This window comes from Sapajus apella, unplaced genomic scaffold (assembly GCF_009761245.1).
Source record: "Sapajus apella isolate SASKATOON/1434 unplaced genomic scaffold, GSC_monkey_1.0 scaffold33, whole genome shotgun sequence".
Taxonomy (NCBI): domain Eukaryota; kingdom Metazoa; phylum Chordata; class Mammalia; order Primates; family Cebidae; genus Sapajus; species Sapajus apella.
Genome location: NW_022436973.1, coordinates 13,382,198 through 13,526,376, shown reverse-complemented (window position 1 = coordinate 13,526,376; position 144,179 = coordinate 13,382,198). Strand labels below are relative to the sequence as shown.

General features: G+C 38.6%; 1 long non-coding RNA gene across 2 annotated transcripts; it reads right to left on the bottom strand.

Moving 5' to 3' along the window:
• Positions 1 to 55,198: 55,198 nt before the first annotated feature.
• LOC116562900 lies at positions 55,199 to 137,414 on the bottom strand. Of its 2 annotated transcripts, XR_004274124.1 has the most exons (4): positions 136,832 to 137,414; positions 134,277 to 134,363; positions 58,760 to 58,940; positions 55,199 to 56,359 (listed from the first exon to the last, which is right to left on the bottom strand). It is a non-coding gene; the product is annotated as an uncharacterized LOC116562900 (long non-coding RNA). The 2 variants fall into 2 exon arrangements; XR_004274123.1 differs by lacking the exon at positions 136,832 to 137,414 and having other exon boundaries at positions 134,277 to 135,670.
• Between the last annotated feature and the right edge of the window lie 6,765 nt (positions 137,415 to 144,179).

Genomic DNA, 144,179 nt, shown 5'->3' with positions numbered 1-144,179 from the left:
ATACTGTATATGGATTCTTGCCTGACTCTATGACTAGGATGAGTGCCCTGGGAGGCTATGGATTTGTTTTTGTTTTAGTCACATTGTATCTTCAGCAGGTCAAATAGTGCAAGATATTGATTGGAACCTCAGTAATCACTCAAGGATGTAATCCACTGGCTACTGCCTTTCATTCCTCTTGGTAGGATTTACAGGTAGGTGAATTACAATAGGTAGGAGGCATTTTCTCTGTGAGTCAACAATCAGATTCAAAGGTGGATTGGCACCCAGGCTCTAAGAGCCATAGCATCTACACTTCCTCCCACCTGCAAAAGGATTTGACCTGCCTTCTCTTGTCACACCCCCACAGGGGACCTCCCTCTGAGAGGGTCCCAAGAAGGTACCACTCATACCACTCTTTGTACTCCACCCTCAGCCCCTACCTACCAGAGGAAGCAATTTTCAAGGGGTGAGACACATTGTGCTTCCAACAGTCAAGATCCTGTGCTTGGTGTATTTTGTTGAATTGAGCTCTCCTTTTCCAATGCTTCAAAGATAAACCAGCTCCCTTCCAGTGGATAAAGTCTTCCTTTGGGTTTATCATGTGTTTAATCAAGTTTCAGTCAATCTTAGGGCTCTGGACACTATTACAATGCCTGCACATCCCTATTCCAATCCATTATAGTTGGAGTCTGATTCTGCAATGGTCTTATTAATTTCAAAGCCTTTTGAGTAACATCATTGTAGCTCTAGAGAGCATGTTCTCTAACTACCAGGGCAACTACTTACAAATATAGAGAAGCATGTACCAGTGAAAATAATGATAACAACAATAATAATCATAAGATTTACTCAAATCACACCATGTGCTAGAAAATGCTCTAGCCCTTTACATGTGGTAACTTATTTAATATAATAATCCTATGGGATAGGCACTGTTATATATTCCATTTTATAGACAAGGAAACTGAGACCTAGAGAAATTAGGTAACTTAATAAAATTGCATAGTAGTGAGTGGCAGACCTATTGTTGCATAGTATATAATAATAGTAATACATTAGATAAAAATCAAAGACAATATTAAAATTATTTAACAAACAGAACATGAGCCCTCATGACCCAATCACCCATGAAAGGCCCCATATCTCGGTACTGCCACATTGGGAATTAAGTTTTAACATGAGTTTTGGAGGGGACCTTCAAATCAGAGCAATGCACATAAAACTTTAAAACAGTTTAACAACATCCAGACATTAAAGAAGGTAGACAAAAAAGTTTCAAGTTCATCTGAAAACACTTGACTTTACTTAGCAATCAAGCAGATGTTCTCATGTATTATTTCATAAATAACATTTCATAAAAAAATTTTATAAATTAAAAATTTAATAACACTTAATGCTGTATTAGCTAGAGAAAAAAAATGGTTGAAAAATAAATAACCTCTGTCTTTAACACGAAATTCTTTTCACGGACCCATATCTTCCTCCTTTAATCCACTATTCTGTGCTGATACTGAAGTGGCTATGTTGTCTGGGGTATGTATCGTGGGGTTCCTTGCCACGCACGAGGACAGGGCCAGGCACGAGGAGTTTAGGAGTGGAGGTTTAATATGCAGAAAAGAAGAGAAAAAGAAACAGCTTCCTCAGTAGAGGAATGGGTCTCTGAGGGGAAAGGACTGGCTGGCCGTGAATGCGCTGAGTTTTATAGTCCAGTTTGAGAGGTGGTGTCTGATTTACATAGAGCTCATGTACTGGTTCGATCATGTATGACGTTTACATAGTGCCTGGGGAAGGCTGGTCACCCCACCCTAATCTTCCTTTGCAAATGAGCTTTCCAGGTGATAGGGGCCATCTTGTCTGTTTCTTACTATACACTTGACTGGCAGAGAAGGGAAGATGGAGCAGCCATCTTGAACATGTCTAGTCCTTAGTTTCTGCCAACATTCACCGTGCAAGCTCCCACCTTGCTTGTCTTGTCTGCAGCTCGACTTTACATGCCACTTTTTGTTAGAAAATGATTTGGGGCTGCTTTTCATTAAAAAGAGAAGCCTTACTGAGGATTCCCATTCCCTTACTATCTGCCTAAGTAATTTCTTCTTAACTCCTATATCACTATCATCTGGATAATGATTTAACTTCAGCTCACATTATTAATACGGAAGATTGTTGTACTCCGTTATTGATTTTTTAAAAAATATTTGTAAAGAGCATCTACTATGTACCAAGCACAGTGCTTGCTCATGTATTTAAGGTGTGAACACAGCAGATGCCACCCCTGCTCACAACACCAAGAATGCAAGTGAGAATTTTAGCAGTGGAAAAGAAAATATGTTTATTTCTTCACATGCAGCCCTTATAAGCCAGGCTAGTTGTAAAAAGGTAGGAATGTGGGGACAAAGGTGAGGGATGCTTCTGGCAGGTTGAGGATTCTGACCTTATTCTAACAGCAATGGTAAGCCTCTGATAAGTTTCCAACCATTGAGCCATCCAGTCAGATTTGTGTTTAAAAAACAAAACCAAATAAAACCACTAGGGGAACTAGATTTAAAAACAGCAACCTACACCAACCACATGTGGCTTCTTAATCTTCCTAGGATTAAAATGTAATAAGACACAATCAACACCAACAGTCAACTGGAAACGACATAATCCTTAATAATTAGAAAATAATGAACAAGGGACAATTCTCACCTGTAACCAAAAGATAATTTTAGAAAAGAATCAATCCCATTTTAACTTACCTTTTGATTTATTGCTTGTGGGGATATTGCTAATTGCCCCGCTGTGACCCCAAACCTCCTCAGCTAACAAATTCTCACCCTCTTTGCCTGTCTCCAATGACAGGTGAGACCTGTGTTCTACATGCTCTTGCAGGTGCTAGTCTCTGGGGTTTTGTTGACAAAGCAAATTCACATCATCTTTATTAGCAGATGTTTCCTTACCATAAGCTTCTGGTTCCTTGGGTCTTAACATTAAATATCTTTATTTCCAATTTAGTAACTCAGCCTGATGTCCTGTGTCCCTTTTCTATATCTATAGGTACTCTGAGACAGGATCTTGGGAGATAATGATCTCATGATACTTGAATCGTTACACATTAGGCTTCTGGACAGGGAGTGTTAACCTAGTGAGGCAGAAATAATGTGCTTTTATTATGCAGCTGGCAGATGAAATATTGTGCTTGTTTTATAAGAAATTATATACTTAAAACTGGAGGCTTTGCAGATCTTAGGGCCAGTAAATTCTACTTAATTACCTAAACAGGTATATTAATCTCACATGCTCCACTTTAATCAGGGTATCGAGAATCAGAGTTTCAAGATGGCTGACTAGAGGCACCCAGCACTGGCCTCCTCCGCAAAGAAAGACAAAAAATGGTGAGTAGATAACGATACATAAAATAGAGCATCTAAGACAGAACACTGACATTCAGCAGGAAAGTGACAGGGAATGTCTGAGGCACAGAGAGAGAGAGAGGAAAGCAAAGAAACCAGCTGGCCAGGATTGGCTCAGAGCCAGGACAAACTTCTTATTGCATGGTAAAGATAAGGGAGGGATCTCCAGTGGTTCACATTACATCACAGACTCCTCCCCCACTGGCCCAGAGACTTGTATAGGGAGCTGCCTGCAGTCCATGCAATAGGACTGTTTCAGAAAGGGAGTTCACACCAGGTCCCCCACACCTCGCAAGATCCAAGCAGCTGCAGCACAGTATCATTTTGAGAGCCCATCTCACACCAGACTACATCCTGCTTGAGGACCAATACCCCTTCCACTCCCACGTTATCGAAGCCCTGCTGATACCCAGAAGGTAATGGCATCACAACACTGGCTGAGCCCAGCAATGTAGCTGGGTTCCCAGCATTCTAGCCCATGGAGTGGAATGAGGAATTCTGAGAAACAAGAAGTTGCAGCACCACAGGAAGGCTGTTCCCTGGACAAAAGAAGGCAGAGCCTGCATTTTCCAGAGCCTGAGAGCTGCCTGCCTGAGGACACTTACACTGACAGCAGCCCCTCCTTCTCCAGCAGCAGGTGCACTACACATCTTCATGTACTTTCAGAAGGCCCAGGGACTGGCGTGCTCATATGCCATCCAGGGTCCTGGGGATTGACCCACTCCACACACTGCAGCCAGCATCTGAGTGTATCATCAGAGGCCCAGAGGACAGATTTGCCTCAGGTGTAGCTTCCAATAGTGGTGCCCACGTTTATCATCCAGAAACCTAAGCCAATCCTTTAAAAATGAAGTGATTTTTCAGACAAGCAAAACTTTAGGAAATTCATTACCACTAGACTGATCACACAAAAAATGCTCTACTGATTCCTACATCCAAAAGCAAAAACGATGATATATATTATCAGAAAAACACACAAAAATATAAAACTCACTGGTAGAGTAGATACACAAATAAGAAGGAAAAAAATATTAGCACTACAGAAAATCACCAAACCACAATGATAAGAAAGAAAGAGGAGTTTGGGACCAGCCTGACCAACATGGTAAAACCCCATCTCTACTAAAAATACAAAAAAAATAGCTGGATGTGGGGGGTACATGCCTGGAATCCCAGTTGCTAGGGAGGATGAGCCAGGAGAATCACTTACACCTGGGAGGTGGAATTTGCAGTCAGCCGAGATTGCACCACTGCACTCCAGCCTGGGTAACAGAGTGAGACTCTGTCACAAAAAAACAACAATTGATAGAAAAAACAAACAGAAAACAATTAACAAAGTGGAAGGAATAGATCTTCACCCATCAACAGTAACCTTAAATGTAAGTAGATTAAATTCCCCACTTATAAGAGATAGATTGGGTAAACAATTTTTTTTTTAAAAAGGCCCAACTATATGCTGCTTACAAGAAACTTGCTTCACATGTAAATATACATGTCGACTGAAATTGAAGGGAAGGAGAAAGATATCCCATGCAAACAGAAACCAAAAATAAACAAAAGTAGTTATATTTACATAAGGTAAAGTATACTTTAAGTCAAAAAAGAATAGGAGACAAAGAATATCACTATAAAATAATAATGGGATTAATTCAGCTAGGGGACATAGCAACTCTAAATATATATGTCCCTAACACTGACATACCCAGATATACAAAACAAACATTATTAGAGCTAAAGGACTTCAATACCTCACTCTTAGCTTTAGGCAGATTATCTAGACAGAAAATCAACAGAGAAGCATTGAACTTAATCTCAACTATAGACAAACTGGACCTAACATGTTTTCAGAGGACTTTATCCAACAACTTCAGAGTACACATTCTTCTTATCAGAACATGGTACATTCATCAGGATATGCTACATGTTAGACCACAAAACAAGTCTCAGCAAATTTAAAAAGAACGAAATCATATCAAATATCTTCTCAGACCACAGTGGACAAAAACTAGAAATTGATAATAAGAGGAGCTTAGAAAATGGTACAAATACATGAAAATTAAACAAAATGCTCTCCTGAATAACCATTGCGTCAATGCAGAAATGAACAAGACAGGAAAAATTATTAAGACAAAAATGGAAACACAACATACCAAAACCCATGAGATACAGCCTAAACAGTGCTAAAAGGAAAACTTATAAAAATAAATACTCACATAAAAAAATGGGCAAAGATTGTAAATAAACAATTTAATCATGCACATGATGGAGCTAGAAAAAAAGAACAAACCAAACTCAGATCAGAGAATACAGAACTAAATGAAATGAAGAATAAAAAAAAAAAAAATAGGGTTAAGATTTGAAAAGTAAAATGTTGGTTTCTTGTAAAGATAAATGAAATGGATAATTAGCTAGACTGGCCACAAAAAAATAGAAATGACCCAAACAAATAAATTCAGAAACAGAAAAAGGGGTCATTCAAATTGATATCACAGAAGTAAAATGTATCATTAGAAATGATTACAAACACCAACAAATCATAAAACCTAAAGAAATAGATAAACTTCTGGCCATATACAACTTTCCAAGATTGAACCAGAGAGAAATAGAAAGGCTGAATACAGAAATAATGATGATGACATTGAATAAGCAATGAAAAGCCCCCAAACAAAGTAAAGCCCAGGACCAGATGGTGTCTTTACTGCTGAATTCTACAAAACTTACAAAGAATTACTAAGATCAAATTTTTCTCAAAAAATTTGAAAAACTAAGAGGAAGGAATTCTTCCTGACTCATTAAACAAGGCTAACCCTTGACAAACATAAATGCAAAACTCCTCAACAAACTGCTAGCAAGTGAAATCCAACAACACATCAAGCAAGCACGATTTATCCCAGGTATGAAAGGATGTTTCAACATATTCAAATCAATATATTTTATATATAACATCAACGGAATAAAAAACAAAAACCATACAATTATCTCAAGATGCAGTAAAATCATTTGACAACATTTAATATTCCTTAATGATAAAAACTCTCAAACCAGGCATAGAAGGACTATATTTCAACATGACAAAGTCCATATGTGAAAACCACAGCTAGTATCATACTGAATGGGGAAGAGCTTTCAGTTTTTTCTCAAAGAACTGGAAAAAGACAATGATTTATCATTCCTCACGAGAAAGAAACAAAAGGCATCCAAATTAGAAAAGAAAAAGTCAAATTATCTCCTTGCAGGCAACAAAATTTTACATATAAATAAACCTAAAAATTCCACCAGAAAATTATTAGAACTGATAAACAAATTCTGTGAAGTTGCAGGATATAAAATCAACATACAATAATGAGTAGCATTTCTATATACCAATAATTAACTAGCAGAAAAAGAAATCAAGAAGGCAAGCCTGGTTACAATAGCCACAAAAAATAGGAATTAATTTAACTAAGGAGGTAAAAGACAAGGAAAGCTACAAGATACTTATAAAAGAAATTAAGGAGAACACACAAAAAATGATGACCATCCTATGTTAACAGATGGGAAGAATTAATATTGCCAAAATAACCATACTGACCAAAGCAATCAACAGATTCAATTCAATCCTTATCAAAATACCAGTGTCATTCTTACAGAAATAGAAAAAATGATCCTAAAATTCATATGGAACCAAAAACAATTTAAGTAGCCAAAGGAACCTTAAGTAAAAAAAATAAAGCTGGAGATATCAGCTTTATCCGATAGCGTCTAACTGATATCTGATATCTTCTAACTGATATCTAGCTAACTTCAAAATATAAAAACACACATGTAGATCAGTGGAATAAAACAGATAACCCATAAATAAATTCATGTATTTATAGCCAACTGATTTTAGACTAAGATATCAAGATCATACATTGGAAAAAGAACACCCTCTCCCATAAATGGTACTGGAAAAACTGAATATCCATATGCAGAAGAATACAACTCAATCCCTAATGCTCACTGTATTAAAATATTCCACTCAAAACTGATAAGAGACTTATATGCAAGACCCAAAATTATAAAGCTACTAGAAGAAAATATAGAGGAAACACTGCAGAATATTTGTCTAGGCAAAGGTTTTATGGCTAGGATCTCAAAAGCATGGACAACAAAAGCAAAAGCAAAAGTAGACAAATGGGACTATATTAAACTAAAAAGCTTCAATACAGCAAAGGAAACAATTGGTAAAGAGAACACCTGTTGAATGGGAGAAAATGTTTACAATCTATTAAACCCAAAAGGGAGTAACATTCAGGATATAAAAACAACTCAAACTAAATAGTAAAACAATGAGATAATCTCATTAAAGAGTTAAAAAATAACCTAAACAAAACTTTCTCAAAAACAGACATACAAATGGCCAACAAGTGTATTTTTTAAAAAGCTCACCATTATTATTTGCATCAGAGTAATGCAAATCACCATACCCCAGATAAAATGGCTATTACTAAGACAAAAAAAATAACAGATGCTGGTGATGATGTGGAGAAAAGGAAATTCTTATACACTGTTAATGAGAATGCAGATTAGTTCAGCCATTATAGAAATCAAAATAGAAATTTCTCAAAAAACTAAAATAGAACTACCATTTGATCCAGCTGTTCCACTACTGGGTAATAGCTGTCCAAAAAAAACAGAAATCAGTATATCAAAGGGATAGATGCACCTCTATGTTTATCACAGCACTATTCATGATAGCAGAGATACGAAGTAAACCTAAGTGTCTATCAACAGATGTATGAATAAAGGAAATGTGGCATATGTACACAAATTAAATACTATTCAGCCAAAAAATAAATGAATTTCTTTCATTTGCACCAACATCGATGGAACTAGAGGTCATTGTGTTAAGTGAAATTAGTCAGGCACAAAAAGACAAATATTGCATGTTCTCATTGCAATGTAGGAGCTAAAATGTTGATCTAATGGAGGTAGAGAGGAGAATGCTAGTTATCAGTAGCTGGGCTGGGTTTGTGTTTGGTGGGGTGGGAATAAAGAGAAGTTACTTAACAGGTACAAACATAAAATTACATAGGACTAATAAGTTTTAGTGTTCAATAGCACAGTAGGATTACTATAGTTTACAATAATTTGTTTTACAATTCAAAAGAAATAGAGAAGATTTGAAATGTTCTCAGTAAAAATAAATTATCAATGTTTGAGGCGATATACAACTTAATTACCTTGACTTGATCATTACACATGCTATATTTGTATCAAAATGTCACACGTATTCCATAAATATGTACAATTATTGTGTCAATGAAAAAGGAAGTTTATCAAGAGCTGCACCATCTAGCTAAATCTACCACAACTGGAAAGCTAGCATGAATAAACATATGTTTGTATTTTATTACTTATCCTTATTTTCATTTTCTAAGGTTTAGAAGAGATGAAAGTAATGTAAACATAGTGGGTACTGAGTAACCACTGGGGATCCTCCTGTTTTCTCACTAGAGTTTCTAGTAAAAGTGAATTTAAGTCTGATCTCAGCACTGTCTTGATGGAGAACTGAGTATTGCAGTCACGGTGGCACTAGAAGGTGCTTATAACAGCGGTATGTGTTGGGTGGTGGCTGTGGGTGGTGGCTGTGGGTGGTGGCTGCAGGTGGTAGCCAAGGCAAAAGAGAGGGGTCCTGGAAGCAGGGCTGGTTACATGGGGCAGGGGAGAGGTGGGCAGTGCAAAATGAAAATACTGGGACTCTTGTTCAAAAATGATGAAGAATTTCAAGATGGCAATGGCAAAACATTAAATCAAGCATAGGATCCTTCTAAACATTGAGTCATGTGTGAGAAGCCAGCCCTGCCTGGAAGTTCAGAGCCAAGGACAGCATTGTGTAGGTCAGAGCTCTGCACAGTGTCTGGAGGCAGGTGGGTGAGAACGATCCACTGTGGTAGAAATTTTACACTGAGCTTCTTTATAAAGGCTGGTCAGACTCAACACCATTATTTATTTATTTTCTTATTTTTCTTTTACAAACCAGAGAGGAAAGATCAGGAATACGTTAAATATCAACAGGGTCACAGTCTGAAGCTAATTATTTATTTTGTATAAATACTAGAGAAGATTCAGTCAAATGGCTGAAATTAACCCATCAGGAGTAGGAGGGGGAGAGAATAGTTTGTAAACTGTAGATTTTCTATTCAGACTAGGAAGGAGGATAAGGCTTCTCCAGAAACAGCTGGTTGCCATGGTAAAATGGTAAAGAGCACTTTTCTTCAACTTTTCTCATCTGATTTGGAAAAGCAAAACTGAGATAAAGCCAAAAACTTTAAGTGAAATGGTTGAGCTTGTACCCCAAGCGAAACAGCAAGAAATGATGTCAGAGGAGGCATTAACTGAGATACTGAGATATCAGGGCTGGTAGATGAAGGCAGGCAAGAATGCAATGCTCTGAGAAGCGTCCAAAGTCTGGGATAGCCAAATGATCACTGCTTGTTGAGCACAAACTTGTGTCCAGAGCTGTGCTAGGCACCTTCAATACATTATTTCATTTAATTTTTTTTTTTTTTTTTTTGGAGACAGAGTTTCACTCTTGTTACCCAGGCTGGAGTGCAATGGCGCGATCTCGGCTCACCACAACCTCTGCCTCCTGGGTTCAGGCAATTCTCCTGCCTCAGCCTCCTCAGTAGCTGGGATTACAGGCACGCGCCACCATGCCCAGCTAATGTTTTTGTATTTTTAGGAGAGACGGGGTTTCACCATGTTGACCAGGATGGTCTCGATCTGTTGACCAGGATGGTCTCGATCTCTTGACCTCGTGATCCACCCGCCTCGGCCTCCCAAAGTGCTGGGATTACAGGCTTGAGCCACCGCGCCCGGCCTTATTTCATTTAATTTTTATAGCTTCACAGCAAGCTTAGATTATCACATATTATCATCTTCACTGTGCAGAGGAAGAAACTAAGGTTAAAAAGGTTACATAACCTGGCCAAAGTCATATTGGTCTAACATGTGAAATCCTACTTTTAAATCTGGCAAGACACGAGTAAGTGGAACAAGATAAGGAATATGTTACAGAAATTGAGGACTTTGCAGAAATAATGAAGGTTAAGAGGAATAAACTAGGAGAAGATTAAAACTCCAATTAGAGATAGTGGTTTGACATTAGTCCTCATGCCTTAAATGTTTTTTGAATTGATATTTATGTTTTCTTGTATCTGTTAGAAATGAGCTTTACTAAGTATTTGCTAAAGGCTCAAATCTCAAGTTTTTCATCAAAAGAGAAACTATTCACTTGCTCACATGATAGGGAAGCAAATGCTCCATCTAATGGCAATTCAAGCAAATTCTAAAGCTGTGTCATATTTTAACACGCAAGAGGCAAAACAAGGAGGTTTCTAAGTGGGCTAAGTGACCCAAACTATATATTCAATAAAAACCTACTGAATTAATAACTACAAAATGGGAGAACAAAAAAGTATAAAAGTGCACATAGTAAAAAGATCACAAACTTCTTTTTTCTGCCAAACTTATTAGTATATAACTTTAATAAAGACAATATAAACTTCAAAACAGGTTTCTCTATACTAAATATGAAATATCAGACTTCAAACAAGAATACATCCTCCTCAACCAAGAATATATCTACATACCAACCATTGTCATAAAGAAACCATTGTATCTTGTGGTAGAAAGAAACTGGGCAACCCTCAACACTCATTCCAACATCATTGTTTCTATGAAGAATTTCCATGCACGTTGGTTAAGAATTCTGTATGCCACAACAGAATCTCTATTTTGTCACATTCTGGGTTTCTCTCCCATCTCAAAAGTGAGTCAAAAGGGGCAATAAAGTTTGCATATTTGCCCCTTCCAAATCTCATGTTGAAATTTGACCCCTAATTTTGGATACGGGGCCTGGTGAAAGGTGTGTGTATCATGGGGATGGATCTCTTGTGAGTGACTTGGTGCCCATTTTGTAGTAACAAGTGTGTTTTTGGAGTCAGTTTTTGCTCTATTGGTTGACATGAGAGCTGGCTGTATAAAAGAGCCTGGCTCTCTCTTGCATCCTCTTTCACCATGTGATGCACCTGCTCCCTCTTTGCTTTCTGCCATCAGTGAAAGATTCCTGAGTCCTCATTAGAAGTCAAGCAGATGCTGATGCCATGCTTATACTGCCTATAGAACTGTGAGCCAAATAAGCCTCTTTTCTTTATAAAATATTCAGTCTCAGGTATTTCTTTATAGCAACACAAAATGAACTAACACAGGAGGTAACTATTCATTCTTTTTCATTGCAATCCAATGAGGGTCTCAGAAACACCCATTACAATGGGTGCCCAAGCTCACCTCAGAACAGTCACATAACATCTGAAATAGTGCCTTCATGGAGCCATGCAGTGTCTGCTCAACAAGTGTTGCTTTCCATTCTCTAGTAATGACAGATACACTAGCTTCTCTCTCTGTCATCTCCCTGCCCAAAACAAAAATTTTGTGTATTATTCCCTTGGGGCTATGTTCTCAAGCAGCTCTCATAGCTGAAACAAGGCCTATCAAAGTAGTCTCCACTGAAATGTTAATTATTGATAATGGCATAACACGTTTCCTGCTCAGGGAGGTTTGCATTTTGTGAGGGTCTTAGAGGTAACTAAATCTCAGCTAGTATATAGTGCAGTGACTGTTTCATGGATAATATTTAACACAATGTTTGAACTAAATTCAACAAAATAATGAATCTCTAGTAGTGGAAATACAAGCTGAGTATTGAAGACACATTTGGATAAAATAGAAGTCCAAGTGTAACTCAAACTCCAGAATTGAATTTGAGCTAACTTTAATTCTGACCTGCATTTGTCAGAAATTCTCACAAACACATGTAAACCCATGCGAGAGGACAGGGATCCAGACATCAACCCATGTATATATGGTCAACTAATCTTTGACAAGGGTGCTAAAAATACACATCTGAAAAAGATGGTCTCTTCAATGAGTAGTTTGGGAAAAACTAGATATCCACATGCAAAATAATAAAATTGAACCCTTATCTTACATTATATCCCAAACTAGAGTAACCTTGAAATGAAATAAAAACTTAAATGTAAGAACTAAAACTATAAAATTGTTTAAAAAGAATGGAAGCTTCTTTGTTGGTCTTGGCATTGATGTTTTTGATATGACACCAAAAGTACAGATACCAGAAACAAACAACGAAAAGAAACACAAGTAGGACTGCATTAACTAAAATGCTTCTGCATGTAATCCTAGCACTTTGAGAAGCCAAGGCAGGTGAATTGCCTGAGCTCAAGAGTTCAAGACCATCCCGGGCTCAAACCTCCATCTCTACTAAAAATACAAAAAGTTAGCCAGGTGTGGTGGTGCACACCTATAGTCCCAGCTACTCAGGAGGCTGAGGCACAGTGTCCAGAGCTGTGCTAGACACCTTCAATACATTATTTCATTTAATTTTTATAGTTTTAATTCATTTCATTTATATAGTGAGGCAGAGGTTGCAGTGAGCTGAGATCACACCACTGAACTCCAGCCAGGGCAACAGAGCAAGATTCTGTGTCAAAAAAAAAAAAAAAAAAAAAAAATGTTTCTGCACAGCAAAGCAAACATTCAACAAAATGAAAGGGCAACCTACAGACTTGGAAAAAATATTTGTAAACCATATCTCTAATAAAGAGTTAACCTACAGACTTGGAAAATATATTTGTAAACCATATCTCTAATAAAGAGTTAACCTCCAAAATATATAAGAAATCCCAACTAGTCATTAGCCAAAAAAACAAGTAACCAGATCAAAAAATGAGCATGGAACCTAAATAGATATTTCTCCAGAGAAGAAGTACAAATGGGTAACGGGTACATGAAAAGGTAATTAACTTCATTAATCATCAGGTAAATGTAAATCAAAACCACAATGAGATATCACCTCACACATTGGAATGGCTATTACCAAAAAGATGGGAGATCGCAAGTATTGTCAAGTGAGTAGAGAAAAGGGAACCCTTATACACTGCTGGTGGGAATATAAATTGTTACGGCCATTATTTAAAGCAGTATGGACATCACTTAAAAAATTAAAACAACCACATGATCCAGCAATCTCCCTCCTGGGTATACATCCAAAAGAAATAAAAGCAACATCTTCAAAAAAAATTTTGCATTCCATAATTACTGCAGCATTATTCATAACAGTCAAGATATGGAAACAACCTAAGTGTCTATCAATGGGAAAACATGGATAAAGAAAATTATCACCTAGCCATAATAAGAAAATCCTAAAATTTCATTAACATGGATAAACCTGGAGGACATTACGCTAAGTGAAATTAGCCAGACACAGAAAGACAAATATTGCATGAGCTCACTTACATATGAAACTCAACAGAACTCAGAAAATCAATCTCATAGAAGTAGAGGGCCAAAGGGTGGTTGCCAGCAGCTAGGAGAGTGGGGGAAATGGGGAAATGTTGATCAAAGGGTACAAACTTCCAGTTGGTCATAATATGAGTAAGTTCTGGGGATTTTAATGCGTAGCAGGGTAATTATAATTCAACAATATCGTATTATTTACTTAAAATTTGCTAAAAGAATAGAACTTAAATGTCCACAACCCCCCCACCACACACACACATACACACACATCCAATAGTAACTATATGAGATAATGGATGAGCTAATTCATTGTGGTAGTCATTTCATAATGTGTGTGTATATATATATATATACATATAATCATTACATTGTACACCTTATATATACACAATTTTTGTCAATTATACTTCAATGAAATGGAAGAGAAAAATAAAAAGAAACTTCTGCCTTCCATCTGGATGAAATTCCTTCTAGCAAAATTTAACCCCAATCCTTCCCTACACTTCTCCACAGAAAATGAGCAAAGGGCACTGCTTTCCTGTACACAAAACTTGTCTTATATTTGAGAATCATAGTACTAGAGGGAGAGAGATTGATTTGCTATTTAAGTGAAATATTTACCCACAAGAAGCTCTTCTATATGTAAGAGTATAAAGCAATGCAAATATATAAAGCTAATGTTGCTTCAAATTAGTTTCTATCACATATTTGATTGCTTATAGCTTTTCAGTAATTAGCTCGTAGTAATTAAACAAAAAAAAAACTTTCACCCTTTATTATGGAATATGTTTCAAGAACACATGGATTCAGTTTTCTTGAGTGAAATGTAACAAAAATCACACTCTACTTGGATTTCAAAGAGCTGCTTTTACATTCTGGAGTGTCTTAGTTGTATGACCTTGATCGGTGAATTTAACTTCTCTGATTCAGTGTTTTCATTTTTGTTGCCAAGGTGGGGCAATTAATTATTTTAAACGTGTAGCACCTACTTTGGGCCAGGTGCTGGTTAGACCTCTTGCAAATGTGAATCTATTTGATCCCATGGTACGGCATTATTATCAGACATGTTTTGCAGATAAGAAAACCAGGGAACAGAAAGGTTAAGTAACATGCCAAAGGTTACACAGCTGATAGGAAACAGTCCCAGCTTGAACCCATCTGAAACAGTCTGGCTCCCGTGTCAGGCTCTAATCTGGAGTCTTAACCATTGCACATGGCACAGCCTCTCACAAACTGGAATCTTGGATCATGGGAGTATGAAGGAATCCACATCCCCAACCAAGGTTTAAATTGCATGGCAAATCAGATCTGCCTGACATGCAGAGGCCCTGAACAATGGCTGAGGGATGAGGACGGTCTTTATTGTATGATTGCAAACATTTGGGTTCAGTCAGAAGCAGTCTATGAGACAAGAATGTAATTTATTCATGAGGCAACCATAGAAAATCCTGGTAGAGAAGCGGGTGCAGAAGTGAGACAGGGAAGGGATAGATGTCAAACCAGCATATGGTCATGAACATGTTACCACCTGGGCAACAGGGTCTCTATCCTACTGAAGACCTTTGGGACACAGGTAACCATAGGTAAAAATAGTCCCACCTAAGACACAAGGAAGCTGAGATGTTTGGCAACCACCTCCCATTCCTCCTCTTTGGAGGTTATTCCTGGGGGCATTAACTCCCAGGCACTGTAAGCGATGCCTTCTCACAGACCTACACAGGCTTCTATGAGCAGAGACACAAGTGCAGTAATGGAGAAACTGCAAATGCCAGGACCCAGAGAAAAGACTCTGACAGCATGAGTGACAAAGCACAGGGTGCAGATTTACAAATTAGTAGAGCCATCGGCTTAGGAATAATTACAGTCTTCCAGGTGCAAAAATGCTGTTGGCCCTCCCTCCCCTAGCAGGGCATTCTCTCTTCCCTGACTTTTACTGCTGCTAGTTATCAGCATCACTTGCCTCTAGAGCATGACGAGTAATAAATTCAGAGTTTCAAGGATTAACTCATTCATTCAACAAGCTTTTCTTTTTAATTTCTTTTTTTTCTTTTATTTCTTCTTTTTTTTTAAAAAAAAAAAAGGGATACATGTGCAGAACATGCAGGTTTGTTACATAGGTATATGTGTGCCATGGTGGTTTGCTGCACCTATTACCCCCAGACAGGCCCTGGTGTGTGCTGTTCCCCTCTTTATGTCCATGTGTTCTCAATGTTCAACTCCCACTTACGGTGAGAACAGGTGGTGTTTGGTTTTCTGTTGCTGTGTTAGTTTGCCAAGGATGATGGTTTCCAGCTTCATCCACGTCCCTGCAAAGCAAGATTTTATTAGGCACCTCTACACACCAGGAAGTCTTTAGGTACTGGTGACACAATGATAAAAATAAAATAAAATAAAATAAATAATAGGTAAGAGCCACTGCCCACATGGAGCCTACATTCTGGAAGAGGAAACAAGAATAAAATCCATAATTAATATGTGTTTTTGAAATGCTGGACAGTTGGTGTTTGAGGAAATAAAAAGCAGAATAACAGGATTGGAAAGTGCCATGAGGTCAATAAATTAAGTACAATGGCCATGAAGGAACTCATCAAGGACAGAAGGGGACGTTTAAGTTGAAATTTGAAAGAGGTGAGAGAGTCAGCCATGCAGGTATCTGGGGGAGGGGAGTTCGGGAAAGAGAACAGGAGAGGCATTCCAGCCAAGGGACTACCTGAGGCCTGGAGATGGGTCAAAGAGTACGGAAGGTTGTGACTATGTGGCTCTATACAAATAATCATGTGACAGTGAGTAGGAGCTAAGATCAGAGAGATAAGCGTAGGTCAGTTCCTAGGCTCTATGGAACACTACACGGATAGGGAGAAAAGGAGAGCTACTTGGGGGATGGCATGGCAGGATTCTAAAGAGCTCACTGTCTGCTGGGTTGGAAACAGACTGTGAAGGGCAGAGGATAAAAGCAGCAAGTTCAGTTCAGAGGCTGCTGTGGTGATTCAAGCAAAAAAATGAAAAGGTTGTGCCAGGGGGTGGAAGTGGAGATGTCGAACAGAATCTGGCTGTATGGTGATTATTGACAGGATTTCCCAAAAGTCTAGATATGGGATAGAAGAGATCATAGACTGTCATAGAACATAAAGTCTTAGGGCTGCTACTCTAGATCCAACCTCTCATACTATGGTTGAGAAACTTGAGCCCAGGAAAACAGAGACTTTGAAGTACTTGCCTAGAGAGTTAGAGTTACTTGCCCGTTGAGCTGGGAGTAGATGCCAGGGCTCCTAGTTTGTGACCCCTGAAACCAACTGACCACTTCCAGTGATGGGGAACACCCACTTCCCTGGACCTGAGTCAAAATCTAACCAGGTACAGACCTGGCCATGAATAAGAACGTAAAAAGTGTGTGCATTCCTGTTGTGCCCCAGTCCTACCACAAAAGGCCCCTTCTCTGTTTAGAGCAGTGACATTTTCCTTGGTAGCAGTACTCAATCCCAGATCATAGCCATGTTTTCATGAAAGGTATAAACAGCAGGCTTCCCTGTTAATTTATTGATAAATAATAAAGTCTCTGAAAAATCTTGGAGTCTTCTTGTGACAGTAATGGTGCATGTACAGATGGGAAAGTCCCCAGTACAATGAATAATGCATTCTATTCCTCTCTCCTTAGTTATCACTTTGACATTTCTCAAAAATGTACCTTCCGCTCTTCTAATAATGTCTATAGAGCTATTTGGCTGTCAGCAGCAAAGCCCCCTTGAGTAATCTCAACACTCTGAAGAAAAGAAGACTTGGTTCCCCCATGATCCTCACAATCTAATTGATCTAAGCCTGGACGCTTTGCCAACAACACTTCTGTTTATGTATAAAAAAAGAAACCTCACAACAAATATCTACAGACTGATAAAGTGATTTTCACTCATACAGGGCTAAATTAAGGGTGCTGGCTCTGGAATGAAGCCAAAGTCATCTGGAGGAAAGGCCATTTTCTCTCCCCCACTTCCTGGCACTGCCACGTGTCTCTTCTTTCTTCTTATTAGACATATTTAATCAGTAGGAACACCAATTCATCAAATATAACTGACATTTGTGTAGAAGATGCAATGTGTGTAGTAGTGTTACAAAATATCTAATTTACTGCTTGGATTTTTCTTAATCTAGTAAATGAATCAGTTTGTATTCTGTGAGCATTCACCCATCAGCTAGCAGAAGAAGCCTCCAGAAAGCCTGCTGAGAGACAGGAACAAATTTTTCTTGACTCAAAGCCAGCTTTATTCATTCCACAAAGCTACTCATTCTGCTTTCACGGTGACTTTAATACAGTGTCCCTCTTTGCCAAATATTATTTTGAATATCACATTTTATTCCAAAGACTAAGTTCAAGCTCTCTCTCTCCCCCAATACCAATAACAGAAAAACAAACTTGAGTCTAACAGATTTTTCTAATTATTTTCTCCTCCTGCTTTCTTTAGCTCTGATACCCTTGCCATCACATTCTTTTTCCAGAAGATTAAGAACTAACCAAACAGTATCTTTCTTAAGTTATGTGACACTGAATCCAGTTCTCCTGAAATCTGAAGTCACATTTGTTTCTGAAAACATAAATAAAAAGATTCCTTCCTTATCTTACACCATTCAGTTACTCAAGATGCTTGAGAAGGGGTTCAAGGAGGATTCTGTGCCTCACGTTTACCTCTGCTGATAAGAGATGCTCTCGGGACCAATTAATGCTATCTCTCTGCTTAACTAACTATTCATTTGGACAAAGAAAACCTTGGAGACTCAGAGAGGATGTACTAGAAAATGGGAGACATGCCCAGTTTCAACAAGTAAACTGATTTTGATGAAAGGAGTTTATGAATACGTGGGAGCAGAATCTGGATTTGAAAGTGACATATTTACAGGGAGATGGGATATTCATGCCTGCTTAAATACTTCTGTGTGGTTATTAATAATCCCCAAACATAACTAACTCACAAGGCATATGTTTCTGTTACAGTGAAGTCAACTCACCATATCATCACGCAGGATAACATGCAAAGATTATCTGGAGCCACACAGCACTGTCTGTAAGCAGCCAACTTTAGATATGGGTGAGCAATGGTGCTGCTTCAGTTCCTAGTGCCAGCACCCAGGAATCTGGCACTGAGGAAAGGAAATAAATTAGATCACAGCCCAGGTGGAATAGTTGTTCTGTTGGACAGCCGGATGAGTCCCAGAAGAAAGCATGTGCCATAATTCTGCTGAGTCCCAGGAGAGACAGGCTACGTCACAGTAACTGCTCCCAATATGACAAATCTGTGGTTCAGGAATGGGGGAAGGCAGGATTTTAAAATGTTCCTTGTGGATCTCTAGCATTTTAAACAAGTCATTCCACTTGCTCTTGCACCAGCTTCGCAAACTGTTCACTCCTCCTCCCATGTGTAATCCTGCTTTTGGCTCTATTTCTTACTCTTCAGAATATCAGCTTAAAAGTAAGGATGTTATCTGAAAAGAGTGGCATAGTCAACCATCACCACTTTAAGCCAACAGTGACATGCTCAGAGATAATTTCAGCTCGACAGGAGGACCTGGGTGCTAATCATGACCCTTGGCAATGAGGCATCCTAGAACCCTGCTACACAAAATGTCATTTATTGACAACAACATTGCCTTCCCCCACAGTTTATTAGAAATGCAGGATGTCAGGTGCACCCTAAACCTCTTTAGTCAAAATCTTCATTTTAACAGATGCCCAGGGGATTTGTGTGTATATTCAACTTGAAGAAGCAATGTTCTAACTTACATGGGATCATTGGAATCCAGGAAAATAGCTTCAGAAATATGATGTTGGAAATTGCAGCAAACAAACTTTTGCTACCTGATCCTTTCTCCTTAAGGGACATATATCTGCTTATTTCTATTATTACTCTAAATGACTATATCTGCCAGAAATCTTTCAGATGCAAAGAACAAAAATAAATGAAAGAATGAAGAGGAGGGGAATAACAGAGAAAAATTAAGCAGGTTAAAGCAAAACTAGGAATATATTGGGCTATACAACAAAATGGACATGGGCATGTAACTTCAACCATGACTGAAACCAAATTTGTCATTCAGAATTTGGCCTTTGGCTCTTGGTTCTTTTCTTAACCTGAGCATCTTATAAAAGCAGACTCTCTCAACAGGTACCCCTTAACATGGCTAATAGCTTCACTACAACAGCAAAGGAACAAACTTCTTTTCCAATCATTTAAACAAAATCATTTAAGATTCACTTTAGTAGGCCTGATTAAGCCAAGTAGTCATCTCTGGAGCAATCACTATGTATCTAAATGGCCAGGTCGAGTCACATGTACATCTTTTGGCCAATAAGGTAAGACCAGTGTCCCATTAGCTGTGAATTTTTTTTTTTAGTGTGATTGCCAGAGAAAAAGCCAGATACTCTTACTTGAAAGAGAGGGAATGGGTGTTAGGCAGGCAAGAACAGCAGATAACTAGTACTTTGTTGTCTTTCATGTTTATCTTTCCAGCAGCATTTGTTGCAATCACATTTTGTGATTGGGTTGCTCCAAGATGAATAGTGCCAGCCCTCACAAGAAAGAGACGCTAGACTTCTAATTACTGTGCAAGGCCAAGTGAAAGCACAAGCTGCCTGCTAGGAATTCCAGAATAGGGAGGAGCCCAAAGGAAAGTAAGGGCTAACATTTGGACATTAGTGACCACATTTTAGAGTTTAGGATGTAAACCCGTAGTGAATTGAAGCTAGCTTGCAAAGGGCATCTGTGAGTGTGAACTTGCTAAAGAGGGAGAGTTTTAAGAAGGTAAATTTGGCAGCAATTGTGGGACAATTACAATGGTGGATGAGGAATAAATTTTATATTTCAATCACCCTTCGGATGAAAAAATTAAGATTCTATAGCGTAAATGCTTCCATCTAAGCTGACTTCAGCTGGCCATAAGAGTCCCTAAACAATAATAGAATAGTTGTTGGTTAAAGACAGCTCTCTATTAGGAGGGTTGGTTAAAAGTCAATACTCAATGCCTGTTCATTGGTTAAATAAATTTTATAACAAATTTTGAAACAATCATACTTTAAACAACCGGACATGCAGTCCATGTAGATTATATTTGAGTAGTGAGCTTCCCCTTCTCATGGAACATAATGCAGTAACATTCTTTGGTCTTAACAAAAATACTAAAGACTACAGAAGGAAAAAAAAAAGCAGGTGGGGAAAAAATGGAAAGAAAAAAAAGTAGAGACAGGGACAAAGGTGTGCAAAAAAAAGTTATTTAAAAAGTCTAATAGGGTTCACAGCATTTTCTGTGAATTGATTTCCCATCAGAGCTTTTAGACAGCTCTTAAATTTGTGAAGTCAGATTTCGCTCTAAGTTCAGGCCTCCTCTGCACTTGAGCTTCACATTTACAGTTCTGACAGCCAGCTGCAGTGTGTTCAGAACGTTTTCTGAAGTTGACACCGGGAAAAGGACAGTTTCCTAACAGGACATGAGAGTATGTGCTGTGGATCCTGATGGGAGGCCTAGCCTTCTGCTGAGAGATGCCTTTAGTGTGTTGACATTTCTTTGCGCTTTCATGGGGACTGGGCTGGCCTCTGTCTTCCTGAGGGAACCACTGACCAGTTCCAGGGGTGAAGGCTCTCAGATTCCCACTGAGCAGTACTCCAGGTGGCACTGGGCCCCCCAAGTCTTCAGTTTTCCAGAAGCTAGAAATTAGTACTGCAGAACAAAGGAGCCCGAGATTGATAGGCCTATATATTCCAGGGGGAGATTTCCACACTGGACTATGTCATCCTTTCCAGCAAGGAACAACCACATCCTCAGAAAAACCCCTTTCTTTTCATCACACATGATATATTCCTAGTACATTCTGCTATCAGTGCTGCTCTCCACCATCTGTCCATGGCTACTGGTATGTGTGAATGTTTTTGTTGGTCAGATGTCCTGATTTCATTCTTGATTTGGCCTTGACCTTTCATTTCCACTCAGGAGGAATGGGTGAGTCTTCACAGATTAGACATGACCAATAAATAAAAACCATTCACTTGGGCCCCAAAATCTGACTCTCTGAAAAGTTACTAAAATATCTGGAACAATCTTAAGATCCATTTCAAAATACTTCCCAATACATATTTTACAGTGTGCATGTTCACTTGTTTTTATGTGTAAATTTTTTTCACCATCATTCTTGACAGATTAATATTTTTATTTATTGTGCCACCACAGGCTAGTCATGTGTGTGTGTGTGTGTGTGTGTGTGCGCGCGCACGCGTGTTTGTAGTTTGTGTATATGTGAATCATGTGTTTATGTGCATGCATGGTGTGTGTCTGTGTGTGTACGTATTCTGTGTTTGAGGCAAAGTGGGATGTGTGCAATTATGGTGTGCCTGTTTAAGGTTGCGTGTATATATGTGGTATGCATGTGTTTGTATGTATTAATATATTTGTAGTATATATGTGTGTGATACATGTATTTGTGTTTGTAGGACTATAGAATGTGTGCATATATAGAGTGAGTGTGGGTGAGTATACAGGTACGGTGTGTGTGTGTCCACTGTGTGTGTGTTTGTATTGTGATTGAGGAGTGTGTGGTATATATATCAGAAGTGTGTTCATATGCATTTATGATTTTGTTAATCATGTTTTGATCTAATAAAGAGACATCTTAAGAAGGCATCACTCTATTTCATATTTTAAAACTCTGTGTTTAAAGTAGGTTTTCAATATTTGTTTTCACACACAAGACAATTATTCTGGTGCATAGCCAAAGGCAGCCATCTTGAACTTTTGGGAAAATGTCCAAAATAATACTTCTTAAAAGCTATTTGAAATTGGAATGGACATGCCTTTTTTAGGTGTCCAAAGGGATGACAGAAAATAGTTGATGGTGTGTTATTTTAGAGGGAGAAAGACTATTAAAATGTTTCTGATGGTAGCAACAATAAAATACTAATGAACCAGAGGAACAGATGGAAATTGAAAAGCATGTGCAATGTCAAAACCCAAAATACAGTGATTTGTTAAATTACAGAGCTTCTTCCCCCGGGAAAGGAGCTGCAGTTTGCTGATAAGTCAATGACAACCGGGATTATTACTGTAACACAGCAATGCCATTTTCCGCCTGAAACCTGCAAGAACTAATTAATTATATAGCTTTGGTTACTAGGTTAGAACCAAGCTTTCTGGTCCAGTTTCCAAAGACTGAACTTTATAAATTGTCAGAAGAACAGCATTCTCCTAACTATCTGCTAACTATTGTAGATCGTTACAAAGACTGCTATCAATTGCTAGAAGGGAAATACCTCATGATAAATTGTTTGCTCTTTGGACCTATGGAAAGATTCATTTTTTTTCCCATGGCTTTTTAAGTTCTGAAGATACCCAGACTTTCCTGGTAAACAGAAATTTATAGTGTCGAATTGCAACTCTAAATACAATGTGAGCATCAGGAGGGTGAGTGGCTACCAAGAAGGGTTTTCTAATAGCGCCGGCTGGGCTTACTAGCCTGAATGGGCAATGGGAAGAATATTGTTCTCTCTACTTAAAACAAAAGGCTCAAATCTACTTCTTAATAAAGAAGTGACATTTTAGAAGCCTCCTGAGTACAGGCAAATAGAAAATTATATTATATCCATTATAAAAAAGAAGAATCTCCTTTGTTTTGTTTTTACCCCAGAAGTAGCTGGGCAATCAGACACCAAACTGAATCCTGGAGATGCAATGAAAGTTGAGAAGGAGCAGACACTGGCTTGGAGCCTCCTGTGGTTCCTGGGGCCTTTCCTCTCCCCCCATATCTTTCCTTTCTCCTCAACAGTTGACGCTTTCTTAGTGCCAGAGAAGTAAATCCCCTTCACTGCCCATGGTAGAGTGAACGCATAGAGCCACACTGAAGAGAAGCTTGCTAGTATCCCCTAAAATTGTAACTGTGTCCATTTATGGCCCAGTAAGTGTATTCCTCAATATCTTACCCAGAGAAACACACATCTATCACACCAGGGGGCTTGTACTAGGGTGGCTAATACAGCATTGTTAGTAATAGTGGAGATTCGGAAGAGACCTGCATGTTTACTAAAAGAGCTGAATAATGTACGAGTATATTTAGGCCATTGAATTATTTGTGAAACTTTATATAAGATAGATTTATTTTAGCAACATCAGAAGACTTCTAAAATAGAGTGTTAAGTTGAATGAATGCAAGTAATAAAATACATGAGTATAAGATAGCATGTTTTAAAAAAAATCTGCACACATATATAAAACAATATTATACTTTTATAAATGTAAAGATAAATACACATAAATGGTCTGGAATTCGTTCTACTAAATAATATAAACAATTATTCTCTACGATGGAACTGGCTGTGGAAATGGTGGTCAAGTTGGATTTAGACTTACCTCACTAGGTATGTAACCCTGGAAAAGTTACTTACTCTAACTTGGATTTTTTATCTATAGTATGATAATTATTTTCAAATTACCTACATAATACAGTTGCTGTGAGGATTAAATGAGTTAATAATAATATGGAACACTTACTTGGAGTTTAGAAATGCTCTAAGTACTTTACCTGTATTACCTTGTTTAGTAAAAAGCAGGTAGAATTATTATGTATATTTTACAGATCAAGACACTAAGAGACAGTGAAGTTAAAGTAACTTGCCAACAGCCTCATAACTCCTAAGTTATGAGAAACCTTCCTAAAGCCAGAGGGTCTCGGACAATTACAGTCTTCAAAAGGGAGCAGTTAAATAAAGAATAAAAAGATTTGAAACCTAAAGCTATTTCCTGAAGTCCATGCACCTTCTTTCATTGGAGGAAAATAAGTTTGGATCTATTTCCCAGCTGGAGCAAGACTCAGATATCTGATATTTAATAGCATATTTCTCTAGCAACTAATTACAGAAGACAAGCAGTATTCCACTTAATCAGGTCCAAAATTTCAGGGTGAGTTTGATCTCTCCTTTTCCCATATCCACTGGGACAGATTCAACAACTGATTTCAATGCTTCACCGAACTGTGGACTCATGTTGGGCTGAGTGCACCTCCCCACCCTTTAACTTTGGGCTTATCCATATGAATGGCTTTGTCCAATAGGATGTGAATAGTCTTAATGTGAACAAAGGCTTATAATGTACTTGTGAAGTTTGGTTTTTCCTTTTGCACTTGTGCCATTGTTATGAAAAGAAAATATTCTAGATATCTGTTGTTCCTCCAGCCTACGCTTAGAATGAGACAAGTAGAATAAACACGAATTTAACCTGTAGCCTGGAGACAAATTCTGCTGAATACAACCAAGATCAGCCAAACTCCAACTAACTGGAAGTCTCATGAATGAATAAAATAGTGGCTATAAGCTACTGAATTTCTGATTATTTATTGTGTTCATTATGGTTATTACATAGCATTGTTACAGCTTTGCTGACAGATATGCTCAACAAATACAATGTCTTCTTTCTTCAAGTACTCTGAAAGCCATTTCTTCCCTTGCCCTGGAATAGATGTTTTAATTTTGCATGTAGATAATATGAGAAGAGAGCCTTCAACTGCTCTTGTTGCTTATCTATCTATCTGTTCCCATCACAGATCAGTGCTGATGATTGACTAATCTTTCTAGAGCCTAGTTTTGCTACTATCACTTCTCTATTCCAAAATCTTTAGTGACTCCAGGACCCAGGATGGGGGAGACCTTCATCTCAGCACTTATTTCCAAACTTTCACTGTGGGTGACCAGAACAAGGCAAATCACTCCCAAATCAGTTCTTTTACCCCACTACTTTATATGCCTCTCTAATCAAACACATTCACATAAGGATACAGACAAGAAATTCTCATCTAATTAACAATATGCAAAGCATTTTAATTTATTTTTTAACTCTTATAGTGGTATTAGGAGAGAAGTATTATTATATCCATTTAGCTATAAGGAAATAAAATTTCTTGGGGTTAAGTAGATTCCCAATGGTCACAAAACTAAAAATATGCCAGAAACAGAATTCAGAACCATAGCTAAATACATGCCAGGATCAGAATTCAGAACCAAGAGTGTTTGACAGGTTTCCAAGATATCACCTAGGATATAGCACTTAAGGATTAGAACAAAAATTTATTCTAAAAGTCAAGGGTGATAAAGGAAAGCCAACTTGGAGATAATCAGTAAGGGAAGGTACTCACACACTATTCCACTATTCCAAGAATTTTTCCTTCAAAAGCATTAATACTAATAAAAATGTTATTCTAATTACCCATATCTGATGAACAATGCATCAAGTAGCAATAATATATGGTTGATCCTCATTATTTGTGGATTTGGTATTTGCTAATTCATCTATTCACTAAGACTCATTAGTAAGCCCCAAACCAATGTCCATGGAACTTTCACAGTTACTCATGGACATGCAAAGGGTGGCGAAAAACTTGTTACCATACATGCATGTTTCCAACTCAGGCCAAAGAGGGTAACTTCTTGCTTTCTTGTCTCAGCTCTAATACTGCAAACAGAGTTTCTTTGGTAGTCTACTTAATCCCATGTTTTTCATACCTTTGTGCTTTCAGTTAGCAATGATGCTGTTTAAAAGGACCCCAAACTGAAGTGCTATCTAACTGCAAGAAGTGTTTCTACGTTTAAGAAGACTGAATGTGTCTTATGGAAAATATCGGTGCACTAGGTAAGTTTAGTTCAGGCATGATTTACAGTGCTATTGATTGTGTTCAATGTTAGTAAATCAACATATGGCACATTTAAGAAAAAAAACAAAAAAAGAAACTTCCTGCTTTAGCAACTGCTAAAGTAACATCTGCAGTGTATGACAAAGTTATGGAAAAAAAATGAAAAAAGCAGCTAAATTTGTGAATTTATTAGATTACATGTGATAAAAATGCATAATGGACAGTATTGTCATGAGGCTAAAAAACAAAGAAATTTATGGCCATGTTACTCCGGGCCAGGAAAATGTCAAATTCTCCTCAACTATTGCTGGCTGGCTTACATGATTCAAAAAGCAGTATAGCATAAACATTTTTAAATACACAGGTTCTGCAGGTCTAGAGGCTGCAAAAGAATTTGTTTAAATAGTTAATAAATGTTATGTGGAAGAGTAGATTTTTGATGACAAGTCTGTCTTGTCTTAGAAGAATGTTATCAAATGAACTTAAAAAGGCCAATCAATGTTTGGTTGATCAAAGCATGGTGATCAGAGGCTCTCAGGAACCTAACTCGGCATTTCCTCTAGGAGCAATTGTTCAGTATTAGCTAATTCAGTGTCCATGGTGACTTTATAAAACGTATCTACTGTGAATAATGAAAACCAGCTGTGTGTGTGTGTGTGTGTGTGTGTGTGTGTGTGTGTGTGTGTGTGTGACGTCTTAGGTTGTTACACAGCACTTTAAACAGTACTAACAGTTTCCTGGAGAAGAGAAATCTGTATGGAGCTAAGGTAGAAATTATATTTCTTTTTATTGCTTTTCAATTTTCAATTATATTCCAAGGTGATTTTTTATTTTTTAAAAAAGTGTTCTTAAATTCTTAGAAAAGAATAGCAATGAAAAAAATACATATGTGTATGTGTGTGTGTGCATATATATATATATATATATGTATATATGTATAAAATCGTCTATGCGTGTCTAGTAATAACTGAAAAGTTTTCTAGTTTCTGCATATAGCCTATGTGTGTCTAGTTTAACTGAACATTTTTTCCAGTTTCTGCAGGTAGGAATTTAATACTTCTAGGTCAAACTCTCTTATCACACATGTTAGCCATGTGGTATTTTCACAAAGTTCTTTTTTTTTATCTTTTAATTCTATGTCATGTTCAAATAAATTTTTAAAATTAGCTAACATGGGAATTGTAGCCAATAGTTTTTTTTTAATTACTTTAGACATTTTGGGGCGTTTCGGAATGCCTGTTTTTAGATCTTAGCTGTTTTCAAATGAAAATGAAAAGTGATTTGGTACTGATAGTATTCCTCTAAGAATTATTGTGATTGGAATAGATATACTTAAGTCTCAGTCAGTGGCCAAATATTTGTTATTTTCTAAATAAGTTAGATTTTTCCATCTTTTGCAAAAATATCCCATATGGTTATTTGTCAAAGGGACCATTTGCAACTTTTTTCTTTTCTTTTTTGCAGTGTATTTCATTAACACAAAATCTGATAAATAAGTAGGTTTTCTCTTATTCACACAGATCCTATTCTATGAATCTAAAAATTTTTTTAAAAAAATTAAAAATTATCTTGGAATATAAATTGAAAATTGAAGAGCAATAAAAAGAAATGTAATTTTTACTTTATCTCCATACGGATTTTCCATCTCCAGGAAACTCCTACTTCATTTTAAAGAGCTGTGTAACAGTGTAATTGTTCTACTGGATTGCAAGTCATAGGATACGCAAACAGAAAATGAATCTATCTCAGTAAATGTATTATTAAAATATCTTAAATATGTTTGCACAGAGGCAATGGAGATGTTATGTACCTGGGTAGGAAGAAAACAAGGAAAGAAAGGCTTTTGGCAGAGACCTGGATTACTCTAGATTGTAACAGGAATAAAACTGCCAGAGTCTGTAGATAACTGGACATGGCTAGTAAAGGGACGGTAAAGGAGGGGGGTTGATGGACCTTTGGAAATGGGAGCAGAAATTTCATATGCAAAAAAGAAAGGAACACATTTCCAACTCTATGTGCTGAGGCTATAAGAACCAGGATTCAAGAATATAGGATTCTAGGAATGGGAGATCTGAGAGAAAACGTGGAATATAATGACATAGCAGCCACTGTTATTGCCTCATTTGTATTCCTGTCTCATCATGTCAGTCCTTGACTTCGAAATGCCAGCAAACATCTTCTTTTGTTTGCCCAAGAAATCCTCAGACCTCCAGAGCCCACTTTCCACAGAAGTATACCAGGCCTGAATTCCTAGGGAATGAGCAACACTCCCTCAGCAGTCTTCCACCAATGAATGAGTCCTGCTCACCTCAACAAAGTATTAAAGCAGACTGATTGGAGGCTGTGGGTGAAGCAACTGCTTGAAGACTGTGGTGAGCTCCCTTGCTGAAGTGGGCAGCTACAACTAGCTACAGCCTGTTTGATTTCATTTGGCAGGGTGGCCTTTGATTTGTCAAATTCTCTTTGGGAAATCTGATTTTTAGATGTGTAAAATTAATTTAAACTTCTTTTTTTAACAAATCATGTTTGTTTATTTGAATTTTTTTTTTGAAATAGAGTCTCACTCTGTCTCCCAGGCTTGAGTACAGTGGTACAATCATAGCTCACTGCAGCCTCAACCTTCCAGACTCAAGGGATCCTCCCATTTCAGCCTCCCAAGTAGCCAGGACTACAGGCATGCACCACTGTGTGTGTGTGTGTGTGTGTGTGTGTGTGTGTGTGTGTGTGTGTGTATGTCTGGTCTTGAACTCCAAGACTTGAGCAATCCTCCCACTTCAGCCTCCCAAATGCTAAGAATACAGGCATGAGCCACTATGCCCTGCCCAAACTTCCAAAAAATACAAAACACACTACACAAAACAGCAAAAAACCCTTAAGGAGTGTCTACTAAAACAGATGTGTATAAACCCCATGAGCAAGCAATTCCAATTCAGGTAGATACTCAAGAACACTATGTAATTAGAACATCAAAACACATATATACTATAATGTTCACAGAAGCACTATTTATATCTTAGAAGTTAAAAGGATCCAAATGTTTATGAAGAGAAGGTTGGATAGATACATTGTGCATGTCCATGCTATGAGATACTATGCAGCAAGGAGAATAAGTCAATCATTGCTACCCACCACAAAATAAATGTTGCTCTCACACATCATGTTGAACAAAAGAAGCCATAAACAAGTATACCCCCTCTGTGAACTCATTCATATAAAATATATAAGCAGGCAGAATTAATCTATGTTGTTGAGCATCAAAACAGGGGTTCCTATCTGAAGTCAGATCTTCCACTAGGATTTCATAAGTAATGATATATGCTTTAGAGTTAAACTATTTCTGTCTCTCTTAAAGTGTAATTCTTCCTGAGAGGTTGACAACATGATTCTATAATTCATTATTACTTTAACATAGATTAGGCCCCAACATTGACAGAGGCCTCCTATTAGAGCTCCTAGCTCTGCTAGGAACTATAGATACAGAAATGAACAAGTCAGAATCCCTGTCCTGCTGACTGGACAATGCCTAAAACAATCCTTAAAATCATATACTGATTTATATAGATTTTGGCTGCTGCCCATTCACTTCTGAACCAGTTGCAGAGAGCTGGATATATTAGATTATACTCATTTGTTTGTGCTCAAATCTTAGGAGTAATACTGCCTTACTTTGAGTTCCTTCCCCTAAAACCTACATTGAAAACAAAGAATTAAATGCAAGTAGCTTATCTTGGAGACAATTCTAGAAAACACTAGTACAGGAGTGAGGTCTGAGGAAGGGAAGAGAAGTCTGAAGGGTGAGGGAGCTGGAGTGTTTATCCAACTACTTCTTTGAGTCATTAGTTTAAGACTGGTCTTAGAGAACATTGCTTCTTTGCAATTACCTATGTGACAAAGAAAAGTCAAAGAAAACTCTCAGCAAAAGAAATGCAGAAGCCAAGAGCTGGAAGTCAGGACAAATACAATTTTCAGCAAAACGGCCAGAACCCAAAGTATATCCTGTGAGCATACAGATGGGGTTTGGTTATCCTCCATCTGCTATAACTACCCAAGGTAAGAGGAGAGTAAGTTCCTCAAATAAACATATGGGTGCAGGTAAGAAGGGAAAAGAGACAAAATGAATTTCAGGTAGGCACTCAAACTGGTGTCTACTACACACTCAAACCAGGAGTCAGAGACATCAAACAATGAAACAATCAAAAGTGAAAACAACATACTTTTGCTTATCTCTGAGCCCTCTCCAAGGTTGGCCCACCTGAGTATCTGCCTTCATCTCTGGACAGCTCACTTCCTAATTCCATGGTTAATGCTTAGAAAGAAAGTAACTCTAGAATCTTCTCCCCTGTGGGATTTGAACTCAAAATAATTTGAGTAGAGGAATGCAACCTTCATCATGCTGGACAGGTGTCCCTGCAGCTGGTGCGACTGTTCCACCAGTAGGGGCCACACTCTCTCACAAGGCAGCTTCTTCCATCATCAGAAAGTCTTGCTTATTCTATAGTTCTGGCATGACCATAAAATCTGCATTCCCATGACTTCCACCGTGCTCCCCTCTGTTGCCCTCTGGCCCATTGCTTTCTCTTGGGCCTGTCCTAGACTCCAGTTTCGCCTCTGCAGTGTCATTCAGCCATATCCACAAGTGCCTTGGATCAGACATTGTTTTCACAGCATGGTAGGGGATGGGTGGGTTTTTCTTTCATTCAGTCTCTACAGATGCTTCACAGATGAGCTCAATGAGGCTCAGAAAGGTTAAGTAACTGGGCTACGGTCTTAGACTGACAAGTGAGAGAAGTGAAGCTCAAACACAGAATATCTGACTCCATATAACCCAGAGTATATGGGGTGGGGTGTGGTGTGTGTGTGTGCATGTGTATGTATGAGTGTGTGTGTGCACATGTGAACATGGTGTGCATGTGTTGTATGTGTACGTGTATGTGTGTATGTGGCTTCTTACTATCCCTCCCACTACCACTCCCAGGTCCAGTAACTATCTCTCCATTTTCAACACCTATCCCTGACTGCCTCATGCAATGTGATTAACCTCCAAATCAGCAGCCTTTAAAGCTTTCCCCTTCCCCTCTCACCAAAATACACTTCTTTGGGGTCTCAGCCTCCAGAGTCTGTGTCTGCCCACCAAAAGAGCAATGGTTTCTCCCAATGAAGCAATGAAGGCCTGTGTGATTATTAGCTGTGATTTATGCCCAAGTTATAACTTACCCTCAGATAATGCCTTCATGCAGAGATGCAGCTGGGGTGGAAATTTCTGTCACTGGAGTAGGTGTAGGAGAATTGGGGCTTCCTTTGCAGATTTGTAGTGTAACCCAAATAACATTATATAACATATTCCACCTACTCAACCTATAGGCTGAGATCCCACTTAAAAGGATGGTAGTTTGTCCTAAGAAGCCAAGGCTACTAGGCTGCAATGAAGCCCAGTGAGGTATACATTAGAGCCTCTGCCATGATGCTTGAGATTCAATGTGCCTTCCTTTTTAAGTCACAAAACAGTCCCATCCCACCTCTTGCAGATTCCGCAGACAGATATCACAGACTGGTTGTCTCTTGATAGAATTTTCCTCCTTCTTGGAAATCAGTGCAGAGGGGAAGAAGCAGAGCTATTTCCACAAGACAGCACTTGTTTTTTTTTGTGAAAAGGAAGTAGAGAGTTTAGTCAGACAGCTGTGTGTCCAAAGCTGGGCTCTGTCTTAAACTAATGGTACAATGTGCTAGTTTCCCAAACTCTCTGAGTCTAAAGTCCCATATATAAAAAAGAATAACCCTCACCAACTCACAGGTCGCTATGAGGATTAAATGTTAGGATACCTATGGATGTTTCATGCATGCTGTGATACTCAAAGTTACTTTTCTTTTCCTGCTATAAAAGCAACTCCCCACTTTCCTTCTGGAACAGAAGAAAGAGTATTTCAAGACAAAGGGTGTTCTCTCTCTCTCACACATATTTTCAAAAGTAATGTATGAGAGAGGAATATAGTCCTTCTTTCCTTGGCAGGGACAGCTAGTGACAGCCATGTGTTTTGTCAGAGCAGAGAACTTCCCAGCTCCCCAGCCATGTTCTCTACATTGTTCTTAACTGTTGTTTATTTTTGTCCTGATCTTCTAGTTCACAATCTGCCAAACCACGGCAAAATCTGTCTTCGCTCCTTCCAAAAATGATCATTTTCTCCTTCTTTGCTTCCCAATCGACTTTCCTATTCATTCCTAATGTTATTTGAAAACTTATCTGCCCTCCCTTGTCTATGAGCCTTAAGTTCAATCTCCTACTGCTATGATTTTTCTTCAGCATCTGGGTTGCTTAATTTACTGCTGCCATGGGGGATACAGATGTGCAGCAGATGCCACACTAAGTGGAAAGAGTGTGTCAAATGGAAAATGTATTCAGATTGTCGTATAAATGGTAGAATGTTGTTTTCCTTCAGACCTCTGGCTCAGGAACTTTGCAGAAAGTTAAGTTTTTTTTATCATGTTTTTGAAGCATAGCATAGAAGCAGAAAAAAAATGTATACACCACAAATGTATGGCCTGATGAGTTTTCACAGTCTAAGCACACGTGTGTAACCACTGTTCAAACCAAGTAAGAAAACATGACTAGAGCTCTACCCACTACCATCACTCCCCCAAGGGTAAGCACTATTCTGACTTCTTAACAAAATACATTCCTCCCTCGGTACATGCAGGGAATTGGCTCCAGGACTTCAGGGTATATCAAACTCCACACATACTCAAGTCCTGCAGTCAGCTCTGCAAAACACACCTACACAAAAAGCTGACCTCCAGTATACATGGGGTTGGCATCCCAGGAAAACTATTTTTTATCTGCATTTGGTTGAAAAACATCTATGTATAAGTTGACCTGTGCAGTTCAAACCTGTGTTGTTCAACAGTAAACTGTAAATTTGTTTTTGAATTTTGTATGAATAAAATTCTATATGATATATTCTGTTCTGTCTGACTTCCTTCACTGAATATTATGTTTGTAAGATACGGTCATACTGTTGTATGTCATAGTATTTCATGTTTTCTCATTGCTGGGTGCAGTTCTATTGTATAAATATGCCACTATTCATTTCATTGTTAAAAAACATTTGAAATATCCCCGGAGTAAAGCTTTTAAAAAAAGCTCTGCTATGAAGATTCTTGTACATGTCTTATATTGCATATATGTGTTCTCTTGGGTACATACCTAGAAGTAGAATTGCTCGATTATAGTGTATCCATATATTCAACTTTAGTAAAGTACTAGTTTCCAAAATGGATGGACCATTTTATGCCCCTGCCATCATAGCCTCAGAGTTCCAGATGCTCTGTGTCTTCATCAAAACCTGATATTGTCTATGTTGTTTTGATTTTATCTTATTATTTGTTTTTCGGCATTCTAGTGGATGTGTAATTGTACCTCATTATGGTTTTAATTTACATTTTCCAAATGATGAATGAAGTTGAGCATATTTTACATATTTATTGGCCATTTGTGTATCCCTTTTGTAAAGTGACTATTAAAGTGTTTCATATATTTTAAACCTTTTAATACTTTATTTTAAAATTTTTTATTAATTAAAAGATTTAACTTTTTATGTAAGACTAGAATTGGAGAGTTGGTCACACTTTAATGGACTTTTCTACCACTTGTCCTGATTTTATAGTAATCATAAATGTCTCCTGTTATCCCTAATGGCATTTCAAATTGTCAGAAACTTCTCCAAGCAATTAATTTTATTCAGAAGTACACTCGAAAGCACTTTTAGAAACCATGCATGGATATTCAGAAACCTAGTTTTTACTATTTTACTAAATAGCTCTGTGACCACAGGCAAAGATTTCATTCTTTAGTGTTAGTATCCCCACCTGAAAAATGAAAAAGCTGAATCTGAGATTGCCCAGCTCCAATATTCTATAACATACTAATAAGTCCGCTACTTGGAAGGGCAAGGAACAGGGTAAAAGAGATACTATGAAACTTAAAGAATTCCCATATGTTTGGTAACCCTTGCTCTTGAATGAAAAAGCCGCAAAACATTCTATACCTCAATTTCAAATTTTCTTCCATCTTCTTTCATGTCTTAAGCAAATTGTGTTTCCCATGCTAGAAGAAACATTATATCAAAGTTCTAGTTATCCTTGTCTTCTCCATAATTTTTTTCTTTATTGCAAACAGTAACTCGATCAGAATTGCCACCACCCTCAAAAAAAGTACCTCATTATGTTTTTTGTGTTTTATTTTATTTTATTTTTTTAGTGTACCTATGCCTGAAATGGAGGGGGGCATGAAATACCTTCCACGACCTAACCATAGAACCCCGGACCAGCCTACTGCATCTATTCTGCTTTCTATATACTTTTGCTTCCTTGAACAGATCCTTCTAAGTCCTGAAAAGTAAAATGGGTGTCACTAACCTGAAATCTACATTTTCTTTCTCCCCTTCCTCACTAGTGGCTTAATTTCAGCTGCCTGATGGTGAATAGTTGTGTCCCCACCTTAACTGGAAGATTTTACCAAAAAGTATTTTAAAAGTCTTCACAACTTCAGTGAAATGAAAGGTTTTATATAACAAGACATAAAATGCCATAAGCATGGGGGAAATGCACTTTGGGAGGCCGAGGCGGGTGGATCACGAGGTCAAGAGATCGAGACCATCCTGGACAACATGGTGAAACCCCATCTCTACTAAAAATACAAAAAATTAGCTGGGCACGGTGGTGCATGCCTGTAATCCCAGCTACTCAGGAGGTTGAGGCAGGATAATTGCCTAAACCCAGGAGGCGGAGGTTGTGGTGAGCCGAGATCGCACCATTGCACTCCAGCCTGGGTAACGAGAGAAACTCTGTCTCAAAAAAAAAAAAAAAAAGTTAGATGACATTTAAAAGAAGAGTATGATCATCAAAAGATACCATAAGAGAAAGAAAATGCAAAGCATGGAGGGGAGAGGATATTTGATACACGGATAACCAAAAAAGGGCTTGTGGCTAGACTATAATTTTCTAAAAACTATAAATCAGTGAGAAAGATAGGCAACCCAATACAGAATAAGCATTACCTGTGAACAAACACTTTAAAAAGAAAATGAACTTATAAACAGATACACGCTTTGTAGTAATCAGGGAAATGCATGTTAATACCTCTATGAGATGCCACTATATGTACACCAGACTCATTATTACTTAAATATACCAAAATATTGAATGTTAGAGAGGGTATGGAACAATGTAAATTCTCATACTTGCTTGTTGAAGTGTAAATTGGGACATCTACTTTTTTACAGGCAGTAAGGCACTGTCTAATAGTATTAAAGATATATACAACCTGTGTTTGACTCAGTAATTCCACTGCTAATGCACAGCCTACAGAATTGCATACATTTGTGCATCAAGATACATGTACTAATTTATAAATGCATTATTCTCAAGAGCAAAAAGTGAGAAACAATCTAAAAATCAATGGTATGAGGTTTAGATAAATTATTATATATTCACCCAGTAGAATACTGTAAGTAATAAAAATGAATAACTACAGTTATACAGAATGAGATGAATGAAACTTCAAAACACCGTGTCAATAGAGGAAACCAAATGCAAAATAATACATATTATTTGATTCCATCAACATAAAGTTCAAAAAAAGGCAAAAATGCCAGGCATGGTGGCTCAGGCCTGTAATCCCAGCTCTTTGGGAGGCTGAGGCAGGCAGATCGCCTGAGGTCAGGAGTTCAAGACCAGCCTGGCCAACATGTTGAAACCCCACCTCTACTAAAAATACAAAAATTAGCTGAGAGTAGTGGCGGGTGTCTGTAATCCCCACTACTAGGGAGGCTGAGGCAGGAGAATCTCTTGAACCTAGGAGGCAGAGGTTGCAGTGAGCTGAGATCGCACCACTATACTCCAGCCTGGGTGACAGAGCAAGACTCCATCAAAAAAATTTTAAAAAGGCGAAACTGAACTATATTATTTGTGGATTATTAAAAATATAAAGAAAAGCATACAAATGATTGCTTTCACCCTAGAATAGAGGTTACCACTAGGGGAAGGAAGAAGAGAGATGTGTACTCACAGTTTCTGGTTTGCTGATAGCATTCTGATTCTTGATGTGGTAGTAGTTCACAGATGCAACCTTCACAACAAATTCTTACACAATATAATGATGTTTTGGAAACTTTTTGATATATATTTTATTTCATAATATAAAAAGAAAATAATGTGTGGCAGTGCTTGGCACATAGTAAATGCTCAGTACATAATCAATTATTATCATAAATATATAATAATTGTACTTTTAAAGTACTTTGCATTTTGCAAAGTGTTTTTCATGAAAACAGGCGTTGTTATCATTCCTATTTCACAGATGAAAACCTAAGGCTTATTCTTGCCACGACACAACTAACCAGGAAGGAACACAGCTGGAAGCATAGCTCTGGTCTGCTAGTTTCAAATTCCATCTCTCTTTTCTGGCTCTCCTACCTGCCATGTTGTTTAACCAAGGAAAATTAGCCAGCAGCCTGATATCCAAAATCTCATTCTTAACAGTGTTGGTTTAGCTGTGTGACTTGAGTCAAATGTCCCTGTGTGTGTGTGTGTGTGTGTGTGTGTGTGTGTGTGTGTGTGTAAGCCTTGGCTTTCCCTTGGCTCAAAGGTGTATGAACGTTTCCTATTTGCTACAGAACTCAAGATGACAAAAACAAACACATGTTGTGACGTATAAAATGCTAAACATACTCAGTGAGTGCTGCTTTTATTTGCTTTTATCTATGCTTTGAGCCTGAGCGTAATACTCAATGGAAAAGTGACATTGATGTTAACAGTTTCTCACTCTTCCTCCCACTGCTCCCACCTATCTACCACCAAAAGAAATAAATAATAAGGAGACTGGTCTAATTGATGAGTAGAACATAAGGACCAATTATAACCAACCCAGATAGGACCAACACAGCCAAGTGTAACTGCAAACAGTAGAAAGCATACATCTTTTCTTCACTGAAAGCTAATACAAAGCATTTTCCCATTACATCCATCAGAGAGAGGTTAAAGTGCACAAACTGGGAAATTAAGCTTATTTTCAGACTGTTTTAACCGAAAATAAACTCTAGGTCTATCTCACATGTCCTCTGACAGGAGGGCATCCATTGGGAATATTACGTCTGTTATCAAGGAGAGCAATGAACTTTCCATTTACATTGGACTTTTATAATCCGATGAGAGAAAGGTACATTTAACTAGTCTTTTAAAAGGGAAAAGGAAACCCTACACATCTGTCCATTATACCTGCCAAGAATCTAAAGTGAGGTCAAGACAAAAGCAGATTACTTTTGATAGTGTTAATAAGAGTTTATTGCAAGGCCTGCAAGCCAGATCTCCCTCTGCGGATTTCTGAATGGCTTTAGGAGCTGGGCTATTCTTAGAATAATGAGAAAGAGCCTTATCTCACACTATAGGAAATTCAAAGATCCCCACGGCTTCAAAAGCCTTATTGATGCACTTTAGTAAAACTGAAAGCTAGGGTGGTTACTATCACAAATTCATGTCCAATGTTAGGGATATAAAAAGAATCCTAAAAGGCACAGGCATGCAGTTCCCAATGCAGTATATTAATAACAGCACCCCATAAAACCCTAATGGGACTGTCACTGTTTCTATAACTAAATTTCTTTCTGAGGCAGTATGAGCAGTATTATTAGTAAGTTAGGGTTATTGGTTTTCAGTATCAAACACTGACTCTAATTTAAATAATAAGGAATATATTGGAAAATTACTGGGAACTCAAAGAATTACTGAATCGTTAAGTTTTGGAAGAAGTAGGAGCCAAAAGAGTGACAGAGAACAGGATGCAGGCAGCAGAGCAATAGTCTCCTTGTCTAGTGCAATAGAAAGCCCTAGTCACGGTATCAGCTTTATTATGTATGACCTATGTGTCACTGTGTTCTTGCATGACTGGCTCAAGGTGTGAAGTTCTAGGAAAGTTCATCGGATTGGCTAAGCTCAGATCATAGACAACCTCCCTTCCCACAAAATAAACTTATATAGGAGACAAAAACAGATGCATTATGGCCCATTTCAGCTTCAGCACTAGGCATGGAGTACATAAAAATTTCCCACCAAGACTACACAAGATGTCTCACTGAAAGTTCACCAAAACCTCGATTTTGTGTCTGATGCAAATCCTCAGATAAAAATTCTTGAAAAAGACCTTGATTGTTGTTGCCAGAAGAGACAAACTAATTGTCCCTCAGTTCCCAGTCTCATATGCTTCACTAAATGTACACATACTTTTTTTTTACTCTTAGATAATGAATGCTTTGAGGGCAGAGCATGCATCTTCATAAGGAGCCCAGAAGATGCTTGAATTGGGTATATTTTCTCTGAATTGCTGGTGAGTGGAAACAGTGAGTCCCCACTGGACTTTTGCCAGGCACTGCTCCAGAAGGGTTCCCCAGACTGATAAAAAGATGCACATGGATGGCCCGAGGCCCAGATCATGGTTGGGATTGTGGGTTGTTTAGTCTTAACACCCAGTTTTTATGCACTGGGGCACAAAGGAAAGACAAATCTTTTACCCCCTTCAATTCCTCTTTATCCCCTCAGCTCATGACTCCATCAACCACCATTGAGACTGACAGCACTGCATAATGATAGGAATGCCTGAAGCCATGTCTAAGGAGTAGCTTTAGGCTTCATCCTCTTTGTAATTCTGTCCCATTATCATCATTGTCATTGTTACTAAATGGTTTTCTTCTTGAATACATGCAGCAAGTTCTCCAATTAATATCCACTATGGACAACATTCTGTGCCAAGTACTAGCTAAGCATTTTTACATGAATTAATCCAATTTAATCCTCACAATGACTACATTGGGCAAGAACTCTTACCATTTGTGGCTGGTTTGACAGCTGAGTCCAGCTTTTTCTTGTTTTTCACTATCTGCCTTTTTGGAGAGGTATGGCAGAGTGAGGATAGAAAGTGCAAATTCAAGAGCCAGTCAGCTTGAGTTCAGCTCTCACTCCCAGTGCTTACTGTCTGTGTGACCTTGGATCAGTTACTTAACTTCTCTGTACTTCAGTTTTTTCTTCTACAAATGGAGATAGTAATCATTCAAACTTTATAACAGTGTTGTGCTCAATGAGTAAAAGCACCCAGAAAATGCCCAATATATTTCAAGTACTCAATATATGTTCAGAAGGGCCATGTCAACCTTCGTCACATCTACTTAACTCCACACCTCATGCCCCAGTCTCCCCTACCCTGAAAGGGCTCCAATTACCTTTAACTACGACCCAATTCTGGCCAGTAGAGACAAAAATGGGTTCGTGCAGTAGCCCATCTCATCAGGAAAGCCCATATTCACTTTTACCTTCACAAAAAGTATAAGGAAATCCCTTAGGATCTCCCAGATGTCCTTCCCATCACATTACAGTATTTTTGTTCATTCTCCCTCATCAACACCTGTCTAGAGAATGGCTATTTTTGATTATAGATTTGATGGTTTAAGCTTGCTTTATTTACTTTTTATTATAAATTTGACTGCTTAAGATTTTTTTTCTTAATTTCAGACATTTATATCTCATTTTCTTTATGAGAAAACCTAGGAATTATAGGTTTAATGCCACTGTAAGTAACATTAAAATAAATGGCAAACCATGAATTGGTAAATTAAAACATCTAATAATTAGATTGGAGAAATATAAAAACTCTGGATTCAGTGAACCAGCACCAGTCTAATTTAAATGTCTAATTAAAAGTTATTTGGAAGCACAGCATACACAAACTGCATTGCTGTCTTCTATGACTGGGAATGAAGCTTGGTAACCAGAAGAAAAATTGGAATTGCGTGAAGAAATGGGAAAAGAGTGTAATCTTAAATCAGAGTACTCCATTTTAATCAAGGCACGTCTGACTCTACATTCCATTACCACGTCATTAAAATATGCTGTCCCCGGTGCTGAAACTGCTGTTGCTTGTTTAACAGCAGAGCAACCAAGCTTCAAGCCAGAAAAGGAAGTAGCTATGCCCAGAATGGAGGCAGGAGCTTTTGTTAGCTAAAGCACTGCTTATCCAAAGTTGCTAGAGAGCTATGGAAAAAGAAAAAGAAGAAGGTTTGTGATTAGGCAAGTCTAGATTAGAAGATTTGACAAGAACAAGCCTGCCAGTCTGCAAGCTGATTCATACAGAGGGCTATTCATAGCAGAGGGCTATTTAACACATTGTCAAATATGAGATTCTAAAAATGCAGCATGTTCGTTAGTACAGATAGCTAATGAACACTGACATATTTAGATTGCCTGCAAAGAGGTGGCAGAGTATGTGCAGCTAGGCAAAAAGAACTCCATCATTGTATAGTAAAAACAGAAAATGTTCAAAACAAAACTCCAAAATTAGATCTGTCTCCATAGGCTTACCAATTCTGGCATTACCAATTTGTCACTGCTACCTTTATCTCTCTGTTTTCTTGTCTATAATATGGGATAACAATTGTGTCTACTTTTTGGCCTTGTTGTGAACATTAAATTGATATTAAGTAGGTTAAGATATATAATGCAATTAGGACAGAAACCAAGAAAGAACTAAGTCCTTAACAAACATACGTTGCTATCGGTATTAGTAACGTATCAATGACAGGTATTTTTCCCAACTAAGGACATGTGAAGTATATGAATTTGTATAAATATTACCAAAGCAAAACCTAAATGCTAAGCTGAACTTTTATTTACAGTGTTAGTTACATAATACTTTTATTTCTGTAGAATGGACAATAGAGTTTCTTTCCCTAAAGATGTTTCCCATTTTTTAGAGGTCAAAGTTGGCTCCATTTTTCCAAACTCTTTATTCCTTTATTTTAGAAAGCTCCTATATCAAGCCCTATTAATAAACTAGGCACTGTGCTAGACTAGGTTTCTAAAAGAAGTCAATTAATGAGCTTAAAGGTCCTCCTTCATTAATAACAAGAGCTACTGTAAACACAGCCTATAGTACATTTGCACATTAGCAAACACCCACCCCACTCCCCACATACACACATTAAACAGGTTTTATTATTATCCCATGTTACAGGTGAGGAAACTGAGGCTTAGAAGAGGGAGGATCTGCCTTAGGCACTCTGCCATAAGGACTTGGCAATGTCTAATGTGTATTCACACCTCACTGTTGAGTAGCCCATGTTTACAGAAGTGCTGACCTCTTCCCACTCCCCTTTCTCAAAACTGTGTAAAGAAAACAGTTCAAGATAATTTAGGGACTAAGACCTCCTAGTGAAAGACAAAGTTCCAGCTTCTTCCCACTTCCTACAGACACTGTCAATAGAGTATGAACTAAGAAAAATCTCTGCAGTCAAAATGTGGTGAGCACAGCAGATGAATTACCTGTTATCTTTAGTTCCAAAGTGAATAAATGAGTAAATCAATATATCCTTAGGTCATATGCACCTCCTTTTACCCCAAGCAAGTGTTTGTGTTTTGTTTTATTTTGTTCAAAAATAAAAATAAAAAAAGCTAAGCAACCTAAAGCCACTTTCACAGTTTACCATCTGACAAAACACAGCAGTGGTAATTAAAACAACCTGGGGCTAGGGAAAGATGGAAGGGAAGTCTGTCACCACCAAGACTATCAAAGAGAAAAAAAAAAGGGTCCTGGGGAGTGAAGCAGAAACATCCACGATTTGTTAGATCTAACCCCAGAGTGAGGCACAGTGAAAGCATGAGGCAGAAATTGTTGCTACAGGAAATGTCGGCTTCATATGAGAAGCCTGTGGAAGAACACTGAATAGGTGCTCATAGTTTTCATCTTCTGCCAAGTCCAGGGAAGGACTGGGTTTTCTTTATTCAAATGGCAATTAATTCTCTGTCTTCATTCTCATAGACTAGTTTTGGAAAGGAATAAACCTTCTGGGATACTCACCCTGTGTCAGCTTAGAGTCAAGTGTTAAAAAGAAAGTCAACCCATATCCTGACTTTAAACTATTTTAAGTTTCGGTTTAACTTAATTTCAAGAATGCTATCTGTCTTTCAAGTTCACAGTGAGTTTCCTTTTTCTTGGTCTGAGATAGTGCATCAAACTCCACATCCCACTGGCTGTATCCACTCAGCCCTCTGACTGGGGTGAAATTGTTCAGGAGTTTTCAGCCTCCAACCTGTACCTGCTAGAGTAAAACCAGCAAGAACAACCCTGAAAAACATCTGATGCCCCTCTTGTTCTTCTGAATCCATTTTATAGGAAAGGTTTTCCTACTTGAGGTTTTGGGTACTCTACATCTTACACAGTTGTTATCTTATGGGGAAAATATTTGCCAGAAATTTGTGAATTCTCACACAGTAAGAAAAATAATCATTGGATATAGAACAATTTTGTTAACCTAATTTCCCTTACCATGTTTGTTGGTTAAAGGACATTGATTAAATAATGTAATAACAATAGCAGCTGCAACAATAATAATCGCAAACCCCTGTGTGATCATGTTCTTTACGGTACATGTTACCATTATTTTAGTTTTCAAAGCAACTCTATGAAGTAAAGGCAATTGTTATCCCTACTCAACAAACAGGAAAACATCCACATTGGTTGGAAATGGTTGGTGGTCTTCAATGTTAAAAAAAAAAGAAAAAAGAAAAAAGGCTGAGCACGGTGACTCATGACTATAATCCCAGCACTTTGGGAGGCTGAGGCGGGTGCATCAGGAGGTCAAAAGATAGAGACCATCCTGGCCAACATGGTGAAACCTCATCTCTACTAAAAATAAAAACAAAAAATTTTAAAAAATAAAAAAAATTAGCCGGGCTTGGTGGTGCATGCCTGTAATCCCAGCTACTTGGGAGGCTAAGGCAGGAGAGTTGCTTGAAACCGGAAAACAGAGGTTTCAGTGAGCAGGGATCATGCCACTGCACTCCAGACTGGCAACAGAATGAGACTCCATCTTAACAAAAAAAGAAAAAAAGCTTCGTATTGCTGTCTCCCCAAAATTCGAATCATTTAATTTACCATAACAAAATATAAGAATAACATGAAACGTAGGTTTCTTGCATATCAACCAGAGATTTCTCAGGGGTTTTACATTATTTAGAAATTTATTGGTTTTTAGTCAGTCTGTCAGATAAGATTGGAACAATAAATTGCCATTTTCTATACTATCTTTGTCTAGATTCATTTTGAATTGTCTTTAAACAACAATTCTAGTACCCCCAAAATGTATCAACAACATTAAGATGCAGAAGTTGGAGAACAGAAAATATTAGGGAGGGAGATGGAAGAATATACATTCAAGAAGTAAAAGAAGTAATCTTTAGGGAGTGAAAGGAGTCAGATTACATAAGCTTTTTTTAAACTTAAGCTTTTCCCAAATTTTTTATTAAAAAAAGAAAGACTGACAATAAATGCAAGAGTGTGTTATCTTCTCAAAGGAATAATGTCTACTTCTGAGATCAGAAGTTTATGCCTATAAGGACTAGAATCTGGAGTAAGAGGCACCTCTTTGATCCCTGCTTCCTCTCCTTACAGTTCTCACTGATTATTTGAAGCGATCCTTTGTTACCATTGGCACTGCCTGAAATTCAGCCATTAATTCCAGCACCAAGGTGAGTGACACAGCCAAAAACCACCAAGCAGTGTTGGGGGCAGAACAACACAGACTGTCTATTTCATAGAGAGGGGTCCCAGCCAGAGAGAGTGGGAACAATCCCAGGAGGAAGAGAAAAATAATGAAACAGAGAGAAAACAATAAAAATCAGGCATATAATGAGGCAAGAGCAAAAGACTGGGGGACACAACTATGGAAAAAGAGCAATTCAGGAGCAAATTTTGTAATTATGAGAGTCCAGTCACCAAGTGGGCTTGGGTGTCCTTGAACATATCATAGTCTTTGACCAAAGCAGCAAGAAATTCTAACATCTTTAACATCACCCTCATTTCTCAAAGGGGATTATTCTGACCTCTCTGTTAATTGTTGTATCAGGAAACCAGGCTTTGAACTGTAAGTCACTGAAAACATCGTGTGTTCATAGAACCAAAAGGAAGTGTTTATAAGTAATAACAGTTGTAGTAATAATGGCAACAATCGCAACAGTAATGATGATAGTACTAATAGTAATAATTATAAAAATTACATTTAATGAGAGCTTACTATGTGCTTTCACTGTGTTGCATGATTATTTTAGATAATTCACTTCACTTTCACAACTCTGCTTCACTCATTTTGCACTAGAAGAAAGTGAGGCTCAGAGGTAAGATATTTGTCAAAATACATATAATTAGAAAGGGCTAGAGCCAAGATTTGAATCAAAGTCTGTCTGAATATGGAGCTTAAGTTGGTATATATCCAGAAAGATGGATTAGACATACTGTTCTCTATTTCTTCTCTAAGCTACCATTGGCAACTAAACTAAGTAAACTAAAAATCCTGGACATGACATATAAAAAATAAATAAATAAAAAGGAGAGTTCTGGAAGCTGAATAAAATAAGGCAGATAAGCTACGGACCTTAGAACTCATGGAACAATGTGTGGTATGTTCTCTGGACTTGGATTTTAAAAAGGAAGCAACCTGAAAATGTCAATGAACTTAGAAAACAAGCAAACAAACCATTTTTCACTAGCCAAACAACCAGGAAGGGGAATCTTAGAAAGAAAGAAAATTTCTAGACGATAATCATACTATTATAGTCAAAGAACCAAGTACAAACTGTAAACCCATTTCTGGCAATAATATATTAAATGTAAACAGTCCAAATATATCAATTAAAAGACATGGGAAGAGGGGATTCAAAACATAACTCAACTATATGCTGTCTACAAAAAAAATCACTTCAAATATAACAACATAGGTAGGTTAAAAGTAAAATAATGGGAAAGATATATTATGTAAATAGTAATTAAAAGAATACAAGAATGTCTATATTAATATCAGATAATATTATATAATAATAGAAGAGTAAATCTGTCAATCTTAAGGTATATGAATCAAGCAACAGAACTGCAATATATGTGACTCATAAACTGATAGAACTGAAAGGAAACATAGATGCCCGCATGATAATAGTTGGAAACTTCAACATCCCTCTCTCAACAATTGATAGTTCTGTTCTAGAGAGAAAATCAGCAAGGATGTAACAAACCTCAACACCACCATTAAACATCAGGATCTAATTGACATTTATAGAACAACTCACTCAACACAGACAAAATTCTGAACAATAAAACACACTTGAGCACATTTGAAAGAAATGAAATCACACAGAATAAATTCTTATCACTCAAGGAATCAAATAGACATCGATAACAAAAAGATAACAAGAATACCTTCAAATATCTTGAACCTAAACAACACACTTCTAAATAATCCAAGAATTGAAGAGAAACTCTTAAGAAAAATTTAAAAATACATTTAAATAAAAAAAGTGGAACATATCAAAATCTGTGGGCTATTTCTAACGTAGTTCTTAGAGAAAAAATTATAGCACTAAATGTATGTATTCAAAAAGATGCAAAAAGTCTCAAACTAATAACCTAAGCTACATCAATAAACTAGAAAAAGGACATCAAAATAAATCCAAAAGAAGTGGATTAGAGAAGATTAATAATTAATAATTAATAATGATTAGAGAAGAAAACAATGGAACTGAATTGAAAACAGAAACAGTGGAGAAAAGTATATGAAACAAAGAGCAGGTTCTTTGAAAAGATCAATAAAATTGACAAACCTCTATCAGGACTGTGTCAGGGCTCTCCAGAGAGACAGAACAAGTAGGATATATGGAGGGGGATTTGTTAAGGGGAAGTGGCTCACAGGATCACAGAGGCAGAGAAGTTGTCCAATAGGCTGACTGTAAGCTGGAGAACCAGAAAAGCTGGTAGCATGGCTCAGTCCAAGTCAAAAGCCTCAGAACCAAAGAAACTGACAGTGCAGCCTCCAGTCAGGCCCACGAGCCCCTGGGAGGCCACTGGTAAAAGTCTCAGAGTCAAAACCCACAGACCTAGAGTCTGATGTCCAAAGGTAGGAGGAGGAAAAGCATTCTCTCTGGAAGGGAGAGAGAAGGCAGAGGGAACAAATCCCCATCCTCTGCCTGTTTGTTTCAAATGGGCCCTCAGCTAATTGGACGGTGCCTGCCCATATTGAGGGTGAGTTTGCTTCTCTCAATCCACTGACTCAAAGATCAATGTCCACCAAAAACACTCGTATAGACACATGAAAAACAGTGCCTCATCAGCCATGTATGAGGCATTCCTCAGTCCGATCAAGTTGACACCTAAAATTAACCACCACAAAAACTGACAAAGAAAAAGACATAAGTATATCAGAAATAACACAGGCAATATGAATACAACCCAATTCTTTGAAAAAAAAAAAACTATCAAAAATAACTAAATATAAAATGATAATTTGGATAGCCCTGTAACTATTAAGTTAGCTAAATAAAATTCATAATTTTTAAAACTTTCAAAAAATAAGTTTCCAGGCTCAGAAAGATATTTTCACTTTAACAATTATACCAAATGGTTAACGAAGTAATAGCATCAATTTTACATAATGTCTTCTAAAAAAGATTTTTAAGTGAGTTCACCAAGGTCACAGAACCAAAGATAAATACATAAAAATGTATTGTATTTCTGTATACTACCAATAAGCACATGGACACTGAAATGAAATATGTAATATCATTTCAGTTGCTCAAAAATGAAATACCTAAGTATAAATGTAGCAATATATATGGCACTCACTTTCTGTAAACTCCAAAATACTGATTAAATACATCAAATAAATTATAAAATGGTGATTCATACAATGTACTGGGTAAATCAACACAGTAAAGATGCCAGTTATCTCCAAACTGGTATACATCTTTAACACAATTAACAAAAAAATCCAAGCAAAAATTTGTGTAGATACAGACAAGAGAATTCTAATATCCCGATGTAAAGATAAAATAACTAGAAATAGTTTAAACATTTCTAAAAGAGAAGAATATAGTACAAGGAGTCAGTTTTCCTGATTTCAGGACATATACACACACAAATACACACACAGACACACACTCACACACTCACACACACACACACACACACACTCTCATCAACACTGTGTAGTATTGGTAAAGGGACAGACAGGTATGCCAATGGAACAGAACAGAGAACCCAAAAATAGAACCATACAAGCATGTTTAATTGATTTTTTGACAAAATACAAAAATTATTCAATGGAAGAAAAATAGCCTTATAAACAAGTGGTGATGGTGTAAATGCACACAAATAGGCAGAAAAAATAAACAAGCATGACCCTTAAAAACCCACACAAGACAAGGATGTCATCTCTGACCACTTGTAGTCAACATAGTATTGGAAGTTCTGGTAAAGGCAATCAGACAAGAGAGAGAAATAAAGGATGTCCACATAGGAAGAGAGAAAGTCAAACTATCCCTTTTTGCAGATGACATAATCCTGTATCTAGAAGATCCCATCATCTTAGTCCAAAAGATTCTTAAGCTGATAAACAACCATTTGCATTCTTCAATGCAAAGCCTCAGGATACAAAATCAATGTGCAAAAAACACTAACATATCTTCCTTTTTTTTTTTTTGAGATGAAGTCTTTCTGTCACCCAGGCCAGAGTGCAATGATGCAATCTTGGCTCACTGCAACCTCCACCTCCTGGGTTCAAGTGATTCTCCTGCCTCAGCCTCCCGCGTAGCTGGGATTACAGGCATGTGCCACCATGCCCAGCTAATTCTTTTGTACTTTTAGTAGAGACGGGGTTTCACCATGTTAGCCAGGATGGTTTTGATCTCCTGATCTTGTGATCGCCTGCTTTGGCCTCCCAAAGTGCTGGGATTACAGGTGTGAGCCACTGCATCTGGCCAAAAATCACTAACATTTCATGTGGCCAACAACAGGCCAACTGAGAGCCAAATCTCAAGTAAACTTCTATTCACAATTACCACAAAAAGAATACAATACCTAGGAATATAGCTAACAAAAGAGGAGAAATATCTCCACAAGGAAAAGTACAAACCACTGCTCAAATAAATCAGAGATGAAACAAGCAAATGGAAAAACATTCCATGCTCATGGACAGGGAGAATCAATATCATTAAAATGTCCATACTACTCAAAGCAATTTATAGATTCAATGCTATTCCCATTAAGCTACCTTTTGCATTCTTTACAGAACTAGAGAAAACTACTTTAAAATGTATATGGAACCAAAAAGCAGCCTGGATAGCCAAGGCAAACCTAAACAAAAAGAAAAAAGCTGAAGGCATTATTCTACCCCACTTTAAACTATACTGCATGGCTAAAGTAACCAAAACAGCATGGTACTGCTACAAGAACACACACAGACCAATGGAACAGAATAGAGAAACAGAAATCAGAGGGAAAATCTACAACCATCTGATCTTTGACAAACCAGACAAAAACAAGCAATAGAGAAAGGATTATCTATTCAATAAATGATGTTCGGATAAATGGCTAGCCATATGCAGAAGATTGAAAGTAGACCCTTTCCTTACAACATATACCAACATTAACTCAAGATAGATTAAAGACTTAAATGTAAAACCCCAAATTATAAAATCCTTGGAAGACAACCTAGGTAATACCATTCAGGAGGACATAGGTATGAGTAAAGAGTTCATGAGGAAGACACCAAAAGTAATTGGAAAAAAAGCGAAAATTGACAGGTTGGATATAATTAAACTAAAGAGCTTCTGCACAGTAAAAGAAACTATCAAAAGAGTAAACAGAAAACCTCCAGAATGGAAGGAAATTTTTCCTAACTATGTATCTTGAAAAGGACTAATATCCAGCATCTATAAGGAATGTAAATAAAGTTACAGGAAAAAAAATTAAAACATGGGCAGGACATAAACAGACACTTCTCAAAAGAAGACATACATGTGGCCAACAATCATGAAGAAAAGCTCAACATCACTAATCACTAAAGAAATGCAAGTCAAAACCACAATTAGATACCATCTCACACCAGTCAGAATGTCTCTTATTAAAAAGTCAAAAAATAACAGATGCTAGCACGGTTGTAAAGAAAAAGGAATGCTTATACACTGTTGGTGAAAGTGTAAATTAGTTCAACCATTGCGGAAGGCAGTGTGGTGATTCCTCAACAACTTAAAGACAGAAATATCATTTGACCTAGCATTCCCATTACTGGGTATATACCCAAAGGAATATAAACCATTCTATCATAAAGACACATGCACACATATGTTCATTGCAGCACTGTTCACAACAACAAAGACATGAAATTAACCTAAACGTCCATAAATTATGGACTGGATAAAGAAAATATGGTACATGTATACCATGGAATACTATGCAACCATAAAAAAGAATGACATCATGTCCTTTGCAGCAACATGGATGGAGCTGAAGGCCATTATCCTTAGCAAACTAACGCGGGAAGAGAAAACCAAATCCCACATGTTCTTACTTACAAGTGGGAGCCAAATGATGAGAACACATGGACACACAGAGGGGAACAATACACTCTGGGTCCTATCAGAGGGTAGAGGGTAGGAAGACAGAGAGAATCAGGAAAAATAACTAATGAGTACTAGGCTTAATACTTGAGTGATGAAATAATCTGCATAACAAGCCCATGACACAATTTTGCCTATGTAACAAACCTGCACGTGTACCCTTGAATTTACAATAAAAGTTTAAAACAAAAATAAATTAAAAATTTACAAAACAAAAAAGAACCAATGAAAAAATTTAAAAACCTGACACATATTTCACACTATGTACAAAAAGTAACTCAAAGCGTGTCATAAGTTTAAATGCAAAACATAAAACTGTAAAACTTTTAGAAAAATATAAAATAAAATCTTCCCAATCCAGAACTAGGCAAAGAGTTCTTAATAATTAACATCACAAGCATAATTAATAAAAGGAAAACTTGACAAATTGGACTTTATCAAAATTAAAAACTGTTGATCTGTGAAAGACTGTTAAGATAAAAAAGACAAGCTATACATTATTAGAAGAAAATATTTGCAATTCAATTCACATATCTGACAAAGGACTTTTATCTAAAATATATAAAAAACTCATAAAACTCAGCAGACAAAAAGATAATGGGGAAAACACATAAAGAGATAGTTCACTGAGGAAAATTTGTAGATGGCAAGTAAGTACATATAAAGGTAGCCAATATATTAGCCATTGAGGAAATACAAAATAAAGCCACAATAAAATATTGCCACACACTATCAGAATGATTTTTTGTTTTGTTTTTGTTTGTTTGTTTGTTTGTTTTAGTGACATCACCACATGCTGGTGAAGATGTGCAGAAACTGGATCACTCTTACATTGCTTGTGGGTATATAAAATGGTACAACCACACTGGAAAACAGTTGTCGAAGCCTTTAAAAACTAAATATGCAACTACCATATAACGCATCAATTCCTCTCCTGGACATTTATTCCACAGAAATGAAAATGTGTTTATACAAAAACCTTAAAGCGAATGTTTATAGCAGCTTTATTCATAGAAGCCAAAACATGGAAACAGCTCAGAAGTCCTCCAATGGGTGAATGGTGAAACTAACTGTGCTATATCTGCATAATGATTATTACTCTCTAATAAAAAGGAGAAGACTACAGATGCACATGGCAACCTAAATGAATCTCCAGAGAATTACACTGAGTGAAAAAAAAGCCAATCCCAAAAGTTGCATCCAGTGTGATTCTATTTATTCGACATAGCTGAAATTACAAAATTCTAGAGATAGAAAACAGAATAACCATTGCCCAGAGTTAAGGGAGTGGTGAGACAGGAGAGAAGTGGGTGTGGCTATGTAAGGGCAAACAGGAGGGAACCTTGACTGATGAAAATACTCTGTATCTAAACTATATCAATGTCAATATCTTGTTATTTCTCACAAGATGTTGTAAAATACAACTTCATTGTAAGATACGCACGCATCTACACTAATCTCAGAGTAAAAGGTTTAATTTTTTTAAGTCAAACTTAGGCTTGTTGGTCATAACTGGTCTTAGAAATGTACAGGCTCAGTTCTACCACACACTGTTGGGGGAAGATGTGCCTCTGTAAGCTTACTTGGCACATGAAACAGATGTTCCACCATCTGTACAGAGACCAGCCTTCAGGCTGCCTACACTTAGGTGTTTCTTCCAGACCCAGAAGGTTCTAACTCAAGACTACATTTTGATCTTTCACTCACCCTAAATGTACGTACAAATTCTAAGTCATGTATACATACATACAAGTGCTAAATAATCATAATTCATATTTTACACTCAAAGTTTTAAATCAGGAGTATGACGCTGCCAAACACTGAGTGACTATAGCAGCACATATGCCACAACAGATGGCTTACATGTCATGGTTTTTACCCCCAAGTTCTTCTGCCTAGTAAACCTATTAGTAAGCATGTCTCAAAGAAGTATTATGGAATCAAGACAAAAAGAAAGCAGGTTTTGTTGGCTAATGAGATCACAAAGAATTAAGAAATAGCATTCCAAAAAGGTACATCTGAGGTCCAGTATTATAGCATCTAGATCCAAGGATTAAGAGTTCTTTCTGGACATTCTGTTGGTTTGGTTTGGTGGTTTGGTTTGGCTGGGTTTGGTTTGGTTTGGTTTGGTTTGGTCTGGTCTGGTCTGGTCTGGTCTGGTCTGGTTTGGTTTGGTTTGGTTTGGTTTGGTTTGGTTTGATGAGGGATAAAGAAGGCCACAAATGCTTTTGAGAATCCAGTGAAAGTTCTGGACCCACTTCCATCCTCCAAAAAATACACACATACACATTTTTCAATTGATCAAAACTATATAATCACTGCTGGAACCATTTTCTCTGACCTCTTTTAGAGAAATGCTCATTCAAGATGTGATAATATCCAAATGATCAGATAACAAATATCAAACACATCTCAAAAATTCTTGAGCTGGTGATAGGCATATTTGTTACCAGGATCTTTGGAGACTGTTATTAATTATAAACATCTCCATGCTATTGCATTGTTTTCTTCCCATATTCAAAACGCTGATCTTCCTTACCTGTTCAGATCCACTGAACATGTAGACTTAGTAAATGATGTCTTGTCAATACCATGCATTAATCAGCTATTGCCACAATAATGCTGTATAATCAGCCATCTCAAAACTGGGTGTCTTACAACAACTAGCATTTCCCAAGACCAGATCTGTATCTGGGCTGACCTTGGCTGGGCTCAGCCAGGTAGTTCAGCTTTAAGCTGAACATCAGGTAGACTTGGCATGGCTTGGATTTGGGGATGATCCAAGTGTCTCTTGTATCCTTGGACCAAAGGCTGCTTAGAGAAAGTTCTAACAGTAAATGGCAGAGACGTAAAAGGCAAACCAAGCTACGCAGACCCAGTTAAAGCTCCCATTTGCATCGCATCTATTAACATTGCATTGACCAAAGCCGAGTCATATGACTGAACCCAGCATCAACAAAGTGGCCAAAAATGCCCACAGTAGGATAGGAGAGCGGGTGTTTGCTGAGCGCTAATATAATATTTGACAAATCGCAAACAATTTTCTAATATTTCCTAAGGCTCTAGTGATGCCAGATACTCTAGTGAAATTTCACCATACTCAAATGACTAAAACAAGAGATCAAAAAATACAATTACAGCTGAGAACATTTTGTATAACTCAGCTATGTTTTAGAGCAGGGCTTCCTAACCTTGGCACTATTAACATTTAGGAATGCATACTTTGTTTCTGGGAGTAAGGTGGTGGAAGGGCTGGCTTTCTGGTTCGCTGAAGAATAATTAGCCACATTCCTGGCGTCTACCTACTAAACGCCAATAATACTCTCAAGTGATACTAACCAAAAATGTCTTTAGGCACTGCCAGATGATCCCTGGAGGTCAAAATTGTCAGTGTTTGAGAACCACGATTTAAGAAAAATAGTCAACATCCAATATACAATAAATATTGTCAATTGCCAAATAGGAGACATCAGTAATAAAATATATATTTTTGATATCAGTATAAATAAATTTGCATTCAAATAAACTTGATTGGGTATTTTTATTTAGTAAGCATTGGCAAATCCTTCGTAAATCTTTATTAACTACTATGCCAGGTAGGCAGCATTATTTCATGCTACTAATGCTGAAAATGAGCTATAGCTAAGTGAATTGTTCAAAGCCACAAAGATAAAAAGAGTAAAACTCGGATTTGAAATTTGACGTCTTCAACTTAAAATCCGCTTTGAGTAATAACACATACTCTTATAGCATTTATAAAGACTTCTGATTATTATAATCATTTCCACTCTGCTTTATTGGGTATCTCTTTGCTATAAAATTATGTGACAACTGAAGAGTTCATACAAAATAAGCCGACGTTTTGTGTAATATTTTAATTGAGTGTTCTTTATTACTAACATCACAAATGCTAAATGATAAATTTAGAAAGTCTTCAACAACTAAGAATAGTAGTGATATCATATGTACATCATAAAAAGTACTTGTTTTCTCATAAACTAAACTCACGGTCATCATCGTTAAAAGCATAATTTTAAAATGGAAATAGTGCCAAATTACCTTTTTTAGTAGATTTATAGAAAGCATCTCAAAATCAAAACTTTTATCCATGTGATTCTCATTGTTTGGAATATAACCTATAACCTGAGGAGCTGTAAAACTATCTTTGGTGTCTAAATTTTTGCCACAACCCACTTTGAATTCATACATGTCACTTCAAATCCATAAGTGGATTATTGAATAATCCTTCACAATATACTCTCGGTCAGACAACTTCTTACTGCTTCAACAACTCCTTCAACAACAAGATTAGTTGAGGGCACAGTCTTCTTTCTCTTAGACAATTACAGTAAACCTAACTAATCTCCTTCCACCTTTGCCTGCTACAGACTATTCACTGTGCAGCAGCCAGAGTGAGCTTTTGTAAATATAAATCAGGAAGTGTTCATTACACCCCTACTTAAAGCATTCCAATGGGTTCCTGTCACATTTAGAATAAAACTCAAATTCCTTTCCAAAGTTTGCAAGGCCTAATAAGGTGGTGGCCAGTCACATTTCTGCACTCACTCACAGCTTTTTCCCCCTTCATTCAGTGTTCTGCAGCCATTCTGACCCTGCTATTCCTCAGGCACATCAAGCAAACTCCCAACTCAGGGCCTCTGTTCTTGCCATTTCACTGGCCATTCATCTAGTATGCTCTTTCCAAGATCTGTTTTCAGGTTCTGCTCAATATTCTCACCTTACCTTGTTTCCTCTGCAAAGCCTTTTCTTACGAACCTTTGTGAGAAAGCACCTCTCAAGACTCTACCCACCCTCTATTTTGTTCTTTTATAGCACCTCTTACTAACTGACATCATATTGCACATGTTTTCTGCTCTTTTATTTATCAACTGCCTTTCCTATTAAAAGGTAAGCCTTACATAGGCAGGAACTATGTTTTTTTAATTATTCTAACTCCAGGACCTAGAAGCATACCTGGTATGTTGTAGGTCTTCAATAAGTATTTGGCGAGTAAATGATGAATGAAAGCTAACTATTTGCTGAGACTCACAATATTTTGAAATTGAGTTAAGGTTTCCTTAAGTGACTCTACCACTCTACCACTACCATCCCCCACACACCTATAGATTCCAGAACCCTTCCCAAGACTTCTGAGATTCTCCAATGCTATATGTTTCCAGGACATCTCTAGTTCTGACTGCCTGATTTCTTAGTTTATGAATCATCTTGTCATTCTCTCCATTCCATCTTTGGCTCACACACACACACACACAAAAACCTTCTCATATAAAGCAACTTGTGTTTTTGGTAAACTTTACCAAAAACTTATAGACAATCTAAGGTAGGTTGATATAGAAGATGTCACTCATGGGTTCTCCTAAACCCACAGCACGCTCCTGGCCCCCGCTTTACCCCACCCCGACACCTCTCCAGAGTTAAAACAAATTTCTCTTTTCGTCTCACACAGAGCAATTCAGTCTTCTTTTATTGCTTTTGATCTTTCTGTCATCATGATTCAGGGTCTCTCCATTTCAAGAAACTCTTCAAGACATTTTTTCAAAGAAGATTCTTCTTTATAAAACAATTTCTTATGTCAACTGTCAAAATGATAGATCCATTGTTTCTGTGACCATAAGAGACTCTAATATTCCACATGGCCACCAAATATTGCCATCTGAATAAATATTATATCTCACCATGCTTCGTGCTAATATTTTTATATGTCCATATATATACTACACACCCACACATACACACACATGCACATATAGATGTTATTGTGACCCATAAAAGAAAAATAATCAGAAAGCATCACTCAGCTCACATGAACTCACAGTAAGTATTATTAGTCATGGAGTATTTTGTCAAATAATCAGTTCTAAAAGATCAGTTTTAATCAGACAGATATCTATAGGCCTTTCTGATGTTAAAAATAGTTTTCTCATATTTGAAAAGACTTACTTACTGCCTGTACTGTATCTATTTTCTCAAATAGAACCTGAAAATTAAGAATGGAAAGGGACAAAGGTAGCCATCCTTGTAGATTCTTTTCATGCTTGTCTAGTATTTTTACCTGTGAAATTTCTACAGGGATGAAGAAAACATAGGAGCTGTTTGTTTATCTAAATAATATGGGCATATTCTTAATGAACAAAGTTATATGAAGATCAATATTTAGTGTTTCATCTAAAAATAAGAATATGTTTATATTATCATTTGCTTGTGAGACATAAGGTCTTACTTACCTTGCCTATTGCTTGGTAGAACAGGGATACCTATAACTTGAGGAAGCCACAGTCACGGTGGTGGTGGGAGAGCTAATGCTTAATATTTCCCTTTCACCAGGATTGCTCCATCAGGATTGTCACCCAGGCCATCCTTCATTCTTTGCTCCATTTTAATCAGTTGAGGGCCTCTCACTGTTTTGCTGTTGCATCTGCCATGCTGTGTTGGATCTTAGGAAGAGTTGACAGCTATTCCCACATCTTCTAAAATAGTTTCCAGTATCTCCCATGTTCTGAAATATTCAATTGAGATATATCACTCATTACTTGCCAGCAAATTCAATTGTCCAATAAGCATCTTAGATCCCAAGGCCAAGCATGCCACACCAGTAAAATCTCCCCGCCTTCTAGGATGACACAGTATCCCTAATAAGTAAAAGAGGCTAAGACCAATTCTCGATACCTGAATTCAATGGTCTTAAACCTCTGGATTGCAGCTGCAGACACTGACTCTGGTCAACTCCACTCACGGCTTAGGTTCACCCATAAGGAAAAGGGCCACTGACTGGTTGTTCCTTATGACTATACCTGACACTTCTCAGGCTGGCAAATGCAGTTCCCCTGAGCTGTTATCCCCCTATGGATCAGCAGCCTTTCTTTTTCTACCTCAGTTGAACAAAATCTGAGCCCAGCATGCAGGTGGTCAATTAGTCATTTCATATTTTCCTGCAATGTCTTCCAGGACCCTATGCATACCTCTGGCCCAAGTGTGAAGGAATAATCCTCCTGAGGTATGCTTACCAATTAAGGACCTTCAGAAAGAAGACACTAAAACAGGAGTAGAAGTTTCAGGGATTTATTGAGGGAGGTAAAACCTGTGAAATATAAAGGTGTGAGAGAAAGCCTTCAGACCATTATGCAGGCCTGACACCGTGAATGGAGAAGGGAATACAGGAGGATGACAAAGGAAGAGGCTACAACTGTGATGCAAAAAGTCTGAGAAAGTCTCAGCCTCCCCAGTGGGGAGTTCCAATGCAAACAATGGCTGTAGAGGAGTCTTTCAACAAATAGTAAAGCCCAGACCTTAGTCCCTCCCTGGCATGTAGACACTGACTGGAGGCAGCTTGGGAACAGTGTACTCTCAGCTCAGAAGCTGCAGCAGATCTTGAAGGTGCTACAGTAGGCTATCAGTCATTTGCATTCCTTTCAGCAGGTTTTTCAAGTAGAGATGTTGTACTGGCCGGAGCATAGACAGTCAACACCAAGACAAAAGTATGCCAAATTGCAGGGTCTTTATTGCCAGCGGCCATGGAGGACTCGTGTCTCTCCAACCCGTGGCCCCGAAAGGAGGGTGTCAAGACCTTTTATACCCGTAAAACCACCTCGGGAGTGAGGGTGAGGGGCAGGGATGGGGGTGAGGGGCTTCAGACGTTCTGAGGGCTAGTGGATTCTGTAAATCACCTCCTGGGCGGAGATGAGGATGAGGGGTTCTGGACATTCCAGTGGATTCCTGGGCGAAAATGAGGGTGAGGGGCTCCGGACACTCCGAGGGCCAGGGGACTTTTGACATTCTGATTGTTACTTAAGTGGTTCGCAAAAGTCAAGATTAGTATTTGTTTACACATAGTCTGGGTAGGGTGGAAATTACAGTCCTTAATTACTTATTCAGATTTGGGTTATAGAGAGCAGTTTCAACAGAAAGCTGAGGTATGGTTAAGGTATGCTGTTTTATGGGGCTTTTACCATGTCACAGAGATATGTGAGCAATGCACATTCATTGTACATTGGTGCTATAATGCTATAGGCAACATAGCACTCTATAATCTCCACTATGGCCTAATTCCTAAGTGGGCGATAATTGTGCTGATGATTTAATATAGAATCTGTCAGACACCAAGGCCAAGTAGCCAACAAGATACCTCATGCCTCAAAGATCCAGCAAATAAACCTAAATTCTAGGCCTGTCTTAACCAACATAAGCACTTACTTATCTTTTGGCCAGATAGGGGACATCTTAGCCTGGACCAATGCACCACCTGCATATGCATCAGCACCAGTGGGGTGTTAGAACATTCGGTGCCCCATATATGGAAGCAGGAAGAAGGATTGTCTAGAGCTCTCAGCAACCTGGAATCTGTCCTCTGGGCTGATGCTGGACTTTCTGAGCATCTCTGTTGGGAGAAGGTCTCAAGTGTTACTCATGGCTCCCATTCTCTTATTTATATCATAATCATAGTCCATTATCTCCTATAGCAATGCTAGAGACTAGCCTCATGATCTTACAGATTAAAATGATATGAATTCCTGACTGAGAGGGTAATGATGCAAAGCATCCGTCCCTTGTGATAAGAGGTGAGCTGAGATATAAAGTTTAATTCTATTGATTCCCTGTGGGCTGGGAATCAGAAAAGGTAATAACCTCCTGTAGGGCTCCATAATAATTGTCAGCTTTAGGTAATTAATCCTGGAAAGGACTGAGGTAGAACACTTGGTCCTGATGCAGAACAATTAACTATTGTCACATAGCTTCAGCCACAAGATTTGGACCCTAGCCCTGTGATCGTGCCAGGGGAAGGGAGCTATGCAGCCCACCACCCACTGGCTGGAAACCTGATTCTGAAACCTGACAACTGGCCTTTCAGGATTCTTGTCTGCTATCACACAGCATAATGGGGGATTACACAGGCACTAACCTCTAATATCTCTATGAGTTTCCCAATAAGGGTTTTTCCAGATCACCTGCTGTGTTTGTTCTTAGGTCATTCATCCTTGGTTGTTATGCAGCTTCCCTCTGCATATAAATAAACCAGGGTATGGTACACAAGAAATCTACAAAAGTGATAGACCAAGATGGAATAGGAGTAGTGGGTTGATCTGAACAGAGGTAGAAAAATATTTCTCAATGTGTATATCTGATGTTTGAACAATAAGGATACGCTGTTTTTTAAAATGCATAATTAAAAGGAGAAAAGGCTAAATCAATAACTGCTGGGAAACAATTATTAAAATAAATAATTTAAATAAACATCATACCATTTTCTGCTCCAAATTTCTTAGCATGGATTTGAAAATGACATCAACAACCACAAAAATAAAACATACCATGTTCAACAGGACAATCATCCCAACAGTAAAAGAGCATTACAATGGGGAAGGAGTGGTGTGTATGTTTTCTTAAATAACATGTTAGGATGCAATTTTCACTGAATCTAAGAAAGTTTTTAAACTCAGAAAGAAAAATTAACTGAAAGTAAGAAAAATTTCTACTGATTAAGAGTGGCAGAAACCTAAACATCACACAGATGGCTCCCCTGTTGGAGGCTAGGAAGCTGCAATTTACATTCTTCCTCCTAGCTCTTTACAGCCTAGCTAGAGAGACAGGCAACTAACAGGGTAAGTAAAATGCAGCAGGATATACATGAAAAACAATTCCTGATAGACTGTTGATATATATGTGAAAGGGGAAACAAAAAGTATATATAAAAAAGTGACCAAAATTATCTTGTCTACTTCCAGCTAAAGAAAGTTTTCTTAAACAGAGCAACAGAGTAATGATCATAGAGGAAACAGCTAATAAATTGTATAACATTAAAAATAAGAACTTCTGTTCATCAAAAGACACAATTAAAAGAGTGAGAAAGTAAGCCACATGGTGGGAAATTATATTTTTATTACATGTACCTGACAAATCACTCCTACAAATTAATAAGAATAAAAAAGATGCTCCAATAGATAAATGAGCAAAAGACTTTAACTGCATTTACAAAACAGGACAACTATATAACCAATAAATATTTGTAAAGCGCAAAAAGAAAATTAGGACCACAATGAGACACCACTATATAACCACCAGAATGACACAACTGGCAATGTCAATTGTTGACAGGAATGGGAAACAATTACAATCTATACACAGTGCCAGAGAAAGTAAATTAGTAAGATCATTTTGGAAATTTTTGGAATCATATATTAAAGCCAGATGCATGCCTACTCTGCATTTTCCACATATGTACCCAAGAGAAATGAATGTATATTTTCACCAAAAGACAGGAATAACAATGTTCAGGGCACCATTATTTGCAAAAAACAAAATCCAGAAACAACCTAAGTGTCTAACCATAGTAGAATAAAGGGACACATAGTAATCTACTCATACAGTGGAATACTATGCAATCATGAAAATAAAAGAGCTACAGCTATATACAACATAGAAAAATTTCATAGACATCGTATTGAGTAAGAGAAATCAGACATAAAACTATTTGTAGTGCCCGATTCCATTTATATGAAGTTCTAAAACAGACAAAAGTAACTATAATATTAAAAGTCAAGATTGATGATTATCTTTGGGAAAGAGAAATTGTATTGGTTAGAAGAAAGCATTAAGAGGTCTTCTGAGGTCCTAGTTATGTTCAGTTTCTTGGCCTGAGTGTTGATCATATGGGTAGAATCACTTCAGAATGAGTAAGCCATGCACTATGAGTTGTGCACTTTTCTTCATGAATGCTATATTTAAATGAGAAAGTTTTAAAGGAAATAAAGTGTAATGAGTGCTTCGATAGAGTTTACTGAGGAGACACATGGGAGGAAACCCTGACACTGATTTAGATGATTGGGAAAAAGTTCCTGGACAGCTACACTGAATTCTGGAAGACTAAGAGGAGTGAGCTTTGTCAAAGGCAGTAAAGAGTGTTCCAAAACAAAAAGCTGGAGGTGAGGGAGATTGTAGTGCCTTCCAGGAATGGTGGCTATTTCTGGCGGAAACACAGAAGTTTGAGGTTATGAGACAGGAGTGAGAAGAGAATACATGGAAGGGGTAAGGAGGTTGCGATTATGAAAGGCCTCCTAAGCCTTGTTAGGAAGTCTGGATTTGCTCTTTAAGCAATAAAAAGTTGGTGTTAAGTATGGTGAAATATGATTAGGTTTGCATTTAAAGTCATCATTGTAGCTATAATAGAGTATTGAGGATACAGATGAGAGCTTCTGGACAAATCTAAGTTAAAGGAAGTAAAATCAGAGAGATATAAAGAAGTGGAGGCTAATCAGGGCATATTTTACAGTAGGCTTTTGGTATATGATTGACTATGTAGCATATTCCGTATTTTAGCCCTAGGTAGATGGATGGGTCTAGGACAATTTTCATATTTTAGCTTGTGTCATCTTCTGAGAGGAGATCAGAAAAGGACAAACTGTTTGGGTGAAAATATGGGGTTAATGGACCAGCTATTACTGGTACTTCTGTATGTCAACACAACAGTGAGATTCTAACCACCCCAAACAGACTCTTATTTTTTATTGCACTTTTCTAAATCTCTTAGCAACTTTTATAAGTCATTTCATTTCCATCCCTCAATAGGCTCTAATATGGTCATCCAGGCATTATCGTTCACAGACCAAGCTGTCTCCAGCTTGCAGATTAGTGCAGCCATTTAGAGCTGGCAAGCCATGATGCAGGGCAGGGAAGTGTGAAGTTGAAGCTCTACCATTATTTCTTCAGGACTACATTGAGGAACCCCAGGGAAAGCTGCTTTCAACACCACACCTCTCACTTTGTGGCTCTTACCTGCACCACCATAAAGGTCGACCAAAGCAATACATTTCATCATGTTCTAAAATATGAAAGAAGCATGAGAAGGCTTTATTCTTGTTGCATCCGAGAAGCATCTGTAATCTATAGAAAACCCCAAACGAACCACCAGTCATCTTCCTGGACTGACCCAGCCCTTGTCTTCTCTCCTCTCTAGTTGCCTAAGCTAATCTGAGATGATCCTTGCACTTGACTTGTGAAGCTGTGCTAATTTTTATGGCTACTGAGAACCAGTTCATTGATTTTCTGTGAGGGTAGCTGTGTTCAGACAGGTAGGTGGTGTAGCTATTTGTCCAACAGCATTAAAACAAACTGATTGACAGCTTCATCTCCTTGCCATGGACACCCACATGCCAGGTATTGTCAAACACTGGGGACACTCTGACATCTCATGCTTGATGTCTCCCATTAACCCACAGATATACATTAAGGTGATGAATTTCATGTCAACTCATTTATTTATCACCTCTAAGATGAGCTGTTAAAGAACCACAGTGGTCAAATTTCTCATATATTTGCCATGAGCCAAATAGTCAGGAGAACTCCACAAAGACCTGACATTTGAACATTTTCTTTCCAGAGAAGAAAGAGCTAAAAATTGCCATTTCTCCAAGTTCAATACAAAATCAAATTTAAGACTAAACACTTTTCAAATTATAAACAGAAAAAGATATATTAAGTGGGAAACGTTAATATCATTGTACTGTTTATTTTCTGGGTAATGGCTGTTTATTTTCTCTCATTCCATGTACTGTTTATTTTCTCTCATTCCATGAGAATAAGAGAAAGAGGTATAATTATGAGTCATTTCATCCAAAAGAAAATTCAAAACAAATAAGGTTCGAAGGCTTAAAATGGAAAATTTAAATGTCTAAGTGCAGACATCAAAGTCTTTGGAAGCTTACTATCTACGAACACATCCTCCAAAACAAATAATTCAAGGCTTGCCACAAAAATCCATGTTATTTCTTACATTTCTGCTCGTTGTTTAAATAGACATATGGTACATGAGTGAACCTAAGGGAATTGATTATGTATCATCTGTCATCTATAAACTTATAGTAGAAACAAAATTAGAAGCCTAGAAAGGGTTTAATCTGACTCAGCAATTGACAAGTGGATCATTGCACAGTGTATCATTGTAGGAGACTCAAGGCAGGACATGGAAATAGACTGTCACCAAGAAGCCATTGATCAGAGGGTGGATGTACCCCAGGGAGAGGCATTAAATTCCAAAGAGTAATGTAACTATCAACTTTCATTTGAAGATGCCCAAGCACAGAATGTATCTCTACATCACTGTCTAGCTAGAAAGGACCCTGCTTATTATCTAGCCTCATCCTTTCATTTTACAGAGGAAGTATCTGAGGAGTGAGATACTGAGAAATGGAGCCAAGGTCATATAGACCTTCAGGGGGCTGTGCTATGGACAGAACTCAGGGCATCTTGAGTTTGTATTTGTCAATCTTCCTAGCACCTGTGTCTTATGCATTACAGTCACTGACCCCATAAATCTTTATTGAACATCATGTGTGATTAAGGTGCTGTGCTAGATGCCATGAGAATGATTTAACACTGTCCTCATTTGGATCAAATAAATCAACTGGTCTTTACCAACCAGTGTGTGGTCCACTGGGAATTTAACATCACTGAGACCTATTATTCATGGTGTTCCTCTCCAATGATGACACTTCTCTAAATGCACAGACATGTTTAGGGGAGTGCCGTTCCATGACACATATCTGTACCTTCTAAGATACAAAGTGGGCAAAGTTTATCTGCACTAGTACCTCCTATTTGATAAAAACTCAATAGACCAGCTCCCTTTTCATTTGGGGAAACAGAGCTACTTCCAAGCAGGCTTCTTGAGGTCGTGATGTTTTAGAGTGTTTATTGCCAAAGAAATTTTTCTGTCCTTCATATTCATACTTGCCCATATTTATGTAGCAGCATCTCAATCCTTGAGCCATACTGCTTCAGCCTACCTATAAGGAGGACATGAAGAAATGTGTGAAATAAACAAAGGGTAAGACCTGAAAGAGCGCAGTAAGCCTATCACCTTGACATTATCACAGCTATTAAATCCTTCTGTTATACTATTAAATATTTAGAAAATCTTGTGATTACATTGTTAAATATGCTTTCAGTTTTTAGCACTGCCGTCTCCTTGTAAATGCAATTACCTCTGAAAGTGTTAATGCACCAAATTTTTAATTTAGATTATCAGATTTAGCTTCTCCTCGATAGGAAGGAGCAGTCAATTAAGGATGAAGGACACCTGTGCCAGGGGTGGAGTAATCGCTGTGATGATCTCGAAAGTGTCCAATTCTGTAAAAGTAGGATTTGGATCTCAAGAAGCAGCAATTCTGTGCTGAGAAATTGGTTCTGTGCAGCATTCTCTGGGGGTGATAATAACCATAATCATCATCATCATAATCATTAAAGCCACTGATATTTATTGGGGGCTTATTATGTTCCAGACACTTAGCTGAGAGCATGATACTATTCAGGCCACAGACAGGTTCCTTCGAGAATCTTAAATCTTCACTTATGACCCCTGCCAAAAGATTATGAGCAGATCTTAGCATACACCTCTTTATTTTACCCCTAGACCAGGAGTACACTTTTACTCCTTTGTGGAACTATCAAGATAAAATATATTCGTTGCAAATATGATTACTCTTTTAGCTGGTATGAGGTTATGCCTGGACAAGAAATGCCACTTCCCTTGACTATCACAATTCAAGCATGGATCTTAGAGCCAAACTGCTTAGGCTGGAATTCTGATTGTGTGTCCTCAGCTTCCCCAACTATAAAATGTGGTGTAAAAATGCCACTGCATGGCCTGGCGCAGTGGCTCACGCCTGTAAGCCCAGCACTTTGGGAGGCCGAGGCAGGCGGATCACGAGGTCACGAGATGGAGACAATCCTGGCCAACATGGTGAAACCCCATCTCTACCAAAAAATACATAAAATTAGCTGGGTGTGGTGGTGCACACCTGTAGTCCCAGCTACTTGAGAGGCTGAGGCAGGAGAATTGCTTGAACAGGGGAGGTGGAGATTGTAGTGAGCCAAGATTGCACCACTGCACTCCAGCCTGGAGAAGGAGTAAGACTCTGTCTCCAAAAACAAATGCCACTTCATACGGTTTTCATGACAATTAAACGAGTTAACATACATAAAGCAGCTAGCACACAGTACCTGCAGCCTAAAAGCTAGTTCTTGTTATTACGTTATCATTATGCCAAAATGTTGACTATGTAGAGTCCTGGCATAATGAAGGATGCAGAGCTGTGGACAGAGAGTATGTCTTTGCTCTCAAGCTTCAAAAGAGATCTTCCCCTTGGTCAATGAGACTTTTCAAGCCAAATGGCTTCAATTGTCTATCAGCCACACCGGGGACCCAGGAACCTCCCTTCAAAGCCTGCCCAGGACCTCCCCAAAATGTACAACACGGCCACTTTCTCTTCAAGGCTTTGCCAGGTTTCAGAAGCATTTCTGGGAGAGCAACTACAGACTGTCCTCACTATTTTTCCCTGCTCTCATTCCTGAACAAAGGAAAATGCTTTTCTAGTCTAAAGATGGAATCAAAGATCTGGTCATCTGTATTTTTCTTAACTACAAATGTTTAATTTTTCCTAGGAGTCTAGGGTTTAGGACACAAAAGCCTGGGAGATCTGCAGCCTATTTCTGGTGTCCAGGCTCTGCCTTAGGCATCCTTCCTCTGAAGCAACTGCAACCCGCATAATGGAGGAAAATTCAGTGAAAAAAATTAAAAAAGAAAGGTGAGTATCTCCCACATTATTCTACCCTTCTTAAACAAGAGGCTGTTCCTTAAATATGTAATTGTGAATATAAGCAACTTAGCAGAAGGTCAGGTTCCCACTGTTTGTTCAGTCCTGAAAGCCCCTGAACACTGCCCTCTTTTATTCTGTGTCCAGCATTGGACCCTGAAGTCTGTCAAGAAAACAAAACCAGAGTCCGGTGTGTTGCAGGTGCTGAGGGGACACATGCATCCATTTCCATCCCTGATAAGTACCTGGTAATTTTCTGCAGACCCAGGAATGCCACTTCTCAAAGTGGCCCCTGACTGCTCAGCCACACTATCAATCCCTCCTGCCACCACCAACAAACAAGGATGGGGAATGATTTCAACTGTGGTCTGGACTCCTGGTAGGTTTGAATTCTAGGAAGGTCTGAGTGCTGCTGACTCCGACTTTCACAGAAGTCAAGAGATCATTCCTTGTTTCAGCAAAGAAACAGAGTTCGAGCAAACCCTAAGCCCCACTCTTTATTTCCTGTTGAGACTATCAGATGTATGTGTGTATGTGTATGTGTGAATATGTGTCTGTGTGTGTGTGTGTCCGTGTGTGAGAGAGAGTGTGTTGTGTGTGTGTGAGTGAGTGTGTGTGTTACAGGTCTGAGTTTGATGCTGAAGGTTGAAATCCACAGAATACCTGGCTGCTGGGGAGGGAGGATGGCTAGAAGGTGAGGAAGGAAAAGAACAAACTGGAACTCACAAACGTGAGCTGAAGACCACAGAAATAGACTGAAACCGATCTCAGTTCTCGTTACTTCTGACCTTGATGGTATGGTGGCCTATGGTGGCTTACAGATCCCCAGGCCATTGCCATGGACTTTATACACACACCTGGCCCCTGAGTCAGAGCAGCTGCAGCAGGACCATGGAAGACGCCAGTCACAGGCCTGGTTCCTTTCTCACGAGGATGAGGTGAGTGAGCAGCTCAGTGACAATGTGCAAAAGCCACAAAACAACTGCTGCCTCTCTTTCAGGCTTTGGATCTCACCCAAGAATTTCTGACAGCACATCCTCACTGGAGCCATACGGAAAAATGGATTCTGAGAGATGCAGTTGGACCTGGCCATGGTGACACAGTGCAAAACCCCATTAGGCTGCAGTCATGGGATACAAGACTGCTCTTCTCAAGGCTAAAGCCAAGGCAGATTCGGAAAGAAAACACTAAGTGTGTGTGTGGGTGTGTGTGGAGGAGGTGTGAGTGAATAAGCAGGGCCATGGTGAGCAGGGTGCTTGGAAACAGGCATTCCCAGCTCTGTGGATTTCACATCATCATTTCTGTTCTCCACAAGAACGCTGCATGGATGAGGCAGGACTACACCCATTCTTCTGATAAGGGCTGTCTCAAAGCAGGCAAGCGCCTGCTAACAAAACTACTGCTTGTTACTGTTTGAATCCACATAGCTCTGATTTCATATTCAAGATCATCTATATATGATATAGACAATTATTAATAATCGTTTATCATTTATATATTATATATGATATATAAATGTGAGGACATTGGAGGTCTTGGCTTAAGACTCTTCAAGAGGCCAGGACCTCCTATTTTATAAGCCTTTAGTTTATTCTGAAGTTGACTGCCACCTGAAGGCTACAACTTAGCCAGTTGTCTAAGGAGTATGATGGCTGCATCATTCAGAGTCCTGGCAGGACATAGATACTCACAGTAGCAATGGAAGATTTTAATAAAAGGACTGTTTTCAGAGGTAGGGCCAGGTTGAAGGGAGCCAGCCAGGGTCAGTGGAGTTACCAGGCTTAGCATCACTGAGAAGCCACTGGAGAGGCTAGGGTAAAAGGGAGCATTGACAGACATTGGGGAGAGCTACATTTATGGGAGAAAGGCTGCTCTGCTGTGGCTGAAGTTGTGGCTGGAGCCTCTCTCTATCTACCCAATGATCTCCTCCCAGTCCCTCACTCTAGTGAACCCAGAAACTAGAGAGCAAGAGTGCCCAGTATATGTTATCTGTCAAGGTCAGCTTCCTAAGACAAAGGAAGTACAGACAATGGATCTGAAGGGACAAAGGAAACTCACGGGTCTCCTCAAATTGGTTAATTCTTTCTTAGGAATCATCAGATAGAAGTAAATGAAAGGTACATGGTGGCTGGAGCAGCAAAGCTGCAGAAATACGTGAAGCTGTCACAGCAGCAAAGAGCAGGAGGTAAGGAAATAGTCCTGTCTGCTATAACCACCCCCATCGCCAGCAGTAATGCAACATACCTTACAATGTAGAAGAAAGGCAAGAGCCATATCTAAATTTTAGGTAGAAATTGATGATGGATGTTTCCTGAAAGCTGACATAAACCTTACTGCTCTTTTGCTCTAAAGCTGCAGAAGCCACAGGGAAATTGCAGAATAAAAACAAGTTTTAGGCTCTTGAGTCATCTGCCAATCTCCTGGCAGATATCTTTACATCTCAGAGCTGCCCCAAAGCATTAGCATTATTTTTTATGTATGCACATATAAAGAGGCATAAAAATAACACAAACATAAAAATAGTGCCGTGGCCCATCAGCATGTGGCTCATCTTTGGGGTTATTCTAACCATGCTGTTCATCCGCATTGACTCATGCTTCAAAGAGAATATCTGGAAAAAAAAGTGGGCAGAGTAGCTTGAGATCCTTAGAATTTATACAGTGGTTGAGATCTGCCCAGAAAATAAGCCATTTTCCTCAAATAAATTAAGTGTTGTGAAAGAGAAAGAAAATATTCCAGACCCATGAAAGGCAAATGGGGATGATAGAAGAGAAGAAAACAAAACAGAAAAGCACATCAGAGGCTAATATGTGTGTGTGCGTGTGTGTGTGTGTATACACATATACATATATATATATGTATACACTCCCACACCCACACCCACACACACACACACACAGACACTTACATACAGAGACAATGAGAAGAGAGAGAGGAAGAGATATAGTATGATAAATGCTAAGAAAAAAAGAGGAAGTACAGTAGTGCTGGGGTACCTTATAGGGATCCCCAACTCTGCCTTGGAGAAATATATTTCTCCAAGTTGGGGGAATATATATATGTTCCTGAAACATAATAGGCTGAAACATATATATATATAAGCCTGGAACATAGCAAGTTTTCAATAAATATTTGCTGAATTTTTCATTGCTGTTGTTATATACATTAAGTATAAAATAGAGTGCTAAACTGAAAATTCTCAGGTGTCAAACTCTCAGTGTGGGAAGAGCCTGTGGCCTGCAGTCCCTGGACAGGAATCCAGGTAGAGGTGGCCTGGTAAGGTTTGCCCAGCACTTCCCTAAAGACAGCTGATGGAAACAAATGGTGACCTTTCCCCAAAAACATAGCCATATGAGATGGCTAGAAACGTGCTAGGCCCCTGCCACAGAGCCGGGCCCATCCAGGCCAGACCTCTATCCTGCTGTGATGACAGCGCTTTGCTCCTGGAAGAATATGAAAGCCTTTGCCACCTTGATTTCACCCTGTGGCACTGATCACTCGAGCTGCAGGTGCTCAATGTTTGGCCGGAACAACATGCTACTTTTCTTATTTATTTCTCTTTCTGTCTCCTAAGCAAACCCTTTTACCTCTGTGGAAATCAGGCCTAGCCTGAGAGAATAAGGGAAGACTGACTTTTCATTCTACATCCATCCTTTTTTCTAAGTTGTTTTAAAACTTTTTCCTGCGCATTGTATAACATTTTAATTAAAAAATGAGTTGAAAAGCCCAAAAATCTACATGTTGCTTTCCACCAGTCTTCCTACCAATATTATTAGTAAGAGATAGACCCACGCACTACTTGTAGCCAGCTGGGAAGATTTGCTTTGATTCCAGCCTCTGACTCAATCCCGTTTCTGCTACAAAGTAGGGCAATGAGATATAGCAGCAGGACTGGCCTCCTTTGCTACATTTATTCCAGTGCTGCACAACTGTGAGGTTCTTTAACTGCAGAAGGCCTAGTGCACAGGACACAGCTCTGTGTGGCCCCCCTGCAGGGTTATTCTCTGACCCTCTGTCAGAGGCTGGGTACAAGGAATGGATATGAAAGGCTAAACTTATTTTGGCCTGTGCTTTCAACACCTGTGTAGTAATCATCTTACCCAATACATTGAGTAGACTGAAGCAAAAGGATAGTTAATTATAATAAGATAGCCCATTCTTTCATCAGATCCAGAATTCTCACAATTTTCTATTTCAATTGACACTTCTTCCAATATAAGACCTTGTGCAAGCTTGTTTTATATGAATATTTTTAATTAATAGATGCTTTCATCAAACACGAGAATAATTAACTGTTACGCTCACCAGAGAGCCCCATGAAATTAGACTGATTATCTGGACCATAATTTGCTTTTTCGACACTGCAGGACACCCCCAGGACTCCAAATGCTTCTGTAATTCCCCCACATGCGTTTGCTCAGGGCCTCTGCATCCTGCTCTGCCCCCTTCCTTCTAGAAGTGCACCTTCCTTTCTCCTTGCTTGTGCCTTCTGTGCTTATTTGACCCCTTTCCCTCTCCAAAAATTGTAATGAACCCAGCTCTCTTCTCTGCTTTGGTGCTCAGCTGCAGCCCCTGCATGGAGAGCAATCATGGAGTAGAAGGAAGCAGGATGGATCATCAGGAGTTGGGCACAAGAAGCCAGAGGAGAACGTGGAGAAAAAAAAAAAGTGAAGGCAAATGTTCTCTCCAGCTGGGAAAAATATTTTTAGCAAAATCCGCCCTGATTTAGACTGTGTGAAGGCAGGTCTTGCCTTTCATTACAAAATCAAGACCATCTTCTGAGAGTCAAATCAATTGAAGTTGGTTCCTCTTGAAATAAAGACCTTATGCAGGCTCATTTTTATATAAATATTTTTAATTAATAGATGCCTTCATCAAACACCAGAAGAATTAAGCATTAACACTCACTAGAGACCCTGAAATTAGATTGATTATCTGCATCTTAATTTGCTTTTTAGACACTACTAATTTATTTTTAATAGGTCTGTAATTTAGCTTTATCTATTTCTTAGTCTGTTTGGCAGACTCAAATGCCTGCAGCTCACCAGTCAGCCTCTGTAATCTTTAGGTACTACTGTCAGCACAGTATATTAATTTTTAAATTATCCAGCCAGTGTGAGGAAGAATATCAATTAATTTCCATGTGGAGCCAGGCTAACATCTCTTTCTTCTCCCCAGTAATGGTAAAATTTAGATGAAGGAGAGGGCCAACTGCAAAGATAATCTAGATAAAGATAGGAAATACTCACCTTTATATTAAAGAATCTGCTGCCCTTGAAATACCTTCCTTTGTATCAGTGCCTTAAAATCATTATTGTAGTGAAAATTGATGTTCCTTTGTTGGTACCTGTCATCCATAGAGTAACTCATGGAACTGCAGGGAATCGAGGGCAGGGACCTTTAATATCGTGTTCATGGAAATATTCCAAGCACCTAGAACAGTGCCTAGATGCAGTAGGCATCCAATATATACTTGTTAAATACATTTACAATAAACACTAGATTGTGTATATAGTAAACACTGCTGATGCTCTCCAAAGCTGAAACAAACTTGATTCATAACATGTAAAATAGAAAAAGTAGACAGGGGATGGTTTTCAGAAATAAGCAAGGACAAGCAAAATCAGACAAAAAAAGAACCACCTAAATTGCCATGACAAAGGAATGAAAAGCAGGAAATTCTTACTTCTTTGCAAGGGATCATTTAAAACATCATTTGTTTTCAAGGGCATTATAGATAGATCGATAGATGATAGATAGATAGATAGATAGATAGATAGATAGATAGATAGATAGAATATTGAATGAGGTGAGCAGAGATTTGATATGACTTATGAGAGTCTATAGTAGGCAGACCACATGTAAGGAACTGGCTTAATTCTGACCCTGAAATTTAGACAGGATATTGATAAACAGGTGGTCTCCAGAGGAGCAGATGAAAATGGAAGGGTATATGGAGAAAGGCTGCAATATCTGGCGATGTTTACTGTAAAGCAAAGATCTAAAGGGCCAATGGCATCTGTATTGAACAAAAGGGAAGAACTAGATCAATGAAAAAAGATATTTAGTCCAGTGTAAAAATATTTAAAGTAAATGAAAGTGACCCAAAGCCACCATTCCAGCATAGATGCTCAATACATCTCGTCTGCACAGCTGGATTAGCCTCTTTCTTGACCTTCTTACCTTCTGACTCTCCCATCCCAATCCATCCCTGTCACTATTGTCAGCCTGGTATTTCTAAAGCACAACATCCACTGCATGCCATCCAAGCTCAAAATCTCTTCAGTGGCTTCCAACTCTTTGTGTTGAACCAGATTCAAATTCCTGAGTCAGGTATTGAAGGATGCCTGCAGTAGGGCATCAATTTATCTTTCCAGGGATCATCCACATGCCACATATGCACATCTTTCTCCCAGCTAAGCCAAAGAAACTCACTTTTCCTCACACCAACATTATGACCCCTGCAAACATCAGTCCTGTGTTTCATGTGTAATCTCTCTGTGTGACATGCTCCCTGAGCCTCTCAGGTTGTCAAATATCTCTCCACTTTCAAAGGACCTTTTCCATTTGTTTCCATTTCTGATGATATGAACATTTTATTAGTCCAAAAATTTTACCAGAATTTCTCCCTAAAAGGAAGCTCCCTTTGTTTATGGAAAACCCCTTAGAAACCACAAGGGGTCATAAGCAAGAGCAGAAAAGCAGAATCCCAAATCAAAAAGTGGAATAATTAAGTGTGTGTGTATAAAAAAAGGTAAACAACACAGTTATTTATGCAGGGCAAACTAGAACTGTAAAATTTGCATGCTGAAATCACTGCTTCTATGTAGCCTTTAGACAGGAGTATTGAATAGAGAGGGCAGTTGCATTAATCCAGATGAATATCATGAGCACAGCCAAGGGCATGCTAGTAGAGATAGTAAGAAATGGTCAGATTGAAGGCATTTATTAGACAGATCTACCAGGTTCACTGATGCTCTTATGTAGGGAGCAGATGAATTATGGGTAAACACCTCAACTTCTGTCTTGAGAAAATAGTCGGTTGGTTGTTAGAGCCAAAACTGAGATCAGCAACAATGGCCGTGGGGAAGGTGGAAATCAGACATTCCATTTTGGATGACTGTCTCAGATGTCTATGAAATATCTAATGAAAATATGAAATAGGCAATTGGCTAAGTAAAAGTCCAAAAGAAAGATCTAGCTTAGACAAACACAATTAGAAGCTATTATTATAAGACTGTATATAAAATTATAAAAATGGATTAGGTGACTTAGGGAAAGGAAGAAAAGAAAGAGAAAAGATTCTGGCTCAGTTCTTAGTCTTTAGAAATCCTAGAATTGGGTTGAGTTAAAGCAAGGGAATCTTTAATGGAGACAGAGGAAATTGCAGCCCAAAAGGAAGTGGGCGTTCAGGAGGTGTAATGTCCACAGGCAGGATAACAGGAGACCCTCTCAGGAGGAGTGAGTGCTAACCATCTCAAGTATTACTGATAAAACAAATAGCATGTGAACATAAAGGCAGTCTTACCTCAATAAAGCTTCTAATTTACTTAAATCTTTTTGATGGCATGAGGAGATTGAATGCTGAATTTTGAGGGCAGGACTTAGACTTTGATAGGAGTATGAACTCTTCTTCCATGATGAAAAGAGAGAAGAAGATGGATACACTTAGAGATCCCCAAGTCTCCACAGAGCATGATGTTCCTGCAAGCAGCACTCTCAGGATAGGAAGCAGTTAGTGTTCTCATCTCTACACAAACCCAACACCTGCAGTCCCCTTGACGCTGAACTCCAGCAACAGTACATCAGCATGCCTGTTATAGCAGCAATTTTTGGATTTGTCTACAAGAATGTGCATTCCTTGAGGGAACAAACAGCGCTTCTCTGCATTTTGGGCAGCACCTAACACTGTATCTAGCTCGGAAGTCTTCAATTTGTGCTTTCCACTTGAGATCCTGATTTTTTTTTGAAACATTGCTGAAAAGTTCCTAGCATTACCAATATGTTATTAAAGATAGAAGAACCTGACCCAGAAATTAGTAAAATCACAAATGAGTTAGTCTATAAAGATATTACTTTTCCAATGTAAGGTGAAAATCCTCATGCAAGCTAAAGAAAAATTAAAGAGATCAGTTACACAAGGGATGGGGCTATTTGATAATATAGCAAAGATTAGTTAAGAGGAAAGCTCAAAGCTGAGCTCAGTCTTTCCTCTGAACCGAAGATTATAAGAGCATGCCAGAAACCAAACCTATAGTTTTTGCAGAAAATATACTTTAAAATAATTTACTCCAGGGCTTGAAATGGAAATGCTCACTCGCAGCACAACGATCTGGAGTGGTTTGAGTCAGATGATGTTGCTTTTCTGTCTCATGCAGACTAACTCACCATGGCCTTTTATTCAGAGCATATTACCCAGTTTACAGTCTTAAGAGTGGCAAAATAATCTTGGGATTTGTAGGAGTCATATGAAAAATAAATGAGGCCAGAGTTAAGAGGAAGACTTAGCAAGAAGGCTAGAAAGAACTAAAAAACAGGCAGAGGTCAAGCAAGTCTAAGCTATTTTAACAAAGTCTTGAACAATGTAGAAGGATGTGGCAGTCAGAGCAAGTGAGAAGGGGAGCCAGAGACATTTGAGAAGTGACCAAGAGGTTACTTCTGTTTCTGACCACAAATCTCACACCTTGTGTTTTCCCTGCAAGGTAACTTGCAATTCCTTAACTCATCACTTAAAACAACAACAACAACAAAACACTCATCTGAGCCCGCACTTTCTCCATCCAGACAAGACTCCTTTGCCTCAATTCTTAACAACGGAGGTTTCAGATAACACTTTTGGTTTTCCAGTGTGCTGGGGACCACTAACACCTGCTCTGCCAGATGGGTTTGCAGGCTCTGTGGAACACCGGAGCCATCTAACTTATTCCTCTTGGAAGAGATCACAGAATTCACAGAAAATACTTGGAATATTAGAATCCAGAAACTTCCTTCCAGAATACACAAAGCCCTAGTCCAACTCACGCATTTATCAAAGGAGAAAAATCGGGATACTATGTGAGTTGCTCAACTGGCTAGGTGCAAAACCAAGACAAGAATGAGTAATCCAGCATGCCATGGATCGATTTCTCACCCTGAGCCTCATCTTCTTCATTAGTAAGTAGACATAATAATGATCATTTTGCTAGGTGGCAGGGAACAAAATAATTGATGTATGTAAAGTAACTACCACAGGGATTTTCTTGATTGACACATAGCAGAAGTTTTAAAAATTGGTCTCATCTCTTTTTCCCTCTCTTGTACCCATGACATGATGCATTACTTAATGCTATGAGAAACCACAGATTAAAGAAAACACAAATATTTGCCAGTTTCAAGAACACCTAGAGAAAGGAATTTTCAGAGTTCACTATATTTCAAATGAATATGTTTCTGTATGTTCTATCCACCGTTAGACTATTAAATAGCTTAGATGTGCTTAATTTTGCTTCTTAAATATGCTTCACCTCTCCTAGCATCTTCTTTCACAGCTGTGATACCCTAGAAGGTTCAGGAGGCATAAGATAAGAGCTTGTGGCTCTCAGCCTTTCAGCAACACCCTCAGTGTGACCCATTCTCTCTATAGCAAGAGAGGAAAGGTTGTCCCTATTCAGACAGGAATTGAATTTGCTTCTCTCTGCAGCTCCCCAGGATTTAGAAGAATGAATGTTCAGTGACAATCAGTAGTCCATATGGACCCACTACAAGCTTGGATATTTCTATATGGTCAATTGAAACAGCATCAAAGTGAGAAATGTTTTCTATCTATACATTTTGGCAGAAAAAAAAATGAAGAAAAGAGAGGTAGATGGGCAAGGACCAGGAAAATGGGGATCTTGAAAAGCACACAAGGTACAGAAAGTCAATTTTGTCTCTCTCCAACTAATGAGTCCTTTCACATCTTGAACAGATAGTTATCACATTAGCCTCCTTCTAAATCCTGGTTACTACCATCCTGTTTTTTAATCCTGAAATATATAAAAGAATTAGTATTTCAGAGAAAAATATTAATAATTGCTTATATGGTTTAATTCAGGTTAAGCTTGTTTCCTATGAGGAATCACAAAAGTTGTACTGCACAAAAAAAAAAAAAAAAAAAAAAAATTTGTGACTCTAAGAGACAAAAGTTAAAATCTCTCATTTCAGCTGAGTTGTAATTTTTTTTAAAAAGGAAAGAGAAGAAGAAAAGAAGATTTTACAAAAATTATTTAAGTTTCACAAAAGGCATTTTGGCATCAGGTATGTCTGGTTTTCATCTAACTTGAAAAAAGCTTCGATTTCAAAAATGAAACTATGCAAATGATTAGTCAGTCATTTTGTGTAAATGCTTTAGGCTTTAGACATTACTGTGGAAAATCAAGTAAAATAAAACAGCTTTAGTACAGCCCCAGTAAGCTTAGTTCGTGGACAGCACATTAAATCCTGAATTACACACTCTACCAAACTCTTCCTAATGAGCCATCCAAGTCTCTGATGTTTATAATATACCTTTTCAAAAATGCAGGAATACATATTCCACCCATAGTTTTGGATGGCTCCTTTGGGTTATTTAAGTTTCAAAGGAGCCCATCAGTCTCCCAGATACAACGTTCTATGAATGCCTTAAAAATGAAAATTCAGAAATTAGAAGCTCAAAGTACCTTGAAGGAGAGCAATGTGTATCAGGAAAAAAAAAAAAAAGCCATTCAAAGGCAAAGTTGATGAGGCATCTGCGTCCTATAATTTCCTATTTTTTGTCAGTTTGGGTCACAACCCTTAAAACAGCTGTAACTGTTCTTTTCAATCTAATTATACAACTCATGGCTTGCTTTGTTTCTACTTAGAATACACTAACTTCCTCTGACTCTTGTCTGTGCGCTGATGTTACGAGGCTACTCTTGGATGCTAGCGTGTAATTGTAGCGACTGAGGAAGGAGGGATAAGCTGCTCAAAGCAGTAGGATGAATGCCCACAGGCTATTCTGCAAAGAATGTGAAGGTTGGTGCATCCTAGCCTAAGGAAGTTGGTGAGTCCAGAAAGGAAATATTTGTGGGTAGAGAAAAGAGAACAAATCACAAGAGGAGCTTACAGACAAGAAGCAGATGTCATCTTTCTACCAGGGAGGCACAAGAAATAAACAGTGGATGACTTAGCAAGCAAGACGAGTCAGGAGGGAGAAGAGAGGGCATGTGGGAGAAGGAAGGAACAAGTAGGGGCAGATTGGCATTCATTGGGCAACTTCATTGTGCCTATGAATTCATTTAGCCTCATTGCAACTCTGACAGATAGATTAGTTTCATTCTACAGGGGAGGTAACTGCATTTCAGGGAGATTTGGAAATCTCCCTGAAATCACACAGCTGACAAGAGATAGAGCCAGAACTCACACCCAGGACGAGATGACTCCAAAGCCTGTAGGCTGTGGTCCTGCTGGCTAGTTAAGGATGTATATTGAAACTGATTCCAGGGACTGTGGAGATAGTAAGGGGTGTCTGGAGGAACCTAGAGGTACTATCCCCAAATCTGTCCAACACAATCTGACTGCCCACGTGCAGTGTGTTTCTCAACTGTAAAAATATAAATCCCACTTCCTAGGGTTGTGGTAAGAATTTAAAAACTTAACATATGCAATGCACATGACACATATACTCGGCACATTGAAAGCATCCAATGAGTGGGACCTGTTTATTTTTATGTTGCTTGCCTAATGATTCATTTTACCACATCTGCTTGTGGAGAGATTTATGTTATAGATCCATAGCTGTCTGTACATGAGAGCAAGTATTTGATAGTATTCCAAGAAACTATAAATCCTACTCAGAATTTTTCTAGTAGTACAGAAATAATAGGTGATGATGAGCTAAGTGTGACTTGAGCAGATGAAGCTGGTGAGAAAATCGCAGATCATGACCTAAGTTTAACAAAGTAAGACCTGAAAAGATAGTTCCAAAGGTTGAAGCCGAGCATAGAAATGAATTTGTCATTGATGTTTAACTTAGATCTTTAAAGACATGATGAAAAGTAAATATCAATTTTCACAGAAGAGCAAGGGAAGGAATAGTACGCCGAATCTAATGATGCCCCTACTTAGCACAAGTGGATTTGGTGTCTTGGAAGAGTCAGCTGACCTGTCTCATATGTCAGAATCAAGTCTGGACTTGCTACATCCAGGATCTGGATGTATTGTTCATTCCACTATGCCAGGGTCCCAGCAAGGTTGATGGTCATGCTAAAACACATTTAGACCTGACATATTCTCCTTGTACTCGATAAGGCAGTGAGATGATGCAAATTTTTTATGGCATCAGTCAGCAAACCAGACGGTCAGTCAAAAAAGACATGCCCAGCCTCCAGAATCACCATTTCCAAAATTACGCAGATAGAGATTGGCAAAGAAACAAAACACTTCCATCGTATCCTCTTAGAACTCATGCTCCCACAAGTATGGAAGAAAAATTAAGAAGTGACTTCCTGTCACAGCACAATTTCTGGATGGATGGATGATGGGAGGAGTAGGGAGAGTGGTCACACATCTTTTGCCAATTGCAAACCTGATCCTTGCTAGGATGCAAACCCCTTCAGAATAAACTTCTGTGTACTTCACCCATTACTTTTTTTAATTCTCCTTAATTTTTCTCTGCTCTTTTTCAAGACTCTTCTCCTCTCTCTAAAGAAGATGTTTTATTTGCAACAACATGGATGGAATAATTTAGTTAAGTGAAATAAGCCAGGTACAGAAAGACAAAACATCCCATGGTCTCATTTATTGGTGAAATCTGAAGTTCAAAACAATAACACTCATAAAGATAAAGAGTAGAAGAATGGTTACCACAAGTTGGGAAGTGGAGTAGGGGCATGGATTACAGGTAGGGATGGTTAATGAGTATCAAAAAAAAAAAAATAGAAAGAATGAGTAAGACCTACTATTTGATAGCACAAACTACAGTCAATAATTATACATTTTTAAATAACTAAGAGAGTATAATTGGACTGTTTGTAATGTGAATAAATGCTTGAAAGGATGGTTACCCCATTCTCCATGGTGTAATTATTACACATTACATGCCTTTATCAAAACATCTCATGTACTCCCAAAATATAGACACCTGCTATGTACCCACAAGTATTAAAAATTAAATAAGATTTTAGATTAAGATTTAAAAATAGAAAGCAAAGTTAAAAGGGAGTCTTTTCCTTTATGTTTGTTTTTTCAAATCCTAAGCCAGGACACAGGCTAGATACCATTTCTCCAAGTTGCACTCACTATCTCAAATGCCCTCTTGTCCCAGCAAGATGGAGTGGGCTTTTCATGCATCTCAGAGGTACACAGATATGCAACCACCGTGCGCTGGTACTGCAATGGGTATTATGGGTAACAAGAGAAGGCCAAGACATAGTCACAGCCAGGTTGGGAGAAAAGGAAAGGTGGCCATGAAGGTTTGTCTTGTAAGGTTGATCTGATCTAATTATTAAATTCTGACATGGAACCCCAGGCTATAAGTGTTATAATAATAAAAAAAAATAGTGGAGAAAAGCATTAGGGGTTGTTTCCTTTAAATAAATTCCCTAATGTCAATGGGATTAGTTGAGATTCCTAATAACTGCAGATCTCAATCTCTTTCCCAAGAGACTGTACTCTTCACCTTGGGCTCGTGTCCCTGCTAGCCCTGCCTTGCCATTCTGGGCTATAAGTTCTTTTATGATGCTCTTGGTACTAGCCCACCCAGAATGGTTCCCTGGGTTCTGAGAAGTTCTGTCCCAAGTGTCCCTCTGATACTTGAAATCCTATCAGGGAGGATGGAGAAATTTTACACACAAATGTCCTCATGAGCAGCAGTTCAGTGACTTCAATCCATACAGCCTAAATGACAGAGAGGAAAGATACCTGCCAGATGCAGAGTTTTAAGGGAATCACAGAAAGTCAAGATGTAGGAGAAAGATACAAAAGGAGAGGGCACAGCCATTCAGAGAAACGTCATCTTGTGGCTGACGTGACCATTGACTTTCCTCAGGACACTGACTAGTTCTCCCACCTGCTTTGCCTATCCAAATTTTGTTCTGGGTAAAACTGACTTACCCATTTCCTCCAACTGGATCATCTCAGCCACAATCCCAGCACCTGGTTCCATTATGAGAGTGGGAATACGTAGGTCTTTAGAAAAAAGTGAGCGCAGGCTGAGTTGTTTGTCAGTTTTTTTGGCTTTGTTGTTTGTGTGTTCTCAGCTTTAATTTGGACTGAGTTTTCTTTCTCTTTCTGTTTTGGGCATAAGGCTCTCTGCCCAAAATGAAGTGTTTTGAAGCACATACCAGCCTGTTCTGAATTATACAAGATTGAGTTAATTAACCTTCCCCCAGCTGATTACTTTCAACCTTTTTGTTGGCGCATTGGGAAAATGTATTAGTGGTTACTAATTAAAGGTATTGAATATACCTTTGCACTTCTTCAAATTCTTGGACTCCTGAGCTAGGTTGATTAAGAAGAAAGGGGGAAAGTTTATGTTGGATTTCTCCTTGAAAATAGCTAGAAGAGACTACAAATAAACCAAGAAAAGAGAATTTGTGACCTTATTTTTTAACCTCTTTGTCCCTATAGTTTTGGGACTATTTTGTAAGAATAATAGCTAATGATTTTTAAGTTCTTATCACATGCCAGAACCATAATAAAAGCATGCATTAACATCTCATTTAAATTTCTCCATTCTCTGAGATAGATATGAATTCAAGTCCCATATTACAGATGAGTAAATTCGTTTAGAAGTCAAGCAAATTGCCCAAGATCACAAAGTTAGTACATGCCAGAGGCAGGATGTAATGTGGGTGGTTTGTCTCCAAAGACAACATATTTAATCTCGACAATGTTGGCCTAAATAATGATGCAATCATAGTTTTTGGAGTTAGAAGCCTAAATGTCTAGTTGGAATTTCAAAGTGCATCAAATTTTCTTACAATTACCTTCTGCATTGGTTATTTATTTTTGCATAACAAATTATCCCAAACATTTATTATCCCACACAGCTACAGCATTCAGGAATCCAGAGCAGCTCAGCAGGGTGGCTCTGGTTCAGGGTCCCCATGAGGTTGAAGTCAAGCTGGTTGCCAGGGCTGCAAGCATCTTTAGGCTTCACTGCGGCTGGAGGATCAGCTTCCAAGCTCACTCATGCAGTTGCTGATAGATGTCAGCTCCTCACTGACTTTTGGCCATAGACTCAAATTCTTTACCATGTGGCCTCACCATAGGCAGCCTGAATGTCCTCAGGACATGGTAGCTACATTCTCCCAGATCGAGTGACCCAAGAGGGATACAGTTATGATGTAAGCTGAAGTTTACAGTTTAATCTCAGAAGAGTCAAGCCATCAATTCTGTCATATTCCATTGGCCACACAGATCAATCCCGAAACAAAGTGGAAGGGGAAGGGGACTAAAGAAGGGTGTGAGTACCAGATATACCAGAGGTGGAACTCACTGGAGACCATCTTGGAGGCTGGCTCCCAAACTTGCTTTAATACACTGCCCTCTCTTCATAGAATGTTTTTATTAATCTTTCCATCTGCCTTACAGTGATTACTTGCTTACAAATTGTCTTAGCTTGGGACCTTCCAAAAGGAGATATGAAGCATGCACTCAGGGAATTTATTTTGAAAAGTGATTTCAGGTAAGAGGAGTGGGGGGACTGGGAAGAATCAAATATGGGAAGAGGGAAAGTCATCCAAGGGGTAATTATTGAGCTGGGCAACTGAGCTTCATCAACTGGGGATGGAGTCATCTGGGAGACTGTGAAATCATGCCTAGAATTATCCACCTAAAAACAGAAGAGTATGTATTTACCTAAAAGATCCTATCCCCAGTGATCAAAGGTAGGCTCAGGGAGTAGTGACAATGAGGCAGACAGCAAGAGATGTGGTGTGTTGCAAGTACACTTGGAATATGTTTGAACACAGCATATGTCCACAGCAATGACCAGAGCGAAAAGTTGGGATGGGATGATGTGCATGTCTAATACACATGTATGAATCCCAATTAAGGCTAGAGACAAGGCCTCACTTATTTTTGTACCTTAATGCATAAACCAGAACCTAGTAGCTGGCAAATCTGTGCCATCCCATGTAATCAGTCTGGAAGTCCTTAATTTATTCAACAAATATATGCTAGGCACATATTATGAGGCAGACACCATGCAATGCACTGATGGTCCTGTTGGAACAATTTACAAAAATATTTAATAACTAATATCACACAGATCACAAAATGTACTCCAGCCCTTCTCAGGCAATAGGGTTACCCTGGAATATTCCTTCTTAATTCAGGCTTGGAAACAGTTGAATAATGAGGCATAAACTTTATTTTTGCTGTGTGTCAAAGAGATAGGTCTGTTTGGATTTGGGGATGGGGTATGAATGAAATAACTGTTTTAGGCTGATTTCAAGAGAGGGGAGTAGCAATGATCATGGAATAAAGAAAGGAAAAAGCATTTCCAGGGTAGGAGAAAGGATGAGGAGAAAATGCACATGAAAGCACAAATTAACCATATAAAAATAAATGGACCATCCCTTTATGTAGCTGAGAGTCAAGCAGGTAAGCAAATATTAAATTAAAAAGTGTTAAAATTATCTGGTCAAGTATCAAAGTAGTGTAAAGTATAAAAAAGCATATGAAAGTGGGGAATCTGGGACCATATCAATGATGTAAAGTTTAGCCTAAGAAGTCATAGACAGAAAAGCTTTATGCTTTGCTATAGTCTGGATGCTAAGCTTCCAGAAGAGCTGCTCAGAAATGTTTATGATCAAATAAATTAATAGAATCCAAACTGCTCACTTTTAAAAGAGGAAACTAAATCATAGACTTCCGTTCAGATTCAGGAAGTTGCCAGACACTGTCACTGCCAGCCACCCTAGCCAAAAAAGCAAAAAAAGTAAGCTCTAAATTATTTTTACAACCCATCAGAGAGGTGATGACACTAAGAACCCAAATGAAATAATATCTAGAAAGTAGCAAACACTTCCAAGGAGAGAAGAGACTCAAGATTGTTGCGTCCCCAGCTGAGTGGTGGGAAGAGAAGGACTCCTCAATAGAAGCCTGAGTTACAAGAAGTGCTAAAAGACATGTTACAGGCTGAAGGAAAGTATTAGACAGAAACTCAGATTAATAGTAATGAATGAGGAATACAGAAAAGGGTAAACAAGATATTTTTAAATTTACCTGTATTATATTATCGTAAATGCATTTAAAAGGCTATTGACTGAAACAAAAAATAATAAAAGTATACTGTAGGGTTTATAGCACATAATAGTAAAATAAATGACAAGTGCATAAAGGCTAGGAGAGAAGCAAAGTTAGCAATACTCTTACAAATCATTACAGGCATGGGAAGAGATATAACTGTGACAATTACAATTTTTTATTATAACACAGAACAACTATTTTTAAAATATATACAGATGTATAGCTAAGAAAAACAAAGACTAGAAAAATGCAATACTGGGGGGTGGGGAGAAAAAACTTCATTTATCCAAAAGATGACAGGAAATGAGAAGCAAAGCAAAAACAAAAAAGGTGAGAATAATAAAAATGAATATTAAGGTGATAGACATAAATTCAACCACAGCAATAATTACATTAAATTTAAGTGGGAAGAAGATACAATTCAAAGGCAGAGACTGACAAAACAAAAAGCAAGATCCAACTATTTAGCATTTGTTGTCTAAGAGAATCCTGTACATATAAAGACACACACAGATTGACAATATAAGGTGGGCAAAGGATCTAACAAGCAAACTATAAGCAAAGGAAAGCTGGCTGTAATATTATTGTCAGTTAAAGTAAATTTTAAAGCAGTATTACAAGAGCTAAAAAGGGACATTTTATAATGATGAAAAAGAAATTCATCCAGAAGATATACTCCTAAATAAGTGATTCATCAAATAACAGGCGTCAAAATACGTTACCTTGTTAAGCAGAAACTAACACAACTGAAGGAAGAAATAGTCAAATCTACAACGCTAATCAGAGATCTAGGAGGAAAGATTTACAAGGCATATATGTGATAAAGGACTTATATAAAAAGCAAATCAAAATCTCTTACAACTCAATAAGGAGAGAGAAGAAAATCCATCCAATTTAAAATATGCACAAAAGACTTAAATAGACACATCATAAAAGAAGGTACAGCAATGTGTAATAAGTACATGGAAAGATGCTCACCACCATTACTTATCACGGAAATGAAAATTTAAAATGCAGTGAGATGTCACTCCACACCTACTGGAAAAGCCACAATCCAAAAGACAAGGATATGAAGGAACTGAAACTCTAATAAAATTGTTGATTGGAGGTAATGTATTATGACCAGTTTGGAAAACAATTTGCCTCATAACCCAGTGATACCATTTCCAGTTATTTACCAAGGAGAAAAGAAAACATCAGCTGAAAACAAAGCAGCTTTACTCACAGTAGCCAAAATCTGGGAACAACCCAAATGTCTATCACCAGGTAAAGTGTAAACAAATTGTGGATATTTATGCAATGGAATGCTAGTCAGCAGTAAAAGGAACAAACTACTGAGACATATGACATGAATAAATCTCAAAAAACATCACATTGATCAAAAGAAGCCAAACACAAAGAGATTGCACTGTGTGATTCCATTTATAGGAAACTTAAGAATGGGGAACCTAAGCTACAGTGATAGAAATTTAAAAAGTAGGGGAGGTAGAATTGCTAGAAAGGGACATGAGGGAATTTGCTGGAGCGACAGAAAATGGTCATTAGCTTGTTGGGGATGGTGGTTATGAGTGTGGAACATTGTAAAAACTCATCAAACAGTAAAATTTGTTCATTTTATTTTACTGTCTGCAAATCATACCTCAGACCAAAAACAGAAAAATTCTGACAAAATTAAGGAACTTGAAAGTCTTTACATTAATCAAATATTGCTACAATAATGTTGATAGGGTTTGGCTGTGTCCCCACTCAAATCTCAACTTGAATTGTATCTCCCAAAATTCCCACATGTTGTGGAAGGGACCTGGGGAAGGTAATTGAATCAGGGGGGCCAGATTTTTCTGGGCTATTCTCATCATAGTGAATAAATCTAATGAGATCTGATGGGTTTATCAGGGGTTTCTGCTTTTGTATCTCTCTCATTTTCTCTTGTCACCACCATGTAAGAAGCATCTTTCGCCTCCTGCCATGATTCTGAGGCCTCCCCAGCCATGTGGAACTGTAAGTTCAATCAAACCTTTTTTTCTTCTCAGTCTCAGGTATGTCTTTGTCAGCAACATGAAAACAAACTAATACCAAGTACCAAACAACCCCAGAACTCAGTGGTTTACAACAGCCAACATTTGCTTCCTGCTCACAAGTGTGCAGGTTGACCAGTAGTACTTGGGGAGTCATTGTATCTGGAGCCTATAGCAGCCACCTAGGGCAAGTTCTTCTCGTGGCACTGGCAAAAGAAGAAGAGAAATAAGCAGCAACAGCCCTTAGAGCCTCAGCTTGTAACTAGCAACCTGTCATATCCACCTTCCATTGACCAAAGCAAGTCAATTGAACAAGGCCAAAGCCAATGGACCAGGAAAGATACTTTACCCCCAGTGAACAATGGCAAGAGTGGACAGGGAGGAAAAACTTAGGACATACAATACAATCTCATTAGTCCAATTAGTGTAAGAGGTGAAACGGAAACCGGGTCTCCTGACAACTCACCCAGTGCCTCTGCATGAGGCTACGCTGTCTCCACATTGTCTGGAAGCCAACAAGCTGGATCCCAGCTGTATTCCAGGGGAAAGTTCCAGCACATCTTCCCACTCCCTGACAGGAAAGGTGATGAGCCCAGAATATTACAGTGCTCCATGCAGACATGAGATAGAAGCCTCACTCTAGTTTTCCTAATGTTTGTACCCCACACAGTCTAGAGGCTGACTCTGGGAAGAAATGGAGCTCACCACTGGCTCTGGGAGAAGAAACATTTTGGTTAATGGAAAGAAATGCACTACAGCCATCTAATGGATCCCAGGTGTCATAGGCCTGCCTACTGCTTCCCTAGGAATATTTGAAGTTAAGTCCCAACAGAAAGGGATGTTGTGTTTTTACCTGGGTAGTTTCAGTCTGAGCATAAATGGGCACCCTCAAGGGTGGGGGGCAGCAGGTGCATGAGCTCTGTCACTGGATGTGGTTACTGACTTGCAGCAGGTGCTCTTCACCTTTTGGGGGATAAATATTATCTAGCTTGAGCCCACCCGCAGATTAAACAGCCAAGGATATTAGACATAATTCTGTTCCAATAAATAGGTAGAAACTAAGCCCAATTTTTGCCCACCTACAGGGGGAAGGATGGTGGTAGTCATTTCTGCTCCACGTACTTATATAAATCAACCAGAAACTCCAGCTTCTATGTTCCTTTTGCGCATGTCAAATTATTTTCTCATTGTGGACACAGAGTAAGCACAGCAAAAACCTCCAGGGTCAAAGTCCCTTCCCACAAAATTATGGTCTGATCCTGGCAAGTGATCTGAGCTTCCTCAGGTTCTCCTGACTTTAGACATTTGTCCACATTTCAGTCAACTGAAGAAGTCATTTGATCTCATTCACTCTCCCAACAATCAACAATTGCTCACCTGCCAGCCTTCAGGAACTCTGCTGAGCTCTGGGAACAAAAATGTAAATGAGAAAACCACAGTCCTTTCCTTCCCAGAGCTTGTACACAAGGAGAGAAGACTGACAGTGACTAAACAGCTTCAGTGTGGTGGGAGTTAAGAAGCTGAACTGCACAGGTGTCTGCTTCTTTTGAGCCTCCTGAGCCACCTTAAGGATCACACATTATCCCTAAGGCAGAGGGGAGCCATTTAAGAAACAGCAGTGTGCAGCCACCTGCTTAGGCTGTAGTGTTGTTTCCAAGAACCACTGTGTATCAGAATGATGCTGCAGCTTCCACAGCCCTCAGGGAGCTGCATCCTGCAGGTTTCAAGCTGGAGAGCCTTCGGATGCACTTAAATTTTTACAAATGCAGTAAGTGGTGAAGTTGAGGGTGGATGCATTCTCTCTGGCCACACCCCTCAGGGACTGGAAACATCCCTCAGGGGTCTCAGGAGTGTCTGACTGAGGGGGCCAGTGGTCCCAGAGACCACACACAGGGCCTCTTACTCTCACCGCTCTCAAAGACCGAAAAAAAAAAAAAATCCTCACATTGTGATGCAGTGTCTTCCTTGCCAGGCCAAGTGTTTCTTGAAAAATCACCTGAGTTATTCTTGGTTAACACACAGGCTCTACACCCAGCCCTCGATGTGGCATTGGGAAAATGACTTAAATCATCTCCTTTTCAGTTTTCCATTGAATGAGCAAAGCAAACTTGAATGCCTATGGCCTCTCTGACATTCATGAAATATCATGGGAACTCTGATAACACAAAATGAAATAAAAATGAACTTCCCTTGGAAAATGTAGCTGGAAAAATATCTTAAAGTTTCAACCAGTTATTCCTCAGGAGGCTTTTCTATGTAATAGCTTAGGACCAGGACTACACAAAAAAAAAGTCAACAACAGTGGTGTGGTTTTTTTTGGAGGGAAGGAGGAAGGTAGAAGGTTTAGGGTTTGTCCCTTGCCTAGAATGTTATATTTATAAGAAATTGTTGTTAGCCAAAAATTGATATTTGAACAGCATAGACTTCCATTTATCAACCAATACACACAGTTTAGGCATTTTTCATTTAGCTCCCTAAGTATGACCAGGATTGCCTGGGTCAGGGTTGGAGAGTGATTTATGGTAATGTGTGCAATGAATGAGGAGGCGGGTGGTATGGGAGCTCAGAGGGGCTTAGGAGTTTTGACACTGAACCGGTGGAATTGACTGAGGGAAATTTCATTTCCTCTGACTATGTGGGAACTCTGTCAGCAAGGGCATTTGGGGAAATGATTCTTATTTCTTCCCAGAGTAACCCAGAATAACAGTTTTGCCTTGGAGCTGAAGCAGCTGAAACATCAGGGTTTTACTCAGATGTCAGAGGACCTAAGTGTGAGTCCACACACATGTGTATGTGCACACACACTCTCCATCAGCATCTGAATTCTCCTCTTTCCTTTCTTCTACCAAATATTAGACAGCTTTTGTTACATTCTGGACAATTTATCTGGTAGTCAAGGCATCAGTTTAGAGGTGGTGTTGGAAATGGGTGTAAATAAGCTCTTAATTGGAAGTGGATAAGGAGAAGAGGGTGTGAGCATTTTGAAGTTCTCTCAGCTGAGTGGGAATCAATAGGAACCCTGTGGAATCATTAGTGGAAACCCCAAAGGTGCTCAGGACTGGGTCGCTAATCATTTCATAGGTCTAGGATCAAAGATTTAGAGTATTTTATTTTTCTTCATCTGCCTTTGTTTTTAAATCAAGTAGAGAGAATAGGGAGGACAACTTACTCTGTGACAAAAGGAGAAAATGTTTTTCTGTAAAAGAAATGTGTTATTTCTTGGTCAGCAAGACTGGTTATGTCATAGTGCCCTCCCGTCCAGGGGAAAGGCTGACCAGCCTCAGGCCTTACCATGTGGGGAAGGCTGTCCTTCAAAGATGAACACATCCTAATCCTGGAGCCTGTGCCTATGTTGCCTTACATAGGTAGGGACTTTGAGGATGTGATGGAGTCAAGCATCCTGAGAATAGAAGATATCTCTAGATTATCTGGGTGGGCCCAATATCATTGCAAGAGTCTTTATAAGGAGGCAAGAGGAGTAAGAATCAGAAGAGGAGAAGGCTGTGTGAGGATGGAAGAGGTGTACAGAGTCAGAGGGAGGAGATCCTAAGAGGCAATGAGCCAAGGAATGCAGGTGACTGGAGAAAGCAAGGAAGTAGACTTTCCCTTAGAGCCTCTAGGTGGAATTCAGCCCTTCAGCACTTTGATTTTAGACTTCTGACCTCCAGACTGTAAATCAAATTTTTGTCTTAAGCCGCTAAGTTTGTGACAATTAGAACATTGATAGGAAAGCAATAGAAATTAATAGGAAACTAAGACACTATGTTATTGTAAGACCATTTGGCTTCCAGCTATCAGCCTCTGCCTTGCTTTCTGAGACCACATGTGCCTATGGCATGCCAGAAGTGCTTGGAGAGTGACTGTCACCACCTCCTCCCAAGAGCTATCAAACAATGACTGATGAGAGTTGGCGAATACAAATCACAGCTCCCTTGCCCTTGGGTGGAATAACTTTGCAGTGTGGGTTCTACACAAGCTCTCCAAGTTCCCCAATGGGATTAAGCTCCAGGTGCCAGTCACTGCAGCAGGGTTAGTTAGCCTGGTTACCAGCTACCTTCCCTTCCCTATCTCAGTTTCCCAGTGCCCTCCACGTGACTCCTGGGATTATCTTCCAAACGCACTACTTGTACTTGAGTGCCTACCTCATGGTCTGCTTCTCAGGGAAATCAAACTAAGCTGGAATATGACCAGAGCCCTGCTCTCCTTAGCTAGAATCACTTACTTGAGTCAAACGACATAAGCCTGAACCACCAGACAGTCACAGCATGGAGCATAAAACCTAAATAGACAGACAAGTGGCCTAAACCAAAGAGAGCTCAGTCCTGTGGCAGCCTGCTGACCAAGATGCTCCCACCTGCTACCTCTCAGTCTCCACCTGCCTTACGTTCTGTGAGCTTCCCAATGAACCACTTTCTGTTAAGTTAACCAAAGTTAATTCCTATAAACAATTTTGAAATTTAAAAAAATAAAATAAAAAACCTTAACAAACAGAGAATTAAGAGGAATGAGGGGGAAGACACATTTTTAGAAAAACAGAATGGAAACTGTGCCCCAAAAGTAGAAGGACACATAACCATACTTAATACCGGGGAGACATGGATAAACATGGACTTCAGTGTGTTTCAAATGGAGGACTCCATCCTGCCCTTTCTCTGCCAGCATCAGCCCCTCCCTCAGGACAGACAACATCTAGGTGAGGCCACATGATTTTTCCATGAGGATTGACTGAACAGGGGATTTGGCTCATTTAGACTTTAGGTGAATTATTTAATGAGAAGAAATGCAGGTGCCCAGGAGAACTTCCCTTTCTATTATGCAGTGAGTGGAGGTGACGGAAACCCCTTTTTCTGTTGTTTTGGGTAGACCCATGATGGAATGAGCTCATGATATATGTAGGGCTTGATCCTTGATATCAGAAAAAATTAGGGGAGAGAAACACAGCTGTTATCATCAATAAACCTGTATAAGGCTCATTCTTTAGTTTATGGACAACAATGAAATACATTGAAATAATGCAAATGACACTTAGATTTTAGAGACCTGATTTCTAGTTCTGCTAATAACTGTAACCTTGGGCAAGTAACTTCACCTTTCTATAGTCTCTATTTTCTTCAGGTGTCAAGGGATTGGACAATGTAATTACTCCATGGCCTTGTGACTATAGAAGAACATTATTTTGGGGTGATCTAGTACCAGCAAATCTATCATGGCCGACTGTTATGATCATGAAATTAATTAAGTAAGCATATTTCCCCCACTGGCCCACATGGCTGCTTCCTCACCATACCCAGCCTCCAGCAACCTGGGAGTTTAAAACTGGGAATCTAATTATTTTCTTTCGACCTGAAATAGAGGTCAAGGAAATAGAGGTACAGCTCTAAGCTTAATTTCAATTCCAAATGACATAGACCAGTGTTGTAGGTGAATAAATCAGTTTTGAAAGAAAAAAAAGTTTAAAAAATCATATTCTTCATTAGGTATAAAATGAAAATATCTCTGTTCCCTCCAGAATGCAAGGGCATTTGGCTTCTAAACTTGCTTTAAAAGAAATGTATTCATTCTGGAGATACATAAGCTTACTACTTTCCATAAAATTGCTACTTCTTAGGGCTCTTGCTAAAACCTGTAATCTGCTGAACCAGTTCATTTAGCAAACACTTTAAGCACTTGCTATATCCCCAGACACAGTCAAGTAGTGGAATACAAAGCTATATAATATTTAAAGTTGTCTTTATCTTAAGAGGATATGTTCCAAGATCCCCAACGGATGCCAGAAACCGTGAATAATATTGGACCCTATAAATTATATAATTTTCCCATACATGCATACCTATTATGAAGTTTAATTTATAAATTAGGCACAGCAAGAGATTAACAACAATAACTAATAATAAAATAAAACAATTATACTGTAATTAAAGTTATATGAATGTGGTATCTCTTCACTATCTCTTTCCAAATATCTTATTGTATTGTACTGCACATAACTAAAAGTGAGGAAAATAAAACCATGAATAAGGAGGTACTACTGTAATCTCTTTTATATAAAAATTCACATCTATTTATTTACATGCTGGGCACTTATTATGTCCTAGAAACAAAGAAAACAGAATGAACAAGACACAGTCTCCACCTTCAGGTGGCTCCCATGCTAGTGACCTAAAGTGTCAAGAAAAATGGATTATTCTCATATTGTAGAGAGACAGATGTATATACACAAGATTCTAGTCTAAATTCCTGCATAATTTTACTTTTATTTTCATTGAAATGTCACCAAAATGAAGAACATTGATATCAGTTTCTCCTTCCCAAATGACAGTATTTCTTGAGTTTAAATTCTATTTAAGTCCCAACAAGGTTCAAAAAATTATTTTGTGATCTGTGTGATTTTAGATTTGATGGAGCAATACCTGTATGTGATTTGTTAACTCCTCATCTGCCATTTATTAGCTGTGCAACATCAAGCAAGTTACCTCACTTCTCTGTGCTTCCTTTTTACACCTATTTCCCATTGAGATCTGGAGTTGCCACAACAATTGAATGAGTTAATTGATCCAAAGCAGTTAAAACAGAGCCTGCTGGATACATCCCAAGTTCACAATAAAAGTTAAATATTTTTGAATGTTTGAATCTCAGACATTCAACCAAAGTGGGCTGTAAACCAATTTCTAAGGGCCACATGCTTATTGACTATGAAACTTTCTGCATTATTTATCCATTGCTATGTAACAAGCCACCCCAAAACTTTGTGGCTTAAAACAATAATCACTGATTACCTCATGATTTCTTTGAGACAGAAATTTAGGAGTTGCTCAGCTGGGCAGTTCTGCCTCAGGGTCTCTCATGACATTGCAGTCAGGTGGTGACTGAGACTGGGGTCATCTCAGACAAGTATGGGCTGGAGCAACTCACCCTGTCTACGTGTAGTCCCCCACAAGGTCTAACAAACTTGGCAGTTGCAGGCAGTCTTCTTACACAGAGCTCCCAAGTCTCATGGACAATGAGAGAACGAGAGAGAGAGAGAGAGAAAGTAAAAGCTTTATCACTTTTGAGGACCAGGCCTCAGAAGTCACACAGCATCACTTCCACCATGATCTGTTGTGGTAGCAAGCCCTCCCCCCGCCCCTACCCAGGTTCAAGGGAAGAGAATGTTGTTCAACTTTCAGCAGGAGGAGTGATTGTCACATTATGAGAACAGCATGTAAGATGGGAGGAAGATGATAGGTAGGTAGGAGATAGATAGATAGATAGATAGATAGATAGATAAATAGATAGATAGATAGATGATAGGTAAATGATAGGTAGATAGATGATAGAAGTTTTTCAGCTTTATTGATGTATAATTAACAAATAAAAATATACATTTAAAATATAAAACTTGATGTTTTGAAGTGGATACATTATGAAATAACTACATCATATCTATCACCTCATATAGTTATATTTTTTCTTTTTCTCCTTTTTGTGGTGAAAACACTTAAGATTGACAGTCTTTGCAAATTTCAAGTATACAATACCGTATTGCAATTGTCACCATGCAGTATGTTTGATCTTCAGAATGTGTTCATCTTGCATAACTGAAATTTTGTATGCTTTGACCAACATCATCCCTTTTCCTCGTCCCTCCCAGCCCCTGGCAACCATTATTCTACTCTCTACTTCAATAAATTTCGCTATTTTAGATTCCATATAAATGAGATATGTGGTATTTGTCTGTCTGAGTCTGGCTTACTTTACCTAGTATAATGTTCTCCAGTTTCACCCATGTTTTTGCAAATAGCACAATTTCCTTCTTTATAGGGCTGAAAAATATTTAATTTGTGTGTATATGTATACAACATTTGCTTTATAAATTCATCGATCAATGGACACTTAGGCCGATTCCTTTTCTTAGCTATAGCGAATAATCCTGCAGTGACATGGGAGTATCAGCGTCACTTTGATATGCTGATTTCCTTTTCTATGGATGCATACCCAGAAGTGGGATTGCTGGATCTTATGACAGTTTCCTTTTCATTTTTTAAGAAATCTCCAAATTGTTTTCCATAATGGCTATAGCAGTTGACATTCCCACCAATAGTGTACAAGGGTTGCCTTTTCTGCATATCCTCACCAACACTTGTTATCTTATAGGCCCTTGATAATAGTCATCCTAACAAGTATGAAGTGGCATCTCATTGTGGTTTTGATTTGCATTTTCCTGATGATTTGTGACATTGAGCACTTTTTAAAATATTGCTGTTGACCGTTAATGTAGCTTCTTTTGAGAATTGTCTGTTCAGGTTCTTAGCACCCCCTCTTTTTTTTTTTTTTTTTTTTTTTTTTTGAGATGGTGTCTTGCTCTGTTGCCCAGGTTGGAGTACAGTGGCATGATCTTGGCTCACTGCAACCTTCACCTCCTAGGTTCAAGCGATTCTCCTGCCTCAGCCTCCCAAGTAGCTGGGATTATAGGCACATGCCACCATGCCCAGCTAATTTTTATATTTTAGTAGAGACAGGGTTTCACAATGGTTGGCCAGGCTGGTCTCAAACTCCCGACCTCAGGTGATCCGCCTGCCTCAGCCTTCCAAAGTGCTGGAATTACAGGTGTGAGTCATCACACCTGGCCTCTTGGTCCATTTGTAAAAATTAGGTTTTTTGTTTTTAGACAAACATCAACCCCAATGCTGAAAAATTAACAGAAGATCTATGAAACTTGGCACCAAGTTGTCCTCCACAACATACCAAAGCCAGGCGGTGGGTGAAGGGACAAATGTCAGCTGCTCGAGGTGTCCTGGTGAAGCCCCTGATACCTGGGCATGGGTCACCTTCATCTACAAAGCTGTGAGGAACTGTAAGCTGTTGGAGATTCCAGCAAGCTTGGCTGTGTGCTGTGGTGAACATGAATGTGTGCTGGACCCTGAGCAAGGCAGGCATGGTGCTGGTTTCACAGTACTAGGGAATCAGTGTGTGGCAATGGTCACTGTTTCCTTCTGAGTGAGTCTTAATACATTTAATGGCCAAAATGCAGGTGCCAGGAGTATGGGAGCTTTGTTTTGTTTGCTGATGAATACCCTGATGGGCCTAGATAAGTTCTTGGCCCATATTGTGTCCTCAATAAATATCTGTTGAATGAATGAATGCATACTTCAAAGTCCAGACATAAACCACTGGTCCTTACAAGGGTCTTCCCTGTTCTCTTCCCCACATGTGAAGAAAGAAGGATCTACCTTCACAGCTTGCAAGACTGTTAAGAATCGTTTAAAGACTGCTTTAAAAGTAACTTATTTGAAAAAAAAAATCAAGACTCAAATGGCAGCTTGTCCCTCTGAGCAGAGCAATTAAGATAGGGCTGCCCTCTGTGGCTGCACAGGGATTCCCTTCAATCCAGAGCCACCAGAGCAGTGGAAAAGAAACAGGATAATTGAATGCCTGGCCCAGGCTTAACTGCAGTGTTTGGTCTCTCTTGAGCCATCGAGGAGAACTCTGAAGGCCAATTTGCAAGTTGATGCTTGGGGTCAGGAATAGGACTTTTCTGCCAGGAACAAAACTCAGCAATAATTTGGGGCCTGACTCAGGACCTCATTCTGATCCTACCTTGTTTCTCTGCCTACTAAGAAGTCTGCAATGTGCAGGGGACCTGAGGAGAAAAGCTGCTAATGAGCTCAGCGTCATTTGGAGGGTTTTGCATTTTTCATTGCAAGGTCACCCAGTGGTTCTCTATATTCCAGAGCCCAGCCACAGCACTGTGAAAGGAGCCAGAGAAGTCCATTGGTTGTTGTGTACATGTGCAGGGTAAACCGCGAGAGTGCCAAGCATCCAAATATGAAAGAGGAATGAAATGAATACTGCCATCGGTGGCATATATAGCCAGGACTGATGTTGTCAGGCTGAAGTCAGGCCATGTGCAACACAACGTCAACCAAACATTTCCAGCACCTGGTTGACCTCAAATTCAGAGCCAAGCACACGAAAAACCATCTAAACACAGAGAGGAGACATTGTGCTCACTCAAAGCTGAGATGTTTGGTCAGCCCTGAGCAAGTGAGCTCAGGGTAGCTATAAATAGACCACTGGGTCTTATCTCAGGAGTTTTTAAGGCAATACCTTCACCTTTCAAAAAAAAAAATAAATTCTTTTCTTTTTCTTATTTCTATTTAATGTTGCCAAGGCTGGTCTCAAACTCTTGGGCTCAAATAATCCTCCTGCCTTGGCCTCCCAAAGTGCTGGGATTACAGGTGTGAGTCACCACACCTGGTCTGTCTTTACCTTTTAAAAAGAGCAGAAGACCTTTTGCTACATGCAAATAAATAAATAAATAAAAGTAGAGTAAGAACTGAGAAGCCAACCTGACAGTCTAAGCCATGGGAAATTTCCACACCCAAATTATTTGATGAGAATGAACTTTTTTAGTGTTTGTCTTAACGGACAAGATCACTTGAGGGAAATCTGAAATGTCAGATTTGTTCAAGTAATATATACTTGAGGCTGGGCACAGTGGCTCATACTTGTAATCCCAACATTTTGGGGGACTGAGGTGGGTAGATACCTTGAGCCCTGTCATTCAAGCCCAGCCTGGGCAACATAGTGAGACCCTGACTCTACATAATAATACAAAATTTATAATTCAACCATTGTGGAAGACAGTGTGGCGATTCCTCAAGGACCTAGAAATAGAAATTCCATTTGACCCAGCAATCCCATTACTGGGTATATATCCAAAGGATTATAAATCATTCTACTATAAGGACATGTGCACACGAATGTTCACTGCAGCACTGTTTACAATAGCAAAGACCTGGAACCAACCCAAATGCCCATCGATGATAGACTGGACAAGGAAAATGTGGCACATACACACCATGGAATATTATGCAGCCATCAAAAACGATGAGTTTGTGTCCTTTGTAGGGACATGGATGAACCTGGAAACCATCATTCTCAGCAAACTGACAGAAGAGCAGATCAAACACTGCATGTTCTCACTCATAGGCGGGTGTTGAACAATGAGAACACATGGACACAGGGAGGGGAGCACTACACACTGTGGTCAGTTGGGGGGAAATAGGGGAGGGATAGTAGGGGGTGGGGAGCTGGGGAGAGATAGCAAGGGGAGAGATGCCAGATGTAGGTAATGGTGAGGAAAGCAGCAAATCACACTGCCACGTGTGTACCTATGCAACAATCTTGCATGTTCTTCACATGTACCCCAAAACCTAAAATGCAATAAAATAAATAAATGGGAAAAATTAATAATAATAATACAAAATTTATCTGGGCGTGGTGGTGTGCACCTATAGTCCCAGCTATTTGGGGAGGCTGAGATAAGAGGATCACTTGAGTTCAGAAGGCATATATATACATATACATATACATATATGTATATACATATGTGTATATACATATACACACACACACACACACACACGCACATATATAAATCTGGGCACATTTTTAAATTGAGGAATTAATATAGATATTTTAGATGCTAAGAATTCATACCTTAGAGAAAAAAAATGAAACTAACTGAAACCCAATGGCAAAGGGCAGCCTAACCTGCTCCCTCCACCTTTCAGTGACTAGGAGAAATATATTTCTCTCTTTAAAAACAAAACAAAACAAAACTTATGGAGTTAGAAGTACAAGGGTAAGGGCAATTCTGTTATATGGGGATACATTGCATAGTGGTAAAATCTGGGCTTTTAGTGTACCCATTACCCAAATAATGTATATTGTATTGTGCTCAATAGGTAATTGCTCATCCCTCATCCTTCATCCCTGTCCTACCCTCCCACTTTTTCGAGTCTCCACTGTCTCATTCCACTCTATATATCTGTATGTTCATGTTATTTAGCTTCCACTTATAAGTGACACATGTGATATTTGACTTCCTGTTTCTGAGTTATTTCAGAAAACTAGGGCCTCCGGTTTCATTTATGTTGCTGCAAAAGACATGATTTCATTCTTTTTTATGGCCACATAGTATGCCATGGCGTATAGGTACCACATTCTCTTTATCCAATCACCCATTGATGGACATTTGATGCCATGATTTTTGCTATTGTAAGCAGTGCTGTGATAATCATTTGAGTGCAGGTGTCTTTTATATACACACACACACACACACATATATAACATATATCACATATATATAACATACATATATGTAATATATATGTGTGTATATATATACATATATATGTAATTGTGTGTGTGTGTGTGTGTGTGTGTGTGTGTGTGTGTGTGTATGTAAGGCTTTATTTTCCTTTGGGTAGATGTCCAGTAGTGAGATTGCTGGATCCAATGGTAAGTCTATTTTTAGCTCTTTGTAAATCTCTTTTTCTTAACCCTTTCATACCTCAGTGGTTTCCAAACTCTGTGAATAGTAGAATCCTTTTTTGCAAATGAAAGTTTACGTAGAGCCCCAAATACAAAGAAGTTCAAGAAGAGTGGCCATGGGAAGCAGATAAGGACTTATGAGGCTGCATGTACTCCCAGCTCCTTCCAACTGTCACCCCCAGAACCCTTCACACATGTCCTGGATACTCCATGGAACACAGTTTGAGTATCTCTGCACAAATACAAAAAAGCAATTTTGGTGTAAGGAAAAAGCATTTTTTAAGTTAGTTTTACACTTCTTTTTTCAAACTTATTTTTAAAAATAGCAATATGTCTTTCCCAAATTTAGTGTCCATTAGGAAATACAAGAGTCTAAATTTTAAGTGTATATGTGAATTTCACAGGGAGTAGACTTAATATTCTCAAAACCAACATCTTTTGCGAAAGCATAAGTCATGGTAAGAGGTATATTTGAGGATCCATAGATAGCTCACAGTAGACAGTCATAATCATTCTTTCTGTTTTGGACACTAAGTTGTGTTAACCTTTATCCATGAGGTAAATGAGTGGATGGAAAAATCTATAGTCATTGAAGTTTGAATGAGGAAATAAACTTTAAGCTGTAGCTTCCCTATTTAGTATTGGCAGACAGGATAGGTAATGTTTTTACTGTCAACTTGACTGGGCCATGGGCTACCCAGATAACAGGTTAGGGATACCTGGATAAGAGGTTAAGAATTCTTTTCCACTGTGTCTGTGAAGATACTTCCAGAGGAGGTTGGCATTTAAATTGGTGGACTGAGTAAAGCAGATTGCCCTCTCCAATGTGGACAGGCTTTATCTATTCCATTAAGGGCCTGAATGGAACACAAAGGCAGAGGGTGATTGAATTCACTCTCTCTCAGCATGACTGCTTGAGCTGGGACTTGGTCTTTCCCTGCCCTTAGCTCTCCTGGTTCCCGGACCTCCAGAATGGAACTGGAAGCTACATAGCTGGCTCTCTGGTTCTCAGGTCTGTGAATAACACCACCAGCTTTCTTGAGCCTCCAGCTATCAGACAGCAGGTGTGAAATTTTCCAGCTCCATAATTGCATAAGTCAATATCATACACATATATACATAGATATATAGTCATGTGCCACTCAACGATGTTTCAGTCAATGACAATCTGCATTTACAACAGTGGTCCCGTAAGATTATAATGAAACTGAAAAATTTCTATTACCTAATGATGTCAGAGCCATTCTAACATCACAGCACAGTGCATTACTCATTTGTGATGATGCTGATGTAAACAAACATACTGTGCTGCCAGTCATATAAAAATCTAGCACATACAATTATATACAGTATATAATATTTGATAATGATAAGTAAGTGTTATTAGTTTATGTATTTATTAAACTATACTTGTATTGCTATTTTAGAGTGTACTCCTATTTATTTTTTTAAAAAGTTAACTATAAAACAGCCTCAGGCATGTCCTTCAGGAGGTATTCCAGAAGAAATCATTATCATCATAGGAAATGACAACTCCATGAGTATTATTGCCCTTGAAGACCTTCCAGAAGGACAAATAAGGAGGTGAAAGAAGTGATATTGGTGATTTTGATCCTATGTAGGCCAAGGCTAATGTACATATGTGTGCCATACATTTTAACAAAGAGTTTAATAAATAATGAATGAATCAATTAAAGCTCACTTTGGGAGGCCAAGGTGGGTGGATCACTTGAGGTCAGGAGTTCGAGACCAGCCTCATCAACATGGTGAAAGCCTGTCTCTACTAAAAATACAAAATTAACTGGGTGTAGGGGCACATGCCTGTAGTCCCAGCTACTTGGATGGCTGAGGCATGAGAATCATTTGAACCCAGAAGGAGTTGCAGTGAGCTGATCCTGCACCACTGCACTCCAGCCTGAGCAACAGAGCAAAACTCTGTCTCAGAAAAAAAATTATAAATAAATAAAGCTGGCGGGATCCAAGATGGCCATTTAGGAACAGCTCAGGATTGCAGCTACCAGTGAAAGTGCAGAGGCTGCTGCAGGTGATCCCCAGGCAAGCAGGGCCTGGAGTGGACCTCAGCAGACCTACAGCAGAGGGGCCAGACTGTCAGAAGGAAAACCAAGAAACAGAAATAACCTCATCATCAACAAACAGAACGTCCACTCAGAGACCCAATCTGAAAGCCAGCAACTACAAAGACGACAGGTGGATAAATCCACAAAGATGGGAAGAAACCAGCGCAAAAAGGATGAAAACGCCCGACACCAGAACACCTCTCCTCCTACAAGGGATCACAACTCCTCACCAGCAAGGAAACAAGGTTGGAGGGAGAACGAGTGTGATGAAATGACAGAATCAGACTTCAGAAGGTGGGTAGTAAGAAACTTCTGTGAACTAAAAGAACATGTTCTAACCCAATGCAAAGAAACTAAGAACCTTGAAAAAGATTTGACGAAATGCTAATGAAAATGGACAAAATAGAAAGGAATATAAGTGAATTGATGGAGCTGAAAAACGCAACACGAGAACTTCGCGAAGCATGCACAAGTATCAACAGCCGAATTGACCAAGCAGAAGAAAGGATATCAGAGGTCGAAGATCAACTCAATGAAATAAAACGGGAAGGCAAGAATAGAGAAAAAAGGGTAAAAAGGAATGAACAAAGTCTCCAAGAAATGTGGGACTATGTGAAAAGACCTAATCTACGTTTGATAGGCATACCTGAATACGACGAAGAGAATCAATCCAAGCTGGAAAATACTCTTCAGGATATTATCCAGGAAAACTTCCCCAACCTAGCAAGGTAGGCAAATATTCAAGTCCAGGAAATACAGAGAACACCACAAAGATATTTGTCAAGAAGAGCAACCCCAAGTCACATAATCGTCAGATTCACCAGGGTTGAAATGAAGGAGAAAATACTAAGGGCAGCCAGAGAGAAAGGTCAGGTTACCCACAAAGGGAAGCCCATCAGACTCACAGCAGAACTCTCAGCAGAAACCCTACAAGCCAGAAGAGAGTGGGGGCCAATAGTCAACATCCTTAAAGAAAAGAACTTTCAACCCAGAATCTCCTATCCAGCCAAACTAAGCTTCATAAGTGATGGAAAAATAAAATCCTTTGTGAATATGCAAGTACTCAGAGATTTCGTCACCACCAGGCCAGCTTTACAAGAGCTCCTGAAAGAGGCTCTACACATACAAAGGAACAACCAGTACCGGCCACTCCAAAAACATGACAAATGGTAAAGAGAATCAACACAATGAAGAATCTGCATCAAGTAATGGGCAAAACAGCCAGCTAGCACCAAAATGGCAGTATTAAATTCACACATAACAATATTAACCCTAAATGTAAATGGACTAAATGCCCCAATCAAAAGACACAGGCTGGCAAATTGGATAAAAAGCCAAAACCCATCGGTGTGCTGTATCCAGGAAACCCATCTCACATGCAAGGATACATAGAGGCTCAAAATAAAAGGATGTAGGAAGATTTACCAAGAAAATGGAGAGCAAAAAAAAGCAGGAGTTGCAATTCTCATCTCTGATAAATTAGACTTTAAAGCAATAAAGATCAAAAGAGACAAAGAAAGACATTACATAATGGTAAAAGGATCAATGCAACAAGAAGAGCTAACGATCCTAAATATATATGCACCCAATACAGGAGTACCCAGACACATAAGGCAAGTTCTTAATGGCTTACAAAGAGACTTAGACTCCCACACAATTATAGTGGGAGACTTTAACACCCCATTGTCAATATCAGACAGATCAACCAGACAGAAAATTAACAGGGATATCCAGGACTTGAACTCAGACCTGGACCAAGCAAACCTAATAGACATTTACAGAACTCTCCACCCCAAATCCACAAAATATACATTCTTCTCAGCACCACATCACACCTACTCTAAAATTGACCACATAATTGGGAGTAAATCACTCCTCAGCAAATGCAAAAGAACGGAAATCGTAACAAACAGTCTCTCAGACCACAGTGCAATCAAGTTAGAACTCAGAATTCAAAAACTAACTCAGAACCGCACAGCTTCATGGAAACTGAACAACTTGCTCTTGAATGTTGACTGGATAAACAATGAAATGAAGACAGAAATAAAGATGTTTTTCGAAACCAATGAGAATGAAGACACAACATACCAGAATCTCTGGGACATATTTAAAGCAGTCTCTAGAGGAAAATATATAGCAATAGTGCCATAATGAGAAGCAAGGAGAGATCAAAAATTGACACCCTATCGTCAAAATTGAAAGAGCTAGAGGAGCAAGATCAAAAAAACTGAAAGTCTAGCAGAAAACAAGAAATAGCTAAGATCAGAGCAGAACTGAAGGAGATAGAGACACAAAAAACCCTTCAAAAAATCAATAAATCCAGGAGCTGGTTTTTTGAAAAGATCAACAAAATAGACAGACCACTAGCCAGATTAATAGAAAAGACAGAATAACCAAATTGATGCAATAAAAAACGATAAAGGGGGTATCGCCACAGATTCCACAGAAATTCAAACCATCATCAGAGATTATTACAAACAACTCTATGCACATAAACAAGTAAACCTGGAAGAAATGGATGAATTCCTGGACACTTGCCTCCTCCCAAGCCTAAACCAGGAAGAAGCCGAAACCCTGAACAGACCCATAACAAGATCTGAAGTTGAGGCAGCAACTCAGAGCTTACCACCCAAAAAAAGCCCAGGTCCAGATGGGTTCACAGCCGAATTCTACCAGACATACAAAGAGGAGCTGGTACCATTCCTTCTGAAACTATCCCAAACAATACAAAAAGAGGGAATTCTTCCCAAATCATTTTATGAGACCAACATCATCCTGATTCCAAACCCGGCAGAGAGTCAACAAGACAAGGAAATTTCAGCCAATATCCATGATGAACATAGATGCAAAAATCTTCAATAAAATACTGACAAGCCGATTGCAACAGCACATCAAAAAGTTTATCCACCACGATCAAGCAGGCTTCATCCCGGGGATGCAAGGCTGGTTCAAAATACACAAGTCTATAAACATAATTCACCACATAAACAGAACCAAATACAAAAACCACATGATTATCTCAATTGATGCAGAGAAGGCCTTTGACAAAATTCAACAGCCCTTTATGCTAAAAACCCTTAATAAGCTAGGTATTGATGGAACGTATCTCAAAATAATAAAAGCTATTTACGACAAACCAACAGCCAATATCATACTGAACGGGCAAAAACTGGAAGCATTCCCCTTGAAATCTGGCACTAGACAAGGATGCCCTCTCCCACCACTGCTATTCAATATAGTATTAGAAGTTCTAGCCAGAGCAATTGGGCAAGAAAAAGAAATAAAGGGTATTCAAATAGGAAAGGAGGAAGTCAAATTGTCTCTATTTGCAGACGACATGATTGTATATCTAGAAGACCCCATCGTCTCAGCCCCAAATCTCCTGAAACTCATAAGCAACTTCAGCAAAGTCTCAGGATACAAAATCAATGTGCAAAAATCACATGCATTCCTATATACCAATAACAGACTTAAAGAGAGCCAAATCAAGAACGAACTGCCATTCACAATTGCCACAAAGAGAATAAAATACCTAGGAATACAACTAACAAGGAATGTAAAGGACCTCTTCAAGGAGAACTACAAGCCACTGCTCAACAAAATAAGAGAGGACACAAACAGATGGAGAAACATTCCATGTTCATGGTTAGGAAGAATCAATATCGTGAAAATGGCCATACTGCCCAAAGTAATTTACAGATTCAACGCTATCCCCATCAAGCTACCAATGACCTTCTTCACAGAACTGGAAAAAAACCACCTTAAACTTCATATGGAACCAAAAGAGAGCCCGCATAGCCAAGTCAATTCTAAGCAAAAAGAACAAAGTGGGAGGCATCACACTACCGGACTTCAAACTATACTACAAGGCTACAGTAATCAAAACAGCATGGTACTGGTACCAAAACAGAGATATAGACCAATGGAACAGAACAGAGGTCTCGGAGGCAAGACAACATATCCACAACCATCTGATCTTTGACAAACCTGACAAAAACAAGCAATGAGGAAAGGATTCCCTGTTTAATAAATGGTGTTGGGAAAACTGGCTAGCCATGTGCAGAAAGCAGAGACTGGACCCCTTCCTGACACCTTACACTAAAATTTACTCCAGATGGATTAAAGACTCAAACATAACACCTAACACCATAAAAACACTAGAAGAAAATCTAGGCAAAACCATTCAGGACATAGGTGTAGGCAAGGACTTCATGACCAAAACACCAAAAGCATTGAAAACAAAAGCCAAAATAGACAAATGGGACCTAATCAAACTCCACAGCTTCTGCACAGCAAAAGAATCAATCATTAGAATGAATTGGCAACCAACAGATTGGGAAAAAATTTTTGCAGTTTACCCATCTGACAAAGGGCTGATATCCAGAATTTACAAAGAACTAAAACAGATTTACAAGAAAAAAAACTAACAAGCCCATTCAAAAGTGGGCAAAGGATATGAACAGATACTTTACAAAAGAAGATATACATGAGGCCAACAAACATGAAAAAATGCTCACCATCACTGGTCATCAGAGAAATGCAAATCAAAACTACATTGAGATACCATCTCACGCCAGTTAGAATGGCGATCATTAAAAAATCTGGAGACGACAGATGCTGGAGAGGATGTGGAGAAACAGTAACACTTTTACACTGTTGGTGGGAGTGTAAATTAGTTCAACCATTGTGGAAGACAGTGTGGCGATTCCTCAAGGACCTAGAAATAGAAATTCCATTTGACCCAGCAATCCCATTACTGGGTATATATCCAAAGGATTATAAATCCTTCTACTATAGGGATGCATGTACACATATGTTCATTGCAGCACTGTTTACAATAGCAAAGACCTGGAACCAACCCAAATGCCCATCGATGATAGACTGGACAGGGAAAATGTGGCACATATATACCATGGAATATTATGCAGCCATCAAAATGATGAGTTTGTGTCCTTCGTAGGGACATGGATGAACCTGGAAACCATCATTCTCAGCAAACTGACAGAAGAGCAGAAGATCAAACACCGCATGTTCTCACTCATAGGTGGGTGTTGAACAATGAGAACACATGGACACAGGGAGGGGAGCACTACACACTGTGGTCAGTTGGGGGGAAATGGGGAGGGACGGTGGGGAATGGGGAGCTGGGGAGAGATAGCAAGGGGAGAGATGCCAGATGTAGGTGATGGGGAGGAAGGCAGCAAATCATACTGCCACATGTATACCTATGCAACAATCTTGCATGTTCTTCACATGTACCCCAAAACCTAAAATGCAATAAAATAAATGGAAAAATAAATAAATAAATAAATAAAGCTTATTGAATAAAGATATAAAGACAGAAGATATTTGTGTATAGTTGTACAATATTTTTGTGTTTTAAGCTGTTATAAAATATTCAAAAAGTTAAAAAATTAAGTTTGAAAAGTAAAAAGTTACAGTAAGCTAATTTATTATTGTACAAAAATTTAATATATTTAATGTATCCTAAGTGAGCAATGTTTATAAACTTTACAGTGTATAGTAATGTCTTAAGACTTCTCATTCACTCACCACTCATTCACTGACTCAAGCAACTTACAGTCCTGCAAACTCCATTCGTGGTTAAGTGCCCTACACAGATGCACAATTCTTTATCTTTTGTAGCATATCTTTTAATCTTTTCCTGAAGTCTCTCAACAATTAGATATGTTTAGATACACAAATACTTAGCATTGTGTTACAATTCCCTACCGTATTCAGCACAGTAACATGACATATAAGTTTGTATCCTATGAGAAATAGACTATGCCATATAGACTAAGTGGGTAGTAGCCTTCAGCATGTAGGTTTCTGAAGGGCACTCTATGGTGTTCACACAACAAAGCTGCCTAATGATGCCTTTATCAGAATGTATCAACATTGTTAAGTTACACATGACTGTATATACACCCTATTTGTTCTGATTCCCTATAGAACTCTGACTAATAAAGTAGATAAGAGGAAGGTCAGGAAAATTGGGGGATGAGTCAAAGGACAGGAAATAGAGATACTAGAAGACACTGATCAAATCAGACCCACAGAGTTATCAGTTAAGACTCCTTCTGACTTTGAGCCCCAAATGTGGAGATGGAGTCCTATGCATTCTTGAATCCCCAGGAATCAGTGCAGGATGGCTGCATTTCTTGAAAGATCAGTATTCCTAACTTGATTAATGCAGAACTCACGTAAGATTAACTCTGACACAGTGCAGCTGTTGTGTTTTGTCTTTCTCTTTCAAAGGGGTGCATGGTGTGGTAACCGCTTTGCTTGTATTTTTGAATTTCTTGTAAGTAAAATGAATTCAGGGCACTTCATTAACTTTCTTAGCAGAGGAAGTCAATATGGTTACCTATAAGTAATAAGTCAACCTGGAGAACAGTTCATGGATGATTGACCAGTAAGAGAAAGATTTAACATAATGGGCAAGAAGAGTATTGGAGCTGGAGTCCTGGGGGCCTGGACTCAGATTTCACTTCTGTCACTGTCTCTCCTACAGATTCCAACCACATACCTCCACTACTCTGAGATTCAGTTTCTTCACCTATAAAATTCAAGGTTGGGAGAATAATATTTATGACTTGAGTTTATAAAGGTTTTTTGAGAAATAAATTTAAAATATATGTAAAACTTTCTTACATAGAGCCTAGAACATACTAGAAGCTCAACAAATTATACCTATCATAACTAATTAAAAATTGAGTATTTTTCCCTTGTTAATCAGCAGTGGAAATAAATGACAACTAAGAGTAAAGAAGAGAGAGGATCAAGAGCAGCAAGCTAAGAGCTTTTAAAGGAGAGCCCTCCTTGTCGAGGAAACACCTCAGCATATACTCCCACATGTCACCATGGCTGGAGTGGGCATGTGCCATCTGTGTTACTACCCAGCTTGTTTAAAGTGGCCTTTCTATTTCTGGATAATTTTTCCTCTTATAAGTCTGCTTTCTTAGGTAGAAGCTAGAGTCACTTATTTGCTGTTTTAGACTTCCTTGTAATTATGGCATAGACATGTGACCTCAACCTCACCCCATCATATATTCCCAACTTGGACTTGGAAGAGAAAGCAGTTACCATGGAGAACCCATTCTCTGCTGAGGGTGGCTAATTGTGGCAGAGATAATGCCTGCGTAGAGGAAGCAGTAGCTGAGATGGCAAGTCACAGAGAGTAAAACCTGTAGAGTTGGTGCCTAATGGTGGCAGCACTTTGGTCTCTCCTAGGGCAGCCATTGTTGTCATCTGGCCATCATTCCTGACTGCATGGTCTCCATGCCTAATTCTCTTGCCCTCTGTAATGCTACAAGCTATTTAGTATTTTGGAATAAGTGTATTTTATTATTTAACTTGTAGAGTGGATTCTGCTGTTTGGAACCAAGAATGCCACCAATTACCTGCACTTAAGACCGCCATTGCATCACAACCCAGAAATGTTCACTCAGTAAATACTTGGGCAGTAAATGACAGTTCAAAAAATTAATTACCGAAAACAAAGAATAGTTTAATACGTTCAGAAAACTGAGGTTCAAAGATTACGCTGCATTATAAAGTTTTCCATTTTAGAAAATGTTTAACATGAAACTTTAGAAGTCATGAAAGACTTTGTGCTTTCCATTTTACATACACTATGTCATCAAATCAACTTCAGTTATATAGAATTTGATGACTCAAGCACCACCAACTTATTGCTTTTAGTCAAAACACATGCACTAGGTGCTATTGTCATAGACAGGAGGGCACTAGCCATCATCTGCAGTCTATACTACAACCTATAAGATAAAGATGTAAATAGTGTACGGGTGGGAAAGAGTTTTTGATTGCCTATAAACATGACAGAATTAAATAATTAATGTATTTCTGTTTATTGATCATTGTGGTTTAAAAATAACTCATCATTAATGTCCTCACTATTTTTATTCAACAAATATTTATTTATTCAATGACTACCAAGTACCTGATACTATGCTAGATGCCAGAAATAATTAACAGTTAATCATATGTCACCTGCTACTGGTTTGATTAAATTCAACTCAGAGTGTTCTCTCTGAAATTGCTTAATGGAAATGCAACTTGGGTGTTAACTAAAGTCTTCTAGCTCCTTAAGACTTTGGTAGGATTGACTCAAATCTCTGTGAATGTTCTGGAAAGTTACAAATCCTCGCCCACCAAAAAAAATCATAAACTCTATTTCCTTCTGGCTTCTACGTTCAACCTTATGTGAATTATACACTTTTCCATTATATACCTTGGGGCTTTTTTTTTAATCAAAAGTGAAACTCATAGTTTTTCCCTGACTGCCACCTCCACTACAAAAGAATCTCATTTACATAAGGCCTTTATATGTATAGCATGTTTAAAGAGAGAGGAATGTTTATATTACAGCAATGCAAATAACTTCAAAATAAATATTTGCCATCTGAACTTCAAAACCCTTCTATTCTCTTGCAATAGGGCTCAGCCACCCCATAACCTCTATTTCTCTTTCCCTTCTTTTTGTCCCTGTGTCCCCTAATTCTCATATATTCCTATATAGCAAAATAGCTAAGAAATCAGGCTTTGAAACCAGCCTCTGGGGTATGAATTCCAGCTCTACCCATTACAATTCATGTGCTCTTCGACAAGTCACTTTAGACCTGTGGGCCACATTTTATGTGTCTGTGAAATAGGAATCACCCTAGTTCAGAAGTGATTTGTAACATGAGTTAACATATATAATGTTTTGGGGTTTCACTCTCATTGCCCAGACTGGAAAACAATGGCACCACCTCAGCTCACTGCAACCTCCACCTTCCAGGATCAAGGGGTTCTCCTGCCTCAGCCTCCCAAATAGCTGGGATGACAGGCATTTGCCACCACGTCTGGCTAATTTTGCATTTTTAATAGAGATGGGGTTTCACCATGTTGGTTAGGCTGGTCTCAAACTCCTGACCTCAGGTGATCCGACCACCTTGGCCCCCCAAAGTGCTGGGATTACAGGCGTGAGCCATCGTGCCAAGCATATAATGTTTTTTAAAGTCAGTTAATACACATTTGTAGCCCCTAGCATATATGAGTGCATGCAAGCATTAGGACTTTCATTATTATTAATATGGGGATTCAATTATCTTCTTTTTCTTTGTTAAAATTATTATTATACTTTAAGTTCTAGAGTACAGGTGCAGAATGTGCAGGTTTGTTACATAGGTGTACACATGCCATGGTGGTTTGCTGCATCCAATCCCCGTCTCCCAACCTGTCATCTACATTTGGTATTTCTCCTAATGTTATCTTCCACCCTCTGTTATCCCTCCTCTAGTCCCTCCATCCCTGACTGGCCCCAGTGTGTGATGTTCCCCTCCCTGTGTCCATGTGTTCATTCGTTGTTCAACACTCACTTATGAGAGAAAACATGCAGAGTTTGGTTTTCTGTTCTTGTGTCAGTTTCCTGAGAATGATGGTTTCCAGATTCATCCATGTTCTTTATTGATGTCATCACATGGACTAACCCATTTCACATTCCAGCCTGAAAAATGTTTGTAACTAATTTTTCTTCCCTAACAGGAATTTTATTTCCATTTGCTAAGGTACTAACTGTTATTGGCCTGTGTGTAAGGGCTCAATTAGCAGTACAACCAAGTACTTGTTTTTGAAGGCAGATGGCCTGAGTTGAAGCCTGGTACCCACTCCTTATGATGCCCCCCTCTGCCCCTTCAGCAACTTATCACTCCTGATACTTCAGTTTCTTCATTATAAAGTAGGGTGAACTGTAATATCACCTACTCCAAAGCATTGTTTTGAAGATTAAATAAGTTAATACTTTGAGAAAGTAAAAATTACCTTGGACTGAGAAACTAAAAATGTCTAGCCATTCATTAGGCTTGGATAACAGACAAAAGATAAAACCAGCTGCAAAGTGAACGGCTAATGATATTTCTTGCAAGGATACAGTACTGTTGTAAAGTGTCATAAAATCCTCTTTGTTGGGCAACAACTGCTTTCTTATTCACTGAGAAACTTTGTTCTCTGAAATCATAGACTATCAGAAATATGACTTTGAAATCATATCAGTATGCATGAAACATCTCACTTTTTGATTGTTTGCTTGCTTCGTTTGGGCTCTGGTTTTTTTAAACACACATTTTCTGTGTGTTTAAAACGTCACACACTGGGGCCAGAAGTCTGGGTGGACTCACCTGATTCTTCTGCTAAGGGTCTCACAATGTTAAAATCAGAGTATTGGCCAGTCTGCATTTCCCAGGAGTCTCTGGGGAAGAGTGTTTCCAAGATCATTCAGGTAGTTGCTCAAATTCAGTTCTCTGCAGTTGTAGGAATAGGGTCTCATTTCCTTGCTGGCTGTGAGCCTGCTGGTCTCTACACTTGGAGGTTTCTCACAAAAACATCCCCTTCTTACCTGGAAAGATTTCATATTTAAAAAAGCAGCCTGGACTTACAACTTATGTGCAGACCTTCAAATAAGAGGTTTCTGGCTGCAATATTTCACATCTACCTTAACTTTGGTGTTTGAAAGTAATTAACAGGACTAACCCTGGGTCTACTTTGTGTCCAGACTTAATGTTGGTCCATTAAAATAGCCCTGCTGGGCTTTGAGTCCATCAGAATACTCCTTCAGTTAAATCTTGCCTGAAACTCCACCTTTCTCCTATAATAACTGCACTGTTTCCTCTATTTGGTAAGATGTCCCACACTTCCTCTGATGTGTACTCTCTCTCACTGCAATGAATCAGCAACCCAACTTAGTGGGACTAGGGGCTTATCCCAGGTGATCTTAGACTGATTGAGCTGGAAGAATGTAAAGTGCTTTGAACAGAGACTGCCAAGTGGCAATACTCTATTTAATCTTACCTATAACAACAAATACAATGACAATAACTGTTATTAGTAGTAAAAACTCTGTGGGTAAATACAAATAAAAGGACAATGACACTGTGCCAAGGATAGAAGCTGTGGATAAGTCAATTGGAGAAAACAAGCCACCATATACTGTGTCTACAGAAATCCCTCCAACTGCAAAGATTTTCTCAAGGCAAATTTCCACTTCAGAAACCTCACTCACTGTCATGTGACAACACCCTCGGTGCTGGTAGAAGAGACTTGGTCCTTTAAAATGCTTTTTCAACATGCAATGTGATTTCATATTAACACTTCTGGAGTATGAGTTGGAACAATTAAGCCACAGTAAGGCTTTAAAATGGATTTAAAATCAGCCTCATGATTAAGTAGAAAGATAAATTAATCTTAAAACTGTCTCTCACCCTTTTTTACTAAAACTGTGACCTTAAAAATATTTTTAGTAATAATTATTGATAATCCCAGCACAATGTAAAAGGCCCTGGACTTTGGGGGATATTTTTAAAACATGTCAGAGGTTGCTCAGATCATCCTCCCTCCCCATCTTTCCGGCCCATTTAGGTCGAATATCTCTCATTTGGACAGTTAATCTTCAGTGTTTACCAAACACTCAATTTACAAGGATTGGGTCAATGTCTCGCAATGTTTGGCATCTTAACAGACTTAATAAATATCTGTCTGAATAGATGAGTGGGCTCTGATATGTGCTTCAAAGAGAATATCACCCTCTAGAAATGTAAGTATGAGAGAAAATGCTGACCTGGAAATTATAAAAGGCAACCAAACAGCAGTGTAAAAATTGTTCAGACATAAATGGACAAGACCTGCCCTAGGGCCACAGAACAACAAAATGTTTCTGTTTTTGTTTTTAACTCAGTGCAGACAGAGCAACTAAGCTCACTTTATTTGGCAAAGCCAACCACTATTTTGGTTTTCAAGTCAACTATCCTGCCTTCCTTAACTTGATAGGTATGTACCAATAAATGCTTGGTGGATAAATTTCCACAGTGTGTTCGGTTTGCTTTCAATCAAGCTCTATTCAGACTTATATGTATTTACACTTCTAATATTCAATGTTTAATCTTCTTAAGCTAACTAATAACTGTTATTCATAGCAAATAAACAAATGTCTGATTCACTAGTATGCCATTTAGTCTTTTCTGTTGCTGTTTGATCATTTATTTAAGGGAGAAACATTTAGGATATAACAAAATACACAAAGAACAGTACACTGAACACCCAACTTAAGTAATAAAACAATGATTTGATTGAAAATTCAATCTCTGATTACAGACCCATCTATCCCAAGAGATATCAATAATATTTAATTTGGGGATTATTGTTACCATATATTTTTCTAAAACGTTTGTAATTATCCATTTAAAAGTATATACAGTTTGTTTGCATATTTCAGTCCAAGTGTAACTGGTATCATAATTTATTTCCTACCCCCAAAAATATTTAATCAATAATACAGTTTTGAGGTTTATCCCTCATGATATGTATAACTCCTATACAGTATTCTACCATAGACATTATATGAATATACCAACAACTTATCTATTCCCTCTTAAGTGAATAAGTTGTTTTCCTTTTTCCTTTTTTTTTTTTTTTTTTTTTGGCTATTGTAAACACTAATGTTATAAGAGTTCTTATACAGGTCTTCTGGGGGCAATGTGCAAGTTTTCTATGGTACACAGTTAACAAGGATAATAAAGATACTATTACAGTTACGACAACTACTACTAGCGATAACAAGGCTAACGTTTATTAGCCTATTTGTTTTAAAGTTATTAACTCATTTAATCCTAAGATATCTGTGAATTAAATACAATTATTAACTCAGTTTTACCAATGAAGAAAATATTTTGGGGAATCATTAGTTGTAGAATGAACATTTTCCGTCTTATGGAAATATTACCAAATTGTTTTCTTGGGTTCTTATAAAAATGTATTTTCCCATCAGGAATGTATACAAGTTCCCGTTGCTCTACATTCTCAAAAAGACTTAGTATTGGCACACTTAAAATTTGTCTCCAAAGGTGTACATAGAGATAAATATAAAGAGATGTAGTCACTGACTGTTTGAAACATAGATCAAGAAAGACTAAGGAGGTAGACTGAGATTGACATAGGAACAAATCAAAGGAAAGGCAACTCTATGGAAGGAAACTGGAATATTTCACCCCAAAATATATTTATTTGGCATATTTCAAGATGGCTGCAAACCACAGGAATATCTTGAAGTGCTATACCTTTGGGGCAGAGTTTTACATTTAGAAGGGAAATCTGCACTAATGAAGTGAACAGCAGATGCAGACAGGCTTTCTCTGAGGCCCTCCTTGTCTCCTTATCCCAACCTAGGAATGATTAGCTCACAGAAAAAAGAGACTAAAAGTCTGAAATGTTTAAGGGTCTGCTAGGAAACTTCTACCACAGGCTCCCATCTATTCTTTCAGAAACCAGCTCTGAGATTTGTCATCTTCATAGCGAGGCAGCTGTGGTCTTCCATGCCTTCCTCCCTTACTCTCATCCCACCATCCTCCAAAGAAACAACAAGTCTCTGTCCTTTCTGTAACCTCCCAATGTAACCTCCAAACTCAGCCATCTGGCTCCGCTTTGAATCTCTCATTTGTGTCTGGCCCTTGTGTCAATACACACTTTAATATACTTGGGTCCCACTTTTTCCTATTAATCTGTCTTTTGTTAACCTGTCAGTTTGTTTTGTAGACTCAATTTATCAAGCCTCAAGAAGTGGAAGGAAAGAAAATTCTCCTCACCTCTACATTATTTCCAGAATGAGGAAAGGTCGTCAAAATACTTAGGAGTTGAAAACTCAGTAAAAACACCTTATCTGAAGCTTGACGCCTAATTGATAGTCTTATACACACACATCCAAGCAATAGAGTCATACACATGCTAATTCTTCATTTTCCCAGCACTCATTCAGCTGTCAAAGACTACAGGGGATATCTGAATTAAAGATCAGAGAATTGAAAATTCCTTTATCTCTAACTCTCAATTCTTTCCTATTTTTAACATTTTGACTTTTCAATAAATGCTGTGTCCCTAAGCACCTCTACTCTCTCCTTTTTGTTATGAATAATTCAAATAGCACAGAGCAAATCAATAACACTCTTTTTAACCTAAAGTTATCACTTTTCACCAGCATTCATTCATTTTCTTTTGTTCCCCCTAGGAGAAAGAAATGTTTGTTACGTATGCTTGATCGATGGGCAAACATTCCCAAACTACCCAAACTATGAACACAAAGAGATTAAAGGCCTTAGTACAAATCAGACAACTGTCCCCCTTCAAAAAAAAAAAGTATATAAATTACTAGGCCATTGGAGACACTAATTTTCACTAGTTTATTAGCATTAACCCTCTAAGACCAAAGGAACTTTAACACGAATTGGAAAATCCCCAGAGTGTGGAAAGCAGGCTTCTCACTGTAGCTACTACGGACTCCTTCCTCATCAAAGGGCCTTCTGTGTTCATCAGATTGTAGGAATGTGGGTACTTTTGTAGGAAAGGTATGAAAACATGCTGGACCAGATCAAAGGGTAAGACTTGTTTTACTGAAAAACAAATTCCGGACATAAAATGTTGAGATAGGCCCTAACAACAGAATAAACTATGTTTTACTTCTACATCCTATGCTTTTGTAGAAAACTTCTTTACACACTGAAAGACTTGAAGATACTCTCACCTCCGTAAAACACTATGCCTTAATTTTCAAGGAGAGAATTTTAGAACTCTGGAAATTCTGGGTTCCTATTAGAGTTGATTAAAAAATCGTTACTGTATATGAACCACCTCCTCTAATCTTGCAGCCCCAGAAAAAAGCATTGCAGTCACAAAAACAAAACAAACCAAAACAAAACAAAAACTCCTCTCTTTCATTTCTCAGTCCCATCCCATTTTGATATCACCTAAGTTTCTAAAATATTAACCAGGATTGCCAGTGGAAAATACTGAGAATATTCAACATCTCTTTCTGGTATTCCAATTTCAAAGAGAAGCCCTGGTTCAATGTCACTGTTACTGATAAAACCACTTCAGCTCAGGAATGGAAGAATGTCTTGTTACTCCCTCTTTCTGAAGCAAAGTAAACATGTTTCATGGTAGATCCTTGGCAACTGAAAAGGTTTGTAAGCTATTTAATTACCATAAACCAGCCCTTATTCCTTCATAAGGTGGACAGAATCTTCCGCTATAATTTTCAAACAGAAAAAGAGTACTTGTAATTTTAAAAGGTATTTCTCTCCATCTGATTCTTGACCAAACCAAGATACAATAATTCTCCATTAGAAAATTTATTTAAATTACCCTATGACACTCACAGCTATAACTTGTGATTCCAAGAATACTCAACAACTTCTAAAGAATATTCCAACTAGCAGTAGTTGAGCTTTTTTCTCAGAAGATAGTATCTTTTAAAATAATTTAGTGTGAGGTTAAGATATTGGGAGGTATGCTGTTATGCAAAAATGTGTTTATTTTGAGACAGATGTCTAGAGGAGCCATCTAGAGCTTATCTTGTTTTTAAGGTGTTTGTGAGGGATGGGAGAGGTCCAGAGAAAGATCAGGGCTCAGGGGGTGGGAAGGAATGCACAGTGACAAAAGAAAGGAGTAGGAAGCAAGGAGGAGAAAGAACAGTAGGAAGAATAGAAAAAAAAAAAAAACAGTTAAGTAGGCTGCATTTCATCACAGCTTTCCCTGATTAATGAATATGATCAGAAACATAATTTTCCTGAAGGAAGCATGCAATTTTTCTTTCTTTAGCACATTTGAGATCTATTTCTTTGAAACTACACTAAACTCCAGAATATCAGTATGGATATATCAGTATTCAAATATCAGTAAGGGAAAAGCTGCTGTACCCCAAAATGCTAACTAATGATTTAATTTTAGAAAAAGAACTGGCCATTCACGTGCGTGCATGCACACACACACACACACACACACACACACACACCCATCTACCAAAATAAACCAAGACCTCTCTTGATCCTCAGGTCTCTTCTGCGTGGTTTACCGGCTATAGGACGTGGTCGTTTTAAGAACAAGTTGCTGGATTTCAGGTACAACTGTTAAATGAGATAATACATCCACAATTATCAGGAGCTGACAATGGAAAATTGATATGACTGTTGGTGGATTACTCCAGAAACAGACCCTGAGATAAGAATTTAAGGGGAGCATTTAGCTTATTGGGGTAACAAAGGAAACACGAGAAAGAGGAGTGGGGAAGGAGGACACGGAGAAACATCATCGATAAAGAACGCTTTGTCAAACAAGTTGTCACAGAGCATGCCTGGGGAAAGTCTGGGGACAAGTACAAAACATAGCGCCTCAGAATTAGACTATCTAAGGAGAGATGGAACTAGGGAATCCATACACCAACCTCTGTAAGTCATTGGTTGAGGGTAGCTGGGATGAGGGGAGGGGGCGCATTACTTCCCAGTCATCTCCAATGGGTAAAAGAGGCTTCAATGGCTACAGGAAGCCTCAGGTAGAGCAATTCAGATACTTGGAGGTGAATGTGAGTCCTGGACCCTGTGAACTGTCGCTGCAAGGGCAAAGGGGTACAGGAACATGACATCATGTGCTTACATTCATGCAGGAACTCAACACTGCTGCGTATAAGGAAAGAATTACCCCACATTCCACAGAACACCTGACTGAAACATTGTGTGGGTCATCTCTTTCAAAGGCAGGCTATTAAGCCCAGAAGTCAGAGGACAATTGAATTTGATGTGACCAACTCAGCTTGCTTTCCACTCTCTAGCAAGATGCTCAAAGAGAACATGATGAAGTGCTACTCAAGTTACAGAGCTTAGATGTGCTTTGTCTTTTCATTTATCAAGATGGATCTAAAGTCATGAAAAGGTGTCCTATGTTCTGTAATCCTCATCTCACAGAATCACCACATGAACAACACTATGACAGCAAACATCTAATTATAGGATACAGAATTTGGCTGGTCTTTCCCACTGGTTCCTGGGAGGAAACCTCTGAATCCTTGGGATTTCTTAAGTAATAGGCATGCCTTTGTTATTTAAGAGGGGTGTATTGGACCACACTGAGTTTGCACTAAGGAGGTGCTTCATGGAGGACCCTCAATGTAGTTTCAGGATGGGGTATCATGCTGCAAAAACCAATCACATTATTAGAAAGCTGGGGATTTGAGCCACATGATATCAGCCCAATTTTTTGAGAGAAAATTGGAGCTGAAGATTGAGTACAATTATGTAGACAATGATTCAATCAAACATGCCTACATAATGAAACCCTAATAAAAATAATCTGGACACCTGAGGCTCAAGTGAGCTTCCCTGGTTGGTAATTATACATTGATGTGTTAGAAGAGGACAATGTGTCCTGAGGACTTGTAAGTTTACCACTTGGGTAAACTTACCTATCAGACATCACTCCGTCCATCTCTTCATTTGACTATTACTCATTTGTTTCCTTTATAATAAAACTGTGACAGTAAGCATAGTGATGTTCTTAGTTCTGTGACACATTCTAGAAAATTATCAGAAATGGCCTAGGAACCCCCAAGCTCACAGCTGGTGTCTGAAGTGAATTTTGTCTTGTACAGCACTTTGTCCTTCATTTGAAAATTTGACCTAACTTCAGATAGTTACAGTCAGAATTACACTAAACAGCCCAAAATTTTATGCAATTTATCTAAGATCTTTTGAGTGCTAAATGGGGCAGAAGTTTACATGAGTCTTCCTTGCTCTAATTACAGGTGCTTTTTACTTCCCCTTGCTGAATTTTGGGCTGTTCCAGGAAAGGTTCAGGCTAGGTTCAGGGAAAAGTCTAGTAAAAGCTGGCTTAAGGTCTCCAGGAATATTATAAGATATGTAATATTTTCAAAAAAATAAAATTTGGTTCAATAAATAACTCATCCATAAAGACAGCATGCGGATACAATTATGCCTGAATTTGTTCTTAAACTCCTGCAGCCTAAAAGTTAATCTAGAGAACTTTGCTGATACTTCTCTAAAATTAAATATTTAGCCAGCTTAACTTCTTACTTACAGCATCATTACCATTGAATTTTGAGGTTTTCATAGATTCACTGATTTTTGTTTCGCTTTCTTTAGCAAAAGAGCATAAAGTACATCCTCTTGCTCACATTAATCTCAAATGTCTAGAAAAAAATAATATATTTTCATTTCTCTATAATTGATTTCATGTTTCTCATAACCACCTGCCTTATGGGGGTGTGTGTGTGTGGATGTGTAACATTTTATTTTTGAGGGGAGAGTATTGATGATTTATATAGATTTTTTAAGTCCCCTTTTTTTTAAAGTATAATATATATACGGAAATATGTACAAATCGTATGTGTCTAGCTGGGTGAATTTTCCCAAAGTAAACACACCTGTATAACCAGACTTCAGATCAAGAAATAGAGCTTTACCAGCACCCATGGTACCCTATCTTGGTCAAGGTAGTAGGGGGTGATATAGACTATCATATCTGCATTCGGAGTCTTTGGTTGTGGTCTCTGGGGCAGAGACCATCGGCGACCATCTGTAGCCAGTATAACTGAGCAGCACCCATCAGTAGTCCCTGCTGACTGGGCCCCACATCAGCTTTGGTTGGTGCTGTGAACACTTCCCTCCCCAGGAATACTGCAGTGATTCTCCTGTGATTGTGGCTCATGTGGTCACTTGGCAGCCCTCCAGGACAGAATCCACACTCCATCACAGTGACACCCTCTGGAAGGATCCTCCACTATTTTCCCAACTATTTCTCCTTTCCCTCTTTGAGAAGGGCAGTTAGGTGGGGTAGAAACACTTATGTTTCAACCATGCCATGCCCAAACTCAAGCTCTCTCTCCTTCTGACTAACAACGCAGTACCATGAAAACTGCTTATATGCGACCACCCAGATTGGGGCCAGGGTGTTCTTGGAAGCAGCTGCTTGTCTTGAGACAGAAGACTACCAGGACTCCTTTTATCTCCCAGTCCAAATTGGAAACCTGCCAAAACTAAAACTGCAAGTGGCAGGAAAGCAACCTTTCACTACCCATCAGCATGAGACACTTCCTCTATGCAATGACAGTTTACAAATGCCATGACAATGCCCAGAAGTTGCCACCCATTTCTATGGCAACACCCAGAAGTTACTCCTCATTTTCTAGTGATTTCTGAATAACCTGTCCCTTAATTTGCATGTCATTAAAAGTAGGTATAAATACCACCACCACCAGCATCCCATGCGGCTACTCTCTGTGCACTGTCTATGGGCTAATCCTGCAATCACAGAGCTGCAATACAGCTGTTTTAATATAGGTCCTTTCTTCCATGACAAGCTCTCTCTTGAATACTTTTGTGAGCGATGCCTGCCCTATATCAGTCTTAGAGAAACAATTAGATTCTCCTGTCTACTTCCCTCTGTTTTTGCCTAATACCTGTTGGTGTTGGCCATATGCAAAAACAGAGGCTTGCATTGTCCATCCAGTGTAACGTGGAAGCATGCTGCACACCCAGCTTAGGGTGAGCTTAGGAAAACCTGGCCCCGCCACGAGATCTAACCACAGCTCAGAACAGATCTCAGGCACCTGACCTATTACTCTCTCCATTTCCTTTCCATATTTTAACCTTGATCTTATGGGCCAAGAAGCGTAAGTCTTCAAATTTCCTTTATTCCATGTCATACCCTTCTACTCCAGGACATTAACTCTCCTACCGGAGCTTCTTTTTCCTTCACTTGGCTTATCTATCTTCCATCCTAGTGGCCATAAACAAAAAGAGTATCCTTACTACCTTGTAAATATATGGGTAAGAGTCTTCCAAAGTTAGGAAATACTTTCTGGCCCAAGAAAATCTGATTTTCCAGATTCTGGTCTTGTAGGAGGGATAAGAGAGATATTATATTTCATGTCAAGACTTGAATATTATTTTTTTCTTTAAATATCTTCTGTAATAATCCTAATCCTAATTTCATCACTCCATTTTTCTCCTCTGAAACCAAAGAAATAAAAAATAAAATTGCTTTAGAAAGAAGAGGGAAAAGTCATAGACACAGAAATATACAATTGAAAAGCATATCCACATAGTTTAAAATATCAACCCTTCAAAAAATGCATTTATGTAAAATATACAATGAGTGATTTCAGCTAATATGCCTGCATGTCCATAGTACCACACTTGGTAACTAATGAAGTCTAAATCGTCAAGTCTAGAAGCACTATGTTGAGGAACTCTGAAAACAAAAGGGGGATAATAATGTCTTGCATTTATATGGTTATACATAGTTTTTAAACTGTAGTGTTTTATAGTTTATGAGATACTTTTGAAGACTTGCCTTATTTTAACCTCACAGGACCTCTGTGGGATATGTTTTACCATTTTCATTTGGAGACCTAGAGTAATTCAGGTACTTGCGACCCACATAGAGCTATAACATGAGAACAAAAACAGTGCATTCTAAACATGTCTTGCTTGTGGTTCTAAAGGTAGAAATGAAATCGGTATTTGGGACAAACTTTCTTGTTTTTCCAAAGAGATATTTTTATTAAGTTGTTTCAGTTGTTTTAGGTGATAACAAGCACCAGCCCACTCCATGTGCCCTGAAGAAGCACTCAGCAGGGGAAGTAAGCTAAATGCCAACTGTGCATGCCTGAAGGAAGTGCCCTACTTAGGAAAACATAAAAGTCCACCATATTCCCAACTTCTCAGTAGAGTGCTCCCTTTGAGACTATTGTGATGTGCACTGAGATTGTGTTTTCTAGACAGGGATCAGAGTCAGGGGTTATAGATTTCCCACTTTGAAGGCCATTAAAATCTTCAACTCTCAGAGTGGGACACAGAGAGTTTCCCAGAGAAGGAACAAGTTGCTGAATTCTACAAAAAGGGTATCCTGGTATTTTAAGTTTCCCTTTTCTGCATTGCAATTCCCTTATACTATCAAGAGTCAATGAGGTCTGCTGAGCTCAAAAACTACATGTTACTTGTTCTTGGGAAATCATCTTTTGTTCAATGCTTTGGGAAAACAGACGAGAGATAATAATTATGAAGTAGAAAAGGGGTCACAGACTTGAAGGAAGAGATAGAGGGAGAGGATTGAGCTTCCATCTGGATCAGAAGATACTGAAGGCACAAGTGGACCCATAAAACATTCCAGTACTCCTCAGTGTTCCTAGAAACCCACTAGCAACCATAGCGGGCTCAGACTTGGGGCCCCTAGACAGTAAAGAAAAGGGGGCAATATTGCTTGGATCTGTGTCTCCAACAAATCTCATGTCAAATTGTAATCCCCAGTGTTGAAGGTGAGGCCTAATAGGAGGTGATTGGATGATGGAAGCAGAGTTCCCATGAATGGGTTAGCACCATCCCCTTGGTGCTGTTCTTATGAAAGTGAGTAAATTATCATGAGATCTGGTTGTTTAAAAGTGTATGGCACCTCTCCCCTTCTCCCTCAGTCCTGCTTCTGCCATGTAAAATATCTGCTTCCACTTTGCCTTCCACCATGAGTAAAAGCTCCCTGAGGCTTCCCCAGAAGCAGAAGCCACTATGCTTCCTGTATAGTCTGCCGAACTATGAGCCAATTAAGCCTCTTTTGTTTATAAATTACCCAGTCTCAGGTATTTCTTTATAACAATACAAGAACTTACTAATACAGAAAATTGGTACCAAAGAATAGAGCATTGCTGTAAAGATACCTGAAAATGTGGAAGCAGATTTGGAATTGGGTAACCAGCAGAGGGTGGAAGAGTGTGTATAGCTCACAAGAAGACAGGAAGATGAGAGAATGTTTGGAGCTTCCTAGAGACTTGTAAAGTTGTTGTCATTACAATGCTAATAGTGATATGAACAATAAAGTCCAGGCTGAGGAGGTCTCAGATAGAGATGAGGAACTCATTGGGAACTGGAGCAAGTCACTTTTGTTATGCATTAGCAAAGAGGTTGGCTGCATTGTGCCCCCACCGTAGGGATCTGTGGAACTTTGAATCGAGAATGAGTATTTAGGGTATCTGGTGGAAGAAATTTCTAAGCACCAGTGTTAAAGGTTTGGCCTGGCTGCTTCTAACAACCTATCTCATATGCATGAGCAAAGAAATGAGCTAAAACTGGAACTTATATTTTAAAGGGAAATAAAGACGTAAGTTTGGAAAACTTACAGTTTAGACATGTGGTAGAAAAGAAAAGCCCATTTTCAGGGGACGAATTCAAGCGGGCTGCAGAAATTTGTATAAGAAAAAAAGAACCCACACAGAGTTCCCATGGGGCACTTCCTAGTGGATCTGTGAGAAGAGGGCCACCATCCTCCAGACCCCAGAGTGGTAGATCCATTAGAAGCTTGCACCATGCATCTGGAAAAGGCACAGGCACTCAATGCCAACCCATGGGAGTAGCCACAAGGGCTTAACCCTACAAAGCCACATGGGCAGAGCTATCCAAAGCTTTGAGACCCCTCCCCTTGCACCAATGTGCCCTGGATGTGAGACATGGAATTAAGGGAGATTATTTTGGAGCTTTAAGATTTAATGACTGCCCTGCAGGGTTTCAGATGTGGGGGCCCTGCAGCCCCTTTCTTTTGGCTGATTTCTCCCTTTGGGAACAGGAGTATACCAATGCCTATACCTTCATTGTATGTTGGAAGTGACTAGTTTTTTATTTTACAGGCTCATAGGCAGAAATGACTTGTCTCAGGTGAGACTTTGGACTTTAATGTTTTGATTTCATGCTAGAATGAGTTAAGACTTTGGGGGACTGCTGAGAAGGGATGATTGTATTTTGCAATGTGAGAAGAACATAAGATTCACAGGGGCAGGGGGTAGAATTCAATGGTTTGGATCTGTGTCCCCACCAAATCTCATGCCAAATTGTAAATCCTGGTGTTGGCGGTGGAGCCTGGTGGGAGGTGACTGGAACATGGGGGCAGAGTTATCATGAATAACTTGACACTATCCCCTCAGTGCTGTTCTCATGAGAGTGGGTAAGTTATCATGAGATCTGGTTGTTGAAAAGTGTATGGCACCCTCCCCTTCTCTCTCTTGGTCCTGCTCCTGCCACGTAAGATACTTCATCCCACTTTACCTTCTATCATGAGTAAAAGCTCCCTGAAGCCTCCCTGGAAGCAGAAGTTGCTATGCCTCCTGTACAGTCTGCGGAACTGTGAGCCAATTAAACCTCTTTTCTTTATAAATTACCTAGTCTTGGGTATTTCTGTATAGCAATGCAAGAACTGACTCATACAAGGAGGCTCCTTTAATGCAGGCCTGGGTTATAACTACAAATAACAAAAAGGATTCCAGTGTCTGAGTCTGTGTCTTTATCCACCCTTCTTACCTATGTGCCAAAGAGGAAGGAGGGCAATTCTGAAAATAAAAAGCCCAGTGTCAATATTTCATTTTAGCACAAGAAAAGAGATTAACACCATGGATGTAAGGAAAGCAAGAGCTTGGAATCTAGAACCCACTTAGATCCCAGCCATGCCCTTACCAGGTATGGTGACCACAGATGGGCCACTCGTCCGGCTGACAGTCAATTCTCTCATGAGTATACCAATGCTACTTTATAGGTAGCTTTGTCAAGATTAAATGAGATAATTTAGAAAAAGTACTTAGCAGGGTGACTGGCTGCCTGGCCCTTAGTAAGTATTTCATGAGTTCAGTTCTGTGCCAAGGATCAAGCATTGCTCACCAGCTAATTGGCCATTGCTCTTCAAATTTTTTAAGAAAAATGAAAACTTCAAGTTTATTAGAATTAAAATGCTCTGACTCTTTGTCCTTTGGAATTATAAAAGATATTGTTTCTCAAAATGATGGTGGTGAGAGGGGTTGGGGGGGACCCTCTGTTTGCCTTAGGGCCAGCTTCTAGCCCTTATCAAGTGGTATTTGCATTAGTCTGCTGATAAATCCATTCAGGATGCTAAATAAACAACTGCTTTCCTTCAGTTGGATATTCAATTACATCAGATATGTGACCTGCTGTCTCGAAACCCTGTCTACTAAGGACAAAACAGTCTCAGTGAGTTTATTTAAGGGAAATCTTTGTTCACTGCCCCCAAATGCCTTTGTCTCATTATTTCTTGCAGTCTGACATATTCCCTTTAAATCCCAAAGGCTTTGTGTTCAAGAGCTCCTTATCTATTGTAATGCAAATCTCTGGGAAAAAATAATAATTCTTCATCAGCTAATATTTCAAGGAGAACCATAGCAACAAATGCTAATAATTTCTTGGAAGCTCAGATGTAGGAGAGGTATATGTAAGATAGGGAGGAAGGGGCTGGGGGAAGAGTGAGTTATCTCTAAAAGTGGAGGTAGGGCCTGGCACAGTGGCTCTGCCTATAATCCCAGCACTTTGGGAGGCCGAGGTGGGCAGATCACAAGGTCAGGAGTTCAAGACTAGCCTGGCCAATATAGTGAAACCCCGTCTCTACTAAAAATACAAAAAACTTAGCCAGGTATAGTGGCATATGCCTGTAATCCCAGCTACTTGGGAGGTTGAGGCAGGAGAATTGCTTGATCCTGGGAGGCAGAGGTTGCAGTGAGGTGAGATTGCACCACTGCACTCCAGCCTAGGTGACAGAGTGAGACTCTGTCTCAAAAAACAAACAAAAAAATAAAGTGGAGGTTAATGAGAAGGATGGGTTTTAGAAGTAGATAAGCTAGCTTCAGGTTCCCAGGCAGCCAACCTCTAGAGCATGATTTCTGTGTCTTCATTTGTAAAGCAGGAAAAACAATATTTACTTTACTAGGGTGGTTTTAAAGATTACAAGAGACAACATGAAGACTGCCTGTTGGCCTATGCATTCAAAAGAAGTGGTAGCCATTAACTCCACCTCCAGGCTGTAAGTTCTGAAAGACCAGCATTCAAGATCTCATCTACCATTTGCTCACTGTGATGCTGGCCATTGCTTGGCTTCCACCTGTATAAAATGGGGAAAAAAAAAAAGTGCTTTTCTACTCATTACAAATGTAATACATGAGGCACAGCTTGTTAATTTCTAGGTAGAAAACCATATAGTTAGGTCAATTGCATGTCATTGCTAATTTAAAGAAAATGGTAATCTATTGATAATGGGTGAACAGTTTTAATTTGAAGCAGGATTAGTCAGAATAACAATGTATTTTTGTCAGAAATAAATTTAAGTCTGTAGTCATCAAACTATTCTTTCTAATAGCTATATAGTACTGAAAATGACTGCTGAAGAAATTTGACATGTAATAAAAAGGAAAATGAAAAAGTGAGAGTAGATTTAAAAGGCTCCTGTTCCCAGTTTTCAGACCGCAGGCTGCCCCCACTGAGCTGCCCAGCTGTTCAGTTCATTTCTTAGTGAAGTGCCTTTTTTGGGATCAGCCACAAGATGTCAGCCTAAGCTTAGCCATTTGTACATTTTTCCTTGGCTCCAACCCATTTCTTCCCTTCCATTTCATTTCCTCCTTGGGCTCTGAGTAAATTAATAATCTTTTGGATTGTGGGCACTAAGTAAATAACAACGGAGTAACTTGAGCATCCACAGGGCTTCTGCTGATAGCAGCTTCCACAAAGTCTCAGGAAGAGAGCCCCCTTTCCTTTCCATTGCAGTCCCCAAGCCTGGGAGGCCGCTGTCCTCTCTCAGGCCAAGTGTTATCTATGTGTTGGCACTGCCTACACAGGGACAAAAACTCCAGAATCTGTGACCCTCAGGAGAGAATGCTATAACCCTGTCTCCCAGAAAGGTGATGAGGGTGATTTCCGATTGGCTCAGCAGCCCTGGGAACCTTTGAGGGTGAACACTGCTTTCTCACTTGCAACCTGTCTTCTCCAATGATTCAGCATTTGAGGACAAGATACCTCACCTGAGTATGAGATGCCTGTAGTAGCTCTAAGAATCATGTTCTCACCACATTGGTGAAGGCAAAACATGGGCAGGTTTTCTTTCCCCATGGACTTTTGTAAAGGTGAAAAAATATTTTCCAGACACCCTCCTACACACACTAGCAAACATACACTGACAATTCACTGGCCAGAAATCAGTCATCTGCCTGTCCCCGAAACAGTCAGCAGTAAGAGGAGTAGGGATGCCATAACTGGTTAAGATAAGTGAGATCCATCTCCTGGGCCTGGGGAGGGTCCACCTTCCTTAAGCACATAGCTCTTGCCAGAGATCAATACTCCTGGAGCTGAATTCCAGGACCTGAAGTGATGAACCAGAACTTAGGACACAGCCCCATCTCCCAGGGGCTGAGTGAACACAGGTCCAATCATGGCTGCCCAGGGAGATTTGCAGTGGGCCACAGTTTTGCTAAAGAAAGGCAAGGAAACCACCAACTAAACTACCTGCCTTTTGCTGGAGGAAGAGGAGGAGGAGAAGGAAAAATAGATAAATGCTGCTGTGACTGACAGAGCAGGAGCAGCGTCATCTCAGACAAACACCACTACCTTAAGTTCCAGCTCCCATTCTAGCCTCATGCATTTGGATGAAATCACTTATGTTCTAACTACAAGCAGACAGAAAGAGCAGACAGTAAAACACAGATAAGACAGATCAGCACAGAGGGAAGTAGGCAGAAAGTCTCTTGGGCAACTGCCAAACTTCACCCTCATACAATGGGCCCCAGTAAAAGGGTGGGCCTTCATAAGCACATTCCTTTCCCTTCACGTGCACTAAGAGAGGGAAACAAAAAGCAGACTCCAGAGATATACCTGCAGCTGCAGAAAGATGTATGGGAACAGACACACAACTCTCCCTCCCTGGTAAGCACAACAAAGAGACACAGAAGCAGTCCAAGTCTCTGATAAACAGTCCCACCCTGAATCCTTAAAAAGTCTGTAAGAGAGCTTGTGGCTCTGACCTAACTCAGCCAGCAGCTGCTCTCAGGTTTATTCAAAATAAACTTGTCCCTGTTAACTGTAAAGCCACCCTCTGTGTTTCTCTCTTCTTTCTTTAATTCTTATGGTGACAATATTACCTCTGGCATCAAGAGGCCTGGGAGCAGTGCAGTAGCTCTGGGTTCTGGGACCTGCTCTGTTCAGAGAACTTCTCTGCCCTCTGGGTCTGTTTACTTCAGAGAAATACAGCCAGCTCCAGGAGATACAGCATTAAAACCAGCCTGTGCTATGGGCCTTCCATGGAAAGAGGCAGGCTCAAGCCCATGCTTATGTTTCTCACTGTGCCATTGGGCCACCAGAGTCATGTGAGCTGGTAATTTCCAACCAAAGGGACTTCTATGCCCACTTTCTAGAACCCCTCCTGGAGCCGACCTATGGGAATAAAACACACACGTGAAAGTAGTGCATCCTAAGGAAGGGGGCCTGGGAGGAACACAAACAGAAAGGCCACTCCTGTTCATGCCTATAAAATGGGATACAAGTTGATTTGTCATTTATTAGGCAGGACTGTGTAATAAAGGTATTTATGTGTGCAATGCTGTGATATGCAACAACTCTGGGGAAAGGAGAAGAGAAAGAAATGAGATATGACTTTGCATTGTATGTGCAATGCTTTTTCTTTTCAAAATCAGTTTTTTTGCAGAAAGAAGCATTCCATCTGTCGGTATATTGATGCCCCATGAATAGTTACTACAGCCTTGATGCATCCCCTACTGGGGGCTCAGGGCCTCAGGAACACTAAACACCACAAAGGACCAGGCTTCCTCTTGACACACACTGGGGATCAACCCAGTTGTCATTTCCATGGGTGTGGAAGAAAACTAATGACTTAAGACTTGAATCATAAGTGGGCCAGCTTCCACTGGCAGAGGTAGACAAGTGGGTGAGAAACTCAGTTACATTCACATCAACTGCAGCCTCCAACAGGAATGAGTCAAAACTATGAGCCACCCTTGGTTTCAGACTTGCTTTTAGTCCACAACTTTGTGCAAAAGAGAATTTGGCAGCAATGTGAAATGTCACAATTTGAAGGAGTCTGTGCCAGGGCTGGACAATAAAATTTCCTGTTCTACTCACTGCCCCAACACTGTCCTGCTACTTCCAAAGAGGGAAATTTAAGGATAAGGGCTTTGTGAGCCAGGCTGAGAGCTCTCGACATGGAAGGAGAGGGAAGGGCCGGGTTCTCTCACTGGGACACATACTGTGGTGTGTAATAGCATAGACCCTGGGCCAGAATAGTCCAGTCCAATGCCCTGCATCATTTCTCCTATTTTTAGCACCTCTGGCAAGCTCCCTGGACACTTCTGTAGCTCAGTCTTATCCTTAAGGCTAACATTAGTACCTGCCCCTGGGTTTTGACAAGGTTAAAATCACAAAAGATTCAGAAGAATGCATGGTACAGTGAGTGCTCAGTAAATGTTTGTTTTTATTATTATTTTTACCATGATTTACCAGCTATTCTAATTTTGAGCAAGAGCGTTTCTCTGAGTCTTAGGGGTCTCACCCTTCCTCAAAACAATGCAGGACACAAGAGCCCCCAAACTGGGGCTTAGCCTGATTCTTGGCTTGACCCAGGAAAGAATGTAAGGGTAAGCCGGCAGTGTTAGACAGCAACTTCATTAAAGTAGTACCCTATAGCAACAGAGGCCTGCTCCTTACAGAGCAAAGTTAACCCATAGACAGTGTGTTCAGAGTAGCAACCTATGGTAACATCAACAGAAAGAGACCTGTGGCTGAACAAGCTGAGTTTGTTAATCACTGAAATAAGGGAAAACACCATGAAGAGCTGTGGTGTCTCTCAGTAAGAGCATGTTAAAGAAGACATTATAAGATGCGGGACTTAAGTTAGAGTCTTGTCTTCATCAGCTCTAGCTGCTATGTAACAAAGTACTCTACCCTGGGTGGCTTATAAACAACAGCAATTTATTTCTCATAGTTCTGGAGGCTGGGAAGTCTAAGGTCACACTGCTAGCATAGTTGGGGTCCAGTGAGGATCTTTTTCTGAGTTGCAGAATGCCAATTTCTTGCTGTTTCCTCACATGGCAAAAAGAGAGAGAGAGAGCTCTCTGGGGTCCCTATTATAAAAACACTGATTCCATTTGTGAGAGCTCCACCTTCATTCCTTAAACACCTTTGTAGGCCCCATCTCCTATTACAGTCACCTTGGCGGTTAGAATTTCAACATATGAATTTGGGGGAATGTAAACATTCCGTCCTTACCAGTACTTTAGGGGAAGTTTTAGGGAACTGGACTTTTGCTCTGAAGTGGAGGCCATCAGGAAGTAGTGTTAACTCTATGACTGAATATCTTTAAAAACTGTTTCTAAAATTGGGGTGGAAGTAAGGTTAAAGCTGTGATTGGTGAATAAGCCACTGTTACACATATTAGCCGGGAGTGAGGGGTGTTTAGTCATTTGCATAATTTAGATCATGTTAATGTTTATGTCTGCATTCAGACATGAATATGGAGTGGTCTTTTTGTCTTGATCCACCACAATCATAGAGTGGCCTTTTCTGACGCTGGTACTCTGTGAAATTGTTTATACTCAGCAAGATTAGGACCTACTTGTGAGTGCCCGTTTCACTCCTGGCAACACTAAGGTCTAACAGTGCTAGACCAGTTCCCAAATATGAAGGTTGCTTTTCTCTTTCTTTATACCCTCCTTTGGCCAAAACAAACTAGTCAGGCATCAGGATGTATATCATTGATCTCCGCCATCGCTGAGATGTTGCTAATCTGGTGTTTGTTCAGAGCTCACTGACTGCAAGCCAATTAGAGCTTTGATTCACGATCTTGTAGCAATCTGGACTCTCTTTGTTTCTAAAGCATTTAAAAGTCATGAACTAACCTATAAATCATACCTTCTATAACACCTTCTTTATCTTTGGGCAGCAGACATATCTGGGTGAGGGCAATTAAGTTACCCCATTGGAATTATTTAATTTCTGAGAGAAGCCTATATTTCAAGGCCAAATTTAAGTTTCTGATTGCATACACAGCTTCATAATTTTTCGTTTTTCTTTTTCAGTATGAACCACATAAAATCAAAATAAAATCACAGTTATCTTGGCTAGAAGGCTTGCATGGTTGTGAATAGTTCCCAAAAGGCTGGTAATTATTGGGTCCTCTTTCTTCCAATAAAAGTTAAATAAATAAATAAAATAAAATAAAAATAAAAATTTTTACATTTTTTTGTTACTGAGTTCAGAGTGAAGCAGTGATGGAGGTAGACCTCTGAAGGGTAAGCCAGTAATATTTCATAGATATCACATGACTGTCAATAAAAGCATCTGTGTAGGATAAGAAACTATTAACTGTAGTAGAGATCCTAGAACTAAGTCAATAGAAGTTTTCATACATTTTGCTATTGCTGTTATAGATCTTAAGCAAGGTGGATATAGCTTGGCTAGCAGTGCTAACAAAAGACTGAAATAAGCAATAGGTCCCTAATGATTCCCACATAATTGGGTCAGCACTTATTGAGAATTTTTATTAAAAAAAAAAGTAAAAAGGGATTTGTGAATCTAGGATCTTGGAGAAAAGTCTTTTAATAGTTATTGTTTCTGTGTTTATGCTTAAAAAGGAACATACTTCATTTAACTTGAAAAGTATACAATAACTAAAAGCTAATTCTAATAATACTTTTTACTAATATAAAATTAACATCAGCTCCCTTCTGAATTTGACAGATCTGGAGAATTTTTTATATGTTTTTAAATCCCAAAGTTGAAGGACTCCTGTAACAGTTTTGAGTTATTTAAAATCTGAAGAGTTTCAACAAACCTAATTGTTCCAATTTTACTTTATTTTATAGGGTGAAAGAGCAAAATTATTCTGAATTTTGGAAGGGTTAAAAAATCATTTAAAAAGGCAGGATATAAATCATATCTAAGGTCAGATAATTTCAGGCAACATTATAAATACCTTGTAGATAACTATGCTAATTAAAAATAAATTAAGAAAAGTAAACACAAAATTTCTTAAAAACTGATTTAAGAGCATTTTAAAAAGCACCAAAATTTAATAGAATTAAATCACAAAAAGAAAGGTCTACAGTCTAAGCATAAAATATGCCAGTCATTTTATATAAAAATGACTCTTTTTTTTTCCTGTTTTAGGTCATTTTTTGTAATAACTTAGAGTAAAACAAATGTATTTAGGCATGCAGAGGCAAATATAAAAATAAGTAATAGTTAAAACTTGTACCTATAGCTTTTTAAAAAGCTAACTTACCAGTATATAAATAATACATACATATGATGGAGAGAATGAATCCAAGCTGGAAAACACTCTTCAGGATATTATCCAGGAGAACTTCCCCAACCTAGCAAGGCAGGCCAACATTCAAGTCCAGGAAATACAGAGAACACCACAAAGATATTCCTCAAGAAGAGCAACCCCAAGGCATATAATCGCCACATTCACCAGGGTTGAAATGAAGAAAAAAATGCTAAGCGCAGCCAGAAAGAAAGGTCAGGTCACCCACAAAGGGAAGCCTATCAGACTCACAGCAGATCTCAGCAGAAACCCTACAAGCCAGAAGAGTGTGGGGGCCAATATTCAATATCCTTAAAGAAAAGAACATTCAACCTAGAATTCCTAGAATTTCATATCCAGCCAAATTAAGCTTTATAAGCGAAGGAGAAATAAAATCCTTTATGAACAAGCAATTGCTGAGAAATTTTGTCACCACCAGGCTTGCCTTACAAGAGCTCCTGAAAAAGCACTAAACATAGAAAGGAACTACCAGTACTAGCCACTCCAAAACGTACCAAATGGTAAAGACCATAGACAAAATGAAGAAACTGCAACAACTAACGGGCAAAACAACCAGCTAGCGTCAAAATGGCAGGATCAAATTCACACATAATAATGTTAACCTGAAATGTAGATGGGCTAAATGCCCCGATTAAAAGACACCGACTGGCAAATTGGACAAAAAGTCAAAACCCATCGGCGTGCTATATCCAGGAAACCCATCTCATGTGCAAAGACACACATAGGTTCAAAATACAGGGATGGAGGAAGATTTACCAAGCAAACAGAGAGCCAAAAAAAAAAAAAAAAAAAAAAAAGCAGGAGCTGCAATCCTAGTCTCTGATAAAATAGACTTTAAACCAACAAAGATCAAAAGAGGCAAAGAAGGGCATTACATAATGGTAAAAGGATCAATGCAACAAGAGCAGCTAACGATCCTAAACATAAACGCACTCAATACAGGAGCACCCAGATACATAAAGCAAGTTCTTAATGACCTACAAAGAGACTTCGACTCCCACATAATAATAGTGGGAGACTTTAACACTCCACTGTCAGTATTAGACAGATCAACGAGACAGAAAATTAACAAGGATATCCAGGACTTGAACTCAGATTTGGACAAAGCAAATCTAATAAACATCTACAGAACTCTCCACCCCAAATCCACAGAATATACATTCTTCTCAGCACCATATTGTACCTACTCTAAAATTGACCACATAATTGGAAGTAAATCACTCCTCAGCAAATGCAAAAAAAAATGGAAATAAAAAACAGTCTCTCAGACCACAGTTCAATCAAATTAGAACTCAGGATTAAGAAACTAACTCAGAACCACACAAATGGCTCTTGAATGTTGACTGTATAAACAATGAAATGAAGGCAGAAATAAAGATGTTATTTGAAACCAACGAGAATGAATACACAACACACCAGAATCTCTGGGACACATTTAAATCAAAGTCTAGAGGGAAATTGATAGCAATAAATGCCCACATGAGACACAAGGAAAGATCTAAAATCAATACCTTATCATCAAAATTGAAAGAGCTAGAGGAGCAAGATAAAAATAAAAAAAATTAAAAAGCTAGCAGAAGACAAGAAATAACTAAGATCAGAGCAGAACTGAAGGAGATAGAGATACAAATAACACTTCAAAACATCAATAAATCCAGGAGCTGGTTTTTTTGACAAGATCAATGAAATAGACTGCTAGCCAGATGAATTAAAAAAAAAGAAAAGAAAGAAGATCAAATAGATACAATAAACAATGATAAAGAGGATATCACCACTGATTCCACAGAAATACAAACTACCATCAGAAATTACTACAAACAACTCTATGCACATAAAGCAGTAAACCTGGAAGAAATGAATAAATTCCTGGACACTTGCACCCTCCCAAGCCTAAACCAGGAAGAAGTTGGAACCCTGAATAGACCAATATCAAGGGTTGCAGTTGAGGCAGCAATTAATAGCCTACCAACCAAAAAAAGCCCAGGTCCAGATGGGTTCACAGCTGAATTCTACTGGATGTACAAAGAGGAGCTGGTATCACTCCTTCTGAAACTATTCCAAACAATACAAAAAGACGGAATCCCTCCCAAATCATTTTATGAAACCAATATCATCCTGATACCAAAATCTGGCAGAGACTCAGCCAAAAAAGAAAACTTCAGGCCAATATTCATGATGAACATAGATGTAAAAGTCTTCAATAAAATACTGGCAAACTGACTGTAGCAGCACATCGAACAGCTAATCCATCACGATCAAGTAGGCTTCATCCCGGGGATGCAAGGCTGATTGAACATATGCAAGTCTATAAACGTAATACACCACATAAACAGAATCAAAGACAAAAACCACATGATTATCTCAGTAGATGCAGAGAAGATCTCAACAAAATTCAACAGCCCTTTATGCTAAAAACTCTCAATAAACTAGGTATCAATGGAACATATCTCAAAATAATAAAAGCTATTTATGACAAACCCACAGCCAATATCATACTGAATGGGCAAAAACTGGAAGCATTCCCTTTGAAATCTGGCACTAGACAAGGATCTGGCACTAGCCCTCTCTCACCACTCCTATTCAATATAGTATTGGAAGTTCTAGCCAGAGCAATCAGGCAAGAAAAAGAAATAAAGGTATTCAATTAAGAAAAGAGGAGGTCAAGTTATCTCTATTTACAGACGACATGATTGTATATTTAGAAGACCCCATCATTTCAGCCCAAAATCTCCTGAAACTGATAAGCAACTTCAGCTAAGTTTTAGGATACAAAATCAATGTGGAGAAATCACAAGCATTTCTACAGGCCAATAACAGACTTAAAGAGAGCCAAATCAAGAGCAAACTCCCATTTATAATTGCTACAAACAGAATAAAATACCTAGGAATACAACTAACAAAGGATGTAAAGGACTTCTTCAAGGAGAACTATAAACCACTGCTCGGTAAGAGAAGACACAAATAGACGGAGAAACATTCCATGTTCATGGTTAGGAAGAATCAATACTGTGAAAATGGCTACACTGCCCAAAGTAATTTATAGAGTCAACGCTATCCCCATCAAGCTGCCAATGACCCTCTTCACAGAACTGGAAAAAAACACCTTAAAATTCATATAGAACCAAAAGAGCCCACATAGCCAAGACAATTCTAAGCAAAAAGAACAAAGCTGGAGGCATCATGCTACCTGACTTCAATGATGAGCAATGCCATTTATCTTCATTGGGCTCTGCTGTCTTCAGAGGTTCTCCATTTTACATTCACTTTCCAATATTTCAAAGTCACGGCATCTGTTTCTTCTAGGAGTTAAGAGTGGCCAGCAAAATACCTTCTCCTGAAGGTGTCTTGTATACCATTCCGGGGGCCAGAATAAATTCTGTCAAGACACTAGCCATGATTTTGAGGCTTCTCTCCCAAGCAGGCTCTTCTGCCTCTCTGCAAGAATGTGCAAACTATAGCATGTTTGTGGCAGCCTCACATATTGATCCTAGAGCACTTATGTCCTCCTCACTGTCATCTTCAAAATGACCTTGTGTGAAGCTTTGTTACCTCTTATAGGATGCATTTCTCATCAACATAGTGATTCAGAAAATGCAAGCAGCCTATTCATCACAGTAATCTGGATTTCCAGACTGACAGGAAACACAGGAGAGGACTGACAGGTAGACCAAAGATGCTGGGTAGAGAAGCTGGTGCCAGGAGAAATTTTTGAAATTGAGTAGAGGATGTAAAACCCTTGCAGCCAGGAACTGAGAAAGCTGTGGGTTGGGAAATGGGGAGAGGGAAGCTGTAGACTATAGATTGCAATCAGAGCCTGAGACTCAGGGCAGGATGCAGGTGAGAGAGTGGAGAGAATTTTCTTGGAAGAGGACCATGGGAAATAAGTCTCCATGAAAGGGCCCTGGAACAGAAGCCAGAACACAATCACCATGCCTTCACCCCATCCCTTCATGCCCAGCCTCTCTCTGCCAGGCTCACTCCCTGGCAACCTGGCTTTTATCAAGCCCCTCTGCCTGGCCAATCCCCAGCTCCACTCCAGGTGTGTCATAATCTGACCCTTGTGACCTCTTGCTCCCCCACCCCCACTTGTGATTACATCACCTGAACCTCTCTTCAAGTGGCCTCTGATCCAGAGACACTCACACAGCAACAGCCCTTGACTCCCTCCACCCTTGCTTCCCTCTCACCCATCTCACCTCTATCTGTTCAGTTGAGCCAGAGGTCCCACCTTCTTGGGAGAAATTAATTGAGGCACATTTCCAGGACAGAGGGGTGAACTGCGTCTGAGTAGCCAAGCAGAAAAGCTTCTCAAAATCACTGCGTGTGGAGGGATCAGAGACGTGCTGCTGCCCCTGTTGTTCTGACTCCGCCCCAGCTTTTGGCCCCACCCCCTTAAAGAACCTTTAGAGGTTCCCATGGTGACAGTAAACAAGCCTCCACTGCCTTGGCCATGTCGGCTGTGTTTACCCTACTCCTGATCTTATTGGCCACTCAGGTGCTGACAGCCAAGGTGTGCAGCTCTGATTAGCAGGAGCAGGGAGGACTGGAGCTCCCAGGTGAGTAAAATGGTTTGGCTTTGGGGAATAGCAGCCTGGGGATGTTGATATGGATGGAAGAGGCTCTGACATTTGGGATCTGAACTTGGGGATCAAGGGAGCAGTTCTTTCTTTATAGAAATTAGAACTATTTAAAATATTTCTTATTTTTTAAATAAAAATAGAAAAGAGCCTGATAGAAAACAGGTTCAGTACTATAGCCCAGGCTCTCAAAAATGATCAGTATAAATTAAGGTTTCTATGTCGGTTACTTTTCTTATTTCAATAAAGTAAAATAAAATATCTGACTCACTAGAGGAAATACACAAACTGTGTACTCGAAGCAGAAAGATAATTAACTAAAGAAACCCAGCATAGCCATCACGTGTCTTAAGAAACACAGCAGTAGTTACCTTAGCCTCATTCTGTGGGTCCCACCCCCTGTACCAAAGAACCACCCCCTCAGTAGACACTCTTCTAAATTTTATGTTCATGAATCAACTGCCTTTCTTTGTAGCTTGGCTTAAACTTTCTGTACTCTTAAACAATATATTGAATATTTTTGCATGTCCATAAATTGTAAATATGGCTTTACACTTTATCATTCTGTAGATCTTGTTTTTGTGGTACTATATTTTGCCCCCACTGACCCACCTCCTGAATGTGTGTCATTTTCACCTGTTTCTCTCCCTTTCTACTCTTCTTCTAGCCATTATCATCACTTCCCTGTACTGTCTAAATTCTGCTCGGCAGGCTACGCAACTGTTGTGCCAAAGTCATATGTAAGGATTCTAACTCCACTCAAGCAATCTGCTCACCTCAAAAGGTAAAACATTGGCTTGCTCCTGTTTTAATAGATGACCCATAAGGTCACAATTCAATCTGTGCTCTTCTTGGATACTACTTCTTACATAAACATCAAACATATATCCATTTCCCACACACTAATGTATCTTGTATATTTGGAGTAAAAATTAGAGATATACATGCAGAGACTTAAACTATAAAACTTTTTTTATTACCATTTTCAGTCTCCCTACTTGTTGGTCTGTTCAGGGTATCTAATTCTTCCTCTTCTTAGGTAGGAGGGTTATATAATTCCAGGAAGTTATCTACCTCTTCTAGGTTTTCCGGTTTATGTGCATAAAGGTGTTCATTGTAGCCTTGAATGACCTATTGTATTTCTGTGGTGTCAGTTGTAATATCTCCCATTTCATTTCTGATTGAGTTTATTTGAATTTCCTCTCACCTTTTCTTGGTTAATTTCGTTAATGTCTATCAATTTTATTTATTGTTTCAAGAACCAGCTTTTTGTTTATCTTTTGTATTGTTTTTTGCTGTTGTTTCCATTTCATTTAGTTCTGCTCTGATCTTTTTTATTTCCCTTCTCTTGCTGGGTTTGAGTTTGTTCTTGTTTCTCCAGTTCCTTGAAGTGTGAACTTTGTTTGTTTGTTTTTGCTCTTTCAGACTTTTTGATGTAGGCATTTAGAGCTCTGAACTTTCCTCCTAGTACTGCCTTTACTATATCCCAGAGGTTTTGATAGGATGTGTCACTACTTGCATTCAGTTTGAAAAATTTTTTAATTTCCATCTTGATTTCATAGTTGACCAATGATCATTTAGGAACAGGTTATTTAATTTCCGTGTATTTGAAGGCTCTTTATGGAGTGGATTTCCAGTTTTATTCCAGTGTGGACTGTGAGAGTGCTTGATATAATTTCAATTATCTTAAATTTATTGAGGCTCATTTTGTGGCTTATCATGTGCTCTGTCTTGGAGAAAGTTCCATATGCTGATGAATAGAATGTATATTATGCAGTTGCTGGATAGAATGTTCTGTAAATATCTGTTAAGTTAATTTGTTCTAGGGTGTAATTTAAATCCATTGTTTCTTTGTTGAATTTCTGTCTTGATGACCTGTCTAGTGCCGTCGGTGGAGTATTGAAGTCCCCCACTATTATTGTGTCACTGTGTATTTCATTTCTTAGGTCTAGTAGCAGCTATTTTATAAATCTGGGAGCTCCAGTGTTAGGTGAATATATATTTAGAATTGTGATATTTTCCTGTTGAACAAAGCCTGTTATCATTACATAATGTCTCTCTTTGTCTTTCTTAACTGCTGTTGCTTTAAAGTTTCCTTTGTCTGATATAAGAATTGCTACTCCTGCTCACTTTTGGTCACAATTTGCATGGAATGTCTTTTTCCACCACTTTACCTTAAGGTTAGGTGAGTCTCTTGAAGGCAGCAGATAATTGGTGAATTCTTATCCATTCTGTCATTCTGTATCTTTTAGATGAAGCATTTAGGCCATCTACATTAAATATTAGTATTGAGATGTGAGTTACTATTCCATTCATAGTGCTATTTCTTGTATGTTTATGTAATTTCCATCAAAATACCAACATCATCCTCCACAGAACTACAAAATCAATTCTACAACTTATATGGAATCAAAAAAGAGCCTATATAGCCAAGGCAAGACTAACCAAAAAGAACAAATCTGGAGGCATCACATTACCTGATTTCAAACTATACTATAAAGCCATAGTCACCAAAACAGCATGGTACTGGTATACAAATAGACACATAGACCAATGGAACAGAATAGAAATCCCAGAAATAAACCCAATACTTACAGCCAACCAATTGTTGACAAAGCAAACAAAGACATAAAGTGGGGAAAGGATACCCTATTCAATGAGTGGTCCTTGAATAATTGACAGGCCACATGTAGGAGAATTAAACTGGATCATCATCACTTACCTTATACAAAAATCATCTCAAGATGGATCAAGGACTTAAATCTAAAACCTGAAAGTATAAAAATTCTAGCAGATAACATCAGGAAAACTCTTCTAGACATTGGCTGGCAAAGATTTCACAACCATGAACCAAAAAGCAAATGCAATAAAAACAAAGATAAGCAACTGAGACTTAATTAAACTAAAGAGCTTTTGCACAACAAAAGGTACAGTCAGCAGAGTAAACAGAAAACTGACAGAATGGGAGAAAATCTTCACATTCAATACATCTGACAGAGGACTACTATCCAGAATCTGCAATGAACTCAAACAAATTAGCAATAAATAAACAATCCAATCAAAAGCAGGACAAGAACATGAATAGACAATTATCAAAAGAAGACATACAAATGACTAACAAACATATAAAAAATGATCAACATCACTAATGATCAGGGAAATGCAAATCAAAACCACCATGTGATACCACTTCACTCCTATAAGAATGACCATCATCAAAAAATCAAAAAATCAAAAAATAATAGATGTTGGCATGGATGCGATGAAAAGGGAACACGTTTACACTGCTGGTGGGAATGTAAGCAAGTACAACCACTATGAAAAACAGTGTGGAGATTCCTTAAGGAACTAAAAGTAGAACTATCATTTGATATAGCTATCTCACTACTGGGTATCTACCCAGAAGAAATGAAGTCATTATACCAAAAAGATACTTGCTCATGCATGTTTATAGCAGCACAATTTGCAACTGTAAAAACATGGAACCAACCCAAATGTCCATCAATCAACAAATGAATAAAGAAACTGTGGTATATATACACATACAATGGAATACTACTCAGCCATAAAAAGAAATGAATTAATGGTATTTGCAGCAACCTGGAAGAGATTGGAGACTACTATTCTCAGCAAAGTAACTCAGGAATGGAAAACCAAGCATTGTATGTTGTCACTCATAAGTGGGAGCTAAGCTATGAGGATACAAATGCATAAGAATGACATAATGGACTTTAGGAACTCAAGAAAAAACGGTGGGAAGGGGTGAAGGATAAAAGACTACTAATTGGGTGCATTGTATATGGCTCTCATGTGATAAGTACATCAAAATCTCAGAAACCACCAATAAAAAAACTTACCTATGCAATCAAATATTACCTGTTCCCCAATAACCTATTTTTAAAATTTTTAAAAATATTAAAACTGTCTCCTCTTTAATAGTCATGTTTCCATTAAAACAATATCTGGAAACCACATAAAGGAAGCAAGCATAGGCCACTTGGAAGAAGTTCCAATAGGGAGAGCTGACCCCAGCTTTGTACACTGGCAGCACAAGGAGCCCTCAGTAAGTGTTACCCTTCCTTATAATGTTCCTTATGGTTAAGGCTTTCAGTCAGACAACTTCAAGCTTGGTGATCTATGTCAACTTCATGGCTCTGTCCAGAGGATCAAATGAGAAAAGTAACAACCACTTGGAGCGCTTTTCAAGAGTCATGCAAGTAGTGTTTTCCCTCTCTCTTTAGGCCTTTGTGATTTAATCTTTACATTTACTCTAGCACTTATCATGATCTGTTGTTTATTCAAGTTATTTATGGTGATGCTTCTAACGCTAACTGTATTCGGACTATTTTCAAAATTTCTAGTCCTTTTCAAGTAAGTACTTTTGTAAAAGAAAATTTTTTTAAAATTACAGGAAACAAAATTGTACACATTAGAAGTCAAAAATGTTTACTGATAAATTTAGCAAATGTAAAATAAAACTTAAATACATATAATCAGAACAAATATATAGATGAAAAATAATTTCAGAAACTATACTTGGTGTTTGCTGAATGTATACATTGGGGAATGAATGTGGGAAAGAACAACTCAAGCTGTGTTTTTCCTCTCTTCTCTCAACAACAACAATCAACACAGAAGACTTCTACTACCAAATCTGTGCAGGTTTCACTCCATACCCCAAGCAAGCAATTGATTCTGCAGTGAAAACCACCTGGGTGTTCTCCAATTCAATTTAGTTCTGACACTATCTACCAGGGGATAGTCTCAGAAACCACAGGTTCAGGGCTCAGTTTCACAAGAACACTGCCTTCTAACCAGTTGAAACTCCACAACTCCAGAGCTTCTGACTGACTGGCTTCAAGCTGTGATTCTCACACAAACCTCTATTTGAGTTTGACTAATTTGTTAGACCAGTTCACAGAACACAAGGAAACACTTATCGATCAATTTATGATAAAGGATGTTTTAAAGGATATGTTTTATGAAACATATGAAAAGTCAGATTAAAAAAATATACAGTGTGAGGCCTGGAAGAGCACAGGCACTCCTATCCACATGGATTTGGGGTGTGCCACCCTCCTGGCACCATGGGCAAGTTCTCCTTCACCTGCCTGTCAGCCTCCACATGTTGAGCTCTCCAGAAGCTCTACATACCCTGTCCTCTTAGGCATTTTATGAGGACTCCATTGGATAGGCATGATTGAAAATGTATAGAAATGTGATTGAATAAAAGGGTGTGATCCCTAACATCTACTATAATGCTGATAGACCGAGTGGGGAAACCCAGCAAGGCTGAGAGATAGCAAAGGAAGGGATGCCAGATATACGTGATGGGGAGGAAGGCAGCAAATCACACTGCCACGTGTGTACCTATGCAACAATCTTGCACGTTCTTCACATGTACCCCAAAACCTAAAATGCAATAAAATAAATGGAAAAAAAAAAGATTCTTTTTGGCATCTCCGTGCAGCATTCCTTCCTCCAGGGTATGGCAGGACCCCCTTCTGAAAGGAGGATCTTATGGCCCATAATCATAGAGGTGGGAGAAGATTAGAGAGGACAGGGGAAGTCAGAAAGAGAGAATATATCTTCTGAGGTCTGCTCCTGAAACTTAACACACTCTAACGTTACAACAGAAGACTATGAAAGTTATGAGCCAATAACTATGAATAAAAAAGTATATATATGTATATATGTATATACATATATATGTATATCTCACAAGTGATTAACAGAGAAAATTGCAACTGTTGTCACTTTTTGTCCTTCAATAACTATATTTAAAGTAAAATTTTGACTGAAATAACAATTGAGTTTCTGAGCCATTTTAGCAAGCTCATGACAATAATTTTTTAGCCTTAATCCAAAATAAAACAGTAATATGTTTTCAAAATGTATCTTCATCCTTCAGCAACAATCAGTTACATAATTTTCCTGTACAACTATAATTAAAAGTAAATGCAATTTAAAACATTTTTTGGTAATTAATACTATACATATTTATGGAACAAGTGTGATATTTTGTTACATGCATAGAATATGTGATGGTCCAGTCAGGGTGTTTAAGGTAACTATTACCTTGAGTATTTGCAATATTCTGTGTTTATCATTTCAAATCTTCTCTTCTTACTGTTTTGAAATACATGACACATTGTTAACTATAATCATTCTACTCTGCTATTGAACATAGAACTTATTCCTTTTATCTAACTCTATGTTTGTGCCCATTAACTATCGTCTGTTCATCTCCCTGCACTGTTGCCACACACACTCTTCTCAGCCTCTGGTATCAATCAATCAATTCTCTACTTCCATGAGATTAATGTTTTTAGCTTCCATGTAAATGTGATGACATGCAATATTTGTCTTTCTATGCCTGGCTTATTTCACTTAACATAATGACCTCCAGTTCCATTCATCCCACTGCAAATGGCATGACTTATGTTTTTATGACTGAATAATATCCCTTTGTGTATAGACACTACATTTTCTTTATCCGTTGGTTTATTGATGAACACTTAGGTTATCTTTGCTATCGTGAATAGTGCTGCAATAAACGTGGGGTGCAGATATCTTATTGAAATATTGATTTTATTTCCTTCAGATAAGTGCCCAGTAGTGCAATTTCTATATAATGTTGTAGTTCTACTTTTAGTTTTTACTAATTTATATTCCCAACAATAGTGTATAAAAGCTCTCTTTTCTCTACATCCTCAATAGCATCTGATATTTTTTGTCTTTTTAATAATAGTCATTCTAACTGAGGTAAGATTATATTTAAATTATATTTTAATGAAAGGAATGAGATCTGGATACACGAATGTTAGTCATGGAGCTTCCTTTGACAGAAAAACATCAAAATGTTATCTAAATTTGTAAGGTTTTTTATGATAAACTTCGGCAGATGTGCAATATCAAGACCACCAACTACTTTAATAATAATTGTCATAAAGTCATGGAACTTTTCTGCAGAAACAGTCTTCTTCCAAGCTTCTAAGTTGAGATTTTGCTTTTCAACCTTATCAGCCATGGAAAAACATGTCAAGTTTTTTTCTTTGCAAAGCAATATTAAGATAATTTAAATGACTAAAATATCAGACAAATGAGAAAGACTGGTTGTCCTATTCCATATTAGGTCAGTATCAAATTGGCTGCTTAACTTGGAAACACTGAGTTTATTCCATAATTCAAATATTCTCCACCAAACCTTTCCCCTCAATGACAATGTATTTCCGCATACCTAAACGGTTGTTTTTAACCAGCTTCCACATTACTGCCTACAAAAAAATTGAATTAAAATTATTACCCTTTATGAGATGCATATATTTTACTATTTCTGTAATCACAATGTTTAGTTCAAATAGATTTTTGCTTTTATATAAATAACAAGAATTTCTCAATGAAGAAAACATTACATTGATTTATAACCTATCAAAAGCTTCTAAATCTGGCTACTTATTCCAGAACATGGCCCTACTGTGCTCAACAATTACATAGGTCCTTCCTTTTGTAACTCACCACATGAATTTCACAGCTGTCCTGCTCTGTATACCATTCAATAAAGCAAGTTCATTTGCTGTGGCACAGTCAAATTGCACTAAAAGTTTTGAAACACTTGCTCTCAATCATTGTATTAATCCTATCTCAGGCCAGTAGTTAAATATTCACCACATAGCAGTGGTTCCCAGACCACATCTTGAATTTCATGCATGTGAGTATTGTTTTCTCCTCATCACCATATGGGAAATTCCTAGAAGTGATATTTATTTAGTTTGTGAAATCATACAATGGTATACTACACTGCATTCAGACAGCATGCAGCAAATGTTTATTAGAAATTAGAAATATTTAGTAGAATTAAGTGATGCAGCCAGGTCATTAGTTACATATTGAGAAGTGATCTTCCACATCCTAGAAGTCTTTTCACATAGTTGTCTTTCTTTGGGTTCAAACCAAGATACAAGTGTGTGTGTGTGTGTGTGTGTGTGTGTGTGTGTGTGTGTGTGAAAATATTATTTTGAGCATTTTTTTTGGATGTGAAACTCAGCAGCAGAGGCCTGAGTTCATTAAAGGTTCCAATCAAAAAAAGATGTACTCATTGATCCCTCAAAGTTTACTCCATTGTGTTGTATATTTTTTTTTCCAATTTCTCACTCCCAATTTTCTTGACGTCCCTAGAAGAAGTCATATGTTGTGTGTCTTTTATTTTCTAAGAGTTTTTACATATCTGTAGTGTTATAATGTGGGATCATGTTTTAATTTTAGTTAATATTACTGTGTAACATCTAATTTTGTTTCTTGTTTTTTCAGTTTTTCTTTTCCTCTAGAGCAATCCAAGAGCATGGGCCTAGCTGGCATACTACTATTATTTTTATATTTTAAAAAATAGATTTTACTAAATAAGTATTCAGCAACTACTGCAGGCGGGTCATATCTGGCCCTGTACATGTGTATGAAAATAAACTACTGGAACACCGCTGTACCCACTCATTTGTGTACTGTCTATAAATGCTTTCATGCTACAACTGCCAAGTCTAGTAGTTGATACAGAAACTATGTGACCTAAAACACAAAATATACTTACTTTCTTATCCTTTACAGAGAGTCATGGAACCCTGAACTGGATGATCTGTTACAACTCCCATATTATAGTGTTTCAAAATCCTTTTCTGCTTCCACTTTTACTAAGGGGAATTTGAACTGATGGCAGGAAACAAGCAAGTGAATGTTTACCATGACTGCATAGAGTTTCCTAAGGAAACTTTCCACTCCAGAAACCCCACTCGTGGTCATGGGATATGGCTTTGCTCTGGCAGACCCCAGTCATTTAATAGATACAACATTGGTTTATTCATGCTTTCCTTTAATAAACACATTATAACAGAAGAACATAACAAAAAAAGAAAGAAAACTACAGGCTAATATCCCTGATGAACATAGATGTAAAAATCCTCAACAAAATATGAGTTAACCAAATTCAACAACATATCAAAAAGATAATGTATCATGATCAAGTAGGTTTCATACCAGGGATGCAGGGACAGTTCGACATACACAAGTCAATAAATGTGATAAACCATGTAAACGGAATTAAAAACAAAAATTACATGATCATCTCATTAGTTGAAAGCATCCTCCCTGAGAACTAGAGCAAGACAAGCATGGCCACTCTTACCACTTCTCTTCAACATAGTACTGGAAGTCCTAGCCAGAGCAATCAGACAGGAGAAAGAAATAAAGGGTATCCAAATAGATAGAGAAAGTCAAATTGTCGCTGTTTGCTGATTTTATGATCAGATACCTAGAAAACCCTAAGGGCTCCCCCAAAAAGCTCCTAGAACTGATGAACGAATTTAGCAATGTTTTGGGATACAAAATTAATGTACACAAATTGCTAGCTCTACTATACACCAACAGCAACCAAGCTAAAAATCTAGTAAAGAACTCAACCTCTTTTATAATAGCTGCAAAAAAATAAAATACTTAGGAATATGCCTAACTGAGGATGTGAATGACCTCTAC